The sequence below is a fragment of the Myxine glutinosa genome, chromosome 5 (genome assembly GCF_964187855.1).
Source record: "Myxine glutinosa chromosome 5, kmMyxGlut1.1, whole genome shotgun sequence".
NCBI classification, from domain to species: Eukaryota; Metazoa; Chordata; class Myxini; order Myxiniformes; family Myxinidae; genus Myxine; species Myxine glutinosa.
In genome coordinates this window covers 11,016,847-11,161,025 of record NC_136265.1, presented here as the reverse complement: position 1 = coordinate 11,161,025, position 144,179 = coordinate 11,016,847, and positions in this window count along the sequence as shown.

The window sequence follows — 144,179 nt, the reverse complement described above, 5'->3', positions numbered from 1 at the left end:
TCGATCCGCTCTAGCGATCGACAGATCAATGTCCAATCGAGACCAGAATCCCGTTGGGTTGGCAGTTACAGTCCTGCTGCCAAAGCTGTGCAAAGGCGCCCTCCAGGCGACTGAGAAATCCAAAGGCGCCCTTCAGGCGACTGGGAAATCACACCCTCGAGTATGGACGTTCCGCGGCTCACAGTCAGCGACCGCAAATTAACCTTCAAAAGCCACGTTGCACACACACACACCAGATATGTCTGAATGCGATGAAAACGCTGAAGGGAAGCAAAGAAACCTTGCGCGACGCGTAAAGGCTGAAGCAAAGCAAAGAAACCTTGCCCGACGCACAAAGCGTGCGAGTCAAAATGGCCGACGGCCCGGTCTCGTGGCGTAATGGTACGACGATGATGACGATTATTCTCTTCAGAATCCACCGCAAAACCTGACACGCAGGTTGATCTGTCACAGCAATAACAACTCTGTCGCAGGAATCCCTTTCCTGGGAAACCCAAAGTTCACTCGTGACTCTCGTTCGTCAACGTTCGCTCCGGACCGCAAAGCAACTATGCTTCTTGTCCGACTCCACTCGCTCCACCTTCTTTTTCTCTTCTTCCTCTTCGTCGTCCGGTTCCCGATCTGGTTTCCGGTTTCTTTTAACTCTAACTTTTTCACCTTTTGAAAACAGTTCATAAACAATAAACCTTTTGAAAACAATAATAGTACATGGAATCAAAAATGTTTACAGTGGATGAAAACCACCACAACGGAAGTGACGAATCCGTAACAATATCTATCAAATACCAATCTAACTTCGTCATAATTCTCTACCATGTTGCTGAGATTGTCAATAAATGATTGTGCAAAGTCATGGCATGTTTTGATGTTCGCAGTTTTGAATATAGAATTCACAAGAGCCATGCCATCAATAATGATTACTTTACATCTTGAACTTGTGGTTTCGTTTCCAGCCTCTACTGCCGTATCTTCTGATCCTGCACCTGTGACTTGTGTTGTCTGAGATGGTAAATCCATCATTTGGTTCTCAGAAACATCGGTCGTGGCTGGTTGACTTGGTGGATCTTGTACCACATGTTGTTCATTTTCAGCTAGTTGCTCAAGATGATGAAGAATTGTAGCCTTGTCGTACGCTAACAACAGTGATCCGTCCGATGCAAATAGTGATCGTGGAACTACTGCCAAATTCAGAAGTTCCGATACATTCCTTGAGATCAAGATCTGGCCGGCTTCTTGAGATGACGATGAACTTCTGGAAAAGTCCTCGTTCTTCTTTGATTTTAACCAGCTTATCTCGCTCTCTTACTTGTATTGTTGCATTTGCACTTTTGAATGTGCCGAGCTTCCTTCTCTTCATTTTGCCCCAGACAGAAAGGTTGCCCTCTGTTAAACGTTCTGTGACAAAACTCTCAAACATCTGCTGTCCAACCTCATCACGATCTATTATATTGCTGTGGTTTTGAGCTGTGTACAGTGAGTTCAATAAAGGTTAAAGGTTGCCCCCCATAGATAGTCACACAAGCAACATGCAGCCTCGTTTGTAGTATAGTTATGTCTTAGTATGTGTGAGAGTAGGCCCCTTCCAGTGTTAATCCTGCGTTGTGTAAAGACAGGAGAATAGGTCCTACTTCGGAACCATTCCACCTCTGTGGGCGCAATCCAGTTTGTTAAGCATTGGTTGTTTATTAGTCGAGCTAACACGAGGTAGGCCTAAAGAGGTCGGGGCAGAGTCGAGGCAGAGTGTCAGAGGCGATGACTCTAAGCATGAGCCACCAATCAGAGCTCAGAGGTGGTGGCATCAGAGGGCGTGGTGAGAAGAGTTTGGTGAGTTCCAGAAGGCTCGCGGGGTGGGGCTATATAACCCGATGCGAAAAGCCCTCAACAGGACTTGCATGCACACGGCAGTGGCAGAGGACCCGCAGAGGGGGGTGTGTGGCAAAGGGGACTTGAAGAGGATCGGCGTCACTCGCACCGTATGAACTTGACTATCGCTGGAGATACGTGGGTGCAGCCAGGGCGTTTATAACCAACTTGTGCAGTCAAGCCAAGCGAGTGAACGAAGCTGCGTAACCGCCCTTTGCCATAAAATCCGTCCCTGCCGTTCGCCCCGATATATCACCCTTGCTTGAGAGACGCGCGGCGTAGCCTTGTCTTCGCCTACCTTCATCATCGTGGGACGTGCTGTGACCGAGGAGAGCCGGACGGGGCCGTTCCTGGACGTCCAAGACTGCACGTTTGGCCTGAACATCATCCTGCCCATCTGCAATCCCCGTGTGAGTGTGTCAGACGGGCCGGTTGTCCTTGGGTATTAAGAATAAGACTGTATAAGGATTTCCCTGTGTCTCTTCGTCCTGAACTGTAAATACGTGCAACACTCATTAAATCTATTTGTTCTTCCTTTTCTTCTGAATTCGATCGTTCCCGTGATTTCTCCATTGACTAAGCGTGGCACGAATAAGATCGCTCCATTCAGGTTCCATTAGTTATAACGGCGCGGATCACATGTACGCAAATGGCTCGGCATATTACCATCACACATGGTTCGTGCGAGGCTTGTTTCCTCGCTTCCAGGGCAGCGCGAGTACTTAGGTATGAGCGAGAATTTGGTCCCAAAACCCTATTTTGCGCTGTCCGGAAGGGACGTAATAGGTCTCTGGTCGCGCCAGGTCAGTAAAGACAAGGGGATTAATCCCCCCTTGATAAGGGGAGAAGGCCGGCGATAGATCTGCAACAATATCTTTGGCCACTTTCTCATTCATAACTTCTCTGCTAAGAAGGTTGTAAATATCATCTTCATTCTCATCTGCTATAAATGGATCTCCATGTGTGCGAAATACGTTGGTGAGCTTGGCAGCATTCATCATTATTCTGGAGAGTTTTCCTCCTGTGATCTCACGGTGTTGCATTCTTTTGTCATTAGCATCAATGCCGAATTGGTTCTCAAACTCATGTAGTATCTTTGACAGCTCAGGTGCAATGAGGAAGAACTTATCCAGAGCCTTTTCATTTTGGGTTATTCCTACAATTCCTCCAATAACCTTGAGTGTTCGGTTTTCATGTTCAATTCCGTGATCTGCAGCTATTGATGTGAATCCAGAAACACCCTTCGTCACACAGAAGTTCCCTTTCATGAATTCTGCCCAGATTATCGGATGCTGCTTTTCCGTTTCCTGCATTGTTGAAATGTACAGGGGGAGCAAACGAGCATAGTTCAAATGATCATGAGCAAAGAAGTATTTGATAAGAGACTCTATGCTACTCCATATGCAACAGAAGATCTCTTTGTCTGGTGCTTCTAACAAATTTGAAGATTGTCTCAAACTGTTTCATGTAGTTGAGGATGAAGTGCTGGATCTTGTTTGTATTGCCTTCAAATTGTTCAAGTATTTTGAATTTTGAATTTGGTGGTTACCATTTGGAATGGTTACCAATTTGGGAATGTTAGGGAATTCTATCCGGGACGAGTGTTAGGGAATTTAATCCCGGACGAGGACCCCAATTTCAATTTGGGCCAATTTTGGATGAGTTCCCAATTTCTCAGACGAGCCCCCAATTTCTGTTACGTGCTCCTCCCCGACCCCCTGGTCACGGTGTATGTCCGAGCCCCGAGAGGAGTCACGGCAGAAAAATGTGTTATTCTGTATGTCAAAGATCAATGGTGAAGCCACACCAATTGTTACAAACAAACAAGTATTGTATTAAGATCACACGTGGTATTGAGGGACGAATCAACAACAATCAATCTGGGTTGCTTTGTGCCGAAAGTGTGTTTTGTGCCGAAACACAACGAATCAATCAACAACAAAATAACAGTACAACAATAATATGAATCAAAAGTACAATCAATATCCTATGATGGTACCATCAGTTTTGTAATATATAACTCACTGTGCTCCAAGTGAGTGAAACAAGAACATCCCCAATGTCTCTAATCCCCGGCTTCAAGCCAAAGTCGATCCGCTCTAGCGATCGACAGATCAATGTCCAATCGAGACCAGAATCCCGTTGGGTTGGCAGTTACAGTCCTGCTGCCAAAGCTGTGCAAAGGCGCCCTCCAGGCGACTGAGAAATCCAAAGGCGCCCTTCAGGCGACTGGGAAATCACACCCTCGAGTATGGACGTTCCGCGGCTCACAGTCAGCGACCGCAAATTAACCTTCAAAAGCCACGTTGCACACACACACACCAGATATGTCTGAATGCGATGAAAACGCTGAAGGGAAGCAAAGAAACCTTGCGCGACGCGTAAAGGCTGAAGCAAAGCAAAGAAACCTTGCCCGACGCACAAAGCGTGCGAGTCAAAATGGCCGACGGCCCGGTCTCGTGGCGTAATGGTACGACGATGATGACGATTATTCTCTTCAGAATCCACCGCAAAACCTGACACGCAGGTTGATCTGTCACAGCAATAACAACTCTGTCGCAGGAATCCCTTTCCTGGGAAACACAAAGTTCACTCGTGACTCTCGTTCGTCAACGTTCGCTCCGGACCGCAAAGCAACTATGCTTCTTGTCCGACTCCACTCGCTCCACCTTCTTTTTCTCTTCTTCCTCTTCGTCGTCCGGTTCCCGATCTGGTTTCCGGTTTCTTTTAACTCTAACTTTTTCACCTTTTGAAAACAGTTCATAAACAATAAACCTTTTGAAAACAATAATAGTACATGGAATCAAAAATGTTTACAGTGGATGAAAACCACCACAACGGAAGTGACGAATCCGTAACAATATCTATCAAATACCAATCTAACTTCGTCATAATTCTCTACCATGTTGCTGAGATTGTCAATAAATGATTGTGCAAAGTCATGGCATGTTTTGATGTTCGCAGTTTTGAATATAGAATTCACAAGAGCCATGCCATCAATAATGATTACTTTACATCTTGAACTTGTGGTTTCGTTTCCAGCCTCTACTGCCGTATCTTCTGATCCTGCACCTGTGACTTGTGTTGTCTGAGATGGTAAATCCATCATTTGGTTCTCAGAAACATCGGTCGTGGCTGGTTGACTTGGTGGATCTTGTACCACATGTTGTTCATTTTCAGCTAGTTGCTCAAGATGATGAAGAATTGTAGCCTTGTCGTACGCTAACAACAGTGATCCGTCCGATGCAAATAGTGATCGTGGAACTACTGCCAAATTCAGAAGTTCCGATACATTCCTTGAGATCAAGATCTGGCCGGCTTCTTGAGATGACGATGAACTTCTGGAAAAGTCCTCGTTCTTCTTTGATTTTAACCAGCTTATCTCGCTCTCTTACTTGTATTGTTGCATTTGCACTTTTGAATGTGCCGAGCTTCCTTCTCTTCATTTTGCCCCAGACAGAAAGGTTGCCCTCTGTTAAACGTTCTGTGACAAAACTCTCAAACATCTGCTGTCCAACCTCATCACGATCTATTATATTGCTGTGGTTTTGAGCTGTGTACAGTGAGTTCAATAAAGGTTAAAGGTTGCCCCCCATAGATAGTCACACAAGCAACATGCAGCCTCGTTTGTAGTATAGTTATGTCTTAGTATGTGTGAGAGTAGGCCCCTTCCAGTGTTAATCCTGCGTTGTGTAAAGACAGGAGAATAGGTCCTACTTCGGAACCATTCCACCTCTGTGGGCGCAATCCAGTTTGTTAAGCATTGGTTGTTTATTAGTCGAGCTAACACGAGGTAGGCCTAAAGAGGTCGGGGCAGAGTCGAGGCAGAGTGTCAGAGGCGATGACTCTAAGCATGAGCCACCAATCAGAGCTCAGAGGTGGTGGCATCAGAGGGCGTGGTGAGAAGAGTTTGGTGAGTTCCAGAAGGCTCACGGGGTGGGGCTATATAACCCGATGCGAAAAGCCCTCAACAGGACTTGCATGCACACGGCAGTGGCAGAGGACCCGCAGAGGGGGGTGTGTGGCAAAGGGGACTTGAAGAGGATCGGCGTCACTCGCACCGTATGAACTTGACTATCGCTGGAGATACGTGGGTGCAGCCAGGGCGTTTATAACCAACTTGTGCAGTCAAGCCAAGCGAGTGAACGAAGCTGCGTAACCGCCCTTTGCCATAAAATCCGTCCCTGCCGTTCGCCCCGATATATCACCCTTGCTTGAGAGACGCGCGGCGTAGCCTTGTCTTCGCCTACCTTCATCATCGTGGGACGTGCTGTGACCGAGGAGAGCCGGACGGGGCCGTTCCTGGACGTCCAAGACTGCACGTTTGGCCTGAACATCATCCTGCCCATCTGCAATCCCCGTGTGAGTGTGTCAGACGGGCCGGTTGTCCTTGGGTATTAAGAATAAGACTGTATAAGGATTTCCCTGTGTCTCTTCGTCCTGAACTGTAAATACGTGCAACACTCATTAAATCTATTTGTTCTTCCTTTTCTTCTGAATTCGATCGTTCCCGTGATTTCTCCATTGACTAAGCGTGGCACGAATAAGATCGCTCCATTCAGGTTCCATTAGTTATAACGGCGCGGATCACATGTACGCAAATGGCTCGGCATATTACCATCACACATGGTTCGTGCGAGGCTTGTTTCCTCGCTTCCAGGGCAGCGCGAGTACTTAGGTATGAGCGAGAATTTGGTCCCAAAACCCTATTTTGCGCTGTCCGGAAGGGACGTAATAGGTCTCTGGTCGCGCCAGGTCAGTAAAGACAAGGGGATTAATCCCCCCTTGATAAGGGGAGAAGGCCGGCGATAGATCTGCAACAATATCTTTGGCCACTTTCTCATTCATAACTTCTCTGCTAAGAAGGTTGTAAATATCATCTTCATTCTCATCTGCTATAAATGGATCTCCATGTGTGCGAAATACGTTGGTGAGCTTGGCAGCATTCATCATTATTCTGGAGAGTTTTCCTCCTGTGATCTCACGGTGTTGCATTCTTTTGTCATTAGCATCAATGCCGAATTGGTTCTCAAACTCATGTAGTATCTTTGACAGCTCAGGTGCAATGAGGAAGAACTTATCCAGAGCCTTTTCATTTTGGGTTATTCCTACAATTCCTCCAATAACCTTGAGTGTTCGGTTTTCATGTTCAATTCCGTGATCTGCAGCTATTGATGTGAATCCAGAAACACCCTTCGTCACACAGAAGTTCCCTTTCATGAATTCTGCCCAGATTATCGGATGCTGCTTTTCCGTTTCCTGCATTGTTGAAATGTACAGGGGGAGCAAACGAGCATAGTTCAAATGATCATGAGCAAAGAAGTATTTGATAAGAGACTCTATGCTACTCCATATGCAACAGAAGATCTCTTTGTCTGGTGCTTCTAACAAATTTGAAGATTGTCTCAAACTGTTTCATGTAGTTGAGGATGAAGTGCTGGATCTTGTTTGTATTGCCTTCAAATTGTTCAAGTATTTTGAATGTATCTCTAGATTCGAACATTGCCATCGCTTTTGTGACAGCACTGTTCAAATCTTTCCCTCTTCCTGTGCTCATGCTGACGTCACTCTGATTTGTCTCTCCCAGATGTGTAGACGATTCGTTCAGGAATGCCTTTTCTTCGGGTTCTGTTGTCAGGAAGTTTTGAAAGTACAGACTGTATAGGGCAATCAAAGTGACTGTGTGCTTCCAGTGATCGATACAAATGTTTCCCATTGAGAATTTGGGTCACAGTTGTAGGTGAGTAGAGCCCAGCTTCTGCCCAAGCCTGATCAATTCCACTCCCCTCCACATATTTCCCCAATGCAGCCATTGCCCAGAACACAACATGCAGGTCACCGGGACGAAAGATAAACTGCTTCCTGATGTCATCTCTCTCTACCCACAGCTTCATTGCCATATCGTGCAACTGAAGATCAAGGGTCATCACGGTGATCGATTCACTTCCCATTGCACCAGTCGTGACACCATGTGCTCTCATGAGACCGGTGAAGGCCGACAGAGTGCCGTAATCTGTAGGAGGTGATCTTATCAAAGGTGGTACGAGTGCAACATTGGTCTGGAAGTTGGTGGAAGACAACAAGGAATTAAAGGCTCCCGATGTTCCCGGAGCAATGGATTTAACTTTATAGTGGTTGCCATCTTGGTTTTGGTGGCCATCTTGGATTTGGAAAAAATGCCACCCTACTTTTTTTAGACCTCTATAATACCTTAATACAGAATCAAGTGATAATTTGCTTTAAACAAACAATATACACGAAAGTTATTTTATGACATGACAGCCTACACTATCAAGGAAGGTATTGCATTTGAGTCAATTTGTTACTTGGAAAAAAAAAAAACATTTTGATAACGATGTTGATCACTCCGGTTTGTGTGTTTGTTTGTCTGTTCACTCACTTATACTTGTCTACAGGTCACAATTTTAAACCAATTTTCACGAAACTTCACCAAATGGTAGAGTTCGTGGTCCCACAAAATACTATATATTTTTGAGGTCAAAAGGTCAACGTAGGCCAAAGGTCAACCACTATTTTCAATTTTTTTAAATCCACAATTTTCATCCGAGTGACTAGAAAATTGAATGGGATTTATATATCAGCGAACGGAATGAAATGAACAACTATTTTGAGGTCAACATAGGTCAAAAGGTCAACATAGGCCAAAGGTCAACACCTTTTTCAAATTTCTAAAATCCTCAATTTTCATCCGATTGACTTGAAAATTGAATGGGATTTACATATCAGCTAACAGAATTCAACCACCAACTATTTTTTTGATCAACTGCCATTAAATGTTGTGTGCTCTCAAGTGTTTGTGTGCTTCCCATTCTCTTGTCTTCCGCTCCCTCTTTTTATATATTTTGTTTGTCTGGTTGATTTGTTTGTGAAGTAAATGTCAGCTCTTTCACGAGCCTCGATTAAGTATAAAAAAATAGGTCAAACCGTCAACATAGGCCAAAGGTCAACAACTTTTTTCAAATTTCTAAAATCCTCAATTTTCATCCGATTGACTTGAAAATTGAATGGGATTTACATCTGTTACGGGCCCCCCCCCCCCCTTACCTCTGGTCTCGGTGGACCTCCGAACCCCGAGAGGGTCCCTGGCAGAAAGGTGTTTTATCCTTGGTTGAAACCCAGCAAGTAATGTCCCTCAATGGAACTAGCAAATGAAACAGTCGAATCAATAATGCAACCACACCAGGTTATAAACAAACCATAATATATTATAAATCACACACCAAGAATCACGACCCAATTAGTACAGCACTTCACAATATAGTTCCTATCTACAGGTGGCGCCACCTTACCGAGCCCCTTAACCCCCAAACTCACGGCCCATGCCCCAATGTCTCTGGACTCCTCCAAGGCGACGTCCTTTCGCTCCAGCGAGCGTGGAATCAATTTCCGATTCCAATCTGGCGACGCGGAGTCGATCGAACCAACCCGCAGGCCACGTGGTCCAATCTCCAGCACGATGGCGGTAGAATGGCAAACCTCCCCAAAGACGATTTCGGGTACGTACCCGGTTGCGGTTAAATCCGCGAGTCTCCTCAATAACCCTCCCACAGCCACTGGCTTGTACAGCCGTCCCCGGAAGCCCGCCGGAGAGTAACGCCTGGTCGACGCGCCGCAAAAACCCGGTCACTGCCGGTGATGCGCGTGGCGAAGATGGCGGTCGGCTTTCTCTTGCACCTGGGTTGGGAGGTGAGGAAACTCGGCAACCTCAACGAGGATACCCGACTACGCAGGCGCCGCAGCAATTCGGCGATCTCCTATCGTGCGGACTTCTTTTGAAAGAGGCAAAGTTCCCTTGTCCTGCACGTTCGACTCTTCGGTCTGGAGCTGCAATCAGAACACGTCTCCTCACGATCTTCCCCGCTTCTCCTCCTCCTCTCCCTATCTCTTCCGGGTCACGATCCGATTTCCGGCCACCTTTTACCCAGAGCGCTTTTAACCCTTTTACCCACAATAATCATTATCAACCTCCGCATCATCAATAAGGATGAAGCATCAACCCTGATAACAAGAACCACCATCATTAGGGTCGGTATCCGTAACACATATCAGCTAACAGAATTCAACCACCAACTATATTTTTGATCAACGTAGGTCTAACCATCAACATCGGCCAAAGGTCAACAACTTCCTCTCTAGTCGGAGTCAACGTGTGGCCCTGAATGGGTTTCTCTCATCTCCTCTTCCTGTTCAGGCTGGAGTTCCCCAAGGCGGTGTTCTGGGCCCTGTGCTTTTTCTGGTCTTCATCAATGATCTCTCTGACTCTCTTGAAAATCCTCTCTGTCTCTTTGCTGATGACTCTACTCTCTGTCGCTCCATTCTTCATCCCTCAGATCGGCAGTCTGCAGCCTCCTCACTCTCTGCAGACCTGGACAAAATCACAGACTGGGCAAACAAGTGGAACATGTCTTTCAATCCTGACAAATCTCACACTCTTACGATGTCTCGCCGAAAAGACCGACTGGACAACCCTCCCATCCACTTTCTGAATAATCCTCTCCAATAAGTTCTGTCACTCAAGCTTTTGGGTCTCACTATCTGCCATGATCTTTCCTGGGAAAACTACATTTTAAATCTGGCCTCCAAAGCCAGTCGCCGACTGGGCATCCTCCGTCAGGCGAAGTCCTTCCTTGGCACACCTGAGCTCCTCACCACATACAAGGCTTTCATCCGCAGCTCAATGGAATACTGCTGTCCACTCTGGGCTGGTGCTCCTGCCTCACACCTAGCTCGTCTTTACGCTGTTGAAACCAAAGCGTTCAGAATCATTGGAATCTCCCGCGATGAAGCTAACTCCAAGGGCCTTTCACTCACTCACCGCAGGCAGGTGGGTGGTCTTTCCATCTTCTACTGACTCCTCTCTGGCCTTTCCCCCCACAGCTCTCTCTGGACTCTGTCCCCCAAATATTCCTACAGGTCGCACAAGATCTACCTGCAACCCTCTTATGGTTAAACTGCCAAAATCAAGACTCTCTGCTCACCTTCACTCCTTCATGCCTCTTTTCTCCCGTCTCTGGAACAAACTCCCTCACTCTCTTCAATCCCACTCCACCCTTCAGGTCTTTAAAGCAGCTGTTTACCACCATCTCTTATCTTCCCCCATCCAAAACCTTGATCTTTTCTACCCCCGCTAATTTCACCCCAAATCCACTTTTTTGAAATACCAACTTCTGTCCTGGACGTCCTTGGTGTCCTTGTGTTTTATACTTCTCCCACCCCCCCCCCTTCCCACGCCTCCTCCCCCCGAGCCCTCTCCCTCCCACACATCTCCCTGCTCTCAAATGTTATGTTTGTGTGCTTCCCCTTCTCTCCCCATCTTGTCTTCCGCTCCCTCTTTTTATATATTATGTTTGTCTGGTTGATTTGTTTGTGAAATAAATGTTAGCTCTTTCCTGAGCCTCGATGCAGTATACAAAAAAAAAAAAAAAAACTTTTTTCAAAACACCCAAAATCCTCAATTTTCATCCGATTGACGTGAAATCTGAATAAGATTTTCATATCCGCCAACTGAAACCAACCACCAACTATTTTTTTGATCAACATAGGCCAAAAGGTTAACATAGGCCAAAATGTCAACATCCGCCAAAATGTCAACATCGATCAAATTTGTAAAACTAGCAACGGTACCCACCCTATGGGCGGGGGCTTCAAATGGGAGGCCCAAATGGAAAGGTAAATTCTTACTGTAATTCACCAAATGTCCGTCCGTCTGTGTGACAGTTCCACGTCTGTCTGTCGTCTGTCTAAATGTCCGTCCGTCGTCTGTCTGTCCGTTCGAAGGTACCGTAAAAACTGCTGTCACGATCGCAAAGATATTTTGGGTGTGTCGTCCTGGGATTCCCAGGAGTAAAATAGACTATTTAGTTTTCCCAATTTGAGCTTTAGTCTCCAGCATTCTCAGGTTTGGACTCCCGCATAACATTCGCGTTTGCATGACGTTCATTGCGACGTCTTCTTACGTCGAGCAACGGTACCCGCCCTATGGGCGGGGCTTCAATTGGGAGGCCCAAATGAAAAGGCTAAATATCGGAAATTGAAGCCTTTTTTATTTTAAATGATTTTTATAAACATCCGCCATGCGGAAACGTCATGCGGGAGCAAGTATCAGCAGGATGTGGCAGTGTGGGAGTCCACGTTTGCACCGATCGCTGCACCGTATGCCGCACAAACGGCTGCACCGATCGCTGCACCGTGTTCCGCACAAATGACTGCACCGATCGCTGCACTGTGTGCTGCACAAATGACTGCACCGATCGCTGCACTGTGTTCCGCACAAACGGCTGCACCGATCGCTGCACCGTGTGCCGCACTAACGACTGCACCAATCGCTGCACTGTGTTCCGCACAAACGGCTGCACCGATCGCTGCACTGTGTTCCGCACAAACGGCTGCACCGATCGCTGCACCGTGTGCCGCACAAACGACTGCACCGATCGCTGCAACATGTGCCGCACAAACGACTGCACCGATCGCTGCACCGTGTGCCGCACAAACGGCTGCATTGATCGGATGTGGCGTGACGGAGGATCTGCACTTCGGCATGAAGGAGGATCAGATCCAACAGATCGCTGTCTCCATCGATCTTGCCAAGGCCGTAACACCTATCGGCTCAAAATCCTTTTCACTGTTGATTTGGTACAGGTACACGTATCGGGAATCTGGTACACGTATCGGGAGTACATACGACATGGCGAATGTGAACACTATTATCGATCACGATTCACGATCACGATCATCACGATCATTGTGTATCGATTACAATTTGAAACACGATGGAATAATATTTACCGATATGAACAGTGATGTGGCTTTTATTGAAATTCTCAAGATTGTGTTTAGATTTTGATGATTCGCGTGTGATTTGATTCAACGAATGTTTATATGAATCGTTTAAAATAAAAAAAGACTTCAATTTCTGATATTTTCCCATCGCCATATCCAGATTCGCCACGGACCCACGATCGATGTTTCTCTACGTGAACGTGCCCGTTTGTTTGCGAACAGGTACGTTTTTCATGGAAGTCCTTCACGAACTTGCTGTCCATGTCTGACGTGCGAATGAAGGTGCGACAGGAATGTGGAATTTATTGATTTCATGCTTTAGCATTCACCGTATCTGTATCGCCTGTTTGCTTCTGGCCTCCCACCTGTGCGTAGCACAGGTATTTCTCTAGTATAACATGATGTCAAAAGAAGTTATGGACGAGTTATGAATAAACTTGGTGGACGTGTTGGTTCGGTGACAAGAACAATAGATTTTGGTTCATGTCCGAATCCAGATCCGGCCTATCAGTGGATACAAAACGTAAACTGTTCACCTGGTGGAGGTATGCCCTCCACCGAGTGCCTTGCTTTTCTCTGCAACCGTTGGTCTGATTGACAGGAAGTTTTCAGCACAGGTGCGCCCCTTTTTATAGAATTATGATGTGAAAGGGAAGAGACAATTATGTTGCGAATACAGTAAATTATGTTGTGGTTTTTACTTTAACAACGTTATTGTTGATGTACTGTACGATGGAGGCTTGCTTGACGACAATGCACCACGTGGTAACAACGGAGATGTGACGTCACAATAATCAGGTTTGGTTCAACAAAAATCTGGTAACCTAGCAATAATCCCACGTGATGTGTGACGTCACAATAATCGGCTTTAATGCAACAAACAGCTGGTTACGTTATTAGTTCTTTGAACTTTCGCAGGTATCGGACGGTTTTCCTGAAGCACCTGTTATTTTTCGATTACGAAAGAGAATGCAACGAAGGTAACGTGCCTTACACGGTTTTGTTTCTCAACATCAAGTGAATTTAATCTTTTAATGTCGAGTTTAACCATAACTCAGGTGGGAGAGGTGTAAAACACATGGACACTGCCAGAACTTCCAGGAAAGAAGTCGGTATTTCAAAAAGTGGATCTGGGGTGAATTAACGGGGGTAGAAAAGATCACGGTTTTGGATGGGGGAAGATAAGAGATGGGGGTGAACAGGTGTTTTAAAGACCTGGAGGGAGGAGTGGGATTGAAGAGAGTGAGGGAGTTAGAACAAGTCAGACGAAACATGGTGGACAGGTTGGTGCTGTCAAGGACGAATTGATTATATTTTGGTTCAGGTCCGAATCCAGATCCGACCAATCAGTGGATAGAAACCATAAACTGTTCACCTGTGGAGGTATGCGCTCTACCGAGTGCCGCTCTAGTTTTATTTTACCTGGTTTTATGTGTCATTGTGGTGTCTGAAGGAAAGAAAAGATTTGTTGAAATGGAGAATGTGTTCATGTTTTCCGGTTTAGCACACCTGTATTAAGCTGTGGATGAAAGAAAACTGTTCTTTTTCAGGGAATCAAAGATGCTTCCATCATCATCAATCAAAGACGTTGATCTGAACTCCTCACCTCCACACGATTCACCAAAGAAGGAGAAAAACACCCCGTGGAAGCGTGTGAAGTAAATAATTTCATTCACCCCCATCTGCACTTTTGAAAACTTGATTTTGGATATATCTACCTCAGGGAATGTACAATAAATTGACTTTTCAATCTTTTTCAACTTAGACACATGTTCGGAAGAGACAACAACAAGGAGCGTTGTGCGGACGTTTCACATTCCATGTGAGTAAGAGAATCACCTTTCAGGACGTCATGACATTCATTGTGCTCGCAATAGAAATGGTATTTCTTTGAGGAAACTAATGTGAATCTTGTCGTGTTTCGATCACATTTTGATCCATAATTATTTTCTATATTATCGATTGGAGGTTTCACGGCTGTGGGATTTCTATGACGTGCCTCCATCGAGTTGTTTACCTGGGGTGGGAATCTTGATCCAGATATAAAGGGTCATGTGGGTGTTTTGTATGAAGAGCGAGTTTATCATATGTATAATATATTGTTACAGACGTGGCTTGGATGTTATTCACCGAGCGGTTTTGGGATGACCACGTCTGCACAAGATTATACTCGATATTATACCCGAACGTTGACTAGTCGCGCGATGCTAGGTCAATGAAGGAACAGACACACGGCTGGGATTAAAATGACGACACCAGGGATACGGTTCTCAAGACCTCCGGAGGAGATTATATTCGTGCGGAAGGTCAGATTACAGGGACGAGAGGTACAGCACAGAAAGGTGGGCACTTAGACACAACCTTATATTAACCCCAACAGACGACAGGCAAACGGGACAAGGCTGACTCACACGGGGATTGATAGCAGGAAAGCGGGTATCGATGGCTCCAGGTGCACCTGGGCTCAGGGCAGAATCGACCCGGTTCGGTCCGGTCCAAAGATGCGGGGAGGTATCGTCGCGCTGGGGGTGGCGGTGGCTTCCTCTGCTCTCCGTAGTTCAGGCGCATCTGACGTCACGTCCGCTACGTGGCCGCGTATATCCGGCGGGGAGTGACACGCCCTCGGCTCGTTAGCTCCGCCTCGTGGAATCGGCACGTTGCTTCTCATTGGGTGCGTGCGGGGGGGTTACCGGCTCCGCCCTTGACGAGGAGCTGACAAGGAGCCCCTTCGTGGTAACCCCGTGGAGCGCATGGTCCGGAGCGTCGTTGTTGTTGTAATTGTTGTTGTAGTTGTAGTTGTAATTGTAGTTGTAGTTGTAGTTGTTGTTGTTGTTGTTGTTTGGGGAAGAAGATGGAAGGAGGTATGGGAAAGGTCCTAAACTCACTACTGGTGCCATATAATCACATTCTGGTGCAACGAAGAGTCATAATTAATGTAAACGAGTCCTTAACTGACATAGACTAAGAATAACTAGCAAGATGTCCGAAAGTTGTCTACGTGTGATGCGGTGGACCTGGGCACGACATTTAATGGGGGAAAAAGGGGAAGGTCGGCTCTACTGATTGTTGTTTACAGACAATGGGACTAGGGAATGGGGGATTGGGGATAGTTGGGGAGTATTGGGGAAAAATAGGGGAATATTTACAAGCGGATATGGAGGCCAAATTCCATATTCGCAACATTGCACCCTTCTCTACCCTCGGGGCGTCCCGACCCGATAAATTTTTACCTACTTTAGTGTGGCACGCAATGTAGTTCCCTCTACTATTAACTCTACCCTGAGTGCGACAGTTTTACAGATATTCACAAATGAGTAAATATGTCCCCCTGCGACGTTGCACCCTTCTCCTCTCAGAAACACACCCACAGGATAACCGAATCCGGAAAGAATCCTCAAACTAAACATACAGCCGGTAGGGAGCATTATTTACACAAGACTACGCTGATATTTACACTACGATCCAGGACCTGTTTTTGGAGGAACACATGCAGATGTTATGCATAGAGAGAGCACGCATGCTAGCATCGATACACCAACCCACGAGTGCTCTGTGGCCTACGGCCTTTAATAACGTGCAGAGCACCCTTTCCAAGCATCAAGCACCACCCCATCACACAGTGAGCACCATCCGGTGCACCAATAAAGTGTCTATAAATCACCGGTGGTGTCGCAGCCGGCCGATGTTCTGCCGCTGGTCTTGCCTTCGTGTGGTGCACTTGGCCTTCTTGCCTCTTTCAAAAAATAAAGAAAGGCGCCAACCGCGTCCATTTCTATATTGTGGCCTTCAGTGGTGTCAACTATAAGTGGTTCACCTGTATGGCATAGGTGCCACGTTGACCCATAGGTCCATCCACGGGTGGTGCTTGGCCGCAAAAGAGCTGCGGTCCATTGTGGGTGGCCACAAACATTGCGGTCCATATGGTGTATCGATCCAAGCAGCAAGCAGCGAAAGTGCAGGCCCACAACTGCGAAGCCAGCACCTCTCTCTCCTCTCTCTCTACCCCAAAGCCAGATCCTCGGAGGCGGGAGACAAAAGAAAAGACAAGTGAGTAAGGTGGTAAGGGCGCAAAAGTGCACGCAATGTAAGATGATGCACACTGGGGGCACATGGGAACCAGGTGAGACAGGTACGTTCCTATCGTACGCCCCCCCCCCCCCAACCAGGTAACCTACATGGCCCCTCCCTTACCCCTTACTGTATCCACAAAACTCAACACTACCCATAAACATCTATTTTACAAATCAACAAACATCCCTACTGTCTTCCCCGTTCCTCCCATAAACCAAATTCGTCTTCTCTCCCTCCTAACCAATCAAATTTGCCATTTTCAACTCTCATCAAAATTTGCCATTTTCAATTCATCATCAGTCCCTCCTAGGGAGGGAGAGATGGAATCACCCCAATGTCTCATCCACGTCGTGATGCGTCTCACCAATCCACACAGCAATTCTCATTTCCTGCAACAAAACAAAGAAAACACAGGTGTGGAGTCATCATCATCACCACAGGTAAGTGGCTGCGTATGGTGCGACAGGTTCATCAATCCTAACTATTTCCGAAGTGACTTTAACAACTTTACACTACCCGGGGTCTTTCTCCGGCCAAACCATTGGCCCTCTTACACTATGGGTTCTAAAAACCAATTCCCATTGGCCAAACTGTGGTGCTCTTCAATTTGGGGTCTCACTCCCCCGATTCATCTCCCGGTGCCCTCGTACAATTTCTGGGCTGCGACGTGTACCTCTCCCAGTGGGTCTACCCACCTGCACACCTCCACCACTGCAGTTGCCTCCGAGCTTACCTGCTCCTTACCCTAACCTAACTACCAGGGGAAGGCCCTCTGGCACTCTCCCCACTCGGTGCCCTCTCTGGCACTGGGCTACCCGGGTCCATCCTCCGGATCCTCGGGCCCCATCCACAACTCTACCGGCTCCCAGAGCCCACCTGCGGCCTCACCTGGCCGACATCCTCACAGTGGTGGAGTGCCCAACCAACTACACACACTAACAGGCTACACGCCCCGCCATTTCCACAACACTAATGCACCCATTCACAACACCATTCTGCAACCGCACCACAAATGCCAATATCCAACCACAACTTACCTATACCCTCTACCTAACACTTACACTACCCGCCCCGGGTATTCGTGAAAGGGGTCCACTCTTCCCCCATCCACACCTTCGCACCATGCACACCACTCCGTACCACTTACTCCAACTCTCTCCACACACCTGTACTTGCACACCTGTGCTCTCACACTTGGTGCCACCTGCACCCTTCTCTCCCCAAGCGCATTCGCGCTGATCCACACACTCACTACTCATACACTGCTCCACACACCTGTCCAATTGCACATCTGTGCAATCACACCTGTTCCATCCTCACACACACGGCATCATCTCAGCTAACTACTCCCTTCTGAAACTTGCGCTTCCCAGTCGTCCCTTTAAACTATTGCGCTCCCACGTCATTATCATCCACACTAATCTACCTGCGTCCCCACTACAGGTATCAGTCACTAACTAACCTTAACGTTACCTAAGGTCATCTTCTCTAAATCCCTATCAATATCCTAACCCACCCGGGCTAGTTTTCACTGCCATACACCCCATAATCTATTGCTCCTTTGCCCCCACACATGGGAAGGATGGTGGACTTGCCATCCCACCACATCGGGGGTCTCTCACTACCAATTTTGCACATCAAATTTCAACAAATCAAAAATTTGCCAATCACTGCCCATCATCTGCCAATCACTACTGCCAATCCCTTGCCAATCATCAAATTTTGTTTTTCTCCAATTTTGGGTCCAAAACACTAACCTCATCACCCAGTCGACTCACTAATACCTCTCGGTGCGCCAATCCCTGTCCAAAGCCCGGCTTCGTAAAGCCAAGCAATGGATGCTGGTTGTTTTGTGCCAGCGGCTGGATGCGTCCGGCACTCGGTGCAGGGACGGGGGCTTACCCGGGCCGAGATCCCACGCATCACCTCGGCGTGGAGCCATCCAATGTCCCGATCTCGACCTGCCGGCACGTCTCAACAAAACGTGGTCGCCATAACGACCCTTCCTATCGGGCTGCCAGCTCCGCCTAGTGGAGCCTGGACGCGGCCGTTCAAAGCGAGGCCCGGCACGCACCGAGGGCCCGATTCGGCTATAAGTCGCTCTAACCTCTAACCCGTGTAACGTCGATGCTTCACCTGGACGCTTACACCCCGCAGCCCGTTCCTTGCTCACACATCCAGCTGTGCCCATGCTCCTCGTACCCTTCCTTACACACCCAGGTACACCCATTCCACTCACAGCCTTGGTCACACACCTGACCACCGAACACTTTGGCACACATTCGTTGCTCGCACACCTCACCAATACACCGCTTCGCGCCCCCTCCTCGGTCACCTCCTCTGTGACAATCACAGGTGTGCTCTCACTCGCACATCCTACCACGTGCCTCACTACCAATTCCAGCGTGCATTCCCACTCACGCTCTACCATTCCAGGTGTGCATCCTTCCATCCCAGGTGTACATCCTCGCTCACCTGTCACAACCAACTCACTCTCCTTGTCACTCTCACTACTCTCACCTCCATTCTTGACAGCGCACTCACCCTTACTCTTGACAGCGCACTCTTTCCCCATGCACCTGTCCGTTACACACCTTTCTTGCGCACACTCTCCCGTCACACCCTCTGTAACACTCACCACACCGCGCTTCCACGTGCTTCCTCGCACACGCGCTACGACCGACTCACTCTCGCCAGCACACTCACTCCTCGGCGTGCACTTTTTCCTCACACACCCCAGAGTCGGACTTTCTCGCACACCTCCTCTTTCGCACACCAGACCTGTCACACACTTCACCAACGGCCTCTCACGAACACCCGGGTCCATCTCGACCCCCAAGCTTCTTAAATCCCCTGGCGCATCATACGCACGACCATATTGGTCACCACTTACACCAGGTCCTCTTCCTCTTCGCTTCTCCTCCATCACCTGCGAATCCCTCATCCGGTTAATGAGCACATCATCACGATCCAAACACAGACTTTGGACCAATTCTTTTATCTCCTCTTTTATCTCTTTCTTATCCCCTCTCCGTCGCTTCTTAATTTCGCTCACCCCTTCTTCCACTTCTTCTAATTTCTGCTTCACCTCTTTTATTCCCCGGTACGTCTCCTCAAGCTCATCCTCTAAGGCTACCTTGACCGTTTCCATGTGCGTCCTCACCTGCCGGTCCTTCGTCTCCATTACCTCTATCACCTCGTCCAACCTCGTTGTCAGTCCCTCACGTACCATCTGACATTCCCTCTTTGTCGCTATCAAGTCGTTTTTTATGTCGTTTTGTGTCGCTTTCAACCCTCCTAATACCGCAGTGTTCCTTTGAACCTGCTCCGTTAGTCCTTTTTGTCCCTCCGTCAGCTGTTCCACCTCCTGCGTCAGGACCTCTATGCCCCCTTGTAACTTTACAGTCCCCTTTCTCACCTCTTTCTCCATGTGCTCCTTACAGTGCCTCACCTCCTCGCGCACTCCTCCGACCTCCTCACTCACACCTCTTCTGATCTCCTCTCCCATCACTTGCATCTCCTGCCCAGATGCCACCCTCATCTGCTCCATTTCCTCCCTGTGAGCATCCAGTTTGGTTTCTACCCCCTCTATCTGCTGCCCCATTTGGTTAACTTCCCTTTCCGCTTGGTCCCTCATGTCCCTCAATTAGCCTTCCATGGTGTTTTCTAACCCCTCTAACCCTTTTTGCATCCCTTCCATTTGATTCTCTTGAGCGGCCATTCTGTTTTCTACCCCCATTAACCCATTTCTCACCTCTTTTATCCCGTTGTCTAACCCCTCAAAATTATTGTCTAACTTCTCACCGGTACCCCTCGCTTCGTCCCTCATTACCCCTATTTTGCCCTCCAATCGCTCACCCTGAGCATCCATCCGGTTCCCCATTACCCCCATTTGGTCCTCCAATCGCTCACCCTGAGCATCCATCCGGTTCCCCATCCGCTCACTATCAGCCCTCATTCCCATCATTATTCTGCTTTCCATTTCTTCATTATTCTTGTCCATAAGGGCCTTCATTTGCATAAAAAACAAGTTCAAATCCACCGGGGGCGCTGCCACGGTCGCTGGCGCGGTGATCAGCGAGGCGCCATTTTGCGTGCCCGCTTCTTCATGCGTGACGGCGCTATTTTGCGAACCTGCCGCCCTCACTGCTTCGCTCTCCTCCTGTCCCTCATTTTGGTCCTGGATCGACCCTACCTCTCTCTCCTCTACCGGACCCCAGCTGTCTTGATCCGCCATAGCGCGACTTTCAAAATTCGGTTTTTATTTTATTTTCGTAAAACAAATTCAAATTTCGGCCGTTATAATTTCGCGCGGGAAACGCGCTCCGAATCGATTCTAACTGTTACAAATTTGGGCCTAATAAATTTAGTCCCGGGTTCGAATTCCACTCCTCGACACCAATTGTTACAGACGTGGCTTGGATGTTATTCACCGAGCGGTTTTGGGATGACCACGTCTGCACAAGATTATACTCGATATTATACCCGAACGTTGACTAGTCGCGCGATGCTAGGTCAATGAAGGAACAGACACACGGCTGGGATTAAAATGACGACACCAGGGATACGGTTCTCAAGACCTCCGGAGGAGATTATATTCGTGCGGAAGGTCAGATTACAGGGACGAGAGGTACAGCACAGAAAGGTGGGCACTTAGACACAACCTTATATTAACCCCAACAGACGACAGGCAAACGGGACAAGGCTGACTCACACGGTGATTGATAGCAGGAAAGCGGGTATCGATGGCTCCAGGTGCACCTGGGCTCAGGGCAGAATCGACCCGGTTCGGTCCGGTCCAAAGATGCGGGGAGGTATCGTCGCGCTGGGGGTGGCGGTGGCTTCCTCTGCTCTCCGTAGTTCAGGCGCATCTGACGTCACGTCCGCTACGTGGCCGCGTATATCCGGCGGGGAGTGACACGCCCTCGGCTCGTTAGCTCCGCCTCGTGGAATCGGCACGTTGCTTCTCATTGGGTGCGTGCGGGGGGGTTACCGGCTCCGCCCTTGACGAGGAGCTGACAAGGAGCCCCTTCGTGGTAACCCCGTGGAGCGCATGGTCCGGAGCGTCGTTGTTGTTGTAATTGTTGTTGTAGTTGTAATTGTAGTTGTAGTTGTAGTTGTTGTTGTTGTTGTTGTTTGGGGAAGAAGATGGAAGGAGGTATGGGAAAGGTCCTAAACTCACTACTGGTGCCATATAATCACATTCTGGTGCAACGAAGAGTCATAATTAATGGAAACGAGTCCTTAACTGACATAGACTAAGAATAACTAGCAAGATGTCCGAAAGTTGTCTACGTGTGATGCGGTGGACCTGGGCACGACATTTAATGGGGGAAAAAGGGGAAGGTCGGCTCTACTGATTGTTGTTTACAGACAATGGGACTAGGGAATGGGGGATTGGGGATAGTTGGGGAGTATTGGGGAAAAATAGGGGAATATTTACAAGCGGATATGGAGGCCAAATTCCATATTCGCAACAATATATATACATCAGGAATACATCAGGAAGAAGATAATTGTTCTTTGGTCATTTTTTGTTACATATCTTTTCTACCTGTCCCAGCTTGTATAATAATCATAAAAGTAGGACCGTGGGTCCTGAAGCTCACCTGGATCACGAGCTACAATCACTCAAACCCCCACAGACCCTCTCAGACAATGATGTTTTTAATGTCGTGAACAAACCGTGAACAAACCGTGAGCCAGGAAACAAAATCTCTCCGTTCTCAGGACCGAACTCTCTTATCTGTCTCCCTCTTCCAAATCCTGGTGGCGTCTGGTCAAATCTGTTTCTGGTGTTTGTTCCCCCTCCATCCCCTCCCTCACCTCAAATGGCCACACGGCTGACTCCGCACGTGAAAAAGCTGAATGCCTCAACTCTGTGTTTGCCTCTAAATCTTGTGTCCCAAACCCATCCCTCTCTGTACCCACCGTACCCAGTCGTACCCAGCTGAAGATTCTGAATGCTTTGGTTTCAACAGCGTGACGGCGAGCTAGGTGTGAGGCAGGAGCACCAGCCCAGAGGGGAGAGCAGTATTCCATTGAGCTGTGGATGAAAGCCTTGTATGTGGTGAGGAGCTCAGGTGTGCCAAGGAAGGACTTCGCACGACGGAGGATGCCCAGTCGGCGACTGGCTTTGGAGGCCAGATTTGAAATGTGGTTTTCCCAGGAAAGATCATGGCAGATAATGAGACCCAAAAGCTTGAGCGACAGAACTTCTTGGAGAGGATTATTCAGAAAGTGGATGGGAGGGTTGTCCTGTCGGTCTTTTCGGAGAGACATCGTAAGAGTGTGAGATTTGTCAGGATTGAAAGACATGTTCCACTTGTTTGCCCAGTCTGTGATTTTGTCAAGGTCTGCAGAGAGTGAGGAGGCTGCAGACTGCCGATCTGAGGGATGAAGAATGGAGCGACAGAGAGTAGAGTCGTCAGCAAAGAGATAGAGAGGATTTTCAAGAGAGTCAGAGAGATCATTGATGAAGATCAGAAAAAGCACAGGGCCCAGAACACTGCCTTGGGGAACTCCAGCCTGAACAGGAAGAGGAGATGAGAGAAACCCATTCAGGGCCACACGTTGACTATGACTAGAGAGGAAGTCCGCCAGCCATGCGTGGAGATTTCCATGGATACCAAAAGAGGAGAGTTTGGTGAGCAGAGCGGGGTGCCAGACCGTATCGAAGGCACGTGATATGTCAAGGGAGACTGCTCTAATTTCCTGTTTGGCATTGAGGACCTCCATCCATTGTTGAGAAAGCAGAAGCAGCATGTCCAGAGTGGAGTGTCCAGGTCTGAAACCAAATTGATGATCAGAGATCAAGCCATTGGAGAAGAGGAAAGATTTCATATCTGAAGCAATGATGGATTCCATGACTTTGCTGATAATTGGGAGAAGGCTGATTGGTCTGTAGTTGCTGGGATCTGTTTTTGCACCTTTTTTGTGCAAAGCGGTGATGTTGGCAGATTTCCAAGCAGATGGAAGATGACCTTGAGCAAAAGAGAGGGTGAAGAGAACAGAGAGAGGGAGTGAAAGAGCGGAAGAACATGATTTTAGGACCCGTGGGCTGATGCCGTCAGGTCCAGTTGCAGAATCAGAGTCGAGGGTTGACAGAAACTTTTACACCTTGTCAGGAGGAAAGGACACAGAGTCCAGGAGCAGCTGGGTATGACTGGGTACGGTGGGTACAGAGAGGGATGGGTTTGGGACACAAGATTTAGAGGCAAACACAGAGTTGAGGCATTCAGCTTTTTCACGTGCGGAGTCAGCCGTGTGGCCATTTGAGGTGAGGGAGAGGATGGAGGGGGAACAAACACCAGAAACAGATTTGACCAGACGCCACCAGGATTTGGAAGAGGGCGACAGATAAGAGAGTTCGGTCCTGAGAACGGAGAGAGATTGTTTCCTGGCTCTCCTGAGGGTGGACACACACTTGTTTCGGGCTTTGTGAAAGGAAATGAGATTTCCTTCCGTTGGATTTGCTTTCCAGGAGACGAAAGCAAGTTGTTTCTGGGCAATAGCCTCACCACAAGATTCCGTGTACCATGGACGGGAGGAAGGGTATGACAACTGGAGACGAGATGGGATAAATCTGTGCATGAGAGAGAGAGCAATTTACTTTGGAAGAATTCCCAGGATGAGTTGATGTCAGAGGCAGTAGAGATGGGAGACCAGTCCAGATGATTGATGGCTGCTTGAAGACCGTGCCAGTTGGCCTGAGTGAAATGCCAGACTCGTCGACGCTGAGTAGGCTCTCTGAGAATGGTCAGAGAGATGTCCACTTTAACAAGCACATGATCAGAAGAGCCGATTGGAGCAGAAGAAGAGCAGCAGACATTTTCAGGGAAGTTAGTCATAACCAAGTCCAGAAGAGAAGATGCTCCGTTGACTGAGATCCGGGTTGGGAAATTGACAGGTTGTGTCAGTCCCAGTGAGTCACAGAAGTCCTTTGCTGAAGAGCCATGGCTGGTGAGAGAGGTACCCACCCCCAGCCAACTGGCATGGTGACAGTTGAAATCACTACATATGAGGAAGAGAGAGTTGGGATGGGTAGATAGAAGTTGGTCCATATTATCAGACAGCGAGATGTAGATGGAGTCATCACTGTTTGGTGGACGGTACAACACGCATATGAACAAAAGGTGGGAGCGAAGGGGAAGCCGTAGCCAAAGGTATTCCTGGGGGTGAGGTGGAGAGAGGGCAGTGCAGGGCGAGTGAGGAAGAGAGTTTTTTTATAAAGATAGCAACCCCACCACCAGAACGAGGCTCAGGTCTATCATACCGGAGGAGGGAGTAACCTGGGAGAGATACCAAGGAATCAGAGACATCATGAAGGAGGAAGGTTTCTGTTAAGCAGATCACGTCTGGTTTGTCAGAAACAACCTGTATGGAGAGATCAGTTAAGTTTGAGCGAAGGCCCCGGATGTTTGAGGTCCATACTGTTAAGGAAGAGGAAGGGGGAGCATCGGATACAGAACAGGGGGGGGGGGGAGCGGTAGGGCAGGATGTGGAAGAGGAGGAAGAGGTAGGGAGAGCTGTTGCAGGTGTGTCAGAGATTACAGAATAGCTTGGAGAAAGGGAAGAATGGGGTGGACAAAAGGTTTGATGGTGTTTGGGTGAGGCGCAGTGAGGTGTTATTTGAGGAGGGGGAAGAGTGAGGCAGAAGGTTGAGGAAGATGAAGGTGAAAGTTGGAAGGGGGAAGAAGCGGGGAGGACACTTTGAGGATAAGGGGTGAGAGGGGAGTCTAGGAGGGGAGGAGTGAGGGAGAGTCTCGGAGGGGCAGGGTGTGGGGGGAGTTTAGGAGGGAAGGGGCAGGGGGGAGATTTGAAAGGGATGGGTGTTTGGGAAGATTTGGGGGGGAGGGGCAAGGGGGAAGATTTGACAGAGATGGGTGATGGGGAAGATTTGGAGGGGAGGGGTGAGATTGGATTTTGAAAAGTGTACGATTTATGGGAAACGAACATTTATTGCAAAATGAGTTTCTTGAGACATTCGAGTCAAAAATACGTTTGAGGACGCTGAAGGATGGGTGGAGTTCTGGAGAGTTTAGGGAATGAATGAAAGATGCACTGTAAGAGATGGAATTTTTTTTTTGAATGAATACAATTGGTGAGCAAGTCGAAAGCATCCTTTTATAGAAGAAGTAGAAAAAAGTGTTATAGAATATGACATAAAAATAAAGTTTTTCAGGGGACAGATGAAACATGTATTAACAACTTGATCACGTGATCTCGAACAACGTGGTCGAAGAACGAAAGAACAAATAACGAAGAACGAAAGAGCAAAAGAACGAAGAACGAAAGAACAAATAAGAACGTACAAGCGGATAAGAACAGGGAAGGAAAAAAAAATTTTGGTTTTTTTTTGAGATTTTAAAACAAGGGAGTATGGGTGAAAAGACCGTGAAAAACAGAGACCGACAGTAGTTGCAGCGCGATCGAAGAACCGCTGAGACAAAAAACAAAAGCCTCAAGCCAAGGTCTGAGGACACGGTAGCCTACTAATACTAGCACTACACTGGGCCTCAGAATACACGATACGAAAAAAACCGACGATTCTGTACACAGGTATGAAAAACCAACACCGAGAAACCTATTAAAGTCACTCCAATAGGTACATGCACCGAAAGAAAGATAAAGATACGCCAAAAACATAAATGTGAAAGATCACTTAGCTTCGAAAGCATGAGCGCATGGAACAGCTTCGAAAAGACGTGACCTCGCCGTGATCTCGCGAGAGAGTCCCTCAAACCTCTGAGCATTTCGTTTCAGGATCTTTGACACCTGACCTTGAGTGATGCCATACTGCCGAGCAATAGGACGCTGTTTCATGCCGTAATTTTTCGAGATCTCGCGAGATCTTGGAGACGGCGGCAGGGATTTTCGAAGCTCCACACGGTCTCCACGTTTTTCGAAGTTAAGTCTGTTCACAATTGTATTTTGTCGAAACTGTATTTATCTTTCGGTGTGTGAAGTTATTGTGTGCAACTTTGGTTGTTTCTCGGTGTTTATCTTTCATAAATTGATCGTCTGTTTGCCGTGTCGCGAGCAAGGCCTTGTACAGTGTGCACTGTACAACCTTGAGGCTTTGTTTTTCTCTCAGTGGTCCGTCGTTTGTGATCCAATAACTTTCGTTCTCTGTATTCCCAGTCTTTTCACCCATAGCCTACTTCCTTGTGTAAAGCTCAACTCAAAAAAAAAACAAAAACAAAAAAACATTTCCTTCTTTGTTCTCATTCGTTTATTCATTCTTATTCGTTCGTTCGTTCTTCGACCACGTGTTTCTCCCCCATTTCCCCAGATAGTTTTCACTCATTAACCTTCAATGTTTACACTTTCCCCTCAAGTTATGTATTCCGTCATATTTTATAACACCTTTTTCTTCTTCTTCTTTAAAAGGCTGCTTTCGACTTGCTCACCAAATCAATTCATCCCAAAAAAAATATCCATCTCCTATAGTGCCTTTTTTCTACATTCCCTAAACTCTCCTGCACTCCATCCTCCATCCAGCGTCCTTAAACGTATTTTTAACTCGAAGGTCACAAGAAACTCATTTTGCAATAAATGTTCGTTTCCCATAAATCGTACACTTTCAAAAATCCAATCTCACCCCTCCCCTCCAAATCTTCCACATAACCCCTCCCCTCCAAATCTTCCCCATCACCCCTCCCCTCCAAATCTTCCCCATCACCCATCCCTTTCAAATCCCTCCCCTTGTCCCTTCCCTCCCAAACTCCCCCCTCACCCCTCCCCTCCAAATCTTCCCCATCACCCCTCCCCTCCAAATCTTCCCCATCACCCCTCCCCTCCAAATCTTCCCCCTCACCCCTCCCCGCCAAGACGCCCCCTCGCCCCTCCCCTCCTAGACTCCTGCCTCACCCCTCCCCTCCAAATCTCCCCCATATCCCATCCCTTTCAAATCCCTCCCCTTGTCCCTTCCCTCCCAAACTCCCCCCTCACCCCTCCCCTTCAAATCTCCCCACCCTCATTGCTTCTCAATTTCCCCCCGCTCACTCCCCCTCCTCAAAGCATCCTCCCCGCTTCTTCCCCCTTCAAACTCTCACCTCCATCTCCCCCAACCTTCTGCCTCGCTCTTCCCCCTCCTCAAATAACACCTCATTGTGGCTCACCCAATCACCATCAAACCTTTTGTCCGCCCCATCCTTCCCTTTCTCCGAGCTATTCTGAAATCTCTGACACACCTTCAACAGCTCTCCCTACCTCTTCCACCTCTTCCACATCTTACCCTACCCCTCCTCCCCCCTGTTCTGTATCTGATGCTCCCCCTTCCTCTTCATTAACGGTATGGACCTCAAACATCAGGGGCCTTCGTTCAAACTTAACTGATCTCTCCATACAGGTTGCTTCTGTCAAACCAGACGTGATCTGCTTAACAGAAACTTTCCTCCTTTATGATGTCTCTGATTCCATAGTATCTCTCCCGGGCTACTCCCTCCTCCGGTATGATAGACCTGAGCCTCGTCCTGGAGGCGGGGTTGCTATCTTTATCAAAAACTCTCTTCCTCACTCGCCCTGCACTGCACTCTCTCCACCTCACCCCCAGGAATACCTCTGGCTACGGCTTCCCCTTCGCTCCCACCTCTTGTTCATATGTGTGTTGTACCGTCCACCAAACAGTGATGACTCCATCTACATCTCACTGTCTGATGATATGGACCAACTTCTATCTACTCATCCCAACTCTCTCTTCCTCATATGTGGTGATTTCAACTGTCATCATGCCAGTTGGCTGGGTGTGGGTACCTCTCTCACCAGCCATGGCTCCTCAGCAAAGGACTTCTGCGACTCACTGGGACTGACACAATCTGTCAATTTCCCGACCCGGATCTCAGTCAACGGAACATCTTCTCTTCTGGACTTGGTTATGACTAACTTCCCTGAAAATGTCTGCTGCTCTTCTTCTGCTCCGATCGGATCATCTGATCATGTCCTTGTTAAAGTGGACATCTCTCTGACCATCCTCAGGGAGCCTGCTCAGCGTCGACGAGTCTGGCATTTCACTCAGGCCAACTGGCACGGTCTTCAAGCAGCCATCAATCATCTGGACTGGTCTCCCATCTCTACCACCTCTGACATCAACTCATCCTGGGAATTCTTCCAAAGTAAATTGCTCTCTCTCATGCACAGATTTATCCCATCTCGTCTTCAGTTGTCATACCCTTCCTCCCGTCCATGGTACACGGAATCTTGTGGTGAGGCTGTTGCCCAGAAACAACTTGCCTTCGTCTCCTGGAAAGCAAATCCAACGGAAGGAAATCTCATTTCCTTTCACAAAGCCCGAAACAAGTGTGTGTCCACCCTCAGGAGAGCCAGGAAACAATATCTCTCCGTTCTCAAGACCGAACTCTCTTATCTGTCTCCCTCTTCCAAATCCTGGTGGCGTCTGGTCAAATCCGTTTCTGGTGTTTGTTCCCCCTCCATCCCCTCCCTTACCTCAAACGGCTACACAGCTGACTCCGCACGTGAAAAAGCTGAATGCCTCAACTCTGTGTTTGCCTCTAAATCTTGTGTCCCAAACCCATCCCTCTCTGTACCCACCATACCCAGTCGTACCCTGCTGCTCCTGGACTCCGTGTCCTTTCCCCCTGACAAGGTGGAAAAGTTTCTGTCAACCCTCGACTCTGATTCTGCAACTGGACCCGACGGCATCAGCCCACGGGTCCTAAAATCCTGCTCTGCTGCTCTATCTCACCCTCTCTCTGTTCTCTTCACTCTCTCTTTTGCTCAAGGTCAACTGCCATCTGCTTGGAAATCAGCCAACATCACCGCTTTGCACAAAAAAGGTGCAAAAACAGATCCTAGCAACTACAGACCAATCAGCCTTCTCCCAATTATCAGCAAAGTCATGGAATCCATCATTGCTTCTGATATGAAATCTTTCCTCTTCTCCAATGGCTTGATCTCTGATCATCAATTTGGTTTCAGACCAGGTCACTCTACTCTGGACATGCTGCTTCTGCTGTCTCAACAATGGATGGAGGTCCTCAATGCCAAACAGGAAATTAGAGCTGTCTCCCTCGACATATCACGTGCCTTCGACACGGTCTGGCACCCCGCTCTGCTCACCAAACTCTCCTCCTTTGGTATCCATGGAAATCTCCACGCATGGCTGGCGGACTTCCTCTCTAGTCGTCGTCAACGTGTGGCCCTGAATGGGTTTCTCTCATCTCCTCTTCCTGTTCAGGCTGGAGTTCCCCAAGGCAGTGTTCTGGGCCCCGTGCTTTTTCTGGTCTTCATCAATGATCTCTCTGACTCTCTCGAAAATCCTCTCTATCTCTTTGCTGATGACTCCACTCTCTGCCGCTCCATTCCTCTTCCCTCAGATCGGCAGTCTGCTGCCTCCTCACTCTCTGAAGACCTGGACAAAATCACAGACTGGTCAAACAAGTGGAACATGTCTTTCAATCCTGACAAATCTCACACTCTTACTATGTCTCTCCGAAAAGATCGACTGGATAACCCTCCCATCTACTTTCTCAACAATCCTCTCCAAGAAGTTCTGTCGCTCAAGATTTTGGGTCTCACTATCTGCCATGATCTTTCTTGGGAAAACCACATTTCCAAGCTGGCCTCCAAAGCCAGTCGCCGACTGGGCATCCTCCGTCGTGCGAAGTCCTTCCTCGGCACACCTGAGCTCCTCACCACATACAAGGCTTTCATCCGCAGCTCAATGGAATACTGTTCTCCCCTATGGGCCGGTGCTCCTGCCTCACACCTAGCTCGGCTTCACGCTGTTGAAACCAAAGCTTTCAGAATTATTGGAATCTCCCGCGATGAAGCTATCTCTGAGGGCCTTTCACTCACTCACCGCAGGCAGGTAGGTGGTCTTTCTGTCTTCTACCGACTCCTCTCCGGCCTTGCACCCCCAGCTCTCTCTGTGCTCTGTCCCCCAAATATTCCTACAGGTCGCACAAGATCTGCCAGCAACCCTCTGATGGTTAAACTGCCGAAATCTCGGCTCTCCGCTCACCTTCACTCCTTCATTCCTCTTTTCTCCCGCCTCTGGAACAAACTCCCTCACTCCCTTCAATCCCACTCCTCCCTCCAGGTCTTTAAAACAGCTGTTCACCACCATCTCTTATCTTCCCCCATCCAAAACCTTGATCTTTTCTACCCCCGCTAATTCACCCCAGATCCACCTTGTTTGAAATTCCAACTTCTTTCCTGGAAGTCCTGGCAGTGTCCATATGTTTTATACCTCTCCCACTGCCCCCTTCCCACGCCCCCCCCCCCCCAAAGCCCTCGCCCTCTCTCAGATCTCTCGATGTCACCATGTCTCTCGGTCCCTGCTCTCAAATGTTGTGTTTGTGTCCTTCCCCCTCTCTCCCCATCTTGTCTACCGCTCCCTATGTTATATGTTTTATGTGTCGGTTTGTCTTTCTGTGTGATTAATGTTCGCTCTTTCACGAGCCTCGATATTGTATACAAAACAAAACAAAAAAAAAAAAAAAAAAAAAAAAAAAAAAAAAAAAAAGCCACCACCCCATGACAAACAGCATTGTTCGAGTCTGACGAGTCTTGGGGGAATTAAAGGGTCGTCAAAGGTCTGAGGGGTCTCAGCAGTCTTAACGCAATTAAGAGGGTTAATTAAGAGGGTGGTCATTTTATTTGAAGAAGAAGAAGACGTTTTTGTCACATATAAACATACATACATAGCGAACTACAGACTTGGCATTTAATATGGAATATATATTTTTTTCTTGACTTGGGTTTACTTTCTTAACCCAGTATATCAATCTGGTGAGTTTCTTTTACACTTTGGTGATTTATTTGTTAAAGGAACCATGTCACTGATTGTCTGTCGCAGCAAGAAGTCAACAACAGGATTATATCACAAGTGGCGTGGCAAAATGTACGGACAGGTGCATTTGATGATTGGCTTCACAGTCGGGTATACAAGGGTTGTTGCGTTCTGTATTAGTGGAAAACAACTGCAGCACGTCTCCAAAAGTTATTGCCGCTTCCTCTGGAGATGGTCCGTCAACTCGACAATGCTGTTTGTCATGGAGTGGTGGCTTTACGAAATTACGGCATGAAACAGCGTCCTATTGCTAGGCAGTATGGCATCACTCAAGGTCAGGTGTCAAAGATCCTGAAACGAAATGCTCAGAGGGGTGTCCCTACTCCAATACCGAGGCCAGGACGTCCCCGCAGAACCACAAGGAGGGATGATCGCCAGCTGCACCGGTTAGGCCGCAATGGCCGTACCAAGTCAGCTAATTGGCTTAGGGCTGAGTGGCAGCAACTGACAAATGTGCCTGTATCCAGAAGGCTAGTCGACCAATGACTGGTTCAAGCAGGCTGTCGTGCCAGGCGTCCCCTAAGAAAGCCATGCCTGACCAGACAACACCGCCAGCGCCAATTGTAGTGGGCCAGAGAGCACCGTCAATGGCAGCCAGGACACTGGAATCACGTGATCTTCAGTGACGAGTCTAGAGTTTTTTTTTGTTTGTTTTGTTTTGTATACAAGATCGAGGCTCGTGAAAGAGCGAACATTAATCACACAGAAAGACAAAAAAACACACAAAACAAATAACATCTGGAGCGGTAGACAAGATGGGGAGAGAGGGGGAAGGACACAAACACAACATTTGAGAGCAGGGACCGAGAGACATGGAGACATGGAGAGAACTGTGGGAGGGAGAGGGCTTTGGGGGGAAGGCATGGGAAGGGGGGGGGGAGGTGGGAGAGGTATAAAACGTATGGACACTGCCAAGACTTCCAGGAAAGAAGTTGGAATTTCAAACAAGGTGGATCTGGGGTGAATTAGTGGGGGTAGAAAAGATCAAGGTTTTGGATGGGGGAAGATAAGAGATGGTGGTGAACAGCTGTTTTGAAGACCTGGAGGGAGGAGTGTGATTGAAGTGAGTATGGGCGTTTGTTCCAGAGGCGGGAGAAAAGAGGAATGAAAGAGTGAAGGTGAGCAGAGAGCCGAGATTTCGGCAGTTTAACCATCAGAGGGTGGCTGGCAGATCTTGTGCGACCTGTAGGAATATTTGGGGGACAGAGCACAGAGAGAGCTGGGGGAGCAAGGCCGGAGAGGAGTCGGTAGAAGACAGAAAGACCACCTACCTGCCTGCGGTGAGTGAGTGAAAGGCCCTCAGAGATAGCTTCATCGCGGGAGATTCCAATGATTCTGAAAGCTTTGGATTCAACAGCGTGAAGCCGAGCCAGGTGTGAGGCAGGAGCACCAGCCCATAGGGGAGAACAGTATTCCATTGAGCTGCGGATGAAAGCCTTGTATGTGGTGAGGAGCTCAGGTGTGCCTAGGAAGGACTTCGCACGACGGAGGATGCCCAGTCGGCGACTGACTTTGGAGGCCAGCTTGGAAATGTGGTTTTCCCAAGAAAGATCATGGCAGATGGTGAGACCCAAAAGCTTGAGCGACAGAACTTCTTGGAGAGGATTGTTCAGAAAGTAGATGGGAGGGTTGTCCAGTCGATCTTTTCGGAGAGACATAGTAAGAGTGTGAGATTTGTCAGGATTGAAAGACATGTTCCACATGTTTGACCAGTCTGTGATTTTGTCCAGGTCTTCAGAGAGTGAGGAGGCTGCAGACTGCCGATCTGAGGGAAGAGGAATTGGAGTGGCAGAGAGTGGAGTCATCAGCAAAGAGATACAGAGGATTTTCCAGAGAGTCGGAGAGATCATTGACAAAGACCAGAAAAAGCACAGGGCCCAGCACACTGCCTTGGGGAACTCCAGCCTGAACGGGAAGGGGAGATGAGAGAAATCCATTCAGGGCCACACGTTGACTACGACCAGAGAGGAAGTCCGCAAGCCATGCATGGAGATTTCCATGGATACCATAGGAGGAGTGTTTGGTGAGCAGAGCTGGGTGCCAGACCGTATCGAAGGCACGTGATATGTCAAGGGAGACAGCTCTGATTTCCTGTTTGGCATTGAGGACCTCCATCCATTGTTGAGACAGCAGAAGCAGCATGTCCAGAGTAGAGTGACCTGGTCTGAAACCAAATTGATGATCAGAGATCAAGCCATTGGAGAAGAGGAAAGATTTCATATCCGAAGCAATGATGGATTCCATGACTTTGCTGATAATTGGGAGCAGGCTGATTGGTCTGTAGTTGCAAGGATCTGTTTTTGCACCTTTTTTGTGTAAAGCGGTAATGTTTGCTGATTTCCAGGATGCTGGCAGATGACCTTGAGCAAAAGATAGGGTGAAAAGAACAGAGAGAGGGTGAGATAGAGCGGCAGAGCAGGATTTTAGGACCCGTGGGCTGATGCCATCTGGTCCAGTTGCAGAATCAGAGTCGAGGTTTGACAAAAACTCCTCCACCTTGTCAGGAGAGAAGGTCACAGAGTCCAGGAGCAGTTTGGTTCGACTGGGAAAGGTGGGAACAGAGAGAGATGGGTTTGGGACTAAGGATTTTGAGGCAAACACAGAGTTGAGGCATTCGGCTTTGTCACGTGCGATGTCAACTGTGTGGCCATTTGAGGTAAGGGAGGGGATGGAGGGGGAACAAACACCAGAAACGGATTTGACCAGACGCCACCAGGATTTGGAGGAAGGAGACAGGTTTGAGAGTTCATTCTTGAGTGAGGAGAGATAGTGCTTCCTGGCACTCCTGAGGGTAGACACACACTTGTTCCGAGCTTGGTGGAAGGAACTGAGATTTCCTTCAGTTGGATTAGCCTTCCAAGAGGCAAAGGCAAGTTGTTTCAGGGCAACTGACTCACCACAAGATTCAGTGTACCATGGACGGGAGGAAGGGTAAGACAACTGAAGGCGAGATGGGATAAATCTATGCATGAGAGAGATCAGTTTGCTTTGGAAGAATTCCCAGGAAGAATTGATGTCAGAGGCAGTGGAGATGGGAGACCAATCCAGACGATTGATGGCTGCTTGAAGACCGTCCCAGTCGGCCTGAGTGAAATGCCAGACTCGTCGACGCTGATTTCTGGTCTATCGTGAAGATGGCCACGTCCGAGTGCGCAGACAAGTGCATGAAGCCTACAACAAAGATTGTATAGTGCCAAGAGTCCAAGCTGGAGGTGGTGGGGTGACCGTTTGGGCTGCTTTTCATGCAGGGGGCAAAACTGACCTGGTTGTTCTGAATGGAAACCTGAACCAGTTCAAGTACAGGGCCATTCTGGAAGAAACATTGCTTCCATTTGCTCGTGCAGCCTTTCGAGGAAACTTTGTCTTCCAAGATGACAATGCACGGCCTCATCATGCTCGCATGATCCAACGCTTTCTTGCTGACCATGGTGTAGAGCATATGGAGTGGCCTGCCATGTCCCCGGATATGAATCCGATAGAGAACTTGTGGGCAGAATTAACGTGTCAAATCGACCACTTGGACCAGCAGCCGACCTCTGTGCGTGAATTGCAGCAGGCTATTGTCACTGCATGGCAAGCGATTCCTGTCCAAACCTTGGCAAATCTCGTGAACAGCATGCGCCAACGTGTACGTGCTCTCCAGAATGCTCGTGGGGGTTACACGAAGTACTGAACTGTAATTTTACTCTCCGTAATCCCAGTCGTAATTTAACTTTTGTTTTTGTTAAAAAAATGTTGGCTAATGTGCAAAATAAAGAGCTACTTCTGGAAAACGTACAGAAGTTTAACACAGTACTGTCCATGAATTGAGTTCGATATCAGTTTACATCACTTTCAAGGATCAATTTATTTGTTTTGAAATGTCAAATGTGGTTTTTGTTTCTTTCAAATGTCATATTAACAAAATCTAGAATAATTTCAACATAATTCCAATGAACTTTTGGTTCGAAGACATCTTGAAAAGTAAGTTCACCCCCACAAAAAAAATATTCCATATTAAATGCCAAGTCTGTATATACGTTTGCTCCATTATAATAAGATTATAATAAGATTACAATATTATTACAAACAGATTACAAACAACAAGACAACAAAATGAAAGCATGTTTCTGGGGGCTGTCGGTGCCATGTCCCATGCCATCTGTGTTCATGCATGCAGTGTTTGGACATCTGTGTTCGGCCAAGGGTGTTTTGCAAGCTCCGTGTTTGTTGCCCGTGTCATGATGTGTGTGATGTGATGCCCGTGTCATGACACTTCAAATCCGTGTCATGATATGGATCCATGCGGATGAACGGCGGACATCACATCTAAGCCAACCAGATCAGCCTGTTATTATAAACCTTAGCGATCAATGGCGGCCTAAAGCGAGTCGCAGCCAATTCCATGCGCACTTCCATAAATAGATAATGTCCGGATCGGCTTAAATACCTATCACTTCAAGACATCTTACCATTCAGGGTACCCTTTCCGTGTTTAATGAACTTCTAAACATGTTATGACATTTGCTATAAAAGTTTCGAAAAGTTAATGTCATTTCCAAAAGGTTATATCCATTTTAATGTATAATCATTTCGTAAATACCCGATTTGCGAGTCACCAAGCTTGTCGACTACATTACGTGTCTCGCTATTGGCCAAATCAAGCCACGTGAGAAAACGTTTAAGTCGTTGGTGTTGATGTGAAGATGATATTGATCTTTCAACTTTCTGCAATGAATCTTTCAACCGATACATGATCCTGCAAAATAATCTTTAGGACGGCTTATATTATTGAATTGTTAATAAATAGTTATAATATGATTCTCTCTTTGTGAAAAAGGAGTTTTATAAAGGAATTACAATAAGCGATCGATGTTTGTAATTCTTCTTGATTGCTCTTCTCACGAATGATGTTAAACAGATTTGAGAGAGGAAAAACGATTTCTTGTGCGAATAAACGAAATTAAATAAATTTTATATGTTTGAGCAAACAGCGCATCGTGACAATACACCGCCCTATATGTTATGTTTGATAAATAACTATAATATGGTTCTCTCTTTGTAAAAAAAAAAAAGAAGAGTTTTATCATGGAATTACGATAAACGAGCGATGTTTGTAATTGTGCTTGATTGCTCTTTTCACGAATGATGTCAAACAGATTTGAGAGAGGAAATACGGGTTTGCAGTGTTACGATTATATTTACTATATTATTAGTATTAACGCTCTTATTATTATTATTATTATTATTATTATTACTAAAACAATACGACTGTATGAGTTTATTCCATGTTTAAAGTCAACAATGAAGAATAATAATAATAATAATAATTCATTTATTTTGTATAGCGCTTTTCCAGAAGCCCAAAGGCGCTTTGACAGAGTGGAAAACATAATGCATAACAATACATGAAAACAACAATTGCAAAAAGACAAGAATCAATAGGGAAATATTTAAAGCAAAAGGAGGGAGAAGGAGAAGAGATAGTCAGGGGTTAGATGCTGTGGGTTGAATGTTGAATGCAGTGTTGAACAGGTGGGACTTTAGTGATGTTTTGAATGTGGTGAGTGAGGAGGAGTCTCTGATGGTGTGAGGTAGTGAGTTCCAGAGGGTGGGAGCAGCGATGGAGAAGGCCCTGTCCCCCCAGGATCTGAATTTGGTCCGGATGGAGGGGGTCAGGAGGTTGGTACCAGCAGAGCGGAGATTGCGGGTGGGAGTGTGTCTGGAGAGGAGGTCAGCCAGGTAGGATGGGGCCAGGTTATGGAGGGCTTTGTATGTCAAGAGGAGGATTTTGTACTGGATTCTCTGGGGGATGGGGAGCCAGTGAAGCTTGTAAAGGACGGGGGTGATGTGGTCACGGGTCCGGGAATGGGTGAGTAGACGGGCAGCGGAGTTCTGAATGTTTTGGAGTTTATTGGTGATTTTTGAGGGTGAACCATAGAGGAGGCTATTGCAGTACTCCAGACGGGAGGTGATGAAGGCGTGGATGAGGGTTTCTGCAGCCGTGGAGGAGAGGGATGAGCGGAGACGGGCAATGTTTTTCAGGTGAAAGAGGTTTGAAGTTTCAGATGAACCAACCATACACCGCTTCCTTCGAGAAACTTTTGCAATAACAACAAAGGGTTTGCACTGTTACGATTATATTTACGATATTATTAGTATTATAATAGAGCAAACGTATATGGTTCGCTATGTATGTATGTATGTATGTATGTATGTTTATATGCGCTCTGCGTGCCTCACCACATGTCGTTTCAGAATCAGAGGGGTAGGCAACTTTGACCATTTCGGTGTCTTTTGGGTCTTCATGGTGTTTTGGGTCTTCAGGGCCATTTGGGTCTTCAGGGTCTTTTGGATCCGCTGGGCCTTTAAGGGTATTTTTGGTCTTTGAGGTGTTTTTGGGTATTCGGGGTGTTTTGGGTCTTCGGGGTGTTTTGGGTCTTTGGGGTGTTTTGGGTCTTCGGGATGTTTTGGGTCTTCGGGGTGTTTTGGGTCTTCGGGGTGTTTTGGGTCTTCGGGGTGTTTTGGGTCTTCGGGGTGTTTTGGGTCTTCGGGGAGTTTTGGGTCTTCGGGGTGTTTTGGGTCTTCGGGGTGTTTGGGTCTTCGGGGTGTTTTCGGTCTTCGGGGTGTTTTGGGTCTCCGGGGTGTTTTAGGTCTTCAGGGTGTTTTGTGTCTTCGAGTTGTTTTGGGTCTTTGGGGTGTTATGGGTCTTCGGGGTATTTTGGGTCTTCGGGGTGTTTTGGGTCTTCGGGGTGTTTTGAGTCTTCGGGGTGTTTTGGGTCTTCGGGGTGTTTTGGGTCTTCGGGGTGTTTTGGGTCTTCGGGGTGTTTTGGGTCTTCGGGGTGTTTTGGGTCTTCGGGGTGTTTTGGGTCTTTGGGGTCGTTTGTGTTTTTGGGGTCTTTTGGGTTTTTGGGTATTCAGGGTCTTTTTGAGCCTCAGGGCCTTGAAGGGTATTTTGGGTCTTTGGGGTGTTTTGGGGCTTCGGAGTGTTTAGGTCTTCGGGGTGTTTTGGGTCTTTGGGGTTTTTTGAGTTTTTGGGGTCTTTTGGGTCTTTTGGTTGGGCCCGAGGGGTAGGCGTGGTCGCGGGATATACACCGGGCGCGCAGCCCGGAACGCTCCAGTGTTACAGTGGAGCTCTTGAATAAAGACTCTTACAACTTACCGCATTGTCCGCTTCCTCCTTGCTTACAAGCAGCGCGCGTAACACCGCGCTTCATTGGTGACCTCCGACGTTCTGGTCAGCCTTCACTGACCACCCAAACCCGCCACAGCCATGGCAACCAACGCGGTAGTGATAAAGCTCCCTGAGTTCTGGGAAGCTCAGGCGGAGATCTGGTTCCTGCAGGCCGAAGCCCAGTTCAGGCTTCGAGGCATCACGGCGGACGAGACACACTACTGCCACGTGGTCGCCTCCCTCGGGGCCGGCGCGGCCACCTGCGTCGTGTCGGTCCTGAGGAACCCACCGGCCGACGACAGGTACGAGGCGATCAAGCGTCTCCTCCTCGCTACGTTCGGCCTCACGGTGGACGCACGGGCCGATCGCCTCTTGGACCTCCCCGAGCTGGGTGACACGCGACCGTCGGTCCGAATGGACCATATGCTGTCGCTCATGGGCGACGAAACCCCGAACGCTCTATTCCGGGCGTTATTTCGACGCCAGCTGCCGGCATGAGTACGCCTCGTGTTGGCCGGTTCCGCGACAACGACAACGTTGCTACAGGAATGTGGAATTTATTGATTTCATGCTTTAGCATTCACCGTATCTGCATCGCCTGTTTGCTTCTGGCCTCCCACCTGTGCGTAGCACAGGTATTTCTCTGGTATAACATGATGTCAAAAGAAGTTATGGACGAGTTATGAATAAACTTGGTGGACCTGTTGGTTCGGTGACAAGAACAATAGATTTTGGTTCATGTCCGAATCCAGATCCGGCCTATCAGTGGATACAAAACGTAAACTGTTCACCTGGTGGAGGTATGCCCTCCACCGAGTGCCTTGCTTTTCTCTGCAACCGTTGGTCTGATTGACAGGAAGTTTTCAGCACAGGTGCGCCCCTTTTTATAGAATTATGATGTGAAAGGGAAGAGACAATTATGTTGCGAATACAGTAAATTATGTTGTGGTTTTTACTTTAACAACGTTATTGTTGATGTACTGTACGATGGAGGCTTGCTTGATGACAATGCACCACGTGGTAACAACGAAGATGTGACGTCACAATAAACAGGTTTGGTTTAACAAAAATCTGGTAACCTAGCAATAATCCCACGTGATGTGTGACGTCACAATAATCGGCTTTAATGCAACAAACAGCTGGTTACGTTATTAGTTCTTTGAACTTTCGCAGGTATCGGACGGTCTTCCTAAAGCACCTGTTATTTTTCGATTACGAAAGAGAATGCAACGAAGGTAACGTGCCTTACACGGTTTTGTTTCTCAACATCAAGTGAATTTCATCTTTTAATGTCGAGTTTAACCATAACTCAGGTGGGAGAGGTGTAAAACACATGGACACTGCCAGAACTTCCAGGAAAGAAGTCGGTATTTCAAAAAAGTGGATCTGGGGTGAATTAACGGGGGTAGAAAAGATCACGGTTTTGGATGGGGGAAGATAAGGGATGGGGGTGAACAGGTGTTTTAAAGACCTGGAGGGAGGAGTGGGATTGAAGAGAGTGAGGGAGTTAGAACACGTCAGACGAAACATGGTGGACAGGTTGGTGCTGTCAAGGACGAATTGATTATATTTTGGTTCAGGTCCGAATCCAGATCCGACCAATCAGTGGATAGAAACCATAAACTGTTCACCTGTGGAGGTATGCGCTCTACCGAGTGCCGCTCTAGTTTTATTTTACCTGGTTTTATGTGTCATTGTGGTGTCTGAAGGAAAGAAAAGATTTGTTGAAATGGAGAATGTGTTCATGTTTTCCGGTTTAGCACACCTGTATTAAGCTGTGGATGAAAGAAATGAAAGTCATTTCCTAAATGACTTTAACAACTTTACATTACCCGGGGTCTTTCCCTGCCAATCCATTGGCCAACTTACACTATGGGTTCTAAAAACCAATTCCCATTGACCAAACTGTGGTGCTTCTCAAGTTGGGGTCTCACTCCCCCGATTCATCACTCGGTGCCCCCGCACAATTTCGGTGGCTGGGTCGTGTGACGCTCCCAGCTGGTCCGCCTACCTGCACACCTCCACCACTGTTGTTGCCTACCGAGCTCACCTGCTCCTCACCCTAACCTAACTAACTGGGGAAGGCCCTCTCGCACTCTCACCCCCTCGGTGCCCTCTCTGGCACGGGCTGCCCGATCCACACCCGGGATCCTCAGGCACCCACTGACACTAACGGCTCCCAGAGCCCACCTGCGGCCTCACCTGGCCGACATCTAACAGTGGCGGAGTGCCCAACCATTCACACTCATACTAACAGGCCACACGACCAGCCAATTTCACCACACCAATGCACCCATCCACAATACCATTCTGCAACCGCACCACAAATGCCAATATCCAACCACAATTTACCTATACCTTCTAACTATTCTTTAAACTACCCTCCCCGGGTACTTGTGAAAAGGGGTCCACTCTTCCCCCATCCACACCTTCGCACCATGCACACCACTCCGTACCACTTACCCCAACTCTCTCCACACCACTCATTCCAATACTCCATGTATTCCACACACCTGTACTTGCACACCTGTGCTCTCACACCTGGTGCCACCTGCACCCTCCTTTCTTCCTGGACCATTTGGTCAACACAACACGCAATCACCACTACTCCCTCATACACTGCTCCATACACCTGTTCAGTTGCACACCTGTTCAATCCTCAAACACACGGCATCATCTCATCTAACTACTCCCCTCTGAAACTTGCGCTTCCCAGTCACCCCTTTAAACTATTGCGCTCCCACGTCATTATCATCCACACTACTCTACCTGCGTCCCCACTACAGGTATCAGTCACTATCTAAACCTTAACGTTACCTAATGTCATCTTCTAGGGCCCTACACACAATATCCTAACCCACCCGGGCTAGTTTCCACTGCCATACACCCCATAATCTATAGCGCATTTGCCCCCATTCCCATGGGAAGGGTGGCAGGGATGCCACCCTTACCCACCGGGCCCATCGCTCATCAATCCCCCAGTCCTCTGGCACTAATAAGCCCCCCTTATTCAGTGGTACTGGGTCCCGCCTCGGCATCTAAAGCCGAGGCAATCCACGGGGGCGCCTGCTCGCCGGTGTAAGGCCTTATCCGGTCGGCGTGGACGATCCGAGGGAGGGCTCGTGGCCCCATTTTGATTTTTACTACCACGTCACAGACTTGCGACAGGACGACCCCCGGGCCTTGCCAGGGAGAGGTGAGTTTCGGGCACCTACCCTTCCTCCTCCGGGGATTGAAGAACCAAATCTTCATCCCCGGAGTGTACTGACTCCCCTGGCTCCGGTGGTCGTACCTGCGCTTCATCTTTTCCCCCGCCAGATGGAGTTGGCGGCGGGCGAAGGCATGGACTAGCTCCATGCCTTCCTCTAGGTGACGTGCGTACCCCTCCCTCGGCGGTTAACCACTGTGTCTGGCACGGGACCGCATAGCAAGTCGGCGGGAGCCCGTAACTCCCGCCCATACATAAGCAACGCTGGACTGCATGCGGTGGCCCCGTGCTGGCTGGTTCGGTAGGCCATGAGCAAATAAGGGAGATGTTCGTCCCAGTCATCCTGACGGGTGGCGGTGAACAGTGCCAGTTGTTGGATTAAAGTTCGGTTGAATCTTTCCACCATCCCGTCAGATTGAGGTCTTAAAGGCGTTGTTCTTGTTTTCCGAATTGACAGGAGACTGCACACATCTTTTAGCAATTTGCTCTCAAAATTTCGTCCCTGGTCGGTGTGCAACTCCCGTGGAATCCCATGCCGGCACACAAATCCTTCCACGAAGGCCTGTGCTACCACCCCTGCTTCTTGGTTGGGGAGGGCGTAGGCCTCCGGCCACTTGGTGAAGTAGTCCATCACAACGAGGATGTACTTATTACCTAGGCGGGTGCGGTGTAGTGGGCCTAGGATATCCATGGCCACCCGCTCTAGGGGGGCCCCCACCTGGTGTAATTGAAGGGGGGCCCTCATCCTCCGTGCTGGTCCCTTTTTTGCAGTACAGGCGTCGCATCTCCGACACCAGTCCTGTATGTCGCGCCCCATATTCACCCAATAAAACCTCCGGCGTACCTGCGATGTCGTCTTTGTCCTGCCCAAATGGCCGCCGGGGCGGGTACCATGCACCTGTTGCAATATATCGGTCTTAAATTTATTTGGGACTACCACCAGCCAGGAAGTTTTATCAGAGGGAACCTCCACCCACTTGCGATACAAGATGTTATCCTTCAATTCCAGGGTTTTCCACTGAGCCCAATATGCCTTGGTCTGTGCCCCGAGGGGGGTGACCTCTTCCCCATTAGGTCTTTGCCCCAATCTCACCCATTCGTGCACCGGCCCCAGTACGGGGTCCTCCCGCTGGGCCGCGCTCCAAGCCAAAGTTCCGAATTCCTCATCTGCGGTTAGTGGCAAAATTGGCTCTCTCACCCGGGTTGCCCGGACGACGAGAATCGGGGCGGAATCGCCCAATTGCTCCCTCTCCTCGTGTCTCGCACAAAATTTACAGTTTTCCCCCAGACAAGGACGCCGAGAGAGTGCGTCCGCATTACCATGGGCCTTCCCAGCCCTATGGGCCACATCAAAATCGTACTGCTGCAACTTTTCCAACCACCTTGCAATTTGGCCCTCCGGTTCCTTGAACCGAAGGAGCCATTGCAAGGAGGAATGGTCAGTTCTAACCAAAAATTTCCGCCCGTACAGGTACGGGTGGAAATGGTTCATGGCAGCCAGCATAGCCAATAACTCTTTGCAAGTGACACAATAATTTCGCTCGGGCCTACTTAAGGCCCGACTATAGTAACCAATCACTCTCTCCACGCCCTCCTGTGTCTGAGACAAAACTGCGCCCAATCCTTCCTGGCTCGCATCCGTGTCCAGGGTAAATGCCCCGTTGTAAGTGGGGTAAGCCAGAAGGGGTGCGGATGTTAGACACCCCTTCAATTTTTGGAAGGCCTCGTGGCACTCCCGTGTCCAATTAAATCGCGTCCCCTTCTCCGTAAGCCGGTGGAGGGGACGGGCCAACTCCGCAAATTTCGCCACAAAGCGCCGGTAGTAGGAGCAGAGTCCCAAAAATCCCCGCACCTCCTTGATGGTACGTGGTGCGGGCCACTCCTCTACCGCTTTAATTTTGTCTGGGTCCGTTTTTACCCCCTCGCGGCCGATCACGTGACCTAGATAGGCCACCTCTCTTGCAAACAAAGTGCACTTACTCGGGTTCAGCTTCAACCCTGCCTGTCTGAGGCACCCGAACACCTGGTCCAAATTAGCTACTGCCTGGGGGAACGTTTTGGCATGTACTAGGACGTCATCCAGGTACACCAGGCATGATTGCCATGGCATGCCGCCTAGTACATGTTCCATCAATCTTTCAAAGGTGGCGGGGGCGTTACACAAACCAAACGGCATCACAGTAAACTGATACAGTCCCTTACCTGTGGAAAATGCCGTTTTCTCCTTCCCTGCCCTATCCATCTCCACCTGCCAATACCCACTCTTGAGGTCCAAAGTTGAGAACCAATTTGAGCCCGCAACGGCATCGAGGGTGTCATCAATCCTTGGCAGGGGATATGAGTCCTTGAGTGTCACGTTGTTTAGCTGGCGATAGTCCACGCAGAACTGCGTGGTCCCATCCTTCTTTTTGACCAGCACAACAGGTGACATCCAAGGACTTCCCGAGGGCTCGATCACGCCTGCGTCGAGCATTTTTTCAACCTGCTCGTCAGCTTCCGCCCTCTTGCTCCAAGGGAGCCGTCGGGCAGCCTGACGAATAGGCTGGGCCTCACCGGTGTGGATCTGATGTTTCACCAGGCCTGTACGTCCAATATGCTCGGTGGACAGGGAGAAGAGGTCCAAATGGGACCCAACCAGTTTGTGTAAGGCCTCCCTCTGGGTACCTCCCAACTCTACGCTACTACGATTTACCATCTCGCAAATGGGATCGGGCCAATTCCTACTTCTTATTGAAGGCTCCCCCCCGGGGCCGGCTCGGCTGGACGTTCTCGCCCCTCACTGTCGCGACTTCCTCAACTGGGGTGCAGCCAGCTACCCTCGTGCCCCTTACTATAGTGCATGGTTCTGTACTTATATTTATTACTCGGACGGCCACTACCGGTCCGTCCGTTTTTACAAGGGTGCGGCCCACGATTAAACCCGGTATGGACTGCGCTGCCACCGGTTCGACCAGGCCGCAGGACTCCTGCCATGTTGGGCGAGCTGCCCACCGGGCCGGCACTATCGCCTCGGCCCTTGGGGGAATGGTCACGGCCTCGGAAGCCTCCAGCTCCGCTCTCTCGGCCGTGCTCACTCCCCCTAACGGCAGCTCCTCTACTCCCACCTGCAGGATCCCCTGGCACAAGTCGATTTTACAACCGCTGGCAGTCAACAAATCCAACCCTATTAAACATGGGTCGCACACCTCCGCCACCCAAACATCTATCTCCCTCCTTACCGACCCTAACTTGAGGGTCACAGAACCACGCCCTATGATCGGGGCCGTTACCCCGGTAGCAAGTTGCAAACTATAATTTTGCAGGCGCTGGATCTTATCCCAGCCACCTGCGCTCGAATCAAGGACCACAGGGCTGATGATCGTGGCGCTAGCTCCTGTGTCCACTACGGCGTCTACCCCCACGCCGGCAATTTTGCATCTGATTGTCAGGCTACCGGTTCCAATCTGGCCACAATAAATGACCTGTCGCGTCAATGAGGGCTCTCCTCCATCCTCTTCTGCCGAACACCGCCCTACGTGCCCGACACCTTCTAGTTTCCCGGGGTCTGGCGGGGGGGGGGTGTCTGGGGTCGGCTAACCCGCTCCCCCCTGGGTGGAGTTGAGGACCTCAACCGCCGGGGATCATCAACCGCCGGGGATCATCCTCGACAGTGCCGCGCCAGGTGACCCAGACGGTTGCAAGTATAGCACCTCACCTGATAAGGTGCTTGTCTCCGGAATTCCAAATTCCCCCCCCTGAAGGTCCGAATTGGATTACCCGCTCGTGGTCCACCGCGGGCCACCTCCGGGGCCGCCTGCCATGGTCCAGGTCCCGCCAGGCACTGGTCCACCAGCCTCCGGACCATGCCCGCCAGGTCAGGACTCACGTCGGGGGCAGGCCCCCTAAGGGGTCCGCCCTCCATCGGGGGTCCCACCTGGCGGACCGCCATTGCGTGACGCTCGCTCCCCCGGGCCAGGGGCCTCGCTGCTTCCCAACGGGCTGCAGCGTCAGCCGCCTGGCTCAGAGTCTGCGGGCGCCACATGGCGAGCTGTTGCCGGAGCTCAATATCCGGGAGGGCCTGGATAAAATGGTCCAGCGCCAGGCTTTCCCGGGAATCCGCTGCCATGTTAGCATGTGCGATCCCCACTGCGCGGCGAATGTCGTGGGCAAGTTCCCCGATGGCTTCCTGGGGCTTGCGTTTTCACAGCGCGAGCTGAGCTTTAACAAGCTCGCTCTGCTGTTCAATGCCGAATCGATTAATTAGGGCGTCGCGGAGGGCTGGCAGGGTGAGAGCACCCGGTGGTAATGCCGTCAGCACCTCCGCCGCCGCGCCGCGCAATGCGGCCACCAGGTGTACTCCACCTTCGTCCTCACCCCAACCGTTGCCCTTACACAAACAGTCAAACTGCGCCAGGTACGCGCGTAGATCACTCTTGCCATCATACGGCGCGAGTGGGACCTTGTGGGACCACCTCGTATGCGAGTCGTTGCCCGCCTGCCGGACCCCGTGCGTCGCCCCTTGCGGGGTCAGCGCGGGGCCGAACCGGCTGGGCCCCCACAGTACATTACCCCCAAGGGGCTCTCGTGCCTCCCCTGTCCCTCTAAAAACTACCCCTGTTGGTGTCGATGCATGGGTCACACTTCCGCAACCCGCTACCCATTCCATACCACCACAACCTTGCTCACTCACACCTCGCACCTCTCCCATCACCGGACCCTCTCGCTCGCACCCTCGTTCCATACCCTCCGGACCAGCCATACACCTCACTCTTGGCCTCTCATGAACATCCGGGTCCATCTCGACCCCCAAGCTTATTAAATCACCTGGCGCATCATACGCACGACCATATTGGTCACCACTTACACCGGGTCCTCTTTCTCTTCGCTTCTCCTCCATCACCTGCGAATCCCTCATCCGGTTAATGAGCACATCATCATGATCCGAACACAGACTTTGGACCAATTCTTTTACTTCCTCCTTTATCTCTTTCTTATCCTCTCTCCGTCGCTTCTTAATTTCGCTCACCCCTTCTTCCACTTCTTCTAATTTCTGCTTCATCTCCTTCATCTCCTCGTGCGCCCCCTTAAGTTCTTCCTCTAACTCCACCTTATTTTTTTCTATGTGCTCCCGCACCTCCCGCTCTTTAACCTCCATCACCTCTACCACCTTGTTCATTTTCCTCGTCAGGTCCTCATGTACCGTCTGACACTCTTTTTTAATTACCCCGATGTCCTTTTTCATCTCCTTCTGTGTCGATTTTAAACCCTCTATTACCGCTGTGTTCTTCTTTACCTGGTCCCCCAACTCCTTTTGTCCCACTGTCAGTTGTTCTACTCCCAGCGTCAACTCCTCTATACCACCTTGCAATTTTACAGTCCCCTTTCTCACCTCCTTCTCCATGCGCTCCTTACAGTGCCTCACCTCCTCGCGCACTCCTCCGACCTCCTCACTCACACCTCTTCTGATCTCCTCTCCCATCACTTGCATCTCCTGCCCAGATGCCACCCTCATCTGCTCCATTTCCTCCCTGTGAGCATCCAATTTAGTTTCTACCCCCATTCTGACCCCCTCTATCTGCTGCCCCATTTTTTTAACTTCCCTTTCCGCTTGGTCCCTCATGTCCCTCAATTTGCCTTCCATACTGTTTTCTAACCCCTCTAACCCCTTTTTCACTCCCTCTATCTGATTCTCCTGGGCAGCCATTCTGTTTTCTACCCCCGTTAACCCCTCCTGTATTTCCCCTAATCTATTGTCTAATCCCTCTATTCTACTCCCTAACCCTCCGATCTGGGCCCCCATCCTTTGTTCTAACCGTTGGCTATTGGCCCCCATGTCCTCCCTCAATTTCTCGCTGTTGGACCCCATGTCCTCTCTCAATTTCTCGTTATTGGACCCCATCCTTTGTTCTAACCGTTCGCTATTCTGGGCCATAAGGGCCTTCATTTGTATTTAAAAAAGGTTCAAATCCACCAGCGGCGCTGCTACGGTCGCGGGCGCGGTCGCCGTAGCCATCTGCGAGGCGCCATTTTGCGCGCCCGTAACCTCGTGCGCGAGGACGCCATTTTGCGAACCTGCCGCCCTCACTGCTTCGCTCTCCTCTTGTCCCTCAATTTGGTCCTGGATCGACCCTGCCTCACTCTCCTCTACCGGAACCCAGCCGTCTTGATCTGCCATAGCGTGACTTTCAAAATTCGGGTTTTTATTTTAAAACAAAACAAATTTCACAGTTAATAATTTCGAGCGCGTGAAACGCGCTTCCGGTCCAATCTCACTTCCTGACACCAATTGTTACAGACACGGCTAAAGATGTTGCTTGACCGAGCGGAATGGCCGCCGTGTTCGTACAGTTCCCCCGATTCTTCCCCAACTCACCCGATTCCACTCGAACGTTGGCCAAATCACGCTACGCTAAATCATTGATGGAAAGGACACAACGACTGGGATAGATGAAACGACGCAAGGGGTACAGTTCTCAAGACCTCCGGAGGAGGATATAATTAGTGGTGGAGAAAAGGGGTAGATTACAAGGTAGAGTGAGGTAAAAGACACAGAAGAGATGGGCACTTAGTTGCAGTCTTATCTTATCCCCGACAGACCACAGACAAACGGAACAAGACTGACTTACACAGGGATTGATGGCAGGGAAGGACAGGTAGTTCGATAGCACAAGGTGCACCTTGGCTCGGGGGCAGGATCAAGCACGGTCCAAAAGATGCAGGGAGGCCTCACAGCGCTCGGAGGGTACGTCTTGCTTCTCCAAGCTCAGCGCGCATCTGACGTCACCTCCCTCTTCCTGCGCATGCTCAGCGGGGAGTCACACGCCCTCGGCTGGTTGGCTCCGCCCCAGATGGGACCGGTCCGCCGCTTCTATTGGGTGCGGGGGTTACCGGGCTCCGCCCTTGACGAGGAGCTGACAGCGAGCCCCTATGTGGTAACCCCGTCGAGCACACGTTCGATGGCGGCTCGTTGGAAAGGCCTGGTGCCCTCCCAACACCCCCTACCAACCAAGCCGGAGTGAGGATGCGCACTCCCCGCGCCGCCGCCGTTGTTGTTGTTGTTGTTGTTGAACCGTGAGGAAGAGCTGCGGGGAGGTATTGGGAGGTCCTAAACTTCCTAACGGTGCCATACAATCACATTCTGGTGCAACGAAGAGTCAGAATTAATGGAAACGAGTCCTTAACTGACATAGACTAAGAATAACTAGCAAGATGTCCTATAGTTGTCTTACATGAGATGCGGTGAACCTGGGTGCGACATTTAATGGGGGAAATAGGGGGAGGTCGGGTCTACAGAGTGTTGTTTACAGAAAATGGGACTAGGGAATGGGGGATTGGGGATAGTTGGGAAGTATTGAGGAAATAGGGGAATATTTACAAGCGGATATGGATGGATGCAAATCCCATATCCGCAACAATATTATACATATGATAAACTCGCTCTTCATACAAAACACCCGCATGAACCTTTATATCTGGATCAAGATTCCCACCCCAGGTAAACAACTCGATGGAGGCACGTCATAGAAATCCCACAGCCGTGAAACCTCCATTCGATTATATAGAAAATAATTATGGATCAAAATGTGATCGAAACACGACAAGATTCACATTCGTTTCCTCAAAGAAATACCATTTCTATTGCGAGCACAATGAATGTCATGACGTCCTGAAAGGTGATTCTCTTACTCACATGGAATGTGAAACGTCCGCACAACGCTCCTTGTTGTTGTCTCTTCCGAACATGTGTCTAAGTTGAAAAAGATTGAAAAGTCAATTTATTGTACATTCCCTGAGGTAGATATATCCAAAATCAAGTTTTCAAAAGTGCAGATGGGGGTGAATGAAATTATTTACTTCACACGCTTCCACGGGGTGTTTTTCTCCTTCTTTGGTGAATCGTGTGGAGGTGAGTAGTTCAGATCAACGTCTTTGATTGATGATGATGGAAGCATCTTTGATTCCCTGAAAAAGAACAGTTTTCTTTCATCCACAGCTTAATACAGGTGTGCTAAACCGGAAAACATGAACACATTCTCCATTTCAACAAATCTTTTCTTTCCTTCAGACACCATAATGACACATAAAACCAGGTAAAATAAAACTAGAGCGGCACTCGGTAGAGCGCATACCTCCACAGGTGAACAGTTTATGGTTTCTATCCACTGATTGGTCGGATCTGGATTCGGACCTGAACCAAAATATAATCAATTCGTCCTTGACAGCACCAACTTGTCCACCATGTTTCGTCTGACTTGTTCTAACTCCCTCACTCTCTTCAATCCCACTCCTCCCTCCAGGTCTTTAAAACACCTGTTCACCCCCATCTCTTATCTTCCCCCATCCAAAACCTTGATCTTTTCTACCCCCATTAATTCACCCCAGATTCACTTTTTTGAAATACCGACTTCTTTCCTGGAAGTTCTGGCAGTGTCCATGTGTTTTACACCTCTCCCACCTGAGTTATGGTTAAACTCGACATTAAAAGATTAAATTCACTTGATGTTGAGAAACAAAACCGTGTAAGGCACGTTACCTTCGTTGCATTCTCTTTCGTAATCGAAAAATAACAGGTGCTTCAGGAATACCGTCCGATACCTGCGAAAGTTCAAAGAACTAATAACGTAACCAGCTGTTTGTTGCATTAAAGCCGATTATTGTGACGTCACACATCACGTGGGATTATTGCTAGTGTTGTGGAAGTGTAGCGTGAGACTCAAGACGCCAATGGTCGGAAACAGGTTTTACAAAAGGTCACAACTTTATTAACTGGTTGTTCACTTCATTCCAATACCAAATAATACCGTTTAACTCAATGGACCAGGTAACTCTATCCGCATAGTCCCTCTTTCGTGGCTGCAGCGCTGTACTTGTGGTACGCGTTCATTCCGTCGGGCAGGGCTTCTCGTGGCAAGTGCTCCTTGACTCCAAGTCTCTTCTGCTTATATCGGCAAACTTCAGTTAATCCTCTGTCCGCTGAAATCGTAATCCCTTCTCCGCTGCTTCTAATCCGTTCTCCGCAAACGTTACTGGTCGCCTCACTGGCACCAGCTCGCTCTCCTCCCTGCTGGGAATTTGCTTCATCCACTTTGCATCCCGATGAAAGACAATAGTACGGGCTTGGGAATGTGTGTTAGCCCGGGGTCGTGCTAAAGCTACACAACAGGACTCCCAGCTTCGACAGGGCGAGATGCATTCCTGACATTCTTACGACCACCTGCTCGTACCTTGGTTCGTTACCAGTTCCAACCAATAAGTTACACTGAGTTACATTTCCACAATTCCCTCATCTTTTTGTTTTTGTTTATATTAACCATTAATCTAAACATCAATATAAGTAAACAATCAATCACTACAAGTAAACATCAATACAAGTATAAGTAAATAATCAATCACTGCAAGTAAACATCATTACAAGTATAAGTAAATAATCATAACTTTGGTAATCAAATTCCCTTAGGCATACACCGTCATCCTGCAAGAATCACAAAACATTTCGTTGGTCATTGACTCCTTTCATATTGTTCAATCTATTGCATTTGCATCACAAATATCTTTTCAAAACAACACTTCACCATCACCAAGATACAACAATTTCACTTCATTTTCAAGTTTTGTAAAGCATCTGCACCATCTGGCAAAAACGTTTGCCTCCACACAAATGTTGACTTTGTTTGAAAGGAAGGGCTGATCACTTGTGTTTGAATCCAGGTATGAAACATTTTCTCCTAATGTCTTCATAGCTCCTGCACTACTTCGTGTAGGATTTCGCTGTTGTGGTAACATTGCGGAGTCATAGACTGACCCTGCTCTCCATGTAGCATTCTTGCCACTTTTTGCTGTGAACCATAATGATTCCTTGAACAAGGCCTTCGCCCAGTTGTAGTCGACTTGCCTCCTCCCTCATTATGAGTGGGCAGCAAGTATTGGTGTGACGTTGATTGGCCAGCAAGATGTGGAACAGGGATGCCGGATGCATCCACAATGATGTTGGGACCATGGTGTTCAGGTCATCCATGGTCCATACCAGGAGTGGCCCGCAGAATCGTGCACAGCTGTTGTGAAAAGGCACAGCCATTGGTTTGCAGCTCCATGCTGGCTCCCCGGAAGTTGGTGAAGTAATAACATATGTCCCCGCATTTCACAGAGGTTGCAGGTAAAATGTCGTTGTCCTGCAACTTCTGATGTGATGAATGTTCGAAGCCTTCGAACAAGAGTAAGTGATCGCCTTTCTTTCATATGTTGCAGTGTGATCCAGGCAAATGGTCACATAAATTTCCTTGGTGAAGGTAAGCATTCATCTCCAAGTTACACGGGAGAATGTCTTCATCATTCTTTGAGAAAGAGGGTGTATGCCACGATTAACTTCATTTTTTTAGCCACAAATTTTCTTTCTCGAACTTCTTCCCAATTCCGTTAGCATCCCCTTCAAATGTGATCTCGTCTTATCCTTATGCTCAGTCACATCTGAATCTGCTTTCCACACACACTGAATCAGATAGGGTACTTCTTACCATGAAATCAGCATAATCATGTATATCTTCCGACAGTTTCACATTCAACAATTTGTTGTTTTTCCTTAACACAAAAAAGTTATATTCATTTATATGCGTCACACAAATAATATTCAATCAGGTATGTATTTCACTACTAAACTAAGAATTGCATCCACAATTGCTTTCAGGTTAATATAGTTCAAAAATTAACTCATGCAGGTATTTTAGCACTACTCTAAGAAAATAAATTGTATATGATTACAATCACAAACGGGAATATCTAATTCCCAACAACAATTTTCCCAAACCAACAAATTAAGCATAATGTATTATTACCATAATTCCTCTCCACTTTTTATTTTCCCTTTTTTTTTTTTTTTTTTTCCTAACAGTGTGTCATTCGTGGTGATATGAGTTCACTGATATTGTAATTGACACAATCATAACATTGTCGTTATGCCATTATCTTAATTCTACTGTATTCATTTGCAACTTCACTTGATTTAATCTTTTAATCTCAGTATTTATGTTGCCATAAAAGTCTTCCTTTTCTGGTTCCACATTTCTTTCCTCATTTGTCACTTCATGCGTTATCATCGTGTTGTTGGTTACCTTATTCAAACACACCGTCACTAAGGCTTTCACGCAAGCCACCACTAAAACAATTGCCAATATAACTACTAAACCAACAAACAAGTCTGCTACTCCTTGTATATATTCATACCTATGACATAATTATATGTCAATGACATTCAACATTGTATACCAAACTAACAAGCTTCCTAAAAGGTAAATAAAGACAATCCCTTAATATGTAACATAAATCAGATTATTTGTCTTACCCTGATCCCCCTATCTCCCGGGGTCGAACTAAATCCCCTAATCATGAGTGTAGTTGTGATACATTATCCCTCATGTTGCGCTAGTATCAGTAGATAATGGTATGTCATGTAGGCAAATAAATGTCACTATCCCAAGTAGGAATATCACATGTTGAAAATGTAATGTTTATCAATGCAAGGGGTGTTAAAATGTAATTCAAATGAATGTATATCACGACTATCATTTATCCGCCACTGAATGTTCTGCTGGGCTGCTAGGTGCAGCCTCATTTTCTGTGGGATCGTCCACCTTAGCCCCATGTGCTTGCTTGCAATGAGAGGCATGAATCCAACTTTCTATTTTGGGTCCATATTTGTTTCTATTCTTATCAATCTCCTATGGTTTATCAATTCGTTCCAAGATACCGCAACCAAAGGTTTTAACCAAAGCTCTACCAAACTATTTCCAATGTGAACAAAATGCCAGTGAAACAATGATTCGAGGAATTAACTTCAAGGGGTCAATAAATTTATTCTATAACCAGATCTAATTTTCCCATCCAATAGTTTGCCTTGCCACATGTCATATTATAACACTTTAATAAACCTTCGAAAAATGTTTCCCATCTCAACAAATTTCCTTTTTTACAAATAGCCATGTGTAACTTACGTATTTAACTACAATTTCCTCTCAATTTGTTTGGCCTAACTGGCCGCAAAAGTGGCTGCCAGCAAGCAGTACCGTTTTTTATCTACCAAGGAAGTGCTCGTCCACACAAGACCTCTACCAAAATGTTGTTTGTAAAAACAAATCTGGGATTTCTGATTACATGGATGCACACTCTCAGGACATTTTCCGGCTGCTGTTAACAATCCACTACGATAAATTAATTCCTTTACCCACAATCAAATAATTAGTACAAATTGAGGATATTATCCCTATCACATTCTTTTATAGATTCATTATGTTGGATCTAATTTTTTTTTTCCCATAATTTTCCACTGCTGTAAGGAAGAACAATAGCTCTCATAAGTCTTAGTAATATCGTACTTAATTTACCCAGCATCGAATAATTTATTTACTATCCTTTCTTATCTGTTAACCAGTGACTTTGTTTGAACTCCAGAACTGAAAACTCACAATAGTTCAAACCAGCAAAATTTTCTTTACTATTTTCCCATATCATCTATGCCTAAAACACATCCATACATACAGCACAATTTATATGCTGATAAAATTCAAGTTTATATATATAAAAATCCATGAGCAGAGTACTCTGGGACGTCAGTGTAAGACCTCTCCAAAATTTGGCTAATTTTGTACTCCCACATTTTTATGAAGCTCATATCCATAAATAGCTTTGATTCTCATATAAATTCGATCACAATGGAATCCCAAGATTACTTCCAATTTTTTACTATTAATGAATGGCTGCTCATAACTCAGCAAATCAAATCTTTATTCTCCATCTCCCTTGACAAAAGTGATAATTTTCATAATCAAATTATATTTCTATTTTTTTTAATTTTTTTAAATGAATTCTCTCGATATGCGATCCAATCCCCATGGAACTATCTATTTTTCAGACAAGGCACACTGTCGGTGTCAACAATCTTGTAGGATTGATACACAAAAACAAAAACACTGACACACAAAATACCCACACACACATGCATTATGCGTATTTGTTTGCGTTGGAACCCTTATTTACAGATCCGGATGGGTGTCAACTTTATTTCAATTTCTCAAAATTTGTCCTTCAATTTTATAAGCACTAATACACAAATGGACCAAAAAGTTTATTCTTAGAAAACCCCTATGACGTCACATTGACATTACCCTTTCAGTTCCCACAATAATTTATCCAAATTTGACTACCCACCCATTTGTATGTCAGTCGACCACTGACCTATCAATCGTGTGGAACAATAGTCCGAAATTCCCACCTGATCATGATGTGACTCTTGTCACTTGGTTTGCCAAAAAAATTGCAAAGCAATTGTTCCAAACTTTGTAAATTTAAAATTTTGTGCCCAACATAAAAGATCCAATTTCGGCATTTGATCAATTAATTAACAATTTGCTTACAAGCAAAAGAAAAATGAATAATTCTTGCTCCGAAAACTTTTCAGACCCAAGAATCATCGACAGTTATTCATGTTTGTCCAGTAATCTAATTTGTTGAGGCCAATCGTCATTTGGGATTTGTCGCAATGAAGGCCTAATCATTGTCTGAGGTATCGGTCAGCCCTGGTACCCTTGATCTTGGTTTACCCTATGAACTTGTCTTCCTTTTGGTATACGGACATCCTCTTTTCCAATGTCCCATCCGTCCACACTTGAAACACCGGTTTCTGTCGTTGCCTGGTCTGTGCACCTGTGCACTTGTATTGCTGGGCTGCATCTCTACATCCCTGAGTTGCCACTGCAATCTCTTGTTATCTCCTGAAACACGAAAAAATTCTCTGTACCGTCCTTTTTGGGGAGACAACTGGAAATCAGATGGGACAACTGTCACTTTCATTCCTAATTTCAAGGGCAGTTGTGCATTTGTCTCCTCCACTGTATCCTGTATCCTTTTTATTTTAAGTTCTAGATCCGTTATCCGTTCTTGCTGTTCCCGTTGTCTGGATTCACCATCCCAAAGATGGAATGCAAGCCAGTCTACCGTTAGATTCTGTCTCTTCCTGGCTTTAAATCTTTGTTCCAATCTTTCCAATCGACTTCGCTCAAATGTACCCTCTCTTGGAAACTCCTCATCATGTCCCTTTGTCCACAAATACCAATTCTCGACCTGCCTTATAGCTTTGGCACCATAACGGTCGTACATATGATGTGTACAAGTACCTTTTTGTGGAATCTCTGGTTGTCCTTGTGTATTCTTGCAGGCTCCATTTCCCATTTTGCCTTTTATCAAAGTAGCGTTGGATGTGTTGTAGTTTGTTCCTCTAAAGCTTCTCTCGTACCTCCAGGAAGGATCTCTCCACCTGTTCAAACGGTGATTTCCAGAGAATCTCTCTCACCTGTGGCTTTTGCACAATCCAATCTCACAGATCAGTATTTGCAGATGAGCCAGAGGGTCAGTATGAAATGGGTGAATCCTCAGGTGTCCGCTCTGTTGAAGGGGAAATCATACAATGGTAACCGCACATATATATCTATATATAAACTCACCACCTTGCTCAATTTTCCAAGGTTGTCTTCACATTGATAATATCTCACAAAGATATTAAAGCTTCTTTCTTGAGACTGCATTTTCATCAATCAAACGATCAATATATTCAATTTAATTTATTCAATTCAATTTATCCAGTTAAATTTATTCAATTAAATTCAATCAATTAGATTCAATCAATCAACAATTCAATCAATTATTCAATTTCAATTAATTCATCAATATTCATCAATAAATCAAATTAATCAATTTGGATGACTCCTTGAATAAGCCCTTTCCCCAATGATGTCAGGACAGGTCCATCCATTGACTGAGATCGAATCTCATCGGTCATCACCTCTGGTTCATACCTCATGTCAATTGATGAATCACCGTCCTGTCCTAGGGTCATATCTGACATATTTCCCCATTTTGCCTGGTCTCCACAAATTTTCTTTGCAACCACTAAAGGCAACTCATCCTTCATTCGTGAGACAGCCAAAATGGATGGCAGATATTAAAGTTCATTGGGAAAAATATCTCATCATTTTTCTTTTAATAGTACCCAAAATCTCTTGGCAATATAAATTTCGTAAAACTCCTGAAATAAGACTGTAAAATTCCTTCAATCATGCTAAATTTTGAAACTCCATCGCTTGTAACACCCAATTTATCCCATAGGGCTTGAAAGTTCTTTCCCAAGTTCATGCAATCATTCTGCATTTGAACCCTATGATATCATTCATAATAATCATCATGATTTTATAGTCATGGTCCTATCATAATCATCTATTTAAAACGAACATTTCCTTTATCACCACAGCTATGTGGTATAATCAACAATAGAATGAAAAATCGGTCAGAGACCGAGGACTTGCCGGAATGTACTTTTTTATTGGCCATTTAGGACAAATATGGCGGCCGAACCACGTGACCGATGACGTCATCATTAACATATTTTATTCCCCATGGAGAGTTCTTTTCAATGAGCCATGTCTCAATTTCTTCTATTCAGCACTTTCGGAGATGTGGAGGTTTCGGTTTTTCCAAGATGGCGGCCGAACCACGTGACATATGATGTCATCATTAACAAATTTTATTCCCCATGGAGAGGTCTTTACAATGAGCCATGTCTCAATTTTTTCCATTCTGCACTTTTGGAGATATAGTGGTGCAAAGTTTTTGCCGTTTTTCCAAGATGGCGGCCGAATCACGTGACCGATGGCATCATCATTAACATATTTTATTCCCCATGGAGAGGTCTTTACAATGAGCCATGTCTCAATTTTTTCTGTTCAGCACTTTTGGAGATATAGTGGTGCAAAGATTTGCCGTTTTTCCAAGATGGCGGCCGACCACGTGACATATGACATCATCAACATATTTTATTCCCCATGGAGAGTTTTTTACAATGAGCCATGTCTCAATTTTTTCTGTTCAGCACTTTTGGAGATTTCGTAGTGCAAAGTTTTGCCGTTTTTCCAAGATGGCGGCCGACCACGTGACTGATGACGTCATCATTAACATATTTTATTCCCCATGTGGAGTTCTTTACAATGAGCCATGTCTCAATTTTTTCTGTTCAGCACTTTTGGCGATATAGTGGTGCAAAGTTTTGCCGTTTTTCCAAGATGGCGGCCGACCACGTGACAGATGACGTCATCATTAACATATTTTATTCCCCATGGAGAGTTCTTTACAATGAGCCATGTCTCAATTTTTTCTGTTCAGCACTTTTGGAGATATCGTGGCGCAACGTTTTGCCGTTTTTCCAAGATGGCGACCGAACTACGTGACTGATGACGTCATCATTTACATATTTTATTCCGCATGGAGAGTTCTTTACAATGAGCCATGTCTCAATTTTTTCTGTTCAGTACTTTCGGAGATATAGAGGTGCAACCTTTTTCGGTTTTTCCAAGATGGCGGCCGAACCACGTCACCGATGACGTCATCAATTGGGCACAGTCTATTCCAGGGCAAGACCAATATGTGTGCAAAGTTTGGCGATTCTACGTGCAACGGTGTAGACGCAGTGCTGCAAACAGACAGACAGACAGACAGACAGACAAACAGACAGATGAAAAAAATCGGTCAGAGATCGAGGACTTGCCGGAATGTACTTTTTTATCGGCCATTTAGGACAAATATCGCGGCCGAACCATGTGACCGATGACGTCATCATTAACATATATTATTCCCCATGGAGAGTTCTTTACAATGAGCCATGTCTCAATTTTTTCTGTTCAGCACTTTTGGAGATATAGTGGTGCAAAAGTTTTGCCGTTTTTCCAAGATGGCGGCCGACCACGTGACATATGACATCATCATTAACATATTTTATTCCCCATGGAGAGTTCTTTACAATGAGCCATGTCTCAATTTTTTCTGTTCAGCACTTTTGGAGATATAGTGGTGCAAAGTTTTGCCGTTTTTCCAAGATGGCGGCCGACCACGTGACATATGACGTCATCATTAACATATTTTATTCCCCATGGAGAGTTCTTTACAATGAGCCATGTCTCAATTTTTTCTGTTCAGCACTTTTGGAGATATAGTGGCGCAACGTTTTGCCGTTTTTCCAAGATGGCGACCGAACCACGTGACTGATGACGTCATCATTTACATATTTTATTCCCCATGGAGAGTTCTTTACAATGAGCCATGTCTCAATTTTTTCTGTTCAGTACTTTCGGAGATATAGAGGTGCAAAGTTTTTCGGTTTTTCCAAGATGGCGGCCGAACCACGTCACCGATGACGTCATCAATTGGGCACAGTCTATTCCAGGGCAAGACCAATATGTGTGCAAAGTTTGGCGATTCTACGTGCAACGGTGTAGACGCAGTGCTGCAAACAGACAGACAGACAGACAAACAGACAGACAGACAGACAGACAGACAAACAAACGAAAAATCGGTCAGAGACCGAGGACTTGCCGGAATGTACTTTTTTATCGGCCATTTAGAACAAATATGGCGGCTGAACCACGTGATAGATGACGTCATCATTAACATATTTTATTCTCCATGGAGAGTTCTTTACAATGAGCCATGTCTCAATTTTTTCCATTCTGCACTTTTGGAGATTTAGTGGTGCAAAGTTTTCCCGTTTTTCCAAGATGGCGGCCGAACCACGTGACCGATGGCATCATCATTAACATATTTTATTCCCCATGGAGAGTTCTTTACAATGAGCCATGTCTCAATTTTTTCTATTCAGCACTTTCAGAGATGTGGAGGTGCAAAATTTTTCGGTTTTCCAAGATGGCGGCCGAACCACGTGACATATGACGTCATCATTAACATATTTTATTCCCCATGGAGAGTTCTTTACAATGAGCTATGTCTCAATTTTTTCTGTTCAGCACTTTTGGAGATATAGTGGTGCAAAGTTTTCCCGTTTTTCCAAGATGGCGGCCGACCACTTGACATATGACGTCAACATTAACATATTTTATTCCCCATGGAGAGTTCTTTACAATGAGCCATGTCTCAATTTTTTCTGTTCAGCACTTTTGGAGATATAGTGGTGCAAAGTTTTTCGGTTTTTCCAAGATGGTGGCCGAACCACGTGACTGATGACGTCATAAATTGGGCACAGTCTATTCCAGGGCAAGACGAATATGTCTGCAAAGTTTGGCGATTCTCCGTGCAACGGTGTAGACGCAGTGCTGCAAACAGACAGACAAACAGACAAACAGACAAATGAAAAATCGGTCAGAGACCGAGGACTTGCCGGAATTTGCTTTTTTATCGGCCATTTAGGACAAATGTGGCGGCCGAACCACGTGACCGATGATGTCATCATGAACATATTTTATTCCCCATGGAGAGTTCTTTACAATGAGCCATGTCTCAATTTTTTATATTGAGCATTTTTGGAGATAGGGAGGTGCAACGTTTTTCGGTTTTTCCAAGATGGCGGCCGAACCACGTTACCTATGACGTCATCATTAACATATTTTATTCCCCATGGAGAGTTCTTTACAATGAGTCACATCTCAATTTTTTCTATTCAGCACTTTGGGAGATATGGAGGTGGTAGGTTTTTCGGTTTCTCCAAGATGGCGGCCGAACTACGTAACTGATGACATCATTAACATATTTTATTCCCCATCAAGAGTTCTTTACAATGAGCCATGTCTCAATTTTTTCTATTCAGTACTTTCAGAGATATGGAGGTGCAAAGTTTTTAGGTTTTTCCAAGATGGCGGCCGAACCACGTGACTGATGACGTCATCATTAACATATTTTATTCCCCATGGAGAGTTCTTTACAATGAGCCATGTCTCAATTTTTTCTGTTCAGCACTTTCGGAGATATAGAGTTGCAAACTTTTTCCAAGATGGCGGCCGAACCACGTGACCAATGACGTCATCACTAACATTTTATTCCCCATGGAGAGTTCTTTACAATGAGCTCAATTTTTTCTGTTCAGCACTTTTGGAGATATAGTGGTGCAAAATTTTGCCATTTTCCAAGATGGCGGCCGAACCACGTGACTGATGACGTCATCATTAACATATTTTATTACCCATGGAGAGTTCTTTACAATGAGCCATGTCTCAATTTTTTCTGTTCAGCACTTTTGGAGATATAGCGGTGCAAAGTTTTGCCGTTTTTCCAAGATGGCGGCCGACCACGTGACATATGACGTCATCATAAACATATTTTATTCCCCATGGAGAGTTCTTTACAATGAGCCATGCCTCAATTTTTTCTGTACAGTACTTTCGGAGATATAGAGGTGCAAAGTTTTTCGGTTTTTCCAAGATGGCGGCCGAACCACGTCACCGATGACGTCATCAATTGGGCACAGTCTATTCCAGGGCAAGACTAATATGTGTGCAAAGTTTGGCGATTCTCCATGCAACGGTGTAGATGCAGTGCTGCAAACAGACAAACAGACAAACAGACAAACAGACAAACGAACAGATCAACATACTTGCCGGAAAATTTTTCCGGCAAGTAATGAAAAATCGGTCAGAGACCGAGGACTTGCCGGAATTTACTTTTTATCAGCCATTTAGAAGAAATATGGCGGCCGAACCACGTGACCGATGATATCATCATTAACATATTTTATTCCCCATGGAGAGTTCTTTACAATGAGCCATGTCTCAATTTTTTCTATTCAGCACTTTCGGGGATATGGAGGTGCAAAGTTTTTCGGTTTTTCCAAGATGGCGGTCGAACCACGTGACTGATGACGTCATCAGTAACATATTTTATTCCTCATGGAGAGTTATTTACAATGAGCCATGTCTCAATTTTTTCTGTTCAGCACTTTCGGAGATATGGAGGTGTAAAATTTTTCGGTTTTTCCAAGATGGCGGCCGAAGCACATGACTGATGACGTCATCATTAATATATTTTATTCCCCATGGAGAGTTCTTTACAATGAGCCATGTCTCAATTTTTTCCATTCTGCACTTTTGGAGATATAGTGGTGCAAAGTTTTTGCCGTTTTTCCAAGATGGCGGCCGAACCACGTGACCGATGGCATCATCATTAACATATTTTATTCCCCATGGAGAGTTCTTTACAATGAGCCATGTCTCAATTTTTTCTGTTCAGCACTTTTGGAGATTTCGTGGTGCAATGTTTAGCAGTTTTTCCAAGATGGCGGCCGACCACGTGACATATGACGTCATCATTAACAAATTTTATTCCCCATGGAGAGTTCTTTACAATGAGCCATGTCTCAATTTTTTCTGTTCAGCACTTTTGGAGATATAGTGGTGCAATGTTTTGCCGTTTTTCCAAGATGGTGGCCGACCACGTGACATATGACATCATCATTAACATATTTTATTCCCCATGGAGAGTTCTTTACAATGAGCCATGTCTCAATTTTTTCTGTTCAGCACTTTTGGAGATTTTGTGGTGCAATGTTTTGCCGTTTTTCCAAGATGGCGGCCGACCACGTGACATATGACGTCATCATTAACATATTTTATTCCCCATGGAGAGTTCTTTACAATGAGCCATGTCTCAATTTTTTCTGTTCAGCACTTTTGGAGATATAGTGGCGCAAAGTTTTTCGGTTTTTCCAAGATGGCGGCCGAACCACGTCACCGATGACGTCATCAATTGGGCACAGTCTATTCCAGGGCAAGACCAATATGTGTGCAAAGTTTGGCGATTCTCCGTGCAACGGTGTAGACGCAGTGCTGCAAACAGACAGACAGACAAACAGATGAAAAATCGGTCAGAGACCGAGGACTTGCCGGAATGTACTTTTTTATCGGCCATTTAGGACAAATATGGCGGCTGAACCACCTGACCGATGACATCATCATTAACATATTTTATTCCCCACGGAGAGTTCTTTACAATGAGCCATGTCTCAATTTTTTCTGTTCAGCACTTTTGGAGATAGAGGTGCAACGTTTTTCGGATTTTCCAAGATGGCGGCCGACCACGTGACTGATGACGTCATCATTAACATATTTTATTCCCCATGGAGAGTTCTTTACAATGAGCCATGTCTCAATTTTTTCTGTTCAGTACTTTCGGAGATATAGAAGTGCAAAGTTTTTCGGTTTTTCCAAGATGGCGGCCGAACCACGTCACCGATGACGTCATCAATTGGACACAGTCTATTCCAGGGCAAGACCAATATGTGTGCAAAGTTTGGTGATTCTCCGTGCAACGGTGTAGACGCATTGCTGCAAACAGACAGACAGACAAACAGACAGACAAACAGACAGACAAACAAATGAAAAATCGGTCAGAGACCGAGGACTTGCCGGAATGTACTTTTTATCGGCCATTTAGAACAAATATGGTGGCCGAACCACGTGACCGATGATATCATCATTAACATATTTTATTCCCCATGGAGAGTTCTTTACAATGAGCCATGTCTCAATTTTTTCTATTCAGCACTTTTGGAGATATAGTGGTGCAAATTTTTGCCGTTTTTCCAAGATGGCGGCCGACCACGTGACATATGACGTCATCATTAACATATTTTATTCCCCATGGAGAGTTCTTTACAATGAGCCATGTCTCAATTTTTTCTGTTCAGCACTTTTGGAGATTTTGTGGTGCAAAGTTTTGCCGTTTTTCCAAGATGGCGGCCGACCACGTGACTGATGACGTCATCATTAACATATTTTATTCCCCATGGAGAGTTCTTTACAATGAGCCATGTCTCAATTTTTTCTGTTCAGCACTTTTGGAGATATAGTGGTGCAAAGTTTTGCCGTTTTTCCAAAATGGCGGCCGACCACGTGACATATGACGTCATCATTAACATATTTTATTCCCCATGGAGAGTTCTTTACAATGAGCCATGTCTCAATTTTTTCTGTTCAGCACTTTTGGAGATTTTGTGGTGCAAAGTTTTGCCGTTTTTCCAAGATGGCGGCCGACCACGTGACTGATGACGTCATCATTAACATATTTTATTCCCCATGGAGAGTTCTTTACAATGAGCCATGTCTCAATTTTTTCTGTTCAGCACTTTTGGAGATATAGTGGTGCAAAGTTTTGCCGTTTTTCCAAAATGGCGGCCGACCACGTGACATATGACGTCATCATTAACATATTTTATTCCCCATGGAGAGTTCTTTACAATGAGCCATGTCTCAATTTTTTCTGTTCAGCACTTTTGGAGATTTTGTGGTGCAAAGTTTTGCCGTTTTTCCAAGATGGCGGCCGACCACGTGACTGATGACGTCATCATTAACATATTTTATTCCCCATGGAGAGTTCTTTTCAATGAGCCATGTCTCAATTTTTTCTGTTCAGCACTTTTGGAGATATAGTGGTGCAAAGTTTTGCCGTTTTTCCAAGATGGCGGCCGACCACGTGACATATGACGTCATCATTAACATATTTTATTCCCCATGGAGAGTTCTTTACAATGAGCCATGTCTCAATTTTTTCTGTTCAGCACTTTTGGAGATATCGTGGCGCAACGTTTTGCCGTTTTTCCAAGATGGCGACCGAACCACGTGACTGATGACGTCATCATTTACATATTTTATTCTGCATGGAGAGTTCTTTACAATGAGCCATGTCTCAATTTTTTCTGTTCAGTACTTTCGGAGATATAGAGGTGCAACGTTTTTTGGTTTTTCCAAGATGGCGGCCGAACCATGTCACCGATGACGTCATCAATTGGGCACAGTCTATTCCAGGGCAAGACCAATGTGTGTGCAAAGTTTGGCGATTCTACGTGCAACGGTGTAGACGCAGTGCTGCAAACAGACAGACAGACAGATGAAAAATCGGTCAGAGACCGAGGACTTGCCGGAATGTACTTTTTTATTGGCCATTTAGGACAAATATGGCGGCCGAACCACGTGACCGATTATGTCATCATTAACATATTTTATTCCCCGTGGAGAGTTGTTTACAATGAGCCAAGTCTCAATTTTTTCTATTCAGGACTTTTGGAGATGTGGAATTGCAACGTTTTTCGGTTTTTCCAAGATGGCGGGCGAACCACGTGACAGATGACGTCATCATTAACATATTTTATTCCACATGGAGAGTTCTTTACAATGAGCCATTTCTCAATTTTTTCTATTCAGCACTTTCGGAGATATGGAGGTGCGAGGTTTTTCGGTTTTTCCAAGATGGCGGCCGAACCACGTGACTGATGACATCATCATTAACATATTTCATTCCCCATGGAGAGTTCTTTATAATGGGCCATGTCTCAATTTTTTCTATTGAGCACTTTCGGAGATATGGAGGTGCAACGTTTTTCGGTTTTTCCAAGATGGCGGCCGACCACGTGACATATGACATCATCATTAACATATTTTATTCCCCATGGAGAGTTCTTTACAATGAGCCATGTCTCAATTTTTTCTGTTCAGCACTTTTGGAGCTTTCGTGGTACAAAGTTTTGCCGTTTTTCCAAGATGGCGGCCGACCACGTGACTGATGACGTCATCATTAACATATTTTATTCCCCATGGAGAGTTCTTTACAATGAGCCATGTCTCAATTTTTTCTGTTCAGCACTTTTGGAGATATAGTGGTGCAAAGTTTTGCCGTTTTTCCAAGATGGCGGCCGACCTCGTGACATATGACGTCATCATTAACATATTTTATTCCCCATGGAGAGTTCTTTACAATGAGCCATGTCTCAATTTTTTCGGTTCAGCACTTTTGGAGATATCGTGGTGCAATGTTTTGCCGTTTTTCCAAGATGGCGGCCGACCACGTGACATATGACGTCATCATTAACATATTTTATTCCCCATGGAGAGTTCTTTACAATGATCCATGTCTCTATTTTTTCTGTTCAGCACTTTCGGAGATATGGAGGTGCAAAGTTTTTCGGTTTTTCCAAGATGGCGGCCGAACCACCTGACCGATGACGTCATCATTAACATATTTTATTCCCCATGGAGAGTTCTTTACAATGAGCCATGTCTCAATTTTTTCCATTCTGCACTTTTGGAGATATAGTGGTGCAAAGTTTTTGCCGTTTTTCCAAGATGGCGGCCGACCACGTGACTGATGACGTCATCATTAACATATTTTATTCCCCATGGAGAGTTCTTTACAATGAGCCATGTCTCAATTATTTCTGTTCAGCACTTTTGGAGATATAGTGGTGCAAAGTTTTGCCGTTTTTCCAAGATGGCGGCCGACCACGTGACATATGACGTCATCATTAACATATTTTATTCCCCATGGAGAGTTCTTTCCAATGAGCCATGTCTCAATTTTTTCTGTTCAGCACTTTTGGAGATATAGTGGCGCAACGATTTGCCGTTTTTCCAAGATGGCGACCGAACCACGTGACTGATGACGTCATCATTTACATATTTTATTCCCCATGGAGAGTTCTTTACAATGAGCCATGTCTCAATTTTTTCTGTTCAGTACTTTCGGAGATATAGAGGTGCAAATTTATTCGGTTTTTCCAAGATGGCGGCCGAACCACGTCACCGATGACGTCATCATTGGGGCACAGTATATTAGAGGGCAAGACCATTATGTGTGCAAAGTTTGGCGATTCTCCGTGCAACGGTGTAGACGCAGTGCTGCAAACAGACAAACAGACAAACAGACAAACAGACAAACAGACAAATGAAAAATCGGTCAGAGACCGAGGACTTGCCGGAATTTGCTTTTTTATCGGCCATTTAGGACAAATGTGGCGGCCGAACCACGTGACCGATGATGTCATCATGAACATATTTTATTCCCCATGGAGAGTTCTTTACAATGAGCCATGTCTCAATTTTTTATATTGAGCATTTTTGGAGATAGGGAGGTGCAACGTTTTTCGGTTTTTCCAAGATGGCGGCCGAACCACGTTACCTATGACGTCATCATTAACATATTTTATTCCCCATGGAGAGTTCTTTACAATGAGTCACATCTCAATTTTTTCTATTCAGCACTTTGGGAGATATGGAGGTGGTAGGTTTTTCGGTTTCTCCAAGATGGCGGCCGAACTACGTAACTGATGACATCATTAACATATTTTATTCCCCATCAAGAGTTCTTTACAATGAGCCATGTCTCAATTTTTTCTATTCAGTACTTTCAGAGATATGGAGGTGCAAAGTTTTTAGGTTTTTCCAAGATGGCGGCCGAACCACGTGACTGATGACGTCATCATTAACATATTTTATTCCCCATGGAGAGTTCTTTACAATGAGCCATGTCTCAATTTTTTCTGTTCAGCACTTTCGGAGATATAGAGTTGCAAACTTTTTCCAAGATGGCGGCCGAACCACGTGACCAATGACGTCATCACTAACATTTTATTCCCCATGGAGAGTTCTTTACAATGAGCTCAATTTTTTCTGTTCAGCACTTTTGGAGATATAGTGGTGCAAAATTTTGCCATTTTCCAAGATGGCGGCCGAACCACGTGACTGATGACGTCATCATTAACATATTTTATTACCCATGGAGAGTTCTTTACAATGAGCCATGTCTCAATTTTTTCTGTTCAGCACTTTTGGAGATATAGCGGTGCAAAGTTTTGCCGTTTTTCCAAGATGGCGGCCGACCACGTGACATATGACGTCATCATAAACATATTTTATTCCCCATGGAGAGTTCTTTACAATGAGCCATGCCTCAATTTTTTCTGTACAGTACTTTCGGAGATATAGAGGTGCAAAGTTTTTCGGTTTTTCCAAGATGGCGGCCGAACCACGTCACCGATGACGTCATCAATTGGGCACAGTCTATTCCAGGGCAAGACTAATATGTGTGCAAAGTTTGGCGATTCTCCATGCAACGGTGTAGATGCAGTGCTGCAAACAGACAAACAGACAAACAGACAAACAGACAAACGAACAGATCAACATACTTGCCGGAAAATTTTTCCGGCAAGTAATGAAAAATCGGTCAGAGACCGAGGACTTGCCGGAATTTACTTTTTATCAGCCATTTAGAAGAAATATGGCGGCCGAACCACGTGACCGATGATATCATCATTAACATATTTTATTCCCCATGGAGAGTTCTTTACAATGAGCCATGTCTCAATTTTTTCTATTCAGCACTTTCGGGGATATGGAGGTGCAAAGTTTTTCGGTTTTTCCAAGATGGCGGTCGAACCACGTGACTGATGACGTCATCAGTAACATATTTTATTCCTCATGGAGAGTTATTTACAATGAGCCATGTCTCAATTTTTTCTGTTCAGCACTTTCGGAGATATGGAGGTGTAAAATTTTTCGGTTTTTCCAAGATGGCGGCCGAAGCACATGACTGATGACGTCATCATTAATATATTTTATTCCCCATGGAGAGTTCTTTACAATGAGCCATGTCTCAATTTTTTCCATTCTGCACTTTTGGAGATATAGTGGTGCAAAGTTTTTGCCGTTTTTCCAAGATGGCGGCCGAACCACGTGACCGATGGCATCATCATTAACATATTTTATTCCCCATGGAGAGTTCTTTACAATGAGCCATGTCTCAATTTTTTCTGTTCAGCACTTTTGGAGATTTCGTGGTGCAATGTTTAGCAGTTTTTCCAAGATGGCGGCCGACCACGTGACATATGACGTCATCATTAACAAATTTTATTCCCCATGGAGAGTTCTTTACAATGAGCCATGTCTCAATTTTTTCTGTTCAGCACTTTTGGAGATATAGTGGTGCAATGTTTTGCCGTTTTTCCAAGATGGTGGCCGACCACGTGACATATGACATCATCATTAACATATTTTATTCCCCATGGAGAGTTCTTTACAATGAGCCATGTCTCAATTTTTTCTGTTCAGCACTTTTGGAGATTTTGTGGTGCAATGTTTTGCCGTTTTTCCAAGATGGCGGCCGACCACGTGACATATGACGTCATCATTAACATATTTTATTCCCCATGGAGAGTTCTTTACAATGAGCCATGTCTCAATTTTTTCTGTTCAGCACTTTTGGAGATATAGTGGCGCAAAGTTTTTCGGTTTTTCCAAGATGGCGGCCGAACCACGTCACCGATGACGTCATCAATTGGGCACAGTCTATTCCAGGGCAAGACCAATATGTGTGCAAAGTTTGGCGATTCTCCGTGCAACGGTGTAGACGCAGTGCTGCAAACAGACAGACAGACAAACAGATGAAAAATCGGTCAGAGACCGAGGACTTGCCGGAATGTACTTTTTTATCGGCCATTTAGGACAAATATGGCGGCTGAACCACCTGACCGATGACATCATCATTAACATATTTTATTCCCCACGGAGAGTTCTTTACAATGAGCCATGTCTCAATTTTTTCTGTTCAGCACTTTTGGAGATAGAGGTGCAACGTTTTTCGGATTTTCCAAGATGGCGGCCGACCACGTGACTGATGACGTCATCATTAACATATTTTATTCCCCATGGAGAGTTCTTTACAATGAGCCATGTCTCAATTTTTTCTGTTCAGTACTTTCGGAGATATAGAAGTGCAAAGTTTTTCGGTTTTTCCAAGATGGCGGCCGAACCACGTCACCGATGACGTCATCAATTGGACACAGTCTATTCCAGGGCAAGACCAATATGTGTGCAAAGTTTGGTGATTCTCCGTGCAACGGTGTAGACGCATTGCTGCAAACAGACAGACAGACAAACAGACAGACAAACAGACAGACAAACAAATGAAAAATCGGTCAGAGACCGAGGACTTGCCGGAATGTACTTTTTATCGGCCATTTAGAACAAATATGGTGGCCGAACCACGTGACCGATGATATCATCATTAACATATTTTATTCCCCATGGAGAGTTCTTTACAATGAGCCATGTCTCAATTTTTTCTATTCAGCACTTTTGGAGATATAGTGGTGCAAATTTTTGCCGTTTTTCCAAGATGGCGGCCGACCACGTGACATATGACGTCATCATTAACATATTTTATTCCCCATGGAGAGTTCTTTACAATGAGCCATGTCTCAATTTTTTCTGTTCAGCACTTTTGGAGATTTTGTGGTGCAAAGTTTTGCCGTTTTTCCAAGATGGCGGCCGACCACGTGACTGATGACGTCATCATTAACATATTTTATTCCCCATGGAGAGTTCTTTACAATGAGCCATGTCTCAATTTTTTCTGTTCAGCACTTTTGGAGATATAGTGGTGCAAAGTTTTGCCGTTTTTCCAAAATGGCGGCCGACCACGTGACATATGACGTCATCATTAACATATTTTATTCCCCATGGAGAGTTCTTTACAATGAGCCATGTCTCAATTTTTTCTGTTCAGCACTTTTGGAGATTTTGTGGTGCAAAGTTTTGCCGTTTTTCCAAGATGGCGGCCGACCACGTGACTGATGACGTCATCATTAACATATTTTATTCCCCATGGAGAGTTCTTTACAATGAGCCATGTCTCAATTTTTTCTGTTCAGCACTTTTGGAGATATAGTGGTGCAAAGTTTTGCCGTTTTTCCAAAATGGCGGCCGACCACGTGACATATGACGTCATCATTAACATATTTTATTCCCCATGGAGAGTTCTTTACAATGAGCCATGTCTCAATTTTTTCTGTTCAGCACTTTTGGAGATTTTGTGGTGCAAAGTTTTGCCGTTTTTCCAAGATGGCGGCCGACCACGTGACTGATGACGTCATCATTAACATATTTTATTCCCCATGGAGAGTTCTTTTCAATGAGCCATGTCTCAATTTTTTCTGTTCAGCACTTTTGGAGATATAGTGGTGCAAAGTTTTGCCGTTTTTCCAAGATGGCGGCCGACCACGTGACATATGACGTCATCATTAACATATTTTATTCCCCATGGAGAGTTCTTTACAATGAGCCATGTCTCAATTTTTTCTGTTCAGCACTTTTGGAGATATCGTGGCGCAACGTTTTGCCGTTTTTCCAAGATGGCGACCGAACCACGTGACTGATGACGTCATCATTTACATATTTTATTCTGCATGGAGAGTTCTTTACAATGAGCCATGTCTCAATTTTTTCTGTTCAGTACTTTCGGAGATATAGAGGTGCAACGTTTTTTGGTTTTTCCAAGATGGCGGCCGAACCATGTCACCGATGACGTCATCAATTGGGCACAGTCTATTCCAGGGCAAGACCAATGTGTGTGCAAAGTTTGGCGATTCTACGTGCAACGGTGTAGACGCAGTGCTGCAAACAGACAGACAGACAGATGAAAAATCGGTCAGAGACCGAGGACTTGCCGGAATGTACTTTTTTATTGGCCATTTAGGACAAATATGGCGGCCGAACCACGTGACCGATTATGTCATCATTAACATATTTTATTCCCCGTGGAGAGTTGTTTACAATGAGCCAAGTCTCAATTTTTTCTATTCAGGACTTTTGGAGATGTGGAATTGCAACGTTTTTCGGTTTTTCCAAGATGGCGGGCGAACCACGTGACAGATGACGTCATCATTAACATATTTTATTCCACATGGAGAGTTCTTTACAATGAGCCATTTCTCAATTTTTTCTATTCAGCACTTTCGGAGATATGGAGGTGCGAGGTTTTTCGGTTTTTCCAAGATGGCGGCCGAACCACGTGACTGATGACATCATCATTAACATATTTCATTCCCCATGGAGAGTTCTTTATAATGGGCCATGTCTCAATTTTTTCTATTGAGCACTTTCGGAGATATGGAGGTGCAACGTTTTTCGGTTTTTCCAAGATGGCGGCCGACCACGTGACATATGACATCATCATTAACATATTTTATTCCCCATGGAGAGTTCTTTACAATGAGCCATGTCTCAATTTTTTCTGTTCAGCACTTTTGGAGCTTTCGTGGTACAAAGTTTTGCCGTTTTTCCAAGATGGCGGCCGACCACGTGACTGATGACGTCATCATTAACATATTTTATTCCCCATGGAGAGTTCTTTACAATGAGCCATGTCTCAATTTTTTCTGTTCAGCACTTTTGGAGATATAGTGGTGCAAAGTTTTGCCGTTTTTCCAAGATGGCGGCCGACCTCGTGACATATGACGTCATCATTAACATATTTTATTCCCCATGGAGAGTTCTTTACAATGAGCCATGTCTCAATTTTTTCGGTTCAGCACTTTTGGAGATATCGTGGTGCAATGTTTTGCCGTTTTTCCAAGATGGCGGCCGACCACGTGACATATGACGTCATCATTAACATATTTTATTCCCCATGGAGAGTTCTTTACAATGATCCATGTCTCTATTTTTTCTGTTCAGCACTTTCGGAGATATGGAGGTGCAAAGTTTTTCGGTTTTTCCAAGATGGCGGCCGAACCACCTGACCGATGACGTCATCATTAACATATTTTATTCCCCATGGAGAGTTCTTTACAATGAGCCATGTCTCAATTTTTTCCATTCTGCACTTTTGGAGATATAGTGGTGCAAAGTTTTTGCCGTTTTTCCAAGATGGCGGCCGACCACGTGACTGATGACGTCATCATTAACATATTTTATTCCCCATGGAGAGTTCTTTACAATGAGCCATGTCTCAATTATTTCTGTTCAGCACTTTTGGAGATATAGTGGTGCAAAGTTTTGCCGTTTTTCCAAGATGGCGGCCGACCACGTGACATATGACGTCATCATTAACATATTTTATTCCCCATGGAGAGTTCTTTCCAATGAGCCATGTCTCAATTTTTTCTGTTCAGCACTTTTGGAGATATAGTGGCGCAACGATTTGCCGTTTTTCCAAGATGGCGACCGAACCACGTGACTGATGACGTCATCATTTACATATTTTATTCCCCATGGAGAGTTCTTTACAATGAGCCATGTCTCAATTTTTTCTGTTCAGTACTTTCGGAGATATAGAGGTGCAAATTTATTCGGTTTTTCCAAGATGGCGGCCGAACCACGTCACCGATGACGTCATCATTGGGGCACAGTATATTAGAGGGCAAGACCATTATGTGTGCAAAGTTTGGCGATTCTCCGTGCAACGGTGTAGACGCAGTGCTGCAAACAGACAAACAGACAAACAGACAAACAGACAAACAGACAAATGAAAAATCGGTCAGAGACCGAGGACTTGCCGGAATTTGCTTTTTTATCGGCCATTTAGGACAAATGTGGCGGCCGAACCACGTGACCGATGATGTCATCATGAACATATTTTATTCCCCATGGAGAGTTCTTTACAATGAGCCATGTCTCAATTTTTTATATTGAGCATTTTTGGAGATAGGGAGGTGCAACGTTTTTCGGTTTTTCCAAGATGGCGGCCGAACCACGTTACCTATGACGTCATCATTAACATATTTTATTCCCCATGGAGAGTTCTTTACAATGAGTCACATCTCAATTTTTTCTATTCAGCACTTTGGGAGATATGGAGGTGGTAGGTTTTTCGGTTTCTCCAAGATGGCGGCCGAACTACGTAACTGATGACATCATTAACATATTTTATTCCCCATCAAGAGTTCTTTACAATGAGCCATGTCTCAATTTTTTCTATTCAGTACTTTCAGAGATATGGAGGTGCAAAGTTTTTAGGTTTTTCCAAGATGGCGGCCGAACCACGTGACTGATGACGTCATCATTAACATATTTTATTCCCCATGGAGAGTTCTTTACAATGAGCCATGTCTCAATTTTTTCTGTTCAGCACTTTCGGAGATATAGAGTTGCAAACTTTTTCCAAGATGGCGGCCGAACCACGTGACCAATGACGTCATCACTAACATTTTATTCCCCATGGAGAGTTCTTTACAATGAGCTCAATTTTTTCTGTTCAGCACTTTTGGAGATATAGTGGTGCAAAATTTTGCCATTTTCCAAGATGGCGGCCGAACCACGTGACTGATGACGTCATCATTAACATATTTTATTACCCATGGAGAGTTCTTTACAATGAGCCATGTCTCAATTTTTTCTGTTCAGCACTTTTGGAGATATAGCGGTGCAAAGTTTTGCCGTTTTTCCAAGATGGCGGCCGACCACGTGACATATGACGTCATCATAAACATATTTTATTCCCCATGGAGAGTTCTTTACAATGAGCCATGCCTCAATTTTTTCTGTACAGTACTTTCGGAGATATAGAGGTGCAAAGTTTTTCGGTTTTTCCAAGATGGCGGCCGAACCACGTCACCGATGACGTCATCAATTGGGCACAGTCTATTCCAGGGCAAGACTAATATGTGTGCAAAGTTTGGCGATTCTCCATGCAACGGTGTAGATGCAGTGCTGCAAACAGACAAACAGACAAACAGACAAACAGACAAACGAACAGATCAACATACTTGCCGGAAAATTTTTCCGGCAAGTAACAAACGAACAGATCAACATACTTGCCGGAAAATTTTTCCGGCAAGTAACAAACAGACAGACAGACAGACAGACAAACAAACGAACAGATCAACATACTTGCCGGAAAATTTTTCCGGCAAGTAACGAACAGATCAACATACTTGCCGGAATCTTTTCCGGCAAGTAACGAACAGATCAACATACTTGCCGGAAAATTTTTCCGGCAAGTAACAAACGAACAGATCAACATACTTGCCGGAAAATTTTTCCGGCAAGTAATAAAACTGTACATAGCAACAGGCTACCTCATGGCCACTTAGTATACCTATTGACAATAAGTCATAACAATATCGAATAATCATTGAACAATTCAAAAAATCGCTTCCACTGCTCCAGCCGCAGCATTCGTCATTTTGTCTGCTCATCCGCGTGACCAAAACGAAATAAAGGGAGCTCAACCATTACACAGCGCTTTTAATGGCGCATGCCATAGGAACTCAACGCAATTTCGACTCGGCCAGAAAAACGAGCAAATTTTGCAGGATGTTAACTGGAATTAGCTGTGAAAATATATACAAAATACACAAAAATACACACCCACAAAAATAAACAACAAAACCCAAACAAACCCAAGGTCGACCCTCTTACACAGTAAATTACATCATTTCAGCATCGTATTGATTGCTGAAATATTCCAGGGTTTATACACACCTTAAAAGAGGTATGTGTGGTGTACTCATTACATCGTTTCAATTAAAAACATCGCTTCTACTGCTCCAGCCGCAGCATTCGTCACTTTGTCTGCTCATCCGCATGACCAAAACGAAATAAAGGGAGCTCAACCATTACACAGCGCTTTTAATGGCGCACGCCATAGGAACTCAACGCAATTTCGACTCGGCCAGCAAACGAGCAAATTTTGCAGGATGTTAACTGGAATTAGTCGTGAAAATATATCCAAAATACACAAAAAATACACACCCACACAAATAAACAACATTTATTCCGTTCAACAGAACAAACATTTCCTATATCATGACATGCATGTCTTCAAAATTATATGACCAAGAGAAAAAGTAAAACTAATTAAAACTGCGGGCAGTGATAATCCGGGGACCATACCGCTCCATCCTGATTGGACGGGTGCGTGCTAGAGTCGTTAATAACGACAGTCCAGATCCGATTGTTCAAAATTTCAACTCAATCGATCGAAAAATGAACGCAGGGATGCATTTTAAAGGTGCAGTGGCACTAACTGAGTTGCCACGAATATGGCCACGAAATTGCCAATATGGCCATGACAAAATATTTTCCTTAATCAATTGGCTCATAGCATAACCAATCTGCAAGTATCTCATCCGAAGATGTATCTCTGAGGAATTTTAATTAAATAAGTCATTTATAAATCAACGAGTTAATTTATTAAATGATTAATCAATAAATCAAAATTTTCCTTGACAGCCACATCACTTGGTCAGTGTCATGTCCAAATATCAGCTTCCTTACTCAAAAGGTGCCTGAGTTAATGTAATGTGATTACTGTAATAAGATTACTGCAATTACTGTAATGATTACTGTAATTACTGTAATTACCGGAACTGTAATTACTGTAATTACCTCAGGTAATTACTGTAATGTAATTACTGTAATGTAATAAGAAATGTAATTAATTAAATAACTACTTCATTAATCGCTAATAATTAAATAACTCGTGAATTCTTATCCGATTTACTTAACATTTGAGTGTCCCCAAAACGTTGGAGCAAAATGTTGCAACAACGAAAGTGAAACGTTGTAGCGACGTTGTGGACACGTCAGCAAAACCCAACATTTGAATGTTCCCAAAACGTTGGAGCAAAATGTTGCAACAACGAAAGTGAAACGTTGTGGCGACCTTGTGGAAACGTTAGCAAAACCCAACATTTGAATGTTCCCAAAACGTTGGAGCAAAACGTTGCAACAACGAAAGTGAAACGTTGTGGCGACGTTGTGGAAACGTTAGCAAAACCCAACATTTGAATGTTCCCAAAACGTTGAAGCAAAACGTTGCAACAACGAAAGTGAAACGTTGTAGCGATGTTGTGGAAACGTTTTACAACAACATTATTTCAATGTTGCAAACTTTACTTTACAACTTTACAACAACTTTTGTTGAAACTTTACAAAGTTACAACTTTACAAAGTTACAAAGTTACAAAGAAACGTTACCACAATTTTTACAATTCGAATGGGATTTATATATCCGTCAACTAATTCAATCAACAACTATTTTATTCAACATAGCCCAAAAGTCAACAACAATTTCAAAAATCCTTAATTTTCATCCGATTCACTTGACTTTTGAATGGGATTTATATATCAGTCAACTAATTCAACCCACAACTATTTTATTCAACATAGGCCAAAGTCAACAACAATTTCAAAAAATCCTTAATTTTCATCCGATTCACTTGACTTTTGAATGGGATTTATATATCAGTCAATTAGTTCAACCCGCAACTATTTTATTCAACATAGGCCAAAAGTCAACAACAATTTCAAAAATCCTTAATTTTCATCCAATTCACTTGACTTTTGAATGGGATTTATATATCAGTCAATTAGTTCAACCCGCAACTATTTTATTCAACATAGGCCAAAAGTCAACAACAATTTCAAAAAATCCTTAATTTTCATCCGATTCACTTGACTTTTGAATGGGATTTATATATCAGTCAATTAGTTCAACCCGCAACTATTTTATTCAACATAGGCCAAAAGTCAACAACAATTTCAAAAATCCTTCATTTTCATCCAATTCACTTGACTTTTGAATGGGATTTATATATCAGCCAATTAGTTCAACCCACAACTATTTTATTCAACATAGGCCAAAAGTCAACAACAATTTCAAAACATCCTTAATTTTCATCCGATTCACTTGACTTTTGAATGGGATTTATATATCAGTCAATTCGTTCAACCCGCAACTATTTTATTCAACATAGGCCAAAAGTCAACAACAATTTCAAAAAAACCTTAATTTTCATCCGATTCACTTGACTTTTGAATGGGATTTATATATCAGCCAATTAGTTCAACCCGCAACTATTTTATTCAACATAGGCCAAAAGTCAACAACAATTTTAAAAAATCCTTAATTTTCATCCGATTCACTTGACTTTTGAATGGGATTTATATATCAGTCAATTAGTTCAACCCGCAACTATTTTATTCAACATAGGCCAAAAGTCAACAACAATTTCAAAAATCCTTAATTTTCATCCAATTCACTTGACTTTTGAATGGGATTTATATATCAGCCAATTAGTTCAACCCGCAACTATTTTATTCAACATAGGCCAAAAGTCAACAACAATTTCAAAACATCCTTAATTTTCATCCGATTCACTTGACTTTTGAATGGGATTTATATATCAGTCAATTAGTTCAACCCGCAACTATTTTATTCAACATAGGCCAAAAGTCAACAACAATTTCAAAAAATCCTTAATTTTCATCCGATTCACTTGACTTTTGAATGGGATTTATATATCAGCCAATTAGTTCAACCCGCAACTATTTTATTCAACATAGGCCAAAAGTCAACAACAATTTCAAAAATCCTTAATTTTCATCCAATTCACTTGACTTTTGAATGGGATTTATATATCAGCCAATTAGTTCAACCCGCAACTATTTTATTCAACATAGGCCAAAAGTCAACAACAATTTCAAAACATCCTTAATTTTCATCCGATTCACTTGACTTTTGAATGGGATTTATATATCAGTCAATTAGTTCAACCCGCAACTATTTTATTCAACATAGGCCAAAAGTCAACAACAATTTCAAAAAATCCTTAATTTTCATCCGATTCACTTGACTTTTGAATGGGATTTATATATCAGCCAATTAGTTCAACCCACAACTATTTTATTCAACATAGGCCAAAAGTCAACAACAATTTCAAAAAATCCTTAATTTTCATCCGATTCACTTGACTTTTGAATGGGATTTATATATCAGCCAATTAGTTCAACCCGCAACTATTTTATTCAACATAGGCCAAAAGTCAACAACAATTTCAAAAATCCTTAATTTTCATCCGATTCACTTGACTTTTGAATGGGATTTATATATCAGTCAATTAGTTCAACCCGCAACTATTTTATTCAACATAGGCCAAAAGTCAACAACAATTTCAAAAATCCTTAATTTTCATCCAATTCACTTGACTTTTGAATGGGATTTAAATATCAGCCAATTAATTCAACCCGCAACTATTTTTTTCAACATAGGCCAAAAGTCAACAACAATTTCAAAAAATCCTTAATTTTCATCCGATTCACTTGACTTTTGAATGGGATTTATATATCAGCCAATTAGTTCAACCCGCAACTATTTTATTCAACATAGGCCAAAAGTCAACAACAATTTCAAAAATCCTTAATTTTCATCCAATTCACTTGACTTTTGAATGGGATTTATATATCAAGCACAGGGAGCAGAGGAAAAACACGAAAAAACAACAGCCCTGGCTTTGCTTCCTGGAAGCTTCCTGGAAGCTTCCTGCAAAACGCTTTGCTTCTCGCAAAACGTCCGCCAATGGGAACTAGAGGGAGGGGAGGGAGAAGGAGCGGGAACAAGAGACAGGTAGCCGAAATGGAAATGAGGGACAATGAGGGACAGTGAGGGAGTGTCGGTATGCAATTTTCATCCAATCGCCATCTTTCACAATAATTCTGGACCGGCATGAGATGGCGTTGTCTGTCATTAATTTATATTGTAATCAAACGAGTTTTAGACATGGCGGGAAAACTGAAAAAAATTATTTATTTATTTATTTAAAACGGGTGTACACGATTGTACACGTGTACGGACCTTACCGAACCTTACCGAACCGGCAAACAAATCGCCTCATGGTGCACTTCATGAGCCGATTTGCCTGCAGACCAGAGCAAGGCTCTTCACACCCAGCGTATAACGTACATATCCTCGCAAGCACACGAATAATAGAATCATTTAAAACGTTCCATCCGTCACTTTTACCTCGGACGGTCATGACAAAAAATACGTTTACACTCCTTGGATTACCTATGGAATGCAAGCCCCACACACACATCCCACCATGTTCAGAATTCATATTTCATAATGGACCATCCCCAAGACGCCATGCTTACCTTGGCGACGTCCACTCGAAATTCCAGCGGTGCCTCCAGATTGTCGTGGAAGTGTAGGGTGAGACTCAAGACGCCAATGGTCGGAAACAGGTTTTACAAAAGGTCACAACTTTATTAACTGGTTGTTCACTTCATTCCAATACCAAATAATACCGTTTAACTCAATGGACCAGGTAACTCTATCTGCATAGTCCCTCTTTCGTGGCTGCAGCGCTGTACTTGTGGTACGCGTTCATTCCGTCGGGCAGGGCTTCTCGTGGCAAGTGCTCCTTGACTCCAAGTCTCTTCTGCTTATATCGGCAAACTTCAGTTAATCCTCTGGCCGCTGAAATCGTAATCCCTTCTCCGCTGCTTCTAATCCGTTCTCAGCAAACGTTACTGGTCGCCTCACTGGCACCAGCTCGCTCTCCTCCCTGCTGGGAATTTGCTTCATCCACTTTGCATCCCGATGAAAGACAATAGTACGGGCTTGGGAATGTGTGTTAGCCCGGGGTCGTGCTAAAGCTACACAACAGGACTCCCAGCTTCGACAGGGCGAGATGCATTCCTGACATTCTTACGACCACCTGCTCGTACCTTGGTTCGTTACCAGTTCCAACCAATAAGTTACACTGAGTTACACTTCCACACTAGGTTACCAGATTTTTGTTGAACCAAACCTGATTATTGTGACGTCACATCTCCGTTGTTACCACGTGGTGCATTGTCGTCAAGCAAGCCTCTATCGTACAGTCCATCAACAATAACGTTGTTAAAGTAAAAACCACAACATCATTTACTGTATTCGCAACATAATTGTCTCTTCCCTTTCACATCATAATTCTATAAAAAGGGGCGCACCTGTGCTGAAAACTTCCTGTCAATCAGACCAACGGTTGCAGAGAAAACCAAGGCACTCGGTGGAGGGCATATCTCCACCAGGTGAACAGTTTACGTTTTGTATCCACTGATAGGCCGGATCTGGATTCGGACATGACCCAAAATCTATTGTTCTTGTCACCAAACCAACAGGTCCACCAAGTTTATTCATAACTCGTCCATAACTTCTTTTGACATCATGTTATACCAGAGAAATACCTGTGCTACGCACAGGTGGGAGGCCAGAAGCAAACAGGCGATGCAGATACGGTGAATGCTAAAGCATGAATGTAATAAATTCCACATTCCTGTAGCAACGTTGTCGTTGTCGCGGAACCGGCCAACGCGAGGCGTACTCGTGCCGGCAGCTGGCGTCGAAATAACGCCCGGAATAGAGCGTTCGGGGTTTCGTCGCCCATGAGCGACAGCATATGGTCCATTCGGACCGACGGTCGCGTGTCACCGAGCTCGGGGAGGTCCAAGAGGCGATCGGCCCGTGCGTCCACAGTGAGGCCGAACGTCGCAAGGAGGAGACGCTTCATCGCCTCGTACCTGTCGTCGGCCGGTGGGTTCCTCAGGACCGACACGACGCGGGCGGCCGCGCCGGCCCCGAGGGAGGCGACCACGTGGCAGTAGCGTGTCTCGTCCGCCGTGATGCCTCGAAGCCTGAACTGGGCTTCGGCCTGCAGGAACCAGATCTCCGCCTGAGCTTCCCAGAACTCGGGGAGCTTTATCGCTACCGCGTTGGTTGCCATGGCTGTGGCGGGTTCGGGTGGTCAGTGACGGCTGACCAGAACGTCGGAGGTCACCAATGAAGCGCGGTGTTACGCGCGCTGCTTGTAAGCAAGGAGGAAGCGGACAACGCGGTAAGTTGTAAGAGTCTTTATTCAAGAGCTCCACTGTAACACTGGAGCGTTCCGGGCTGCGCGCCCGGTGTATATCCCGCGACCACGCCTACCCCTCGGGCGTGGCCGCCGCCCACTTGGTGCGCAGAATGATGCCTTCGCGCCAGTGAGCTTTCGTGTCCGCCACATTATAATAGAACAAACGTATATGGTTCGCTGTGTATGTATGTATGTATGTATGTATGTATGTATGTATGTATGTATGTATGTATGTATGTATGTGTGTTTACATGCAACGAAAACGTCTTCTTCTTCAAATAAAATACCCAGCCGCTTAATTAACCCTCTTAATGGAGTTAAGACTGCTGTGACCCCTCAGACCTTTGACGACCCTTTAATTCCCCCAAGACCCTTCAGACCACCAAGACCCCCAAAGACCCATCATACCCTGAAGATGCCCAAAGACCCGAAAGACCCAAAACACCCCAAAGACCCAAAATACCCTTCAGGGCCCTGAGGCTCAACAAGACCCTGAATACCCAAAAACCCAAAAGACCCCAAAAACTCACAAAACCCCAAAGACCCAAAACACCCCGAAGACCTAAACACTCCGAAGCCCCAAAACACCCCAAAGACCCAAAATACCCTTCAAGGCCCTGAGGCTCAAAAAGACCCTGAATACCCAAAAACCCAAAATACCCCAAAAACACAAAAGACCCCAAAGACCCAAAACACCCCGAATACCCAAAACACCCCGAAGACCCAAAACACCCCGAAGACCCAAAACACCCCGAAGACTCAAAACACCCCGAAGACCCAAAACACCCCGAAGACCCAAAATACCCCGAAGACCCATAACACCCCAAAGACCGAAAACAACTCGAAGACACAAAACACCCTGAAGACCTAAAACACCCCGGAGACCCAAAACACCCCGAAGACCGAAAACACCCCGAACACCCAAACACCCCGAAGACCCAAAACACCCCGAAGACCCAAAACACCCCGAAGACCCAAAACACCCCGAAGACCCAAAACACCCCGAAGACCCAAAACACCCCGAAGACCCAAAACACCCCAAAGACCCAAAACATCCCGAAGACCCAAAACACCCCAAAGACCCAAAACACCCCGAAGACCCAAAACACCCTGAATACCCAAAAACACCTCAAAGACCAAAAATACCCTTAAAGGCCCAGCGGATCCAAAAGACCCTGAAGACCCAAATGGCCCTGAAGACCCAAAACACCATGAAGACCCAAAAGACACCGAAATGGTCAAAGTTGCCTACCACTCTGATTCTGAAACGACATGTGGTGAGGCACGCAGAGCGCATATAAACATACATACATACATACATAGCGAACCATATACGTTTGCTCTATTATAATACTAATAATATCGTAAATATAATCGTAACAGTGCAAACCCTTTGTTGTTATTGCAAAAGTTTCTCGAAGGAAGCGGTGTATGGTTGGTTCATTGTTGACTTTAAACATGGAATAAACTCATACAGTCGTATTGTTTTAGTAATAATAATAATAATAATAATAATAAGAGCGTTAATACTAATAATATAGTAAATATAATCGTAACACTGCAAACCCGTATTTCCTCTCTCAAATCAGTTTGACATCATTCGTGAAAAGAGCAATCAAGCACAATTACAAACATCGCTCGTTTATCGTAATTCCATTATAAAACTCTTCTTTTTTTTTTTTACAAAGAGAGAACCATATTATAGTTATTTATCAAACATAACATATAGGGCGGTGTATTGTCACGATGCGCTGTTTGCTCAAACATATAAAATTTATTTAATTTCGTTTATTCGCACAAGAAATCGTTTTTCCTCTCTCAAATCTGTTTAACATCATTCGTGAGAAGAGCAATCAAGAAGAATTACAAACATCGATCGCTTATTGTAATTCCTTTATAAAACTCCTTTTTCACAAAGAGAGAATCATATTATAACTATTTATTAACAATTCAATAATATAAGCCGTCCTAAAGATTATTTTGCAGGATCATGCATCGGATGAAAGATTCATTGCAGAAAGTTGAAAGATCAATATCATCTTCACATCAACACCAACGACTTAAACGTTTTCTCACGTGGCTTGATTTGGCCAATAGCGAGACACGTAATGTAGTCGACAAGCTTGGTGACTCGCAAATCGGGTATTTACGAAATGATTACACATTAAAATGGATATAACCTTTTGGAAATGACATTAACTTTTCGAAACTTTTATAGCAAATGTCATAACATGATTAGAAGTTCATTAAACACGGAAAGGGTACCCTGAATGGTAAGATGTCTTGAAGTGATTGGTATTTAAGCCGATCCGGACATTATCTATTTATGGAAGTGCGTATGGAATTGGCTGCGACTCGCTTTAGGCCGCCATTTGATCGCTAAGGTTTATAACAGGCTGATCTGGTTGGCTTACATGTGATGTCCGCCGTTCACCCGCATGGATCCATATCATGACGGCATGGGCAACTAAACACGAAGCTTGCAAAACACCCTTGGCCGAACACAGATGTCCAAACACTGCATGCAGATGCAGATGGCAGATGGCATGGGACATGGCACCAACATGCTTTCATTTTGTTGTCTTGTTGTAATATTGTAATATTATTATAATCTTATTATAATAGAGCAAACGTATATACAGACTTGGCATTTAATATGGAATATTTTTTTTGTGGGGGTGAACTTACTTTTCAAGATGTCTTCGAACCAAAAGTTCATTGGAATTATGTTGAAATTATTCTAGATTTTGTTAATATGACATTTGAAAGAAACAAAAACCACATTTGACATTTCGAAACAAATAAATTGATCCTTGAAAGTGATGTAAACTGATATCGAACTCAATTCATGGACAGTACTGTGTTAAACTTCTGTACGTTTTCCAGAAGTAGCTCTTTATTTTGCACATTAGCCAACATTTTTTAACAAAAACAAAAATTAAATTACGACTGGGATTACGGAGAGTAAAATTACAGTTCAGTACTTCGTGTAACCCCCACGAGCATTCTGGAGAGCACGTACACGTTGGCGCATGCTGTTCACGAGATTTGCCAAGGTTTGGACAGGAATCGCTTGCCATGCAGTGACAATAGCCTGCTGCAATTCACGCACAGAGGTCGGCTGCTGGTCCAAGTGGTCGATTTGACACGTTAATTCTGCCCACAAGTTCTCTATCGGATTCATATCCGGGGACATGGCAGGCCACTCCATATGCTCTACACCATGGTCAGCAAGAAAGCGTTGGATCATGCGAGCATGATGAGGCCATGCATTGCCATCTTGGAAGACAAAGTTTCCTCGAAAGGCTGCACGAGCAAATGGAAGCAATGTTTCTTCCAGAATGGCCCTGTACTTGAACTGGTTCAGGTTTCCATTCAGAACAACCAGGTCAGTTTTGCCCCCTGCATGAAAAGCAGCCCAAACGGTCACCCCACCACCTCCAGCTTGGACTCTTGGCACTATACAATCTTTGTTGTAGGCTTCATGCACTTGTCTGCGCACTCGGACGTGGCCATCTTGACGATAGACCAGAAATCTAGACTCGTCACTGAAGATCACGTGATTCCAGTGTCCTGACTGCCATTGACGGTGCTCTCTGGCCCACTACAATTGGCGCTGGCGGTGTTGTCTGGTCAGGCATGGCTTTCTCAGGGGACGCCTGGCATGACAGCCTGCTTGAACCAGTCATTGGTCGACTAGCCTTCTGGATACAGGCACATTTGTCAGTTGCTGCCACTCAGCCCTAAGCCGATTAGCTGACTTGGTACGGCCATTGCGGACTAACCGGTGCAGCTGGCGATCATCCCTCCTTGTGGTTCTGCGGGGACGTCCTGGCCTCGGTATTGGAGTAGGGACACCCCTCTGAGCATTTCGTTTCAGGATCTTTGACACCTGACCTTGAGTGATGTCATACTGCCGAGCAATAGCACGCTGTTTCATGCCGTAATTTCGTAAAGCCACCACTCCATGACAAACAGCATTGTCGAGTTGACGGACCATCTCCAGAGGAAGCGGCAATAACTTTTGGAGACGTGCTGCAGTTGTTTTCCACTAATACAGAACGCAACAACCCTTGTATACCCGACTGTGAAGCCAATCATCAAATGCACCTGTCCGTACATTTTGCCACGCCACTTGTGATATAATCCTGTTGTTGACTTCTTGCTGCGACAGACAATCAGTGACATGGTTCCTTTAACAAATAAATCACCAAAGTGTAAAAGAAACTCACCAGATTGATATACTGAGTTAAGAAAGTAAACCCAAGTCAAGAAAAAAATATATATTCCATATTAAATGCCAAGTCTGTAGTTCGCTATGTATGTATGTTTATATGCGACGAAAACGTCTTCTTCTTCTTCAAATAAAATGACCACCCTCTTAATTAACCCTCTTAATTGCGTTAAGACTGCTGAGACCCCTCAGACCTTTGACGACCCTTTAATTCCCCCAAGACCCGTCAGACCACCAAGACCCCCAAAGACCCAACATACCCTGAAGACCCCCAAAGACCAGAAAGACCCAAAACACCCCAAAGACCCAAAATACCCTTCAAGGCCCTGATCCTTCAAGGAACCTTTTGTTCATATGTGTGTTGTACCGTCCACCAAACAGTGATGACTCCATCTACATCTCGCTGTCTGATAATATGGACCAACTTCTATCTACCCATCCCAACTCTCTCTTCCTCATATGTGGTGATTTCAACTGTCACCATGCCAGTTGACTGGGGGTGGGTACCTCTCTCACCAGCCATGGCTCTTCAGCAAAGGACTTCTGTGACTCACTGGGACTGACACAATCTGTCAATTTCCCAACCCGGATCTCAGTCAACGGAGCATCTTCTCTTCTGGACTTGGTTATGACTAACTTCCCTGAAAATGTCTGCTGCTCTTCTTCTGCTCCAATCGGCTCTTCTGATCATGTGCTTGTTAAAGTGGACATCTCTCTGACCATTCTCAGAGAGCCTCCTCAGCATCAACGAGTCTGGCATTTCACTCAGGCCAACTGGCACGGTCTTCAAGCAGCCATCAATCATCTGGACTGGTCTCCCATCTCTACTGCCTCTGACATCAACTCATCCTGGGAATTCTTCCAAAGTAAATTGCTCTCTCTCTCATGCACAGATTTATCCCATCTCGTCTCCAGTTGTCATAGCCTTCCTCCCGTCCATGGTACACGGAATCTTGTGGTGAGGCTATTGCCCAGAAACAACTTGCTTTCGTCTCCTGAAAAGCAAATCCAACGGAAGGAAATCTCATTTCCTTTCACAAAGCCGGAAACAAGTGTGTGTCCACCCTCAGGAGAGCCAGGAAACAATCTCTCTCCGTTCTCAGGACCGAACTCTCTTATCTGTCTCCCTCTTCCAAATCCTGGTGGCGTCTGGTCAAATCTGTTTCTGGTGTTTGTTCCCCCTCCATCCCCTCCCTCACCTCAAATGGCCACACGGCTGACTCCGCACGTGAAAAAGCTGAATGCCTCAACTCTGTGTTTGCCTCTAAATCTTGTGTCCCAAACCCATCCCTCTCTGTTACCACCGTACCCAGTAGCCCGGGACGCGGAGCGGCTGGCCGTAGATGAGCTCGGCGGCGGACGCCCGGAGGTCCTCCTTGGGGGCCGTGCGGAGGCCCAAAAGGACCCACGGCAGCGGGTCGGTCCAACCGTCGTCCTGAAGGCCGGCCATGAGTGCGGCCTTCATGGAGCGGTGAAACCGCTCGCACAACCTGTTGGCTAGGGGGTGGTAGGCCGTGGTGCAGTGCAGCGTGACCCCCAACGAGCGGGCGACCGCGCCCCAAAGTTCGGACGTGAACTGTGGGCCGCGGTCGGACGAGATGTCCGCCGGTGCGCCGAAGCGCGCGACCCAGGTGGCGATGAACGCCTGCGCCACGTCGGCGGTGGTGGTGGAGGTGAGGGGCACGGCCTCCGGCCACCTGGTGGTCCTGTCCACCATGGTGAGCAGGTGGGTGAACCCCCGCGATGGGGGCAGGGGACCCACCAGGTCCACGTGGACGTGGTCGAAACGCCGTGCAGGCACGGTGAAAGGTGCCAGCGGGGCCTGGGTGTGGCGGTGGACCTTGGCCCGATGGCAGGCCGTACAGGCGTTGGCCCAGTCGCGGACGTTCCGTCGAAGGCCGTGCCAGACGAAACGCGCCGACACCAGCTTCTGAGAAGCTTTCCGGCCCGGGTGAGAAAGGCCGTGGATGGAGGCGAAGATGCGGCGCTGCCAGGAAACGGGCACGATGGGGCGAGGCTGGCCCTGGGAGACGTCGCAGAGCAGGACGGTGCCTGCGAAGGGGATGTCGGCCAGGCGGAGGCCCGTGTCCGCCGCCTGGAGGGCCTGCACCGAGGTGTCGGTGGTCTGGTCAGCCGCCATGAGCGCGAAGTCCACGCCGAGGTGGACCGCGTTCGCGCTGGCCCGAGAAAGACAGTCGGCCACAGCGTTGTCTTTGCCGGCGACGTGCCTGATGTCCGTGGTGAATTCCGACACGGCGGAGAGGTGGCGCTGCTGGCAGGCCGACCACAGCTCCGTGACTTTGGCCATTGCGTAGACCAACGGCTTGTGGTCGACGAAAGCCGTGGACGGGCGGCCCTCCAGGAGGTGTCGGAAATGGCGAACGGCCAGGTATAGACCGAGCAGCTCGCGGTCGAACGTGCTGTATTTTAACTCGTTCGGCCAGAGCTGCCGGCTGAAAAAAGCGAGTGCCTGCCAAAGCCCGTCCACCCATTGTTCATGGACGGCGCCCACCACGTAGTTGGAGGCGTCCGTAGTGAGGGCGATGGGCGCGTTGAGCACCGGGTGAGCCAGCAGCGTTGCATCGGCGAGGGCCCGTTTTGCGCTCGCGAAGGCCGTGTTCATGGCCGCGGACCAAACGATGTCATGCTTGGCAGGCTTGCCCCGGAGGGCCTCGTAAAGGGGCCGCATGAGCTGAGCAGCGCGGGGCACGAATCGGTGATAAAAATTCACCATGCCGAGGAACTCTTGTAGGGCCTTGATGGAACGGGGACGCAGGAACGTGGTGATGGCCTCCACCTTGGTCGGCAGTGGCACGGCCCCGGTCTTGGTGATGCGGTGGCCCAAAAAGTCAACGGTCGTCGTGCCGAAGTGGCATTTGGCCGGGTTGACAATTAAGCCATGCTCGCTGAGGCGACCGAACAGTGTTCGGAGGTGGAGGAGGTGCTCGGCGCGGGATGTGCTGGCGACGAGGATGTCGTCCAGATAGACGAAAAGAAATGGCAGGTCGCGCAGCACGCCATCCATTAAGCGCTGGAACGCCTGGGCCGCGTTCTTGAGGCCAAACGGCATCATCAAAAATTCGAACAGGCCGAACGGCGTGATGACGGCCGTCTTCGGGACGTCGGCCGCCCGGACAGGTACCTGGTGGTATCCCCGTATCAGGTCAATTTTGGAAAATATGACCCGTCCCGCCAAACGGGCGGAAAAGTCCTGGATGTGCGGGATCTGGTACCTGTCGGGGGTGGTAGCGTCGTTGAGGCGGCGGTAGTCACCACACGGGCGCCATCCGCCCCCCGGCTTTGGCACGATGTGCAGTGTTGAGGCCCACGCGCTATTGGAGCGCCGCACGATGCCGAGGTGCTCCAACGCGTCGAACTCGGCCTTTGCCACGGCGAGCTTGGCCGGGTCGAGGCGGCGGGCCCTGGCGTAGACCGGCGGGCCCGTAGTGGGTATGTGGTGCTCGATCCCATGCCGCACTGCGACGGCCGAAAACGTCGGCCGTGTGAGGGCCGGGAATTCCGCGAGCAGGCGAGCGAACTCGTTCGCCATCGGGAGGGCGCACGCCAGTTCGGTCGGCGCGGAGCTGCTCATCGTGCACGCCAGGGAGCTGAAGGTCTCGGCGTTGACAAGGCGACGACGTTTGACGTCGACCAGCAGCCCGTGCGTGCAGAGGAAGTCGGCGCCCAGCAAAGCCATGGGGACGCAGGCGGTCACAAAGGTCCACTGAAAGCGCTGGCTGCCGAAGCAGAGGGTGACGTTGTGCGGGCCGAAAGTGCGTATGGCCGAGCCATTAGCAGTGACCAAAGAGGGGCCGCAAACGGCGTCCCACCTGTCCTGCTCGGAGGCGGGTATGACGCTCAGTTGGGCGCCGGTGTCACAAAGGAAACGCCGCCCGGACGCTTTGTCCCGAATAAAAAGCAAGTTGCCCGAGTGGCTGGCGCTCATGGCTGGGAATGAACGCCGGCCCGGCCGTTTCCCGACTTGCCGAAAGTGCACGGGGGTCGGCACGTCCGAGCCTTGTGTCCGAACCTGGCGTGGTAATAACACCACGCCTGGTCAGGTGGAGGCCCCGGCCGTCATGTCGGAAGCGGTCGGTGCGGTGTGGCGGCCGCCAGTTTCACCGGCAGTTCGGCCTCCAACCGCGCAGGGCGCTCGGGCGTCGTGGGCGTCGCCTCGGACGGCGGCAGGCTCCAGGTAGCCGCGCCGATGTGTTGGCCCGCCGAGGAGATCTTATCGGCTTCCCTGGCGAGGGCGCGGGGATCGGTGATCGACGTGCCAGCCAGGGCGAGGCGTACCGGGTGAGGCAGCTGGCGAAGGAACAACTCGCGGAACAGAAAATCCGGAGAGTGCTCACCGAGCAACGAGAGCATATAGTCCATGCGCTCGGACGGGCGCGTGTCGCCGAGCTCGGGCAGGTCGAGCAGGCGCCGTGCGCGTGCCGCCGGTGAGAGGGCGAAAGCGTCGAGGAGGAGCGTCTTCAGCGCGTCATACTTGACGGCAGCTGGCGGGTGCTCGAGGAGGCTCAGGGCGCGGGCCGCGGTGGCGGAACTGAGCGCTGCCATGACGTGGTGGAAGCGGGTGTCGTCCGCGGTGATGCCTCGCAGGGCGAACTGGGAGTCCGCCTGGGCGAACCAAACAGCTGCGTGAGCCTCCCAGAAGGTAGGCAGTTTAAGAGTCACTGCCGTGTCCATGTCGGTAGGTCACCAGTGAAGGAGCTGCGCTCCAACGCGAGTCGAAAGAAGTGACGCGACCAAAGACGGAATTCGTCCGAGTTGCTTTATTGAAACAAAACAGCTCAGGTATTCTGACAAAAGCCCGTTTATCGGGCAGCAATGTATATACACATTTATGTCGGGACGTTTGCCCGGCAAAAGCTATACCGGGCATGCCCAGGTGTCAAGGGCGAGCCTTGGAAAGGCGAGTCTGGACCTGCCCGGGCGTGTTTGGATGCGGCCTGGCAAGTCGAGGCTGGGCGTGCCCGGGCGCTCTGGACGAGCACTGGAAAGGCGAGAGCGGGCATGCCCGGATGCTCTGGGCGAGCCCTGGAAAGGCGATAGCGGGCATGCCCGGACGCTCTGGGCGAGCCCTGGAAAGGCGATAGCGGGCATGCCCGGACGCTCTGGGCGAGCCCTGAAAATGCGATAGCGGGCATGCCCGGACGCTCTGGGCGAGCCCTGGAAAGGCGAGACTGGGCGTGCCCGGGAGGTTCGGGCGTGCCCGGGAACAGTGAGTCCGGGCATGCCCGGGTGTCAAGGGCGAGTCCTGGAAAGGCGAGTCTGGACATGCCCGGGCGTCCTGGACACGGCCTGGCAAGTCGAGGCTGGGCGTGCCCGAGCGCTCTGGGCGAGCCCTGGAAAGGCGAGAGCAGGCATGCCCGGACGCTCTGGGCGAGCCCTGGAAAGGCGAGTCTGGACATGCCCGGGCGTCCTGGATGCTGCATGGCAAGTCGAGGCTGGGCATGCCCGGACGCTCTGGGCGAGCCCTGGAAAGGCGAGAGCGGGCATGCCCGGGAAAGACGAGACCGGGCGTGCCCGGGCGGTTCGGGCGTGCCCGGGAACAGCGAGTCCGGGCATGCCCAGGAGAGGCGCGTCTGGGCCCGTCCGGACGAGCCCGGCATGGCGATCGCGCCCTGGCCGTGTCCTGGCAGGTGCAAGGCGATTGTGTACCTTCAGCGGGAACCGCTACAGTATAATATATATATACATCAGGAAGAAGATAATTGTTCTTTGGTCATATATTGTTACATATCTTTTCTACCTGTCCCAGCTTGTATAATAATCATAAAAGTAGGACCGTGGGTCCTGAAGCTCACCTGGATCACGAGCTACATCACTCAAACCCCCCACAGACCCTCTCAGACAATGATGTTTTTAATGTCGTGAACAAACCGTGAACAAACCGTGAGCCAGCAAACAATATCTCTCCGTTCTCAGGACCGAACTCTCTTATCTGTCTCCCTCTTCGAAATCCTGGTGGCGTCTGGTCAAATCTGTTTCTGGTGTTTGTTCCCCCTCCATCCCCTCCCTCACCTCAAATGGCCACACGGCTGACTCCGCACGTGAAAAAGCTGAATGCCTCAACTCTGTGTTTGCCTCTAAATCTTGTGTCCCAAACCCATCCCTCTCTGTACCCACCGTACCCAGTCGTACCCAGCTGATGATTCTGAATGCTTTGGTTTCAACAGCGTGACGGCGAGCTAGGTGTGAGGCAGGAGCACCAGCCCAGAGGGGAGAGCAGTATTCCATTGAGCTGCGGATGAAAGCCTTGTATGTGGTGAGGAGCTCAGGTGTGCCAAGGAAGGACTTCGCACGACGGAGGATGCCCAGTCGGCGACTGGCTTTGGAGGCCAGATTTGAAATGTGGTTTTCCCAGGAAAGATCATGGCAGATAGTGAGACCCAAAAGCTTGAGTGACAGAACTTCTTGGAGAGGATTATTCAGAAAGTGGATGGGAGGGTTGTCCTGTCGGTCTTTTCGGAGAGACATCGTAAGAGTGTGAGATTTGTCAGGATTGAAAGACATGTTCCACTTGTTTGCCCAGTCTGTGATTTTGTCAAGGTCTGCAGAGAGTGAGGAGGCTGCAGACTGCCGATCTGAGGGATGAAGAATGGAGCGACAGAGAGTAGAGTCGTCAGCAAAGAGATAGAGAGGATTTTCAAGAGAGTCAGAGAGATCATTGATGAAGATCAGAAAAAGCACAGGGCCCAGAACACTGCCTTGGGGAACTCCAGCCTGAACAGGAAGAGGAGATGAGAGAAACCCATTCAGGGCCACACGTTGACTATGACTAGAGAGGAAGTCCGCCAGCCATGCGTGGAGATTTCCATGGATACCAAAAGAGGAGAGTTTGGTGAGCAGAGCGGGGTGCCAGACCGTATCGAAGACACGTGATATGTCAAGGGAGACTGCTCTAATTTCCTGTTTGGCATTGAGGACCTCCATCCATTGTTGAGAAAGCAGAAGCAGCATGTCCAGAGTGGAGTGTCCAGGTCTGAAACCAAATTGATGATCAGAGATCAAGCCATTGGAGAAGAGGAAAGATTTCATATCTGAAGCAATGATGGATTCCATGACTTTGCTGATAATTGGGAGAAGGCTGATTGGTCTGTAGTTGCTGGGATCTGTTTTTGCACCTTTTTTGTGCAAAGCGGTGATGTTGGCAGATTTCCAAGCAGATGGAAGATGACCTTGAGCAAAAGAGAGGGTGAAGAGAACAGAGAGAGGGAGTGAAAGAGCGGAAGAACATGATTTTAGGACCCGTGGGCTGATGCCGTCAGGTCCAGTTGCAGAATCAGAGTCGAGGGTTGACAGAAACTTTTCCACCTTGTCAGGAGGAAAGGACACAGAGTCCAGGAGCAGCTGGGTATGACTGGGTACGGTGGGTACAGAGAGGGATGGGTTTGGGACACAAGATTTAGAGGCAAACACAGAGTTGAGGCATTCAGCTTTTTCACGTGCGGAGTCAGCCGTGTGGCCATTTGAGGTGAGGGAGGGGATGGAGGGGGAACAAACACCAGAAACAGATTTGACCAGACGCCACCAGGATTTGGAAGAGGGAGACAGATAAGAGAGTTCGGTCCTAAGAACGGAGAGAGATTGTTTCCTGGCTCTCCTGAGGGTGGACACACACTTGTTTCGGGCTTTGTGAAAGGAAATGAGATTTCCTTCCGTTGGATTTGCTTTCCAGGAGACGAAAGCAAGTTGTTTCTGGGCAATAGCCTCACCACAAGATTCCGTGTACCATGGACGGGAGGAAGGGTATGACAACTGGAGACGAGATGGGATAAATCTGTGCATGAGAGAGAGAGCAATTTACTTTGGAAGAATTCCCAGGATGAGTTGATGTCAGAGGCAGTAGAGATGGGAGACCAGTCCAGATGATTGATGGCTGCTTGAAGACCGTGCCAGTTGGCCTGAGTGAAATGCCAGACTCGTCGACGCTGAGGAGGCTCTCTGAGAATGGTCAGAGAGATGTCCACTTTAACAAGCACATGATCAGAAGAGCCGATTGGAGCAGAAGAAGAGCAGCAGACATTTTCAGGGAAGTTAGTCATAACCAAGTCCAGAAGAGAAGATGCTCCGTTGACTGAGATCCGGGTTGGGAAATTGACAGATTGTGTCAGTCCCAGTGAGTCACAGAAGTCCTTTGCTGAAGAGCCATGGCTGGTGAGAGAGGTACCCACCCCCAGCCAACTGGCATGGTGACAGTTGAAATCACCACATATGAGGAAGAGAGAGTTGGGATGGGTAGATAGAAGTTGGTCCATATTATCAGACAGCGAGATGTAGATGGAGTCATCACTGTTTGGAGGACGGTACAACACGCATATGAACAAAAGGTGGGAGCGAAGGGGAAGCCGTAGCCAAAGGTATTCCTGGGGGTGAGGTGGAGAGAGGGCAGTGCAGGGCGAGTGAGGAAGAGAGTTTTTTATAAAGATAGCAACCCCACCTCCAGAACGAGGCTCAGGTCTATCATACCGGAGGAGGGAGTAACCTGGGAGAGATACCAAGGAATCAGAGACATCATGAAGGAAGAAGGTTTCTGTTAAGCAGATCACGTCTGGTTTGTCAGAAGCAACCTGTATGGAGAGATCAGTTAAGTTTGAGCGAAGGCCCCGGATGTTTGAGGTCCATACTGTTAAGGAAGAGGAAGGGGGAGCATCGGATACAGAACAGGGGGGGGAGCGGTAGGGCAGGATATGGAAGAGGAGGAAGAGGTAGGGAGAGCTGTTGCAGGTGTGTCAGAGATTACAGAATAACTTGGAGAAAGGGAAGAATGGGGCGGACAAAAGGTTTGATGGTGTTTGGGTGAGGCGCAGTGAGGTGTTATTTGAGGAGGGGGAAGAGTGAGGCAGAAGGTTGAGGAAGATGAAGGTGAAAGTTGGAAGGGGGAAGAAGCGGGGAGGACGCTTTGAGGAGGAGGGGTGAGAGGGGAGTCTAGGAGGGGAGGAGTGAGGGAGAGTCTCGGAGGGGAGGGGTGTGGGGGGAGTTTAGGAGGGAAGGGGCAGGGGGGGAGATTTGAAAGGGATGGGTGTTTGGGAAGATTTGGGGGGGAGGGGCAAGGGGGAAGATTTGACAGAGATGGGTGATGGGGAAGATTTGGAGGGGAGGGGTGAGATTGGATTTTGAAAAGTGTACGATTTATGGGAAACGAACATTTATTGCAAAATGAGTTTCTTGAGACATTCGAGTCAAAAATACGTTTGAGGACGCTGAAGGATGGGTGGAGTTCTGGAGAGTTTAGGGAATGAATGAAAGATGCACTGTAAGAGATGGAATTTTTTTTTTGAATGCATAGAATTGGTGAGCAAGTCGAAAGCATCCTTTTATAGAAGAAGTAGAAAAAAGTGTTATAGAATATGACATAATAATAAAGTTCTTCAGGGGACAGATGAAACATGTATTAACAACTTGATCATGTGATCTCGAACAACGTGGTCGAAGAACGAACGAACAAATAACGAAGAACGAAAGAGCAAAAGAACGAAGAACGAAAGAACAAATAAGAACGTACAAGCGGATAAGAACAGGGAAGGAAAAAAAATTTTTGGTTTTTTTTTTGAGATTTTAAAACAAGGGAGTATGGGTGAAAAGACCGTGAAAAACAGAGACCGACAGTAGTTGCAGCGCGATCGAAGAACCGCTGAGACAAAAAACAAAAGCCTCAAGCCAAGGTCTGAGGACACGGTAGCCTACTAATACTAGCACTACACTAGGCCTCAGAATACACGATACGAAAAAAACCGACGATTCTGTACACAGGTATGAAAAACCAACACCGAGAAACCTATTAAAGTCACTCCAATAGGTACATGCACCGAAAGAAAGATAAAGATACGCCAAAAACATAAATGTGAAAGATCACTTAGCTTCGAAAGCGTGAGCGCATGGAACAGCTTCGAAAAGACGTGACCTCGTCGTGATCTCGCGAGAGAGTCCCTCAAACCTCTGAGCATTTCGTTTCAGGATCTTTGACACCTGACCTTGACTGATGCCATACTGCCGAGCAATAGGACGCTGTTTCATGCCGTAATTTCGTAAAGCCACCACTCCATGACAAACAGCATTGTTCGAGTCTGACGAGTCTTGGGGGAATTAAAGGGTCGTCAAAGGTCTGAGGGGTCTCAGCAGTCTTAACGCAATTAAGAGGGTTAAGTAAGAGGGTGGTCATTTTATTTGAAGAAGAAGAAGACGTTTTCGTCGCATATAAACATACATACATAGCGAACTACAGACTTGGCATTTAATATGGAATATATTTTTTTTCTTGACTTGGGTTTACTTTCTTAACTCAGTATATCAATCTGGTGAGTTTCTTTTACACTTTGGTGATTTATTTGTTAAAGGAACCATGTCACTGATTGTCTGTCGCAGCAAGAAGTCAACAACAGGATTATATCACAAGTGGCGTGGCAAAATGTACGGACAGGTGCATTTGATGATTGGCTTCACAGTCGGGTACACAAGGGTTGTTGCGTTCGGTATTAGTGGAAAACAACTGCAGCACGTCTCCAAAAGTTATTGCCGCTTCCTCTGGAGATGGTCCGTCAACTCGACAATGCTGTTTGTCATGGAGTGGTGGCTTTACGAAATTACGGCATGAAACAGCGTCCTATTGCTCGGCAGTATGGCATCACTCAAGGTCAGGTGTCAAAGATCCTGAAACGAAATGCTCAGAGGGGTGTCCCTACTCCAATACCGAGGCCAGGACGTCCCCGCAGAACCACAAGGAGGGATGATCGCCAGCTGCACCGGTTAGGCCGCAATGGCCGTACCAAGTCAGCTAATCGGCTTAGGGCTGAGTGGCAGCAACTGACAAATGTGCCTGTATCCAGAAGGCTAGTCGACCAATGACTGGTTCAAGCAGGCTGTCGTGCCAGGCGTCCCCTGAGAAAGCCATGCCTGACCAGACAACACCACCAGCGCCAATTGTAGTGGGCCAGAGAGCACCGTCAATGGCAGCCAGGACACTGGAATCACGTGATCTTCAGTGACGAGTCTAGATTTATTTATTTATTTTTCTTTATTTTTATTTTTATTTTTATTTTTATTTTTGTTTTTGTATACAAGATCGAGGCTCGTGAAAGAGCGAACATTAATCACACAGAAAGACAAACAGACACACAAAACAAATAACATCGGGAGCAGTAGACAAGATGGGGAGAGAGGGGGAAGGACACAAACACAACATTTGAGAGCAGGGACCGAGAGACATGGAGACATCGAGAGAACTGTGGGAGGGAGAGGGCTTTGGGGGGAAGGCATGGGAAGGGGGGGGGGGTGGGAGAGGTATAAAACGTATGGACACTGCCAAGACTTCCAGGAAAGAAGTTGGAATTTCAAACAAGGTGGATCTGGGGTGAATTAGTGGGGGTAGAAAAGATCAAGGTTTTGGATGGGGGAAGATAAGAGATGGTGGTGAACAGCTGTTTTGAAGACCTGGAGGGAGGAGTGTGATTGAAGTGAGTATGGGAGTTTGTTCCAGAGGCGGGAGAAAAGAGGAATGAAAGAGTGAAGGTGAGCAGAGAGCCGAGATTTCGGCAGTTTAACCATCAGAGGGTGGCTGGCAGATCTTGTGCGACCTGCAGGAATATTTGGGGGACAGAGCACAGAGAGAGCTGGGGGAGCAAGGCCGGAGAGGAGTCGGTAGAAGACAGAAAGACCACCTACCTGCCTGCGGTGAGTGAGTGAAAGGCCCTCAGAGATAGCTTCATCGCGGGAGATTCCAATGATTCTGAAAGCTTTGGATTCAACAGCGTGAAGCCGAGCCAGGTGTGAGGCAGGAGCACCAGCCCATAGGGGAGAACAGTATTCCATTGAGCTGCGGATGAAAGCCTTGTATGTGGTGAGGAGCTCAGGTGTGCCTAGGAAAGACTTCGCACGACGGAGGATGCCCAGTCGGCGACTGGCTTTGGAGGCCAGCTTGGAAATGTGGTTTTCCCAAGAAAGATCATGGCAGATGGTGAGACCCAAAAGCTTGAGTGACAGAACTTCTTGGAGAGGATTGTTGAGAAAGTAGATGGGAGGGTTGTCCAGTCGATCTTTTCGGAGAGACATAGTAAGAGTGTGAGATTTGTCAGGATTGAAAGACATGTTCCACATGTTTGACCAGTCTGTGATTTTGTCCAGGTCTTCAGAGAGTGAGGAGGCTGCAGACTGCCGATCTGAGGGAAGAGGAATGGAGTGGCAGAGAGTGGAGTCATCAGCAAAGAGATACAGAGGATTTTCCAGAGAGTCGGAGAGATCATTGATAAAGACCAGAAAAAGCACAGGGCCCAGCACACTGCCTTGGGGAACTCCAGCCTGAACGGGAAGGGGAGATGAGAGAAATCCATTCAGGGCCACACGTTGACTACGACCAGAGAGGAAGTCCGCAAGCCATGCATGGAGATTTCCATGGATACCATAGGAGGAGAGTTTGGTGAGCGGAGCTGGGTGCCAGACCGTATCGAAGGCACGTGATATGTCAAGGGAGACAGCTCTGATTTCCTGTTTGGCATTGAGGACCTCCATCCATTGTTGAGACAGCAGAAGCAGCATGTCCAGAGTAGAGTGACCTGGTCTGAAACCAAATTGATGATCAGAGATCAAGCCATTGGAGAAGAGGAAAGATTTCATATCCGAAGCAATGATGGATTCCATGACTTTGCTGATAATTGGGAGCAGGCTGATTGGTCTGTAGTTGCAAGGATCTGTTTTTGCACCTTTTTTGTGTAAAGCGGTAATGTTTGCTTATTTCCAGGATGCTGGCAGATGACCTTGAGCAAAAGATAGGGTGAAAAGAACAGAGAGAGGGTGAGATAGAGCGGCAGAGCAGGATTTTAGGACCCGTGGGCTGATGCCATCTGGTCCAGTTGCAGAATCAGAGTCGAGGTTTGACAAAAACTCCTCCACCTTGTCAGGAGAGAAGGTCACAGAGTCCAGGAGCAGTTTGGTTCGACTGGGAAAGGTGGGAACAGAGAGAGATGGGTTTGGGACTAAGGATTTTGAGGCAAACACAGAGTTGAGGCATTCGGCTTTGTCACGTGCGATGTCAACTGTGTGGCCATTTGAGGTAAGGGAGGGGATGGAGGGGGAACAAACACCAGAAACGGATTTGCCAGACGCCACCAGGATTTGGAGGAAGGAGACAGGTTTGAGAGTTCATTCTTGAGTGAGGAGAGATAGTGCTTCCTGGCACTCCTGAGGGTAGACACACACTTGTTCCGAGCTTGGTGGAAGGAACTGAGATTTCCTTCAGTTGGATTAGCCTTCCAAGAGGCAAAGGTAAGTTGTTTCAGGGCAACTGACTCACCACAAGATTCAGTGTACCATGGACGGGAGGAAGGGTAAGACAACTGAAGGCGAGATGGGATAAATCTATGCATGAGAGAGATCAGTTTGCTTTGGAAGAATTCCCAGGAAGAATTGATGTCAGAGGCAGTGGAGATGGGAGACCAATCCAGACGATTGATGGCTGCTTGAAGACCGTCCCAGTCGGCCTGAGTGAAATGCCAGACTCGTCGACGCTGATTTCTGGTCTATCGTGAAGATGGCCACGTCCGAGTGCGCAGACAAGTGCATGAAGCCTACAACAAAGATTGTATAGTGCCAAGAGTCCAAGCTGGAGGTGGTGGGGTGACCGTTTGGGCTGCTTTTCATGCAGGGGGCAAAACTGACCTGGTTGTTCTGAATGGAAACCTGAACCAGTTCAAGTACAGGGCCATTCTGGAAGAAACATTGCTTCCATTTGCTCGTGCAGCCTTTCGAGGAAACTTTGTCTTCCAAGATGACAATGCACGGCCTCATCATGCTCGCATGATCCAACGCTTTCTTGCTGACCATGGTGTAGAGCATATGGAGTGGCCTGCCATGTCCCCGGATATGAATCCGATAGAGAACTTGTGGGCAGAATTAACGTGTCAAATCGACCACTTGGACCAGCAGCCGACCTCTGTGCGTGAATTGCAGCAGGCTATTGTCACTGCATGGCAAGCGATTCCTGTCCAAACCTTGGCAAATCTCGTGAACAGCATGCGCCAACGTGTACGTGCTCTCCAGAATGCTCGTGGGGGTTACACGAAGTACTGAACTGTAATTTTACTCTCCGTAATCCCAGTCGTAATTTAACTTTTGTTTTTGTTAAAAAAATGTTGGCTAATGTGCAAAATAAAGAGCTACTTCTGGAAAACGTACAGAAGTTTAACACAGTACTGTCCATGAATTGAGTTCGATATCAGTTTACATCACTTTCAAGGATCAATTTATTTGTTTTGAAATGTCAAATGTGGTTTTTGTTTCTTTCAAATGTCATATTAACAAAATCTAGAATAATTTCAACATAATTCCAATGAACTTTTGGTTCGAAGACATCTTGAAAAGTAAGTTCACCCCCACAAAAAAAATATTCCATATTAAATGCCAAGTCTGTATATACGTTTGCTCTATTATAATAAGATTATAATAAGATTACAATATTATTACAAACAGATTACTTACAAACAGATTACAAACAGATTTTCAGATCTGTTGTTTCAGACAAACAAACAAGACAACAAAATGCCAGACTGATTCTGGGGCTGTCGCCCCAGACAAGCATGTTTCTGGGGGCTGTCGGTGCCATGTCCACATGCCATCTGTGTTCATGCATGCAGTGTTTGGACATCTGTGTTCGGCCAAGGGTGTTTTGCAAGCTCCGTGTTTGTTGCCCATGCCGTCATGATATGGATCCATGCGGGTGAACGGCGGACGTCACATCTAAGCCAACCAGATCAGCCTGTTATAAACCTTAGCGATCAATGGCGGACTAAAGCGAGTCGCAGCCAATTCCATACGCACTTCCATAAATAGATAATGTCCGGATCGGCTTAAATACCTATCACTTCAAGACATCTTACCATTCAGGGTACCCTTTCCGTGTTTAATGAACTTCTAAACATGTTATGACATTTGCTATAAAAGTTTCGAAAAGTTAATGTCATTTCCAAAAGGTTATATCCATTTTAATGTATAATCATTTCGTAAATACCCGATTTGCGAGTCACCAAGCTTGTCGACTACATTACGTGTCTCGCTATTGGCCAAATCAAGCCACGTGAGAAAACGTTTAAGTCGTTGGTGTTGATGTGAAGATGATATTGATCTTTCAACTTTCTGCAATGAATCTTTCAACCGATACATGATCCTGCAAAATAATCTTTAGGACGGCTTATATTATTGAATTGTTAATAAATAGTTATAATATGATTCTCTCTTTGTGAAAAAGGAGTTTTATAAAGGAATTACAATAAGCGATCGATGTTTGTAATTCTTCTTGATTGCTCTTCTCACGAATGATGTTAAACAGATTTGAGAGAGGAAAAACGATTTCTTGTGCGAATAAACGAAATTAAATAAATTTTATATGTTTGAGCAAACAGCGCATCGTGACAATACACCGCCCTATATGTTATGTTTGATAAATAACTATAATATGGTTCTCTCTTTGTAAAAAAAAAAAAGAAGAGTTTTATCATGGAATTACGATAAACGAGCGATGTTTGTAATTGTGCTTGATTGCTCTTTTCACGAATGATGTCAAACAGATTTGAGAGAGGAAATACGGGTTTGCAGTGTTACGATTATATTTACTATATTATTAGTATTAACGCTCTTATTATTATTATTATTATTATTACTAAAACAATACGACTGTATGAGTTTATTCCTTGTTTAAAGTCAACAATGAAGAATAATAATAATAATAATAATTCATTTATTTTGTATAGCGCTTTTCCAGAAGCCCAAAGGCGCTTTGACAGAGTGGAAAACATAATGCATAACAATACATGAAAACAACAATTGCAAAAAGACAAGAATCAATAGGGAAATATTTAAAGCAAAAGGAGGGAGAAGGAGAAGAGATAGTCAGGGGTTAGATGCTGTGGGTTGAATGTTGAATGCAGTGTTGAACAGGTGGGACTTTAGTGATGTTTTGAATGTGGTTAGTGAGGAGGAGTCTCTGATGGTGTGAGGTAGTGAGTTCCAGAGGGTGGGAGCAGCGATGGAGAAGGCCCTGTCCCCCCAGGATCTGAATTTGGTCCGGATGGAGGGGGTCAGGAGGTTGGTACCAGCAGAGCGGAGATTGCGGGTGGGAGTGTGTCTGGAGAGGAGGTCAGCCAGGTAGGATGGGGCCAGGTTATGGAGGGCTTTGTATGTCAAGAGGAGGATTTTGTACTGGATTCTCTGGGGGATGGGGAGCCAGTGAAGCTTGTAAAGGACGGGGGTGATGTGGTCACGGGTCCGGGAATGGGTGAGTAGACGGGCAGCGGAGTTCTGAATGTTTTGGAGTTTATTGGTGATTTTTGAGGGTGAACCATAGAGGAGGCTATTGCAGTACTCCAGACGGGAGGTGATGAAGGCGTGGATGAGGGTTTCTGCAGCCGTGGAGGAGAGGGATGAGCGGAGACGGGCAATGTTTTTCAGGTGAAAGAAGTTTGAAGTTTCAGATGAACCAACCATACACCGCTTCCTTCGAGAAACTTTTGCAATAACAACAAAGGGTTTGCACTGTTACGATTATATTTACGATATTATTAGTATTATAATAGAGCAAACGTATATGGTTCGCTATGTATGTATGTATGTATGTATGTATGTTTATATGCGCTCTGCGTGCCTCACCACATGTCGTTTCAGAATCAGAGGGGTAGGCAACTTTGACCATTTCGGTGTCTTTTGGGTCTTCATGGTGTTTTGGGTCTTCAGGGCCATTTGGGTCTTCAGGGTCTTTTGGATCCGCTGGGCCTTTAAGGGTATTTTTGGTCTTTGAGGTGTTTTTGGGTATTCGGGGTGTTTTGGGTCTTCGGGGTGTTTTGGGTCTTTGGGGTGTTTTGGGTCTTCGGGATATTTTGGGTCTTCGGGGTGTTTTGGGTCTTCGGGGTGTTTTGGGTCTTCGGGGTGTTTTGGGTCTCCGGGGTGTTTTAGGTCTTCAGGGTGTTTTGTGTCTTCGAGTTGTTTTGGGTCTTTGGGGTGTTATGGGTCTTCGGGGTATTTTGGGTCTTCGGGATGTTTTGGGTCTTCGGGGTGTTTTGAGTCTTCGGGGTGTTTTGGGTCTTCGGGGTGTTTTGGGTCTTCGGGGTGTTTTGGGTCTTCGGGGTGTTTTGGGTCTTCGGGGTGTTTTGGGTCTTTGGGGTCGTTTGTGTTTTTGGGGTCTTTTGGGTTTTTGGGTATTCAGGGTCTTTTTGAGCCTCAGGGCCTTGAAGGGTATTTTGGGTCTTTGGGGTGTTTTGGGGCTTCGGAGTGTTTAGGTCTTCGGGGTGTTTTGGGTCTTTGGGGTTTTTTGAGTTTTTGGGGTCTTTTGGGTCTTTTGGTTGGGCCCGAGGGGTAGGCGTGGTCGCGGGATATACACCGGGCGCGCAGCCCGGAACGCTCCAGTGTTACAGTGGAGCTCTTGAATAAAGACTCTTACAACTTACCGCATTGTCCGCTTCCTCCTTGCTTACAAGCAGCGCGCATAACACCGCGCTTCATTGGTGACCTCCGACGTTCTGGTCAGCCTTCACTGACCACCCAAACCCGCCACAGCCATGGCAACCAACGCGGTAGTGATAAAGCTCCCTGAGTTCTGGGAAGCTCAGGCGGAGATCTGGTTCCTGCAGGCCGAAGCCCAGTTCAGGCTTCGAGGCATCATGGCGGACGAGACACACTACTGCCACGTGGTCGCCTCCCTCGGGGCCGGCGCGGCCACCTGCGTCGTGTCGGTCCTGAGGAACCCACCGGCCGACGACAGGTACGAGGCGATCAAGCGTCTCCTCCTCGCTACGTTCGGCCTCACGGTGGACGCACGGGCCGATCGCCTCTTGGACCTCCCCGAGCTGGGTGACACGCGACCGTCGGTCCGAATGGACCATATGCTGTCGCTCATGGGCGACGAAACCCCGAACGCTCTATTCCGGGCGTTATTTCGACGCCAGCTGCCGGCATGAGTACGCCTCGCGTTGGCCGGTTCCGCGACAACGACAACGTTGCTACAGGAATGTGGAATTTATTGATTTCATGCTTTAGCATTCACCGTATCTGCATCGCCTGTTTGCTTCTGGCCTCCCACCTGTGCGTAGCACAGGTATTTCTCTGGTATAACATGATGTCAAAAGAAGTTATGGACGAGTTATGAATAAACTTGGTGGACCTGTTGGTTCGGTGACAAGAACAATAGATTTTGGTTCATGTCCGAATCCAGATCCGGCCTATCAGTGGATACAAAACGTAAACTGTTCACCTGGTGGAGGTATGCCCTCCACCGAGTGCCTTGCTTTTCTCTGCAACCGTTGGTCTGATTGACAGGAAGTTTTCAGCACAGGTGCGCCCCTTTTTATAGAATTATGATGTGAAAGGGAAGAGACAATTATGTTGCGAATACAGTAAATTATGTTGTGGTTTTTACTTTAACAACGTTATTGTTGATGTACTGTACGATGGAGGCTTGCTTGATGACAATGCACCACGTGGTAACAACGAAGATGTGACGTCACAATAAACAGGTTTGGTTTAACAAAAATCTGGTAACCTAGCAATAATCCCACGTGATGTGTGACGTCACAATAATCGGCTTTAATGCAACAAAGAGCTGGTTACGTTATTAGTTCTTTGAACTTTCGCAGGTATCGGACGGTCTTCCTAAAGCACCTGTTATTTTTCGATTACGAAAGAGAATGCAACGAAGGTAACGTGCCTTACACGGTTTTGTTTCTCAACAACAAGTGAATTTCATCTTTTAATGTCGAGTTTAACCATAACTCAGGTGGGAGAGGTGTAAAACACATGGACACTGCCAGAACTTCCAGGAAAGAAGTCGGTATTTCAAAAAAGTGGATCTGGGGTGAATTAACGGGGGTAGAAAAGATCACGGTTTTGGATGGGGGAAGATAAGGGATGGGGGTGAACAGGTGTTTTAAAGACCTGGAGGGAGGAGTGGGATTGAAGAGAGTGAGGGAGTTAGAACACGTCAGACGAAACATGGTGGACAGGTTGGTGCTGTCAAGGACGAATTGATTATATTTTGGTTCAGGTCTGAATCCAGATCCGACCAATCAGTGGATAGAAACCATAAACTGTTCACCTGTGGAGGTATGCGCTCTACCGAGTGCCGCTCTAGTTTTATTTTACCTGGTTTTATGTGTCATTGTGGTGTCTGAAGGAAAGAAAAGATTTGTTGAAATGGAGAATGTGTTCATGTTTTCCGGTTTAGCACACCTGTATTAAGCTGTGGATGAAAGAAAACTGTTCTTTTTCAGGGAATCAAAGATGCTTCCATCATCATCAATCAAAGACGTTGATCTGAACTCCTCACCTCCACACGATTCACCAAAGAAGGAGAAAAACACCCCGTGGAAGCGTGTGAAGTAAATAATTTCATTCACCCCCATCTGCACTTTTGAAAACTTGATTTTGGATATATCTACCTCAGGGAATGTACAATAAATTGACTTTTCAATCTTTTTCAACTTAGACACATGTTCGGAAGAGACAACAACCAGGAGCGTTGAGCGGACGTTTCACATTCCATGTGAGTAAGAGAATCACCTTTCAGGACGTCATGACATTCATTGTGCTCGCAATAGAAATGGTATTTCTTTGAGGAAACTAATGTGAATCTTGTCGTGTTTCGATAACATTTTGATCCATAATTATTTTCTATATTATCGATTGGAGGTTTCACGGCTGTGGGATTTCTATGACGTGCCTCCATCGAGTTGTTTACCTGGGGTGGGAATCTTGATCCAGATATAAAGGTTCATGCGGGTGTTTTGTATGAAGAGCGAGTTTATCATATGTATAATATATATATACATCAGGAATACATCAGGAAGAAGATAATTGTTCTTTGGTCATTTATTGTTACATATCTTTTCTACCTGTCCCAGCTTGTATAATAATCATAAAAGTAGGACCGTGGGTCCTGAAGCTCACCTGGATCACGAGCTACAATCACTCAAACCCCCCACAGACCCTCTCAGACAATGATGTTTTTGATGTCGTGAACAAACCGTGAACAAACCGTGAGCCAGGAAACAATATCTCTCCGTTCTCAGGACCGAACTCTCTTGTCTGTCTCCCTCTTCCAAATCCTGGTGGCATCTGGTCAAATCTGTTTCTGGTGTTTGTTCCCCCTCCATCCCCTCCCTCACCTCAAATGGCCACACGGCTGACTCCGCACGTGAAAAAGCTGAATGCCTCAACTCTGTGTTTGCCTCTAAATCTTGTGTTCCAAACCCATCCCTCTCTGTACCCACCGTACCCAGTCGTACCCAGCTGCTCCTGGACTCTGTGTCCTTTCCTCCTGACAAGGTGGAAAAGTTTCTGTCAACCCTCGACTCTGATTCTGCAACTGGACCTGACGGCATCAGCCCACGGGTCCTAAAATCATGTTCTTCCGCTCTTTCACTCCCTCTCTCTGTTCTCTTCACCCTCTCTTTTGCTCAAGGTCATCTTCCATCTGCTTGGAAATCTGCCAACATCACCGCTTTGCACAAAAAAGGTGCAAAAACAGATCCCAGCAACTACAGACCAATCAGCCTTCTCTCAATTATCAGCAAAGTCATGGAATCCATCATTGCTTCAGATATGAAATCTTTCCTCTTATCCAATGGCTTGATCTCTGAACATCAATTTGGTTTCAGACCTGGACACTCCACTCTGGACATGCTGCTTCTGCTTTCTCAACAATGGATGGAGGTCCTCAATGCCAAACAGGAAATTAGAGCAGTCTCCCTTGACATATCACGTGCCATCGATACGGTCTGGCACCCCGCTCTGCTCACCAAACTCTCCTCTTTTGGTATCCATGGAAATCTCCACGCATGGCTGGCAGACTTCCTCTCTAGTCATAGTCAACGTGTGGCCCTGAATGGGTTTCTCTCATCTCCTCTTCCTGTTCAGGCTGGAGTTCCCCAAGGCAGTGTTCTGGGCCCTGTGCTTTTTCTGGTCTTCATCAATGATCTCTCTGACTCTCTTGAAAATCCTCTCTATCTCTTTGCTGACGACTCTACTCTCTGTCGCTCCATTCTTCATCCCTCAGATCGGCAGTCTGCAGCCTCCTCACTCTCTGCAGACCTTGACAAAATCACAGACTGGGCAAACAAGTGGAACATGTCTTTCAATCCTGACAAATCTCACACTCTTACGATGTCTCTCCGAAAAGACCGACTGGACAACCCTCCCATCCACTTTCTGAATAATCCTCTCCAAGAAGTTCTGTCACTCAAGCTTTTGGGTCTCACTATCTGCCATGATCTTTCCTGGGAAAACCACATTTCAAATCTGGCCTCCAAAGCCAGTCGCCGACTGGGCATCCTCCGTCATGCGAAGTCCTTCCTTGGCACACCTGAGCTCCTCACCACATACAAGGCTTTCATCCGCAGCTCATTGGAATACTGCTCTCCCCTCTGGGCTGGTGCTCCTGCCTCACACCTAGCTCGCCTTCACGCTGTTGAAACGAAAGCATTCAGAATCATCAGCTGGGTACGACTGGGTACGGTGGGTACAGAGAGGGATGGGTTTGGGACACAAGATTTAGAGGCAAACACAGAGTTGAGGCATTCAGCTTTTTCACGTGCGGAGTCAGCCGTGTGGCCATTTGAGGTGAGGGAGGGGATGGAGGGGGAACAAACACCAGAAACAGATTTGACCAGACGCCACCAGGATTTGGAAGAGGGAGACAGATAAGAGAGTTCGGTCCTGAGAATGGAGAGATATTGTTTCCTGGCTCACGGTTTGTTCACGGTTTGTTCACGACATCAAAAACATCATTGTCTGAGAGGGTCTGTGGGGGGTTTGAGTGATTGTAGCTCGTGATCCAGGTGAGCTTCAGGACCCACGCTCCTACTTTTATGATTATTATACAAGCTGGGACAGGTAGAAAAGATATGTAACAATAAATGACCAAAGAACAATTATCTTCTTCCTGATGTATTCCTGATGTATATATATATTGTTACGGACACGGCTAAAGATGTTGCTTGACCGAGCGGAATGGCCGCCGTGTTCGTACAGTTCCCCCGATTCTTCCCCAACTCACCCGATTCCACTCGAACGTTGGCCAAATCGCGCGACGCTAAATCAATGATGGAAAGGACACAACGACTGGGATAGATGAAACGACGCAAGGGGTACAGTTCTCAAGACCTCTGGAGGAGGATATAATTAGTGGTGGAGAAAAGGGGTAGATTACAAGGTAGAGTGAGGTAAAAGACACAGAAGAGATCGGCACTTAGTTACAGTCTTATCTTATCCCCGACAGACCACAGACAAACGGAACAAGACTGACTTACACAGGGATTGATGGCAGGGAAGGACAGGTAGTTCGATAGCACAAGGTGCACCTTGGCTCGGGGGCAGGATCAAGCACGGTCCAAAAGATGCAGGGAGGCCTCACAGCGCTCGGAGGGTACGTCTTGCTTCTCCAAGCTCAGCGCGCATCTGACGTCACCTCCCTCTTCCTGCGCATGCTCAGCGGGGAGTCACACGCCCTCGGCTGGTTGGCTCCGCCCCAAATGGGACCGGTCCGCCGCTTCTATTGGGTGCGGGGGTTACCGGGCTCCGCCCTTGACGAGGAGCTGACAGCGAGCCCCTACGTGGTAACCCCGTCGAGCACATGTTCGATGGCGGCTCGTTGGAAAGGCCTGGTGCCCTCCTAACACCCCCTACCAACCAAGCCGGAGTGAGGACGCGCACTCCCCGCACCGCCGCCGTTGTTGTTGTTGTTGTTGTTGTTGAACCGTGAGGAAGAGCTGCGGGGAGGTATTGGGAGGTCCTAAACTTCCTAACGGTGCCATACAATCACATTCTGGTGCAACGAAGAGTCAGAATTAATGGAAACGAGTCCTTAACTGACATAGACTAAGAATAACTAGCAAGATGTCCTATAGTTGTCTTACATGAGATGCGGTGAACCTGGGTGCGACATTTAATGGGGGAAATAGGGGGAGGTCGGGTCTACAGAGTGTTGTTTACAGAAAATGGGACTAGGGAATGGGGGATTGGGGATAGTTGGGAAGTATTGAGGAAATAGGGGAATATTTACAAGCGGATATGGATGGATGCAAATCCCATATCCGCAACATTGCACCCTTCTCTACCTCGGGGCGTCCCGACCCGATAAATTTTTACCTACGTTAGTGTGGCACTCAGATGTAGTTCCCTCTACTATTAACTCAACCCTGAGTGCGACAGTTTTACAGATGTTCACAAATGAGTAAATATGTCCCCCTGCGACGTTGCACCCTTCTCCTAACAGAACCACACCCACAGGATAACCGAATCGCGGAAAGCATCCTCAAACTAAACATACAGCCGGTAGGGAGCATCATTTACACAAGACTACACTGATATTTACACTACGATCCAGGACCTGTTCTTTGAGGAACACATGCAGATGTTATGCATAGAGAGAGAGCACGCATGCCAGCATCGATACACCAACCCACGAGTGCCCTGTGGCCCTACGGCCTTTAATACTGTGCAGAGCACCCCATCCAAGCACCAAAAGCACCACCCCATATGCACAGTCAGCACCATCCGGTGCACCAATAAAGTGTTCAGTAACAATGCACAATTAAGTGTCCATGGTCACCGGTGGTGTCGCAGCCGGCCGATGTTCTGCCGCTGGTCTTGCCTTCTTGGAGTGCACTTGGCCTTCTGGCTTCTTTAGAAATAAAGAAAGGCGCCAACCGCGTCCATTTCTAAATTGTGGCCGTCAGGGGGGCCAACTAAAAGTGGTTCACCTGTATGGCATAGGTGCCACGTTGACCCAGAGGTCCATCCACGGGTGGTGCTTGCCCGCAAAAGAACTGCGGTCCATGGTGGGCGGCCACAAAAATTGCGGTCCATATGGTGTATCGATCCAGGCAGCAAGCAGCGGAAGTACAGGCCCACAACTGCGGAGCCAGCACCTCTCTCTCCTCTCTCTCTGCCCCAAAGCCAGATCCTCGGAGGTGGGAGACAAAAGAAGACAAGTGAGTAAGGTGGTAAGGGCGCAAATGTGCACGCAATACTAGGTAATGCACACTAGGGGCACATGGGAACCAGCTGAGACAGGTACGTTCCTACCGTACGCCCCCCCCCCACCAGGAAACCTACATTGCCCCTCCCTTACCCCTTACGGTATCCACAAAACACAACACTACCCATAAACATCTACTTTACACATCAACAACATCTCTACTGTCTTCCCCGTTCCTCCCATAAACCAAATTCGTCTTCTCTCCCTCCTAACCAATCAAATTTGCCATTTCCAACTCTCATCAAAATTTGCCATCTCCAACTCAACATCAAAATTTGCCATCACCAATTCATCATCAGTCCCTCCTAAGGAGGGAGAGATGGAATCACCCCCATGTCTCATCCACGTCGTGATGCGTCTCACAAATCCACACAGCAATTCTCCTTTCCTGCAACACAGAACAAAGGAACACAGGTGTGGAGTCATCATCACCACCTCAGGTAAGTGGCTGCGTATGGTGCGACAGGTTCATCAATCCTAACTATTTCCTAAATGACTTTAACAACTTTACATTACCCGGGGTCTTTCCCTGCCAATCCATTGGCCAACTTACACTATGGGTTCTAAAAACCAATTCCCATTGACCAAACTGTGGTGCTTCTCAAGTTGGGGTCTCACTCCCCCGATTCATCACTCGGTGCCCCCGCACAATTTCGGTGGCTGGGTCGTGTGACGCTCCCAGCTGGTCCGCCTACCTGCACACCTCCACCACTGTTGTTGCCTACCGAGCTCACCTGCTCCTCACCCTAACCTAACTAACTGGGGAAGGCCCTCTCGCACTCTCACCCCCTCGGTGCCCTCTCTGGCACGGGCTGCCCGATCCACACCCGGGATCCTCAGGCACCCACTGACACTAACGGCTCCCAGAGCCCACCTGCGGCCTCACCTGGCCGACATCTAACAGTGGCGGAGTGCCCAACCATTCACACTCATACTAACAGGCCACACGACCAGCCAATTTCAGCACACCAATGCACCCATCCACAATACCATTCTGCAACCGCACCACAAATGCCAATATCCAACCACAATTTACCTATACCTTCTAACTATTCTTTAAACTACCCTCCCCGGGTACTTGTGAAAAGGGGTCCACTCTTCCCCCATCCACACCTTCGCACCATGCACACCACTCCGGACCACTTACCCCAACTCTCTCCACACCACTCATTCCAATACTCCATGTATTCCACACACCTGTACTTTAGCGTGGTGCTCAAAATAATATTTTTTAAATATTTACTGGGACATGGCTTTATGTTGTTCCTTTTGTTCCAAAATGAAAAGACACCAAATATGAAAGCAATCTGATTTTATTTAGGGGTGCCACATCAGCCTTCAAACTAAAGGTGTCTACAAAACTTTTCTATATATGGATCGAAAGCAAAACCAGAAGTTTGTTTTATGAAAATCCACCCTCCACTCACTTTCTTTGTATTCTAGCAAACACAAGTTACAATAGCTGCACAAATAGCACTATATTGCTATGAAAACTCAAATTCAATGATAACAATCCAAATGTTCAGTTCATAAAATGAAGAGACACCTTATCACATAATATTAAAAAACCCAAATATAATGAGAAATGTAACTCATATTTCTGGGCCTGTTTCACCACTGTTGCCTTCTTGGCATCGGGGTACATCTTCCTGTGAGCAGCAACAACTTGGAGCAGAGCTTGCTTTTGCTCTTCATCCTTTGTAAGGAGCTTATTGTAGTCTTGTATCAATGCGACACCCCTTTCTGCCCTGTCGTTCACCACGACTAAGCCACTGGCGGCTTTCTTTGCTTCCTGAAAGCTGGTTTCTTGCTCCCATGAACCAGGATCCTTATCCATCCAATCAGTTGGGGTCCCTAGGATGCTGAAGAAATGCTTGGTGTGTTTTGTTATGAGGCCAGCGATTGACAGGGCGGTTCCTCGTTTGATAGCTGGTCTCTTTGGAGAGGGGTTTTCACCGTCATTTTTCAATGCTTCAATCATATTGATCTTGCTTTCTTTGTCAATTCTGGTGTCAAAGAATGCAAATGCCACTAGTACTGGGCTCATGTACCACGTGTGGTGGCCAAGTGCCTTCAAGGCTGCCTGAGCCATCTTCTGATTGATTTGTTCAAACTTTTCCAACTTCTTGAAGAGGTTAATGTCATTCAGGGGAGCCTCAATAGCTTGTGGAGCCCGAAACCAAGCCTGTACATACACAAGGCAGACAAAAATGTTGAAGGCTCGGAGTTCTCTCGCCTCTCGAAGTGTCAAGTGGAACTCTGACCGAAACATGAACACCTGTAGTGAATATAGTGCTTTTGCCATCCATCTGGCTCTGTGCATTGCTCCTGGAGCCATGATCCAGATTCCACGAGGTGGGATTCCTCCCATGTAGATGACAGTCAGTTCTAGGAGTTCACGATAATCATCTCGTGGCTGCTGATCTTTCAAACACACAAGAACGTTTTTGCTTCCAACACAGTGTCTACAGATCCCATTGAAGCCTTCCTCTCTGAGAATTGATCGTGAAGAAACTTCCTGTCCTCGGGGTTGGTGATTATGGCCTCCGAATCTGCATGCCTAAGATCAAATGTCTTCTCCAAGGAGGCCTTGAAGGATGCTTCCTTTTTCTCTTGGGTCGCACCACCCCGCTTTGCACCTTTTTGGAGGCTCCTCCATTCTTCATATAGCCTCTCCAAACGATGGATGCAGTGCTGCTTCGTCGTTGTAGGTAGGTGAGCTTTTTCCCAGAACTTCACAACCTCTTCAATGGTGAGGGTTGCACTCTCCCGGGCAGTGCGATTCTCCTTCTTCAGGTGATGGAAAAACAGGACAAGAGATTGATGCACAGTCGGGAGCTTGGCACCTTTGATGGCATCTCCAGAAGTGGACCCAATGAGATACACATTATCCTGAGCCCGAGTTTTCAATTAAACACTGGTACTAGCACATGCCATATCTGCAAAATAAGCAAGAATGTGGGTAAAATCCTGTTAATTCTTACTCCACAGGGTCACTCTCTACAAAAGAGCCACAGTCAATAAGTTAGGCCTACATATTACACACTAAAAAAAGCGTACCCCTGACCCCGGGAACCTGTACAAAACATGCATGAAAATTGCCCAGATAGTGATCGTAGGAAGTCTCAAAACTGTATGTATAATATATTGTATATATATAATGTATAATGTGTATTTATGTATATTTATTATTTAATGTATATTTACTATATATTTATTTTGAATATTATATTTAATGTATATATATAATTATGTATTTATTTTGTGTATATACAGCCCAAAAAATGGGATTTCCTATTTTTGCATGGGGGGAAAATTCATCACTGATGTGGCACCCCTAAATATTATTGGATTCCATTCACATTTGGTGTGGTTTCCTTTGACACCAAAAGGAACAAAAATAGACCATGTCCCGGAGAAACTCTGCATTTTGCTTTTTTGAAGCCCACCCTACTGTACTTGCACACCTGTGCTCTCACACCTGGTGCCACCTGCACCCTCCTTTCTTCCTGGACCATTTGGTCAACACAACACGCAATCACCACTACTCCCTCATACACTGCTCCATACACCTGTTCAGTTGCACACCTGTTCAATCCTCAAACACACGGCATCATCTCATCTAACTACTCCCCTCTGAAACTTGCGCTTCCCAGTCACCCCTTTAAACTATTGCGCTCCCACGTCATTATCATCCACACTACTCTACCTGCGTCCCCACTACAGGTATCAGTCACTATCTAAACCTTAACGTTACCTAATGTCATCTTCTAGGGCCCTACACACAATATCCTAACCCACCCGGGCTAGTTTCCACTGCCATACACCCCATAATCTATAGCGCATTTGCCCCCATTCCCATGGGAAGGGTGGCAGGGATGCCACCCTTACCCACCGGGCCCATCGCTCATCAATCCCCCAGTCCTCTGGCACTAATAAGCCCCCCTTATTCAGTGGTACTGGGTCCCGCCTCGGCATCTAAAGCTGAGGCAATCCACGGGGGCGCCTGCTCGCCGGTGTAAGGCCTTATCCGGTCGGCGTGGACGATCCGAGGGAGGGCTCGTGGCCCCATTTTGATTTTTACTACCACGTCACAGACTTGCGACAGGACGACCCCCGGGCCTTGCCAGGGAGAGGTGAGTTTCGGGCACCTACCCTTCCTCCTCCGGGGATTGAAGAACCAAATCTTCATCCCCGGAGTGTACTGACTCCCCTGGCTCCGGTGGTCGTACCTGCGCTTCATCTTTTCCCCCGCCAGATGGAGTTGGCGGCGGGCGAAGGCATGGACTAGCTCCATGCCTTCCTCTAGGTGACGTGCGTACCCCTCCCTCGGCGGGTTAACCACTGTGTCTGGCACGGGACCGCATAGCAAGTCGGCGGGAGCCCGTAACTCCCGCCCATACATAAGCAACGCTGGACTGCATGCGGTGGCCCCGTGCTGGCTGGTTCGGTAGGCCATGAGCAAATAAGGGAGATGTTCGTCCCAGTCATCCTGACGGGTGGCGGTGAACAGTGCCAGTTGTTGGATTAAAGTTCGGTTGAATCTTTCCACCATCCCGTCAGATTGAGGTCTTAAAGGCGTTGTTCTTGTTTTCCGAATTGACAGGAGACTGCACACATCTTTTAGCAATTTGCTCTCAAAATTTCGTCCCTGGTCGGTGTGCAACTCCCGTGGAATCCCATGCCGGCACACAAATCCTTCCACGAAGGCCTGTGCTACCACCCCTGCTTCTTGGTTGGGGAGGGCGTAGGCCTCCGGCCACTTGGTGAAGTAGTCCATCACAACGAGGATGTACTTATTACCTAGGCGGGTGCGGGGTAGTGGGCCTAGGATATCCATGGCCACCCGCTCTAGGGGGGCCCCCACCTGGTGTAATTGAAGGGGGGCCCTCATCCTCCGTGCTGGTCCCTTTTTTGCAGTACAGGCGTCGCATCTCCGACACCAGTCCTGTATGTCGCGCCCCATATTCACCCAATAAAACCTCCGGCGTACCTGCGATGTCGTCTTTGTCCTGCCCAAATGGCCGCCGGGGCGGGTACCATGCACCTGTTGCAATATATCGGTCTTAAATTTATTTGGGACTACCACCAGCCAGGAAGTTTTATCAGAGGGAACCTCCACCCACTTGCGATACAAGATGTTATCCTTCAATTCCAGGGTTTTCCACTGAGCCCAATATGCCTTGGTCTGTGCCCCGAGGGGGGTGACCTCTTCCCCATTAGGTCTTTGCCCCAATCTCACCCATTCGTGCACCGGCCCCAGTACGGGGTCCTCCCGCTGGGCCGCGCTCCAAGCCAAAGTTCCGAATTCCTCATCTGCGGTTAGTGGCAAAATTGGCTCTCTCACCCGGGTTGCCCGGACGACGAGAATCGGGGCGGAATCGCCCAATTGCTCCCTCTCCTCGTGTCTCGCACAAAATTTACAGTTTTCCCCCAGACAAGGACGCCGAGAGAGTGCGTCCGCATTACCATGGGCCTTCCCGGCCCTATGGGCCACATCAAAATCGTACTGCTGCAACTTTTCCAACCACCTTGCAATTTGGCCCTCCGGTTCCTTGAACCGAAGGAGCCATTGCAAGGAGGAATGGTCAGTTCTAACCAAAAATTTCCGCCCGTACAGGTACGGGTGGAAATGGTTCATGGCAGCCAGCATAGCCAATAACTCTTTGCGAGTGACACAATAATTTCGCTCGGGCCTACTTAAGGCCCGACTATAGTAACCAATCACTCTCTCCACGCCCTCCTGTGTCTGAGACAAAACTGCGCCCAATCCTTCCTGGCTCGCATCCGTGTCCAGGGTAAATGCCCCGTTGTAAGTGGGGTAAGCCAGAAGGGGTGCGGATGTTAGACACCCCTTCAATTTTTGGAAGGCCTCGTGGCACTCCCGTGTCCAATTAAATCGCGTCCCCTTCTCCGTAAGCCGGTGGAGGGGACGGGCCAACTCCGCAAATTTCGCCACAAAGCGCCGGTAGTAGGAGCAGAGTCCCAAAAATCCCCGCACCTCCTTGATGGTACGTGGTGCGGGCCACTCCTCTACCGCTTTAATTTTGTCTGGGTCCGTTTTTACCCCCTCGCGGCCGATCACGTGACCTAGATAGGCCACCTCTCTTGCAAACAAAGTGCACTTACTCAGGTTCAGCTTCAACCCTGCCTGTCTGAGGCACCCGAACACCTGGTCCAAATTAGCTACTGCCTGGGGGAACGTTTTGGCATGTACTAGGACGTCATCCAGGTACACCAGGCATGATTGCCATGGCATGCCGCCTAGTACATGTTCCATCAATCTTTCAAAGGTGGCGGGGGCGTTACACAAACCAAACGGCATCACAGTAAACTGATACAGTCCCTTACCTGTGGAAAATGCCGTTTTCTCCTTCCCTGCCCTATCCATCTCCACCTGCCAATACCTACTCTTGAGGTCCAAAGTTGAGAACCAATTTGAGCCTGCAACGGCATCGAGGGTGTCATCAATCCTTGGCAGGGGATATGAGTCCTTGAGTGTCACGTTGTTTAGCTGGCGATAGTCCACGCAGAACCGCGTGGTCCCATCCTTCTTTTTGACCAGCACAACAGGTGACATCCAAGGACTTCCCGAGGGCTCGATCACGCCTGCGTCGAGCATTTTTTCAACCTGCTCGTCAGCTTCCGCCCTCTTGCTCCAAGGGAGCCGTCGGGCGGCCTGACGAATAGGCCGGGCCTCACCGGTGTGGATCTGATGTTTCACCAGGCCTGTACGTCCAATATCCTCGGTGGACAGGGAGAAGAGGTCCAAATGGGACCCAACCAGTTTGTGTAAGGCCTCCCTCTGGGTACCTCCCAACTCTACGCTACTATGATTTACCATCTCGCAAATGGGATCGGGCCAATTCCTACTTCTTATTGAAGGCTCCCCCCCGGGGCCGGCTCGGCTGGACGTTCTCGCCCCTCACTGTCGCGACTTCCTCAACTGGGGTGCAGCCAGCTACCCTCGTGCCCCTTACTATAGTGCATGGTTCTGTACTTATATTTATTACTCGGACGGCCACTACCGGTCCGTCCGTTTTTACAAGGGTGCGGCCCACGATTAAACCCGGTATGGACTGCGCTGCCACCGGTTAGACCAGGCCGCAGGACTCCTGCCATGTTGGGCGAGCTGCCCACCGGGCCGGCACTATCGCCTCGGCCCTTGGGGGAATGGTCACGGCCTCGGAAGCCTCCAGCTCCGCTCTCTCGGCCGTGCTCACTCCCCCTAACGGCAGCTCCTCTACTCCCACCTGCAGGATCCCCTGGCACAAGTCGATTTTACAACCGCTGGCAGTCAACAAATCCAACCCTATTAAACATGGGTCGCACACCTCCGCCACCCAAACATCTATCTCCCTCCTTACCGACCCTAACTTGAGGGTCACAGAACCACCCCCTATGATCCGGGCCGTTACCCCGGTAGCAAGTTGCAAACTATAATTTTGCAGGCGCTGGATCTTATCCCAGCCACCTGCGCTCGAATCAAGGACCACAGGGCTGATGATCGTGGCGCTAGCTCCTGTGTCCACTACGGCGTCTACCCCCACGCCGGCAATTTTGCATCTGATTGTCAGGCTACCGGTTCCAATCTGGCCACAATAAATGACCTGTCGCGTCAATGAGGGCTCTCCTCCATCCTCTTCTGCCGAACACCGCCCTACGTGCCCGACACCTTCTAGTTTCCCGGGGTCTGGCGGGGGGGGGTGTCTGGGGTCGGCTAACCCGCTCCCCCCTGGGTGGAGTTGAGGACCTCAACCACCGGGGATCATCCCGGCGCGTGGCTCGACAGTGCCGCGCCAGGTGACCCAGACGGTTGCAAGTATAGCACCTCACCTGATAAGGTGCTTGTCTCCGGAATTCCAAATTCCCCCCCCTGAAGGTCCGAATTGGATTACCCGCTCGTGGTCCACCGCGGGCCACCTCCGGGGCCGCCTGCCATGGTCCAGGTCCCGCCAGGCACTGGTCCACCAGCCTCCGGACCATGCCCGCCAGGTCAGGACTCACGTCGGGGGCAGGCCCCCTAAGGGGTCCGCCCTCCATCGGGGGTCCCACCTGGCGGACCGCCATTGCGTGACGCTCGCTCCCCCGGGCCAGGGGCCTCGCTGCTTCCCAACGGGCTGCAGCGTCAGCCGCCTGGCTCAGAGTCTGCGGGCGCCACATGGCGAGCTGTTGCCGGAGCTCAATATCCGGGAGGGCCTGGATAAAATGGTCCAGCGCCAGGCTTTCCCGGGAATCCGCTGCCATGTTAGCATGTGCGATCCCCACTGCGCGGCGAATGTCGTGGGCAAGTTCCCCGATGGCTTCCTGGGGCTTGCGTTTTCACAGCGCGAGCTGAGCTTTAACAAGCTCGCTCTGCTGTTCAATGCCGAATCGATTAATTAGGGCGTCGCGGAGGGCTGGCAGGGTGAGAGCACCCGGTGGTAATGCCGTCAGCACCTCCGCCGCCGCGCCGCGCAATGCGGCCACCAGGTGTACTCCACCTTCGTCCTCACCCCAACCGTTGCCCTTACACAAACAGTCAAACTGCGCCAGGTACGCGCGTAGATCACTCTTGCCATCATACGGCGCGAGTGGGACCTTGTGGGACCACCTCTTATGCGAGTCGTTGCCCGCCTGCCGGACCCCGTGCGTCGCCCCTTGCGGGGTCAGCGCGGGGCCGAACCGGCTGGGCCCCCACAGTACATTACCCCCAAGGGGCTCTCGTGCCTCCCCTGTCCCTCTAAAAACTACCCCTGTTGGTGTCGATGCATGGGTCACACTTCCGCAACCCGCTACCCATTCCATACCACCACAACCTTGCTCACTCACACCTCGCACCTCTCCCATCACCGGACCCTCTCGCTCGCACCCTCGTTCCATACCCTCCGGACCAGCCATACACCTCACTCTTGGCCTCTCATGAACATCCGGGTCCATCATGACCCCCAAGCTTATTAAATCACCTGGCGCATCATACGCACGACCATATTGGTCACCACTTACACCGGGTCCTCTTTCTCTTCGCTTCTCCTCCATCACCTGCGAATCCCTCATCCGGTTAATGAGCACATCATCACGATCCGAACACAGACTTTGGACCAATTCTTTTACTTCCTCCTTTATCTCTTTCTTATCCTCTCTCCGTCGCTTCTTAATTTCGCTCACCCCTTCTTCCACTTCTTCTAATTTCTGCTTCACCTCCTTCATCTCCTCGTGCGCCCCCTTAAGTTCTTCCTCTAACTCCACCTTATTTTTTTCTATGTGCTCCCGCACCTCCCGCTCTTTAACCTCCATCACCTCTACCACCTTGTTCATTTTCCTCGTCAGGTCCTCATGTACCGTCTGACACTCTTTTTTAATTACCCCTACGTCCTTTTTCATCTCCTTCTGTGTCGATTTAAAACCCTCTATTACCGCTGTGTTCTTCTTTACCTGGTCCCCCAACTCCTTTTGTCCCACTGTCAGTTGTTCTACTCCCAGCGTCAACTCCTCTATACCACCTTGCAATTTTACAGTCCCCTTTCTCACCTCCTTCTCCATGCGCTCCTTACAGTGCCTCACCTCCTCGCGCACTCCTCCGACCTCCTCACTCACACCTCTTCTGATCTCCTCTCCCATCACTTGCATCTCCTGCCCAGATGCCACCCTCATCTGCTCCATTTCCTCCCTGTGAGCATCCAATTTAGTTTCTACCCCCATTCTGACCCCCTCTATCTGCTGCCCCATTTTTTTAACTTCCCTTTCCGCTTGGTCCCTCATGTCCCTCAATTTGCCTTCCATACTGTTTTCTAACCCCTCTAACCCCTTTTTCACTCCCTCTATCTGATTCTCCTGGGCAGCCATTCTGTTTTCTACCCCCGTTAACCCCTCCTGTATTTCCCCTAATCTATTGTCTAATCCCTCTATTCTACTCCCTAACCCTCCGATCTGGACCCCATCCTTTGTTCTAACCGTTGGCTATTGGCCCCCATGTCCTCCCTCAATTTCTCGCTGTTGGACCCCATGTCCTCCCTCAATTTCTCGTTATTGGACCCCATCCTTTGTTCTAACCGTTCGCTATTCTGGGCCATAAGGGCCTTCATTTGTATTAAAAAAAGGTTCAAATCCACCAGCGGCGCTGCTACGGTCGCGGGCGCGGTCGCCGTAGCCATCTGCGAGGCGCCATTTTGCGCGCCCGTAACCTCGTGCGCGAGGACGCCATTTTGCGAACCTGCCGCCCTCACTGCTTCGCTCTCCTCTTGTCCCTCAATTTGGTCCTGGATCGACCCTGCCTCACTCTCCTCTACCGGAACCCAGCCGTCTTGATCTGCCATAGCGTGACTTTCAAAATTCGGGTTTTTATTTTAAAACAAAACAAATTTCACAGTTAATAATTTCGAGCGCGTGAAGCGCGCTTCCGGTCCAATCTCACTTCCTGACACCAATTGTTACAGACACGGCTAAACATGTTGCTTGACCGAGCGGAATGGCCGCCGTGTTCGTACAGTTCCCCCGATTCTTCCCCAACTCACCCGATTCCACTCGAACGTTGGCCAAATCACGCAACGCTAAATCATTGATGGAAAGGACACAACGACTGGGATAGATGAAACGACGCAAGGGGTACAGTTCTCAAGACCTCCGGAGGAGGATATAATTAGTGGTGGAGAAAAGGGGTAGATTACAAGGTAGAGTGAGGTAAAAGACACAGAAGAGATGGGCACTTAGTTACAGTCTTATCTTATCCCCGACAGACCACAGACAAACGGAACAAGACTGACTTACACAGGGATTGATGGCAGGGAAGGACAAGTAGTTCGATAGCACAAGGTGCACCTTGGCTCGGGGGCAGGATCAAGCACGGTCCAAAAGATGCAGGGAGGCCTCACAGCGCTCGGAGGGTACGTCTTGCTTCTCCAAGCTCAGCGCGCATCTGACGTCACCTCCCTCTTCCTGCGCATGCTCAGCGGGGAGTCACACGCCCTCGGCTGGTTGGCTCCGCCCCAGATGGGACCGGTCCGCCGCTTCTATTGGGTGCGGGGGTTACCGGGCTCCGCCCTTGACGAGGAGCTGACAGCGAGCCCCTATGTGGTAACCCCGTCGAGCACACGTTCGATGGCGGCTCGTTGGAAAGGCCTGGTGCCCTCCCAACACCCCCTACCAACCAAGCCGGAGTGAGGATGCGCACTCCCCGCGCCGCCGCCGTTGTTGTTGTTGTTGTTGTTGAACCGTGAGGAAGAGCTGCGGGGAGGTATTGGGAGGTCCTAAACTTCCTAACGGTGCCATACAATCACATTCTGGTGCAACGAAGAGTCAGAATTAATGGAAACGAGTCCTTAACTGACATAGACTAAAAATAACTAGCAAGATGTCCTATAGTTGTCTTACATGAGATGCGGTGAACCTGGGTGCGACATTTAATGGGGGAAATAGGGGGAGGTCGGGTCTACAGAGTGTTGTTTACAGAAAATGGGACTAGGGAATGGGGGATTGGGGATAGTTGGGAAGTATTGAGGAAATAGGGGAATATTTACAAGCGGATATGGATGGATGCAAATCCCATATCCGCAACAATATTATACATATGATAAACTCGCTCTTCATACAAAACACCCGCATGAACCTTTATATCTGGATCAAGATTCCCACCCCAGGTAAACAACTCGATGGAGGCACGTCATAGAAATCCCACAGCCGTGAAACCTCCATTCGATAATATAGAAAATAATTATGGATCAAAATGTGATCGAAACACGACAAGATTCACATTCGTTTCCTCAAAGAAATACAATTTCTATTGCGAGCACAATGAATGTCATGACGTCCTGAAAGGTGATTCTCTTACTCACATGGAATGTGAAACGTCCGCACAACGCTCCTTGTTGTTGTCTCTTCCGAACATGTGTCTAAGTTGAAAAAGATTGAAAAGTCAATTTATTGTACATTCCCTGAGGTAGATATATCCAAAATCAAGTTTTCAAAAGTGCAGATGGGGGTGAATGAAATTATTTACTTCACACGCTTCCACGGGGTGTTTTTCTCCTTCTTTGGTGAATCGTGTGGAGGTGAGGAGTTCAGATCAACGTCTTTGATTGATGATGATGGAAGCATCTTTGATTCCCTGAAAAAGAACAGTTTTCTTTCATCCACAGCTTAATACAGGTGTGCTAAACCGGAAAACATGAACACATTCTCCATTTCAACAAATCTTTTCTTTCCTTCAGACACCATAATGACACATAAAACCAGGTAAAATAAAACTAGAGCGGCACTCGGTAGAGCGCATACCTCCACAGGTGAACAGTTTATGGTTTCTATCCACTGATTGGTCGGATCTGGATTCGGACCTGAACCAAAATATAATCAATTCGTCCTTGACAGCACCAACTTGTCCACCATGTTTCGTCTGACTTGTTCTAACTCCCTCACTCTCTTCAATCCCACTCCTCCCTCCAGGTCTTTAAAACACCTGTTCACCCCCATCTCTTATCTTCCCCCATCCAAAACCTTGATCTTTTCTACCCCCATTAATTCACCCCAGATTCACTTTTTTGAAATACCGACTTCTTTCCTGGAAGTTCTGGCAGTGTCCATGTGTTTTACACCTCTCCCACCTGAGTTATGGTTAAACTCGACATTAAAAGATTAAATTCATTTGATGTTGAGAAACAAAACCGTGTAAGGCACGTTACCTTCGTTGCATTCTCTTTCGTAATCGAAAAATAACAGGTGCTTCAGGAATACCGTCCGATACCTGCGAAAGTTCAAAGAACTAATAACGTAACCAGCTGTTTGTTGCATTAAAGCCGATTATTGTGACGTCACACATCACGTGGGATTATTGCTAGTGTTGTGGAAGTGTAGCGTGAGACTCAAGACGCCAATGGTCGGAAACAGGTTTTACAAAAGGTCACAACTTTATTAACTGGTTGTTCACTTCATTCCAATACCAAATAATACTGTTTAACTCAATGGACCAGGTAACTCTATCCGCATAGTCCCTCTTTCGTGGCTGCAGCGCTGTACTTGTGGTACGCGTTCATTCCGTCGGGCAGGGCTTCTCGTGGCAAGTGCTCCTTGACTCCAAGTCTCTTCTGCTTATATCGGCAAACTTCAGTTAATCCTCTGTCCGCTGAAATCGTAATCCCTTCTCCGCTGCTTCTAATCCGTTCTCTGCAAACGTTACTGGTCGCCTCACTGGCACCAGCTCGCTCTCCTCCCTGCTGGGAATTTGCTTCATCCACTTTGCATCCCGATGAAAGACAATAGTACGGGCTTGGGAATGTGTGTTAGCCCGGGGTCGTGCTAAAGCTACACAACAGGACTCCCAGCTTCGACAGGGCGAGATGCATTCCTGACATTCTTACGACCACCTGCTCGTACCTTGGTTCGTTACCAGTTCCAACCAATAAGTTACACTGAGTTACATTTCCACAATTCCCTCATCTTTTTGTTTTTGTTTATATTAACCATTAATCTAAACATCAATATAAGTAAACAATCAATCACTACAAGTAAACATCAATACAAGTATAAGTAAATAATCAATCACTGCAAGTAAACATCATTACAAGTATAAGTAAATAATCATAACTTTGGTAATCAAATTCCCTTAGGCATACACCGTCATCCTGCAAGAATCACAAAACATTTCGTTGGTCATTGACTCCTTCCATATTGTTCAATCTATTGCATTTGCATCACAAATATCTTTTCAAAACAACACTTCACCATCACCAAGATACAACAATTTCACTTCATTTTCAAGTTTTGTAAAGCATCTGCACCATCTGGCAAAAACGTTTGCCTCCACACAAATGTTGACTTTGTTTGAAAGGAAGGGCTGATCACTTGTGTTTGAATCCAGGTATGAAACATTTTCTCCTAATGTCTTCATAGCTCCTGCACTACTTCGTGTAGGATTTCGCTGTTGTGGTAACATTGCGGAGTCATAGACTGACCCTGCTCTCCATGTAGCATTCTTGCCACTTTTTGCTGTGAACCATAATGATTCCTTGAACAAGGCCTTCGCCCAGTTGTAGTCGACTTGCCTCCTCCCTCATTATGAGTGGGCAGCAAGTATTGGTGTGACGTTGATTGGCCAGCAAGATGTGGAACAGGGATGCCGGATGCATCCACAATGATGTTGGGACCATGGTGTTCAGGTCATCCATGGTCCATACCAGGAGTGGCCCGCAGAATCGTGCACAGCTGTTGTGAAAAGGCACAGCCATTGGTTTGCAGCTCCATGCTGGCTCCCCGGAAGTTGGTGAAGTAATAACATATGTCCCCGCATTTCACAGAGGTTGCAGGTAAAATGTCGTTGTCCTGCAACTTCTGATGTGATGAATGTTCGAAGCCTTCGAACAAGAGTAAGTGATCGCCTTTCTTTCATATGTTGCAGTGTGATCCAGGCAAATGGTCACATAAATTTCCTTGGTGAAGGTAAGCATTCATCTCCAAGTTACACGGGAGAATGTCTTCATCATTCTTTGAGAAAGAGGGTGTATGCCACGATTAACTTCATTTTTTTAGCCACAAATTTTCTTTCTCGAACTTCTTCCCAATTCCGTTAGCACCCCCTTCAAATGTGATCTCGTCTTATCCTTATGCTCAGTCACATCTGAATCTGCTTTCCACACACACTGAATCAGATAGGGTACTTCTTACCATGAAATCAGCATAATCATGTATATCTTCCGACAGTTTCACATTCAACAATTTATTGTTTTTCCTTAACACAAAAAAGTTATATTCATTTATATGCGTCACACAAATAATATTCAATCAGGTATGTATTTCACTACTAAACTAAGAATAGCATCCACAATTGCTTTCAGGTTAATATAGTTCAAAAATTAACTCATGCAGGTATTTTAGCACTACTCTAAGAAAATAAATTGTATATGATTACAATCACAAACGGGAATATCTAATTCCCAACAACAATTTTCCCAAACCAACAAATTAAGCATAATGTATTATTACCATAATTCCTCTCCACTTTTTATTTTCCCTTTTTTTTTTTTTTTTTTTCCTAACAGTGTGTCTGGCATTCGTGGTGATATGAGTTCACTGATATTGTAATTGACACAATCATAACATTGTCGTTATGCCATTATCTTAATTCTACTGTATTCATTTGCAACTTCACTTGATTTAATCTTTTAATCTCAGTATTTATGTTGCCATAAAAGTCTTCCTTTTCTGGTTCCACATTTCTTTCCTCATTTGTCACTTCATGCGTTATCATCGTGTTGTTGGTTACCTTATTCAAACACACCGTCACTAAGGCTTTCAAGCAAGCCACCACTAAAACAATTGCCAATATAACTACTAAACCAACAAACAAGTCTGCTACTCCTTGTATATATTCATACCTATGACATAATTATATGTCAATGACATTCAACATTGTATACCAAACTAACAAGCTTCCTAAAAGGTAAATAAAGACAATCCCTTAATATGTAACATAAATCAGATTATTTGTCTTACCCTGATCCCCCTATCTCCCGGGGTCGAACTAAATCCCCTAATCATGAGTGTAGTTGTGATACATTATCCCTCATGTTGCGCTAATATCAGTAGATAATGGTATGTCATGTAGGCAAATAAATGTCACTATCCCAAGTAGGAATATCACATGTTGAAAATGTAATGTTTATCAATGCAAGGGGTGTTAAAATGTAATTCAAATGAATGTATATCACGACTATCATTTATCCGCCACTGAATGTTCTGCTGGGCTGCTAGGTGCAGCCTCATTTTCTGTGGGATCGTCCACCTTAGCCACATGTGCTTGCTTGCAATGAGAGGCATGAATCCAACTTTCTATTTTGGGTCCATATTTGTTTCTATTCTTATCAATCTCCTATGGTTTATCAATTCGTTCCAAGATACCGCAACCAAAGGTTTTAACCAAAGCTCTACCAAACTATTTCCAATGTGAACAAAATGCCAGTGAAACAATGATTTGAGGAATTAACTTCAAGGGGTCAATAAATTTATTCTATAACCAGATCTAATTTTCCCATCCAATAGTTTGCCTTGCCACATGTCATATTATAACACTTTAATAAACCTTCGAAAAATGTTTCCCATCTCAACAAATTTCCTTTTTTACAAATAGCCATGTGTAACTTACGTATTTAACTACAATTTCCTCTCAATTTGTTTGGCCTAACTGGCCGCAAAAGTGGCTGCCAGCAAGCAGTACCGTTTTTTATCTACCAAGGAAGTGCTCGTCCACACAAGACCTCTACCAAAATGTTGTTTGTAAAAACAAATCTGGGATTTCTGATTACATGGATGCACACTCTCAGGACATTTTCCGGCTGCTGTTAACAATCCACTACGATAAATTAATTCCTTTACCCACAATCAAATAATTAGTACAAATTGAGGATATTATCCCTATCACATTCTTTTATAGATTCATTATGTTGGATCTAATTTTTTTTTTCCCATAATTTTCCACTGCTGTAAGGAAGAACAATAGCTCTCATAAGTCTTAGTAATATCGTACTTAATTTACCCAGCATCGAATAATTTATTTACTATCCTTTCTTATCTGTTAACCAGTGACTTTGTTTGAACTCCAGAACTGAAAACTCACAATAGTTCAAACCAGCAAAATTTTCTTTACTATTTTCCCATATCATCTATGCCTAAAACACATCCATACATACAGCACAATTTATATGCTGATAAAATTCAAGTTTATATATATAAAAATCCATGAGCAGAGTACTCTGGGACGTCAGTGTAAGACCTCTCCAAAATTTGGCAATTTTGTACTCCCACATTTTAATGAAGCTCATATCCATAAATAGCTTTGATTCTCATATAAATTCGATCACAATGGAATCCCAAGATTACTTCCAATTTTTTACTATTAATGAATGGCTGCTCATAACTCAGCAAATCAAATCTTTATTCTCCATCTCCCTTGACAAAAGTGATAATTTTCATAATCAAATTATATTTCAATTTTTTTTTTTTTTTTTTAATGAATTCTCTCGATATGCGATCCCATCCCCATGGAACTATCTATTTTTCAGACAAGGCACACTGTCGGTGTCAACAATCTTGTAGGATTGATACACAAAAACAAAAACACTGACACACAAAATACCCACACACACATGCATTATGCGTATTTGTTTGCGTTGGAACCCTTATTTACAGATCCGGATGGGTGTCAACTTTATTTCAATTTCTCAAAATTTGTCCTTCAATTTTATAAGCGCTAGTACACAAATGGACCAAAAAGTTTATTCTTAGAAAACCCCTATGACGTCACATTGACATTACCCTTTCAGTTCCCACAATAATTTATCCAAATTTGACTACCCACCCATTTGTATGTCAGTCGACCACTGACCTATCAATCGTGTGGAACAATAGTCCGAAATTCCCACCTGATCATGATGTGACTCTTGTCACTTGGTTTGCCAAAAAAATTGCAAAGCAATTGTTCCAAACTTTGTAAATTTAAAATTTTGTGCCCAACATAAAAGATCCAATTTCGGCATTTGATCAATTAATTAACAATTTGCTTACAAGCAAAAGAAAAATGAATAATTCTTGCTCCGAAAACTTTTCAGACCCAAGAATCATCGACAGTTATTCATGTTTGTCCAGTAATCTAATTTGTTGAGGCCAATCGTCATTTGGGATTTGTCGCAATGAAGGCCTAATCATTGTCTGAGGTATCGGTCAGCCCTGGTACCCTTGATCTTGGTTTACCCTATGAACTTGTCTTCCTTTTGGTATACGGACATCCTCTTTTCCAATGTCCCATCCGTCCACACTTGAAACACCGGTTTCTGTCGTTGCCTGGTCTGTGCACCTGTGCACTTGTATTGCTGGGCTGCATCTCTACATCCCTGAGTTGCCACTGCAATCTCTTGTTATCTCCTGAAACACGAAAAAATTCTCTGTACCGTCCTTTTTGGGGAGACAACTGGAAATCAGATGGGACAACTGTCACTTTCATTCCTAATTTCGAGGGCAGTTGTGCATTTGTCTCCTCCACTGTATCCTGTATCCTTTTTATTTTAAGTTCTAGATCCGTTATCCGTTCTTGCTGTTCCCGTTGTCTGGATTCACCATCCCAAAGATGGAATGCAAGCCAGTCTACCGTTAGATTCTGTCTCTTCCTGGCTTTAAATCTTTGTTCCAATCTTTCCAATCGACTTCGCTCAAATGTACCCTCTCTTGGAAACTCCTCATCATGTCCCTTTGTCCACAAATACCAATTCTCGACCTGCCTTATAGCTTTGGCACCATAACGGTCGTACATATGATGTGTACAAGTACCTTTTTGTGGAATCTCTGGTTGTCCTTGTGTATTCTTGCAGGCTCCATTTCCCATTTTGCCTTTTATCAAAGTAGCGTTGGATGTGTTGTAGTTTGTTCCTCTAAAGCTTCTCTCGTACCTCCAGGAAGGATCTCTCCACCTGTTCAAACGGTGATTTCCAGAGAATCTCTCTCACCTGTGGCTTTTGCACAATCCAATCTCACAGATCAGTATTTGCAGATGAGCCAGAGGGTCAGTATGAAATGGGTGAATCCTCAGGTGTCCGCTCTGTTGAAGGGGAAATCATACAATGGTAACCGCACATATATATCTATATATAAACTCACCACCTTGCTCAATTTTCCAAGGTTGTCTTCACATTGATAATATCTCACAAAGATATTAAAGCTTCTTTCTTGAGACTGCATTTTCATCAATCAAACGATCAATATATTCAATTTAATTTATTCAATTCAATTTATCCAGTTAAATTTATTCAATTAAATTCAATCAATTAGATTCAATCAATCAACAATTCAATCAATTATTCAATTTCAATTAATTCATCAATATTCATCAATAAATCAAATTAATCATTTTGGATGACTCCTTGAATAAGCCCTTTCCCCAATGATGTCAGGACAGGTCCATCCATTGACTGAGATCGAATCTCATCGGTCGTCACCTCTGGTTCATACCTCATGTCAATTGATGAATCACCGTCCTGTCCTAGGGTCATATCTGACATATTTCCCCATTTTGCCTGGTCTCCACAAATTTTCTTTGCAACCACTAAAGGCAACTCATCCTTCATTCGTGAGACAGCCAAAATGGATGGCAGATATTAAAGTTCATTGGGAAAAATATCTCATCATTTTTCTTTTAATAGTACCCAAAATCTCTTGGCAATATAAATTTCGTAAAACTCCTGAAATAAGACTGTAAAATTCCTTCAATCATGCTAAATTTTGAAACTCCATCGCTTGTAACACCCAATTTATCCCATAGGGCTTGAAAGTTCTTTCCCAAGTTCATGCAATCATTCTGCATTTGAACCCTATGATATCATTCATAATAATCATCATGATTTTATAGTCATGGTCCTATCATAATCATCTATTTAAAACGAACATTTCCTTTATCACCACAGCTATGTGGTATAATCAACAATAGAATAAAACTGTACATAGCAACAGGCTACCTCATGGCCACTTAGTATACCTATTGACAATAAGTCATAACAATATCGAATAATCATTGAACAATTCAAAAAATCGCTTCCACTGCTCCAGCGGCAGCATTCGTCATTTTGTCTGCTCATCCGCGTGACCAAAACGAAATAAAGGGAGCTCAACCATTACACAGCGCTTTTAATGGTGCATGCCATAGGAACTCAACGCAATTTCGACTCGGCCAGAAAAACGAGCAAATTTTGCAGGATGTTAACTGGAATTAGCTGTGAAAATATATACAAAATACACAAAAATACACACCCACAAAAATAAACAACAAAACCCAAACAAACCCAAGGTCGACCCTCTTACACAGTAAATTACATCATTTCAGCATCGTATTGATTGCTGAAATATTCCAGGGTTTATACACACCTTAAAAGAGGTATGTGTGGTGTACTCATTACATCGTTTCAATTAAAAACATCGCTTCTACTGCTCCAGCCGCAGCATTCGTCACTTTGTCTGCTCATCCGCATGACCAAAACGAAATAAAGGGAGCTCAACCATTACACAGCGCTTTTAATGGCGCATGCCATAGGAACTCAACGCAATTTCGACTCGGCCAGCAAACGAGCAAATTTTGCAGGATGTTAACTGGAATTAGTCGTGAAAATATATCCAAAATACACAAAAAATACACACCCACACAAATAAACAACATTTATTCCGTTCAACAGAACAAACATTTCCTATATCATGACATGCATGTCTTCAAAATTATATGACCAAGAGAAAAAGTAAAACTAATTAAAACTGCGGGCAGTGATAATCCGGGGACCAATACCGCTCCATCCTGATTGGACGGGTGCGTGCTAGAGTCGTTAATAACGACAGTCCAGATCCGATTGTTCAAAATTTCAACTCAATCGATCGAAAAATGAACGCAGGGATGCATTTTAAAGGTGCAGTGGCACTAACTGAGTTGCCACGAATATGGCCACGAAATTGCCAATATGGCCATGACAAAATATTTTCCTTAATCAATTGGCTCATAGCATAACCAATCTGCAAGTATCTCATCCGAAGATGTATCTCTGAGGAATTTTAATTAAATAAGTCATTTATAAATCAACGAGTTAATTTATTAAATGATTAATCAATAAATCAAAATTTTCCTTGACAGCCACATCACTTGGTCAGTGTCATGTCCAAATATCAGCTTCCTTACTCAAAAGGTGCCTGAGTTAATGTTATGTGATTACTGTAATAAGATTACTGCAATTACTGTAATGATTACTGTAATTACTGTAACTAGGGCATGCCCGTACTATATATATGCCCGTACTATATATCTATCTAAAATTATATCCCCCCCCTCTATTTACATGAAATGGTTTGGTCCATTCGCAACGCCAAAGCGAACGGCGAACGGCTTGCGAGTACAGTGACAATCCCCCCCCTCTATTTACATGAATGGTTTGGTCCATTCGCAACGACCACAGAACCCCCCCCCTCTATTTACATGCAATGGTTTGGTCCATTCGCAACGCCAAAGCGAACGGCGAACGGCTAAATCGCCATAGCTCGGTAAGTACTTGTCCGATTAATTTAAAACCTTGAAAAGGCACATCCTCGGGTCCCCAGCAATATACCTGGCAAGTTTCAAGTATATCGGACCGGTAGTTGTCGAGAAATCGTTGTCGCATACATACACACACACATACACACAGAGATAAATGGAATTATAGATAGATTACCGGAACTGTAATTACTGTAATTACCTCAGGTAATTACTGTAATGTAATTACTGTAATGTAATAAGAAATGTAATTAATTAAATAACTACTTCATTAATCGCTAATAATTAAATAACTCGTGAATTCTTATCCGATTTACTTAACATTTGAGTGTCCCCAAAACGTTGGAGCAAAATGTTGCAACAACGAAAGTGAAACGTTGTAGCGACGTTGTGGACACGTCAGCAAAACCCAACATTTGAATGTTCCCAAAACGTTGGAGCAAAATGTTGCAACAACCAAAGTGAAACGTTGTGGTGACGTTGTGGAAACGTTAGCAAAACCCAACATTTGAATGTTCCCAAAACGTTGGAGCAAAACGTTGCAACAACGAAAGTGAAACGTTGTGGCGACGTTGTGGAAACGTTAGCAAAACCCAACATTTGAATGTTCCCAAAACGTTGAAGCAAAACGTTGCAACAACGAAAGTGAAACGTTGTAGCGATGTTGTGGAAACATTTTACAACAACATTATTTCAATGTTGCAAACTTTACTTTACAACTTTACAACAACTTTTGTTGAAACTTTACAAAGTTACAACTTTACAAAGTTACAAAGTTACAAAGAAACGTTACCACAATTTTTACAATTCGAATGGGATTTATATATCCGTCAACTAATTCAATCAACTATTTTATTCAACATAGCCCAAAAGTCAACAACAATTTCAAAAATCCTTAATTTTCATCCGATTCACTTGACTTTTGAATGGGATTTATATATCAGTCAACTAATTCAACCCACAACTATTTTATTCAACATAGGCCAAAGTCAACAACAATTTCAAAAAATCCTTAATTTTCATCCGATTCACTTGACTTTTGAATGGGATTTATATATCAGTCAATTAGTTCAACCCGCAACTATTTTATTCAACATAGGCCAAAAGTCAACAACAATTTCAAAAATCCTTAATTTTCATCCAATTCACTTGACTTTTGAATGGGATTTATATATCAGTCAATTAGTTCAACCCGCAACTATTTTATTCAACATAGGCCAAAAGTCAACAACAATTTCAAAAAATCCTTAATTTTCATCCGATTCACTTGACTTTTGAATGGGATTTATATATCAGTCAATTAGTTCAACCCGCAACTATTTTATTCAACATAGGCCAAAAGTCAACAACAATTTCAAAAATCCTTCATTTTCATCCAATTCACTTGACTTTTGAATGGGATTTATATATCAGCCAATTAGTTCAACCCACAACTATTTTATTCAACATAGGCCAAAAGTCAACAACAATTTCAAAACATCCTTAATTTTCATCCGATTCACTTGACTTTTGAATGGGATTTATATATCAGTCAATTAGTTCAACCCGCAACTATTTTATTCAACATAGGCCAAAAGTCAACAACAATTTCAAAAAAACCTTAATTTTCATCCGATTCACTTGACTTTTGAATGGGATTTATATATCAGCCAATTAGTTCAACCCGCAACTATTTTATTCAACATAGGCCAAAAGTCAACAACAATTTCAAAACATCCTTAATTTTCATCCGATTCACTTGACTTTTGAATGGGATTTATATATCAGTCAATTAGTTCAACCCGCAACTATTTTATTCAACATAGGCCAAAAGTCAACAACAATTTCAAAAAATCCTTAATTTTCATCCGATTCACTTGACTTTTGAATGGGATTGATATATCAGCCAATTAGTTCAACCCGCAACTATTTTATTCAACATAGGCCAAAAGTCAACAACAATTTCAAAAATCCTTAATTTTCATCCAATTCACTTGACTTTTGAATGGGATTTATATATCAGCCAATTAGTTCAACCCGCAACTATTTTATTCAACATAGGCCAAAAGTCAACAACAATTTCAAAACATCCTTAATTTTCATCCGATTCACTTGACTTTTGAATGGGATTTATATATCAGTCAATTAGTTCAACCCGCAACTATTTTATTCAACATAGGCCAAAAGTCAACAACAATTTCAAAAAATCCTTAATTTTCATCCGATTCACTTGACTTTTGAATGGGATTTATATATCAGCCAATTAGTTCAACCCGCAACTATTTTATTCAACATAGGCCAAAAGTCAACAACAATTTCAAAAAATCCTTAATTTTCATCCGATTCACTTGACTTTTGAATGGGATTTATATATCAGCCAATTAGTTCAACCCGCAACTATTTTATTCAACATAGGCCAAAAGTCAACAACAATTTCAAAAAATCCTTAATTTTCATCCGATTCACTTGACTTTTGAATGGGATTTATATATCAGTCAATTAGTTCAACCCGCAACTATTTTATTCAACATAGGCCAAAAGTCAACAACAATTTCAAAAATCCTTAATTTTCATCCAATTCACTTGACTTTTGAATGGGATTTATATATCAGCCAATTAATTCAACCCGCAACTATTTTTTTCAACATAGGCCAAAAGTCAACAACAATTTCAAAAAATCCTTAATTTTCATCCGATTCACTTGACTTTTGAATGGGATTTATATATCAGCCAATTAGTTCAACCCGCAACTATTTTATTCAACATAGGCCAAAAGTCAACAACAATTTCAAAAATCCTTAATTTTCATCCAATTCACTTGACTTTTGAATGGGATTTATATATCAAGCACAGGGAGCAGAGGAAAAACACGAAAAAACAACAGCCCTGGCTTTGCTTCCTGGAAGCTTCCTGGAAGCTTCCTGCAAAACGCTTTGCTTCTCGCAAAACGTCCGCCAATGGGAACTAGAGGGAGGGGAGGGAGAAGGAGCGGGAACAAGAGACAGGTAGCCGAAATGGAAATGAGGGACAATGAGGGACAGTGAGGGAGTGTCGGTATGCAATTTTCATCCAATCGCCATCTTTCACAATAATTCTGGACCGGCATGAGATGGCGTTGTCTGTCATTAATTTATATTGTAATCAAACGAGTTTTAGACATGGCGGGAAAACTGAAAAAAATTAATTATTTATTTATTTAAAACGGGTGTACACGATTGTACACGTGTACGGACCTTACCGAACCTTACCGAACCGGCAAACAAATCGCCTCATGGTGCACTTCATGAGCCGATTTGCCTGCAGACCAGAGCAAGGCTCTTCACACCCAGCGTATAACGTACATATCCTCGCAAGCACACGAATAATAGAATCATTTAAAACGTTCCATCCGTCACTTTTACCTCGGACGGTCATGACAAAAAATACGTTTACACTCCTTGGATTACCTATGGAATGCAAGCCCCACACACACATCCCACCATGTTCAGAATTCATATTTCATAATGGACCATCCCCAAGACGCCATGCTTACCTTGGCGACGTCCACTCGAAATTCCAGCGCTGCCTCCAGATTGTCGTGGAAGTGTAGGGTGAGACTCAAGACGCCAATGGTCGGAAACAGGTTTTACAAAAGGTCACAACTTTATTAACTGGTTGTTCACTTCATTCCAATACCAAATAATACCGTTTAACTCAATGGACCAGGTAACTCTATCCGCATAGTCCCTCTTTCGTGGCTGCAGCGCTGTACTTGTGGTACGCGTTCATTCCGTCGGGCAGGGCTTCTCGTGGCAAGTGCTCCTTGACTCCAAGTCTCTTCTGCTTATATCGGCAAACTTCAGTTAATCCTCTGTCCGCTGAAATCGTAATCCCTTCTCCGCTGCTTCTAATCCGTTCTCAGCAAACGTTACTGGTCGCCTCACTGGCACCAGCTCGCTCTCCTCCCTGCTAGGAATTTGCTTCATCCACTTTGCATCCCGATGAAAGACAATAGTACGGGCTTGGGAATGTGTGTTAGCCCGGGGTCGTGCTAAAGCTACACAACAGGACTCCCAGCTTCGACAGGGCGAGATGCATTCCTGACATTCTTACGACCACCTGCTCGTACCTTGGTTCGTTACCAGTTCCAACCAATAAGTTACACTGAGTTACACTTCCACACTAGGTTACCAGATTTTTGTTGAACCAAACCTGATTATTGTGACGTCACATCTCCGTTGTTACCACGTGGTGCATTGTCGTCAAGCAAGCCTCTATCGTACAGTCCATCAACAATAACGTTGTTAAAGTAAAAACCACAACATAATTTACTGTATTCGCAACATAATTGTCTCTTCCCTTTCACATCATAATTCTATAAAAAGGGGCGCACCTGTGCTGAAAACTTCCTGTCAATCAGACCAACGGTTGCAGAGAAAACCAAGGCACTCGGTGGAGGGCATATCTCCACCAGGTGAACAGTTTACGTTTTGTATCCACTGATAGGCCGGATCTGGATTCGGACATGAACCAAAATCTATTGTTCTTGTCACCAAACCAACAGGTCCACCAAGTTTATTCATAACTCGTCCATAACTTCTTTTGACATCATGTTATACCAGAGAAATACCTGTGCTACGCACAGGTGGGAGGCCAGAAGCAAACAGGCGATGCAGATACGGTGAATGCTAAAGCATGAATGTAATAAATTCCACATTCCTGTAGCAACGTTGTCGTTGTCGCGGAACCGGCCAACGCGAGGCGTACTCGTGCCGGCAGCTGGCGTCGAAATAACGCCCGGAATAGAGCGTTCGGGGTTTCGTCGCCCATGAGCGACAGCATATGGTCCATTCGGACCGACGGTCGCGTGTCACCGAGCTCGGGGAGGTCCAAGAGGCGATCGGCCCGTGCGTCCACAGTGAGGCCGAACGTCGCAAGGAGGAGACGCTTCATCGCCTCGTACCTGTCGTCGGCCGGTGGGTTCCTCAGGACCGACACGACGCGGGCGGCCGCGCCGGCCCCGAGGGAGGCGACCACGTGGCAGTAGCGTGTCTCGTCCGCCGTGATGCCTCGAAGCCTGAACTGGGCTTCGGCCTGCAGGAACCAGATCTCCGCCTGAGCTTCCCAGAACTCGGGGAGCTTTATCGCTACCGCGTTGGTTGCCATGGCTGTGGCGGGTTCGGGTGGTCAGTGACGGCTGACCAGAACGTCGGAGGTCACCAATGAAGCGCGGTGTTACGCGCGCTGCTTGTAAGCAAGGAGGAAGCGGACAACGCGGTGAGTTGTAAGAGTCTTTATTCAAGAGCTCCACTGTAACACTGGAGCGTTCCGGGCTGCGCACCCGGTGTATATCCCGCGACCACGCCTACCCCTCGGGCGTGGCCGCCGCCCACTTGGTGCGCAGAATGATGCCCTCGCGCCAGTGAGCTTTCGTGTCCGCCACATTATAATAGAACAAACGTATATGGTTCGCTGTGTATGTATGTATGTATGTATGTATGTATGTATGTATGTATGTATGTATGTATGTGTGTTTACATGCAACGAAAACGTCTTCTTCTTCAAATAAAATACCCAGCCGCTTAATTAACCCTCTTAATGGAGTTAAGACTGCTGTGACCCCTCAGACCTTTGACGACCCTTTAATTCCCCCAAGACCCTTCAGACCACCAAGACCCCCAAAGACCCATCATACCCTGAAGATGCCCAAAGACCCGAAAGACCCAAAACACCCCAAAGACCCAAAATACCCTTCAGGGCCCTGAGGCTCAACAAGACCCTGAATACCCAAAAACCCAAAAGACCCCAAAAACTCACAAAACCCCAAAGACCCAAAACACCCCGAAGACCTAAACACTCCGAAGCCCCAAAACACCCCAAAGACCCAAAATACCCTTCAAGGCCCTGAGGCTCAAAAAGACCCTGAATACCCAAAAACCCAAAATACCCCAAAAACACAAAAGACCCCAAAGACCCAAAACACCCCGAATACCCAAAACACCCCGAAGACCCAAAACACCCTGAAGACCCAAAACACCCCGAAGACTCAAAACACCCCGAAGACCCAAAACACCCCGAAGACCCATAACACCCCAAAGACCGAAAACAACTCGAAGACACAAAACACCCTGAAGACCTAAAACACCCCGGAGACCCAAAACAACCCGAAGACCGAAAACACCCCGAACACCCAAACACCCCGAACACCCAAACACCCCGAAGACCCAAAACACCCCGAAGACCCAAAACACCCCGAAGACCCAAAACACCCCGAAGACCCAAAACACCCCGAAGACCCAAAACACCCCGAAGACCCAAAACACCCCGAAGACCCAAAACACCCCGAAGACCCAAAACATCCCGAAGACCCAAAACACCCCAAAGACCCAAAACACCCCGAAGACCAAAAACACCCTGAATACCCAAAAACACCTCAAAGACCAAAAATACCCTTAAAGGCCCAGCGGATCCAAAAACCCTGAAGACCCAAATGGCCCTGAAGACCCAAAACACCATGAAGACCCAAAAGACACCGAAATGGTCAAAGTTGCCTACCCCTCTGATTCTGAAACGACATGTGGTGAGGCACGTAGAGCGCATATAAACATACATACATACATACATAGCGAACCATATACGTTTGCTCTATTATAATACTAATAATATCGTAAATATAATCGTAACAGTGCAAACCCTTTGTTGTTATTGCAAAAGTTTCTCGAAGGAAGCGGTGTATGGTTGGTTCATTGTTGACTTTAAACATGGAATAAACTCATACAGTCGTATTGTTTTAGTAATAATAATAATAATAATAATAATAAGAGCGTTAATACTAATAATATAGTAAATATAATCGTAACACTGCAAACCCGTATTTCCTCTCTCAAATCAGTTTGACATCATTCGTGAAAAGAGCAATCAAGCACAATTACAAACATCGCTCGTTTATCGTAATTCCATTATAAAACTCTTCTTTTTTTTTTTGGCAAAGAGAGAACCATATTATAGTTATTTATCAAACATAACATATAGGGCGGTGTATTGTCACGATGCGCTGTTTGCTCAAACATATAAAATTTATTTAATTTCGTTTATTCGCACAAGAAATCGTTTTTCCTCTCTCAAATCTGTTTAACATCATTCGTGAGAAGAGCAATCAAGAAGAATTACAAACATCGATCGCTTATTGTAATTCCTTTATAAAACTCCTTTTTCACAAAGAGAGAATCATATTATAACTATTTATTAACAATTCAATAATATAAGCCGTCCTAAAGATTATTTTGCAGGATCATGCATCGGATGAAAGATTCATTGCAGAAAGTTGAAAGATCAATATCATCTTCACATCAACACCAACGACTTAAACGTTTTCTCACGTGGCTTGATTTGGCCAATAGCGAGACACGTAATGTAGTCGACAAGCTTGGTGACTCGCAAATCGGGTATTTACGAAATGATTACACATTAAAATGGATATAACCTTTTGGAAATGACATTAACTTTTCGAAACTTTTATAGCAAATGTCATAACATGATTAGAAGTTCATTAAACACGGAAAGGGTACCCTGAATGGTAAGATGTCTTGAAGTGATTGGTATTTAAGCCGATCCGGACATTATCTATTTATGGAAGTGCGTATGGAATTGGCTGCGACTCGCTTTAGGCCGCCATTTGATCGCTAAGGTTTATAACAGGCTGATCTGGTTGGCTTACATGTGATGTCCGCCGTTCACCCGCATGGATCCATATCATGACGGCATGGGCAACTAAACACGAAGCTTGCAAAACACCCTTGGCCGAACACAGATGTCCAAACACTGCATGCAGATGGCATGGGACATGGCACCAACATGCTTTCATTTTGTTGTCTTGTTGTAATATTGTAATATTATTATAATCTTATTATAATAGAGCAAACGTATATACAGACTTGGCATTTAATATGGAATATTTTTTTTGTGGGGGTGAACTTACTTTTCAAGATGTCTTCGAACCAAAAGTTCATTGGAATTATGTTGAAATTATTCTAGATTTTGTTAATATGACATTTGAAAGAAACAAAAACCACATTTGACATTTCGAAACAAATAAATTGATCCTTGAAAGTGATGTAAACTGATATCGAACTCAATTCATGGACAGTACTGTGTTAAACTTCTGTACGTTTTCCAGAAGTAGCTCTTTATTTTGCACATTAGCCAACATTTTTTTAACAAAAACAAAAATTAAATTACGACTGGGATTACGGAGAGTAAAATTACAGTTCAGTACTTCGTGTAACCCCCACGAGCATTCTGGAGAGCACGTACACGTTGGCGCATGCTGTTCACGAGATTTGCCAAGGTTTGGACAGGAATCGCTTGCCATGCAGTGACAATAGCCTGCTGCAATTCACGCACAGAGGTCGGCTGCTGGTCCAAGTGGTCGATTTGACACGTTAATTCTGCCCACAAGTTCTCTATCGGATTCATATCCGGGGACATGGCAGGCCACTCCATATGCTCTACACCATGGTCAGCAAGAAAGCGTTGGATCATGCGAGCATGATGAGGCCATGCATTGCCATCTTGGAAGACAAAGTTTCCTCGAAAGGCTGCACGAGCAAATGGAAGCAATGTTTCTTCCAGAATGGCCCTGTACTTGAACTGGTTCAGGTTTCCATTCAGAACAACCAGGTCAGTTTTGCCCCCTGCATGAAAAGCAGCCCAAACGGTCACCCCACCACCTCCAGCTTGGACTCTTGGCACTATACAATCTTTGTTGTAGGCTTCATGCACTTGTCTGCGCACTCGGACATGGCCATCTTGACGATAGACAAGAAATCTAGACTCGTCACTGAAGATCACGTGATTCCAGTGTCCTGACTGCCATTGACGGTGCTCTCTGGCCCACTACAATTGGCGCTGGCGGTGTTGTCTGGTCAGGCATGGCTTTCTCAGGGGACGCCTGGCACGACAGCCTGCTTGAACCAGTCATTGGTCGACTAGCCTTCTGGATACAGGCACATTTGTCAGTTGCTGCCACTCAGCCCTAAGCCGATTAGCTGACTTGGTACGGCCATTGCGGACTAACCGGTGCAGCTGGCGATCATCCCTCCTTGTGGTTCTGCGGGGACGTCCTGGCCTCGGTATTGGAGTAGGGACACCCCTCTGAGCATTTCGTTTCAGGATCTTTGACACCTGACCTTGAGTGATGTCATACTGCCAAGCAATAGCACGCTGTTTCATGCCGTAATTTCGTAAAGCCACCACTCCATGACAAACAGCATTGTCGAGTTGACGGACCATCTCCAGAGGAAGTGGCAATAACTTTTGGAGACGTGCTGCAGTTGTTTTCCACTAATACAGAACGCAACAACCCTTGTATACCCGACTGTGAAGCCAATCATCAAATGCACCTGTCCGTACATTTTGCCACGCCACTTGTGATATAATCCTGTTGTTGACTTCTTGCTGCGACAGACAATCAGTGACATGGTTCCTTTAACAAATAAATCACCAAAGTGTAAAAGAAACTCACCAGATTGATATACTGAGTTAAGAAAGTAAACCCAAGTCAAGAAAAAAAAATATATTCCATATTAAATGCCAAGTCTGTAGTTCGCTATGTTTGTATGTTTATATGCGACGAAAACGTCTTCTTCTTCTTCAAATAAAATGACCACCCTCTTAATTAACCCTCTTAATTGTGTTAAGACTGCTGAGACCCCTCAGACCTTTGACGACCCTTTAATTCCCCCAAGACCCGTCAGAACACCAAGACCCCCAAAGACCCAACATACCCTGAAGACCCCCAAAGACCAGAAAGACCCAAAACACCCCAAAGACCCAAAATACCCTTCAAGGCCCTGATCCTTCAAGGAACCTTTTGTTCATATGTGTGTTGTACCGTCCACCAAACAGTGATGACTCCATCTACATCTCGCTGTCTGATAATATGGACCAACTTCTATCTACCCATCCCAACTCTCTCTTCGTCATATGTGGTGATTTCAACTGTCACCATGCCAGTTGACTGGGGGTGGGTACCTCTCTCACCAGCCATGGCTCTTCAGCAAAGGACTTCTGTGACTCACTGGGACTGACACAATCTGTCAATTTCCCAACCCGGATCTCAGTCAACGGAGCATCTTCTCTTCTGGACTTGGTTATGACTTACTTCCCTGAAAATGTCTGCTGCTCTTCTTCTGCTCCAATCGGCTCTTCTGATCATGTGCTTGTTAAAGTGGACATCTCTCTGACCATTCTCAGAGAGCCTCCTCAGCATCAACGAGTCTGGCATTTCACTCAGGCCAACTGGCACGGTCTTCAAGCAGCCATCAATCATCTGGACTGGTCTCCCATCTCTACTGCCTCTGACATCAACTCATCCTGGGAATTCTTCCAAAGTAAATTGCTCTCTCTCTCATGCACAGATTTATCCCATCTCGTCTCCAGTTGTCATAGCCTTCCTCCCGTCCATGGTACACGGAATCTTGTGGTGAGGCTATTGCCCAGAAACAACTTGCTTTCGTCTCCTGAAAAGCAAATCCAACGGAAGGAAATCTCATTTCCTTTCACAAAGCCGGAAACAAGTGTGTGTCCACCCTCAGGAGAGCCAGGAAACAATCTCTCTCCGTTCTCAGGACCGAACTCTCTTATCTGTCTCCCTCTTCCAAATCCTGGTGGCGTCTGGTCAAATCTGTTTCTGGTGTTTGTTCCCCCTCCATCCCCTCCCTCACCTCAAATGGCCACACGGCTGACTCCGCACGTGAAAAAGCTGAATGCCTCAACTCTGTGTTTGCCTCTAAATCTTGTGTCCCAAACCCATCCCTCTCTGTACCCACCGTACCCAGTAGCCCGGGACGCGGAGCGGCTGGCCGTAGATGAGCTCGGCGGCGGACGCCCGGAGGTCCTCCTTGGGGGCCGTGCGGAGGCCCAAAAGGACCCACGGCAGCGGGTCGGTCCAACCGTCGTCCTGAAGGCCGGCCATGAGTGCGGCCTTCATGGAGCGGTGAAACCGCTCGCACAACCTGTTGGCTAGGGGGTGGTAGGCCGTGGTGCAGTGCAGCGTGACCCCCAACGAGCGGGCGACCGCGCCCCAAAGTTCGGACGTGAACTGTGGGCCGCGGTCGGACGAGATGTCCGCCGGTGCGCCGAAGCGCGCGACCCAGGTGGCGATGAACGCCTGCGCCACGTCGGCGGTGGTGGTGGAGGTGAGGGGCACGGCCTCCGGCCACCTGGTGGTCCTGTCCACCATGGTGAGCAGGTGGGTGAACCCCCGCGATGGGGGCAGGGGACCCACCAGGTCCACGTGGACGTGGTCGAAACGCCGTGCAGGCACGGTGAAAGGTGCCAGCGGGGCCTGGGTGTGGCGGTGGACCTTGGCCCGATGGCAGGCCGTACAGGCATTGGCCCAGTCGCGGACGTTCCGTCGAAGGCCGTGCCAGACGAAACGCGCCGACACCAGCTTCTGAGAAGCTTTCCGGCCCGGGTGAGAAAGGCCGTGGATGGAGGCGAAGATGCGGCGCTGCCAGGAAACGGGCACGATGGGGCAAGGCTGGCCCTGGGAGACGTCGCAGAGCAGGACGGTGCCTGCGAAGGGGATGTCGGCCAGGCGGAGGCCCGTGTCCGCCGCCTGGAGGGCCTGCACCGAGGTGTCGGTGGTCTGGTCAGCCGCCATGAGCGCGAAGTCCACGCCGAGGTGGACCGCGTTCGCGCTGGCCCGAGAAAGACAGTCGGCCACAGCGTTGTCTTTGCCGGCGACGTGCCTGATGTCCGTGGTGAATTCCGACACGGCGGAGAGGTGGCGCTGCTGGCGGGCCGACCACAGCTCCGTGACTTTGGCCATTGCTTAGACCAACGGCTTGTAGTCGACGAAAGCCGTGGACGGGCGGCCCTCCAGGAGGTGTCGGAAATGGCGAACGGCCAGGAATAGACCGAGCAGCTCGCGGTCGAACGTGCTGTATTTTAACTCGTTCGGCCAGAGCTGCCGGCTGAAAAAAGCGAGTGGCTGCCAAAGCCCGTCCACCCATTGTTCATGGACGGCGCCCACCGCGTAGTTGGAGGCGTCCGTAGTGAGGGCGATGGGCGCGTTGAGCACCGGGTGAGCCAGCAGCGTTGCATCGGCGAGGGCCCGTTTTGCGCTCGCGAAGGCCGTGTTCATGGCCGCGGACCAAACGATGTCATGCTTGGCCGGCTTGCCCCGGAGGGCCTCGTAAAGGGGCCGCATGAGCTGAGCAGCGCGGGGCACGAATCGGTGATAAAAATTCACCATGCCGAGGAACTCTTGTAGGGCCTTGATGGAACGGGGACGCAGGAACGTGGTGATGGACTCGACCTTGGTCGGCAGTGGCACGGCCCCGGTCTTGGTGATGCGGTGGCCCAAAAAGTCAACGGTCGTCGTGCCGAAGTGGCATTTGGCCGGGTTGACAATTAAGCCATGCTCGCTGAGGCGACCGAACAGTGTTCGGAGGTGGAGGAGGTGCTCGGCGCGGGATGCGCTGGCGACGAGGATGTCGTCCAGATAGACGAAAAGAAATGGCAGGTCGCGCAGCACGCCATCCATTAAGCGCTGGAACGCCTGGGCCGCGTTCTTGAGGCCAAACGGCATCATCAAAAATTCGAACAGGCCGAACGGCGTGATGACGGCCGTCTTCGGGACGTCGGCCGCCCGGACAGGTACCTGGTGGTATCCCCGTATCAGGTCAATTTTGGAAATTATGACCCGTCCCGCCAAACGGGCGGAAAAGTCCTGGATGTGCGGGATCGGGTACCTGTCGGGGGTGGTAGCGTCGTTGAGGCGGCGGTAGTCACCACACGGGCGCCATCCGCCCCCCGGCTTTGGCACGATGTGCAGTGGTGAGGCCCACGCGCTATTGGAGCGCCGCACGATGCTGAGGTGCTCCAACGCGTCGAACTCGGCCTTTGCCACGGCGAGCTTGGCCGGGTCGAGGCGGCGGGCCCTGGTGTAGACCGGCGGGCCCGTAGTGGGTATGTGGTGCTCGATCCCATGCCGCACTGCGACGGCCGAAAACGTCGGCCATGTGAGGGCCGGGAATTCCGCGAGCAGGCGAGCGAACTCGTTCGCCATCGGGAGGGCGCACGCCAGTTCGGTCGGCGCGGAGCTGCTCATCGTGCACGCCAGGGAGCTGAAGGTCTCGGCGTTGACAAGGCGACGACGTTTGACGTCGACCAGCAGCCCGTGCGTGCAGAGGAAGTCGGCGCCCAGCAAAGCCATGGGGACGCAGGCGGTCACAAAGGTCCACTGAAAGCGCTGGCTGCCGAAGCAGAGGGTGACGTTGCGCGGGCCGAAAGTGCGTATGGCCGAGCCATTAGCAGTGACCAAAGAGGGGCCGCAAACGGCGTCCCACCTGTCCTGCTCGGAGGCAGGTATGACGCTCAGTTGGGCGCCGGTGTCACAAAGGAAACGCCGCCCGGACGCTTTGTCCCGAATAAAAAGCAAGTTGCCCGAGTGGCTGGCGCTCATGGCTGGGAATGAACGCCGGCCCGGCCGTTTCCCGACTTGCCGAAAGTGCACGGGGGTCGGCACGTCCGAGCCTTGTGTCCGAACCTGGCGTGGTAATAACACCACGCCTGGTCAGGTGGAGGCCCCGGCCGTCATGTCGGAAGCGGTCGGTGCGGTGTGGCGGCCGCCAGTTTCACCGGCAGTTCGGCCTCCAACCGCGCAGGGCGCTCGGGCGTCGTGGGCGTCGCCTCGGACGGCAGCAGGCTCCAGGTAGCCGCGCCGATGTGTTGGCCCGCCGAGGAGATCTTATCGGCTTCCCTGGCGAGGGCGCGGGGATCGGTGATCGACGTGCCAGCCAGGGCGAGGCGTACCGGGTGAGGCAGCTGGCGAAGGAACAACTCGCGGAACAGAAAATCCGGAGAGTGCTCACCGAGCAACGAGAGCATATAGTCCATGCGCTCGGACGGGCGCGTGTCGCCGAGCTCGGGCAGGTCGAGCAGGCGACGTGCGCGTGCCGCCGGTGAGAGGGCGAAAGCGTCGAGGAGGAGCGTCTTCAGCGCGTCATACTTG